Here is a 119,332-nt window from a genome sequence, read left to right on the forward strand (position 1 = left end):
TTTTGGTAAAGAGATTTTGGGCAAACTTTTTCAAGTTACTAGGTACTGAAAATTTCTGGAAGGGAAAGGAGGTTGGTCTTAATGAATTTTTCGCGGTACAAAGGTGCGAATAAGAAATTGGCACGGCCCTGGTAAAGGCGGGGCTCGTCGTATATACCGCGAAAGAGAACCAGCGGTTGAATCGGATTGGATTGGGGCGCAACTCCTTGCCTCACCGTGGCAGCCCAAGCGGGCAAACTGGTTTCGTTTCGCGGGGGCTTGCATCGTTGCACCGCTCTCTCGGCGACAGTCCAATTTATGCATCACACGGCTATGTAGGCACCACACGAGAGAGCAGGATTATTACCCAAAAAACACCACTGCTGTGCCCTGGACTTTGTGCCACACTTATATATCATATATATATACACTGCAATATATATCAACAATCAGTACGTTTTCAAAGTGCCTGGATATAAAATATAAATAATATAAAAAAATATTATTACTCATCATTTGGACGCCACACACGTACAAGAGGATTTTAAAATCAACTTATCTTCGAAAATTAATCATCGTTATTGTTCATCACAAACTCTCAAGTAAAAGACAAAAAATTTAACCGTTTGTTTTTTTTGTTTGGTAAAATTTAAACCATCGACGTGCCAGTGAATTATTATTCAACCACTGGATTTATCAACATACAAAGTGTTTTTTTTTTTTTTTTTTGTTAATTTTTATTATTTTTGGTGACTCGTGACGCAAAAAGTTATCGGGACAAAAGTTTTGAGGACAAGAGTTTTTTTAAAATTATCTCAAGTGTTACTTATTTATTTATTTTTTTTTTGTTCTCAATTATCAATTAAAGTACTGTGGCTCGTCGAACGTGTTAATATGTACCGCACACAGCGGATAATACTTGAAATTTCGTGACTATCATCAACGTGCATTGCAGTGTGTTGATTTGGGTGCTCTGCTCCGCCAAAAATCAAATAACAAAAATAATTTTAAAAAACTGGAAAGAAAATTTTTTTATCAATTTTGAAATATTAAATTTATAAAAAAATCATAATTAATCAGGTATATCAATTAATAAATACTTTCACTTGTGTGATACAAAGTGCATATACATATATATCTACATACTTATCCATACATACATACACACATATATACATATATATATTTTATTTGCGCGCGCAAATTCTTCGCCATTAATTTTAGAAGCGGCGAGGCCCGTCTGGTAAATTCGTTTATCCTTATCGTTGAGTAGCATCATCTCTCTCAATCTTACAGTCTTTCTCTCTCTTACTGTCGGTTCCTCCCGACGTCTGCAATTTTCGCAAGGTTATGTGCAAATACGTCCGGTCAGCGACACGACGGGGAACGAAAGAGCGAGTTGGTGGGCTGGTTAACGTAAGAGCGAGTGAGCAAGTGAGTAATCGTCCGTTTCTCGTTCGAGTTCGCGTTCTCTCGCTCGCCGTCTGGCCGCAAGTCCTTTTCTACTTACAGACTACTCTCTTGTTTATCGACGCACGCTCTAAACTTACATTCGTATTCGCGTACTATACATACATACATATACTTATATATTTTACAGACGGCGATGACTACGACCGACCGACTACGACAACAACTACTACTATTTCTACTTGCCCTATCACTACAGCTACTACTACTACTTAATCCCAGACTACGACACTACACTCTTGCTCGCCTTGCGATACTCAACAATCCATACCATAACTACTTTCACTTTCTAAGAATTAAATCTCATGCTATTTTTGCTTCATTTTCCTGCAAATATTCTCATAAAATCAAAAAGAAAATTAATAAATAAATAAATAATCAACTCTGGGTATAAATCTACGGACAATTTTTTTTTAAACTATTCCGGGAACGATCGAAAAATCGAACTCGCTTTACCTCTACTCGCAATTATATTTAATTTTCGCTCCAATAACATTTGATGGCGAGCTTGAAAAAAATTGAAGTATCATGAGAAGGATAATGATCCGAGATAAAAGTAAAAATAAAGTTTGTAGCATTTAAAATAAAAATTGGTTTGAATGTAAGTAAAAAAGATTGTTTGTAGAATAGCATGTATTCGTTCTCACGCGGTTATCAGTACAGCAGCGTGGCTTTAAATAATTCCACCGACACATACGTGGTCATACATACATGTGTACGTACATTACATAGAGTGAATACGCACGCACACATACGGGCGGGAGTTAACGAATTTTAAAACTCGGCTGTTAGTAGTAGTAGCAGTAGTAAGAAAGAAAGAAATAAATAAATAAGTGCATAAAACCTCGAATACGAAGCTTTGGTTGGGGCTAGAGGGTGACCAGAGGGAGAGACGCGCGGCAAAGGGAGAAGTTTTAAACCGCGGCATGCAATACACTAAGAAATTTGGCCTCGAGTGCATCGGACGACGGGGCCCCCAGTTCGTTGTTCGCAAAGAGCCCCAGACTGCATGTGTTGCGCGCCTGTTAATCTACTCCATACACTCGTCTCTTTCTCTTTCTCTTTTTTATTCTCGCTCCCTCCTGCTCAGTCATATTCGTTGGCTCGGCGCGCTTCGTATTCTTCTTGCGTTTTTTTATTTTTATTTTTTATTTCTTCCTTCCTCCTCTTTTTCTCTTTCATTTCATTTTATTTTTATTTTATTATTATTATTATTTTTTTCTTTTACTTTTGCACTCTTCTTGGGGTTTTCGCACGGGCCAATGAGAAGCCGTGCTTGACGAGTCAGCCAGACTAACATGAAAATGGCCAACCAGCAGTGGCGGCGGCTACGGCGACGACGACGACGACGACGACGGCTGCTGCTGTTGCTGCTGCTGCTGTAAAGTAGAATCGACTGTAGGGACCTCTGGGTTCGAGCGTATCTCTTTGCGCGTCGTTTTGTGGACCCCGTGCATAAGTTTCGCGATCACGTTTTGACGTCTCTCCCGTCCCCGTCTTCACTCTACCTATATATACCTACATAATATGTGTACATACATTCACACATATATGTCCACATACAAATAACACGGCTTCAACATACATATAATATACAACGTTTGCCATTCTTCTCTTCTCCTCTGTCGCCATTTCCCCGCACAGAAGACGGAAAGAGGAGTGTAGAAAAATTCATAAATAAATTCTTTTTTTTTCATTTTTTTTTATTTATTTTATTGTGCAATTATATTCTACGGAGGTAAATAGTAAATGTTATTTTTATTTACACACCCGGTATTGCCGGTTTTAAAACCAACGACCGCGACAGATAGAACCGAATAGAGAGATAAAGACCGAGATAGACGTAGTTGTAGTCATAGGCGAATGAGATGTAAAGGGAATTAATAAAAAGTAAGAAAAAAAAAAAAAAGAAAATAATAAATATCTAAGTCAGAGTATCAGACTAGAGAACGGACTTACGGAACTGCCGGACCGAAGAAATTCGCGGGGACGCGCTCGCGCGGCGAGGCAGGTGAAACGAACCAACGAGCCAACGGATCAGAGTGCACACGGTGCAATTGCATTCCTAAGCTGACGAGTACACATACGTTACTTGTGAATGTACGGCGAGAGACCACGCCGAGTTGTGGCTTCATTTCACCGGTTGCTGCTGCTTTATCTTAAACATTTCGCGATAAGTGAATCCTCCTTACAAGTAATTTACTTTTCATAGATTTTAATTTTTATATTTATTACTTCATTTACACATCGACGACGTGATTTGTGTTTCTTTGTTTTATTTCATTGTTATTTTTTATTCCAGATCTACTCCGTTTCGTTACCCGGCAGTTTTTAAAAAAACGTTGTGCTGAATCTAGTGTAATTTTTGATCTTGTTGACTTTTTTTAGCGACCATAATTATTGTAGTTAAAGTTAAATATACGTGGTGTTATCAACGTGTATAATATATATATGTATGTATATATATCTAGCGTGTGAATTCGCGGCCGGCAAACTCGTGTGTGTCCAAGTTTTCCCGTCTACGCGGCGTTTGAACTGAATTTTTTTTTTCCCCACTTTCGAGGCGCGAGCGCGGGAAAAGTGACGCTCGCATGACTTTTTTTTCTTTTTTGTTTTATTTCTTTTCGTACATTTCGCTTTGGGAAGGAGAAGCGAGGGAGAGATAAAAAAGAGAGAAAAAGAAAGGAAGTCTGCGATCTCTCAGACGGATCCTCTGTGCGTCGACGGGGTACTCGGATTTTTTTCCTATTAATATATTATTATCCATTATAGTTTTTAAAAAAGTTATTTTTGGAGTACCGTAATCAGGTTATAATTTTTAAATAATTATTATTTATAATTTAAATCCGTAGATTGTAAAAATGTCAAGCGTGTGTAGAAAATAATTTTTCTTTATTCATCTTCTTTTTTTTTTATGCGCGTTTGGTCTCGTCGTCGCGTGTGTGTATGCGTGTGAGTTGTATGAACAGTGCAAAAGATGCACTTGGTCTTGAAGTCCGTCGATTTACTATTGACGTTCAGATTACAAAAGAATAAAGCGTACATAACCTTAAAAAGCAGCTTTAAATTTTAACTTTTTTCGTTGAGAAATTTAGTAGTTTTAAATTTAAGTAGTCGCGGTCTTTGTGCGGGTGTAGTAAGACACGCTAGTAGATACGGATTGTCATCCGACAACTTTTTAAATCGTAACAGACTAGTATATATTTGGCATTATTTTTTTTTATCATATATATATACAGATATAAATATATATGTGTATATTTTTATTATGCATATCTATAAATTACACTTGATAATGATAATATAGCAATTAAGATAAAATATGTATATATATATTATTTATGTTTAGAGAGTAGAGATATGATTAATTATAAGAATGAATAATAATTTTTGTTGTTTAATGTTGTGTTATTGTTGTTGTTTTTGTAATAGCTATGGCCGAGGGAAATGGGGAACTCAAAATGGAAGAAAAGCAGTCCAAGGAGGAAATGGAGTACGTCGAAAGAACGGAGGATTATGCTAAACTGATACAGTATGGACTCGATGAAAAAGTGGCTGCTAAATTAGACGAAATTTACAAAACTGGTAAACTCGCCCATGTTGATCTCGACGAGAGAGCCCTGGATGCCCTGAGGGAATTTCCTGTTGACGGAGCGTTAAATGTTCTCACGCAATTTTTGGAATCTAATTTGGAACATGTGTCCAACAAATCGGCGTATCTTTGTGGAGTTATGAAGACCTACAGACAAAAAAGCAGGGCAGGCCAGGGAACGGGCACTAGTACAACGCCCAAAGCTCCGGATGAAGACAAAATTAAAGTGGGTTTTATTTACTTTCACTATTATTTTTATCATTTTCTCCAGCAATTATTTATGAGTCATAGCTTTTATTGTACATCATTTAGATATTTCACGAGGGTTTTATTTTACTTTATTTTTTTTTTCATTGTTACAGATGATACTCGAGAGAACCGGATATCCACTCGATGTGACCACTGGACAACGAAAATACGGCGGCCCGCCTCCAAATTGGGAGGGCCCGACTCCAGGAAACGGTTGTGAGGTAAATTATCATTATCGATTATACATTTTATTATCAATCATACCAGATTAGCGCGTAATTGATAATATTTATGATTATTATCCAGGTATTTTGTGGGAAGATACCTAAAGACATGTACGAAGACGAATTAATTCCTTTGTTCGAAAAATGCGGTAAAATATGGGATTTGAGGCTTATGATGGATCCCATGTCTGGTACCAACAGAGGATATGCTTTTATTACATTTACAAACCGAGAAGCCGCACAACAAGCTGTCAGAGAGGTATGTTCATTATTTCCTACGTCAGCAAGATCCTTCATTTTACTTATCTTTTTTTTTTTAATATTTTTTTTTTAAATTAATTTTTAATATAGATTTTAGTTTATAACGTTTCATCCATAACATTTTATCAAACTTTCGTTATCCTGTAGTTAACAAATTGCCATAACGGACCAATTGGATATCCTTCAATTAATTTCTTTTGTACAAAAGAATTTATAATAATTCAAAATTAATATTGATATTATTTGCATTCTTTTGAGATGAATTTATTTATCAATTCCTTGAATAAATTATATCATTTAAATGTTTTTTTAATTTCTTTTGTTAATAACATCAAAAGAATGCAGATATCACGTGGCTCCATGTTCGTTTGTGTATAATAAATAAATATTGACAGATAAAGATTTAATCTTTACTTAAATTCTCTTGGCAGAGTTCAAGTATCAACGTTCATGGACCCACAGATCAAAAAAAAATTAAGTCCGCACAATAACGCCACATACACATATATAATTTATTTTAATTATCAGTGTGTACAGTATGCATATGCATTAAATATATATATATTGATGCATATGGATATAATACAACATGTCCATTCATATTTTCCCTTTTAAACATTCATTCATGTTTGAATTACACTTAGTGACAACTTCCAATAACTCCCAAGATACGTGATAACAGTGACAGATGTTATTAATCAAATGTCCTGTGGATGAGTTTCTTTTTCCAGCTCTCCTCTTTGCTCAGTGGGCAAAATTGGGAGTGGAGAACCTTCCTGACCGATTAAGAGAAATAATCAAAATCCAAAAAAAATATTAAAGTTTAAGAAAGAGAAAAAATAATTAATAAAAGGGAAAGAGCTATAACGGCTGAATGAAAAAAAAATCATAAATTGGTTAAGGGTAAAAATCTAATTGGTTCGCAATTTGGACAGTGACGAAAATAAAAAAAACCGCGAAGGCACAAAAATTTGTTTACAGGGATGTTGCGCGTAAACGCCGGTTTGCTATAGAGTGAAGAATCGAGCAACCAAATCGCATGCCACGTGTCGTCACCCGGCTCATCAAAAATAATAATTCCATTAAAAAAGAAAAAAAAAGTTATTAATAAATATGAGCCTGGGTCATGCCAATTGACAATCGAAATTTTTTATTTCGACAAAAGAAAAATTTTATTTATTTCTATTTATTTTATAAATTATATATATAAATGTTTTTTTTTTCCTAAATTAATCGCGAATAAAATTCGCACCGTTTTGTTTTCTTTTTATTATTTTAACGCATTATTACGAATATCATTGGAACAAAATTAGGCATGTGTTTGTTTTTCTTCATCCCACAGCTCGATAATTACGAAATAAAACCCGGCAAGAGTCTGAAAGTAAACATTAGCGTTCCTAATCTACGACTTTTCGTCGGGAACATACCAAAGTCAAAAGGCAAAGAGGAGATCTTGGAGGAATTTGGTAATTTAACAGGTAAAGTGAATTCGAGGCGTGTGTACCTACCTACACCTCTTACCTATACCTACCTGTCTACCTGTTTTTTTTTTTTTTTTTTTTTTATTTATTATTTTTTGTTTATTATTTTTATTCATTTTTTTTATTTTTTTGTACTATAAGAGTGGTAGCTTTTAAGTAGTGGTTGTAGATGGTATGGAACAAAGACAAATCTTTCGAGAGCCTTTACACGATCACGTGATCGCATTTTATTATTATTATTATTATTATTATTATAATTATTATTATTATTATTATATTTATATTATTGAATTGTGACACCTTCGATTCTTAGTCAGCCTCCTTGCCTCTCGGTTTATTAGTGAACAGTAACACCTCTCTGGTCCAAGTCTTCTTTTCCTCTTATAAATATATAGGTTGAGTTATGAGTTATTTGCTTTATAAAGTATTACGTCTCTATTATGTCTACTCTTTGTATACATATTTATATTATTATCACATTATTTTTTTTTATTTCATAAAAATGCGGTCGGCCGGACTATATCGGCGTTATCACTGCTATTTTTCTACTACTTACTACTACTACTACTGCTTCTCTCACATATATATTATTTTTAATATTATATATATATATATATAAAATTGTCTTACCATAATTACTATTACTACTGTTTTTTTGTCGGTCACGACTGTCACTACTTGCGCTATTCACTGTATCATCTTTTCTTTTCTATCAAGTTCTACTCTTGTTATCTGTTACTACTTCTCACTACTGTACTGCTACTACTAGTTTATTTATGCTCTCACTGTCTTTCTCTTTTTATCTTACCTACGACTGTCATTGTTACTCAACTATTCTGCCAATTTCCTTCTTTTTCCCTGCCGTTCTTTGAGACAAACGCATCAAGAGCAATTATCAAAAAATAATAATCATAATTAGGTAATTAAATTCCAAGATATGGGCGCCGGTTATTTTTTTCTAAATTTATTTATTATTTTTTTTTTTACTTATTTATTTATATATTTTTTTAAAATTAAAATTTACTGTAAATCGATTGACAATTGTCCGTGAGCTACAGCCATTTCTTTTTAAAAATAATAATAATTGGCTTGAAAAAAATTTTGAAAATATTATTGATGACTTAAGCCCCGAGCATGGGGGTACGGGAGACCTGTGTGGACCGCTGGGGCGTGTGGCTCGCTAACAAACGGACAGGCACTCCCACCACCCACCACCTCCATACGTTCTCAATTATCATAAATAAATAAATTAATTAACTTTAATAAAAATTAAACTGCTCTCACATCCACAGTCAGTTTGAGGACACATTCAACTAATCTCTATAATCCCCATTATATATATTATATATACACATAAATAATTATATATATATTTGTATGTATGTATGTATTATTTTTTTTTTTGAATTTTTTTTACTCCTAAAATCCATCACTCTAATTCTTCGCGGACTTACCAATCTTTCCCAAAAAGCCTCTTAACAACTCACTCCATCTCTGACAAACTCATTAATTTATATATTTGTATATATAAATGAACAAAACGAAAATAATCCTCGAAGGTTCACTTGACGCGTTATTCTACCCTTCCACCCTGTTTATTTATTTCTAAAAAAATATATAAAATGTTTAAAAAAAAAAATATATGAGAAACAAAAACACGCTCGAGTCAGCCAATAACAAGGCGTGAATCAGTTTAAAAAGAGTAAGCTTAATTGGCACTCTCCTTCCACATTATTCTTACAGCTGAATGATTATGAGATTCGGAAAGGCAAAAAGATTGGTGTTACCGTATCTTATAACAATCACCGCTTGTTTGTGGGAAATATTCCAAAGAATCGAGACCGAGATGACTTGTTCGAAGAGTTTACAAAGCACGCACGTAAGTTGAAAATTGCCCTTAAATCTGCAGGCAGAGTTTTACCGGAGCGAAAAAGTTTATCTTTTTTTTTTAAGTAATGAAAGAGTGCGCGAAAGGACATAAGCGACTGGTGTGAGATTTGTGAGAGTGGATGTGAGTAGTAATGATGATTAATAAAAAAAAAATGAACGAAAATGAATAAATTTGAACTAGGGAGGATGATCGAGTATTTAAGAGTAAGTGACAAAAGTGAAAGAGAGAGACTCGCCTTGGACCTTGGTTTCGATTGGGCTTATTTATTTATTTACATATTTTTTTTTTAATATTATTTATTATTAACAAAATCCAGTTAGAAACAAGGGCTCCAGGCAACCAATTACGCAGCCCTTATAATTTATCCATAAATTAACTATTTATTTTATTAATTATTTTCATTTACTACTTATTTATATCTAATATACTACACAGCTATTTCTCGTCCACAACAAAGCTTTCTAACTTTTCCATTAAATATTCACTCAAAACTATAAATAAATTGTTAATAACCAATCAACAAATACACTTTAATAAAGTAATGAGTCAGCGCGAGTGAGAATAAGCATTTACCCTTTTACAACTTATTTAATCATTACTGTACCCAGATAACTAACTTTTTTTAAAACTAAAACTACGAATGGCAGAAATATTGACAACATTAACTATTACATTATTACTTTATTTTTCGACTTTAATTTTCTACACAGAAAAAAAGATCTCTTGGCGCAATAAATTTTTTGTGTTATAAATTGAAAACAAAAATTTTCTTAGGACAAGAAAAGTTTTCTTGGTTCAAAAAAGTTTTTCTTGCTCTAAAAAAATTTATCCTCGCTCCGAGAAATTTAAAATTTTCAATTTATAATTCGAAAAATTTCTTGAGGCAAGTAAAAATTTTTTTAGGACAAATAAAAATTTCTTGCACTAAGAAATCCTTTTTTTCTGTGTAAAAACATTTCTATTCTTTTCTCATCACACCTTTTTATCATTTATCACAGACTGTGTTACTTAAATTATATTTGCTTGGGAGTGTGTCTTTTATTTATTTATTTTTTTATTACTTATAATTAAACGGTTTGAATCGAAGAGTTAAAAAAAAAATTAATTAGGATGCATGAGAACTCTCCGAGTCTGGACACAGAGAGGCCGTCATTATGTAAACACTTTTATTTATTTTTATTTTTATTTACTTAATGAATATCTTATTTCTGGTCTCTCACAATGGAGTGTGCACTGTGTGTTTATTTAAAAAAAAAAAAAAAATAAATATTGATAATAAAATAAATGAAGCAAATATTTGCTGGTAGAATAAAATGAGGATTGGAAAAATGATTTGGGTGCATTTTGTATAGAAAAAGCTTTGGGTAATGCCGAGAATGTTATTTTTTATTGCTACGACAGACATTACGCCGTAAATTATACCGGGGATTATATTTTATTCTATACCCTCTTTTTATTTATTATTATTACTAGTTTTTTGTTCTCTTGGTGGAAGCTTATATTTGCATCATTTTTATTATTACTCTTCACTCGGATGTCAGTAGTCGTAGAACATAAAATCGTTGCACTTTATTGTATTAAATAAATTTCATTTTCATAAATAAATACTAGTTTTATAAATTTTATAAATAATAGTAACAAAAGTACTAAGTACAGATTCAAACTTTAGCTTTTAAACTGAGAGGAAGGAGAGGTGAATATAAAAAATATAAATAAAAATAAATGTCGCAGTATAGAGACGAGATAAAAGGAAGCACGAACGACTGAACAACAATGCATGTGATACTCTTTTACTTTTTTTTTTTTAACTAAAAAAAAATTTATATTTTTATTTTCTCGATTTGCAAACATGATTTTCACTGAGTCTGCAACTTTTATGAATAATTTATCCAGCTGACGAATAAAGTTTGAGTCGTTCTTGCTTCAAGCTCATGGCTATTCTGCGGCCTCGTGTGTGCCTACGAATTGTTGATAGTGATTGAAAAAATAAAAAAAGAAACGTAAACTTGTTTATTTATGTACGAACAATCTAAAGTAAATTTAAATTTAAATACAACTTGAATATAAATATATATTTTTTTAAATTTCATTTCAATTTATCCGAGTCAGTTTTATTGGAAAGTTTTTTTTAAAATTAATTTAATACGCGAACTCGCGAAAAATTTTTTAATTAATTTACTTTCAAACAATGAGATATTAATTTTCTAGTTTCGTAGAAAAAAAAAAACAATTTATAATTAAATCTACTCGCGTTTCATATTTGCCGGCGGGATCGTGACAAAATTAAAGAAAACGACCAAAGCATTTTTTTTCTTTATTTTTTTTTAAATTTTTAAACAAAATTGGATACGTCGTTTACATATTGTTTTATGATTTTCCAAACTGTAGCCGGCTTGACCGAGGTGATTATCTACAGCTCGCCGGATGACAAAAAGAAGAATAGGGGATTCTGTTTTTTGGAATATGAATCCCATAAAGCAGCTTCTCTGGCGAAAAGAAGACTCAGCACAGGTCGTATCAAGGTCTGGGGCTGTGATATTATAGTTGACTGGGCTGATCCTCAAGAGGAACCGGATGAACAAACTATGGCTAAAGTATGTGGCTGCTGATATTTAATATCTTGATTAAAATTATAATTTGTTCAATAAAAATAATATATTTTATTATATATCAATAGGTAAGAGTGCTGTACGTAAGGAACCTGACGCAAGATTGTTCTGAAGAAAAATTGAAAGAATGTTTCGAGCAGTACGGTAAAATCGACAGGGTAAAGAAGATCAAGGACTACGCATTTGTACATTTCGAAGATAGAGATAATGCAGTGAAGGTATGAATTTTTATTTTTAATATTTATTAAATATATACTATATATGTTTTATTTTTTTTTTAAATCTTAGGCTATGCGGGAACTTAATGGTAAGGAAATATGTGGCTCTCACATAGAAGTAGCATTGGCAAAACCGCCATTTGATAAAAAGAAAAAAGAAGATATGTTACGAGCTCGGGAAAGAAGAATGATGCAAATGTTGCAAGGCCGTGGAGGGTAAATAATATTTTATTTTTAGCTTTAGATTATTTATTTTGTGTATCTTTGGAAATCAATAATTAATAAATGGAAATTTATTGTTTATAAAACACAGAGGCTCCCCATCGCATCCCAGTATGATCAGCGGACCAATGCCAGTACGAGGAACTGGACAAAGTGGCGGTCCCCGAGGCTCTTCGGGCAGCATGAGACCACCAATGGGTCGCGGTGATTACAGTGAGTAACCGCATTTCTTTAATTCGCAGTTTTCGTTATTAATAAATTCAATCTCAATCAGTTTATTTTTTAAATTAAATTTTTATTTTAAAAACAACAAAAAAAATTGATAATTTTTAGTTACTTTTTTTTTACGGTTTATTTTTGCCAAACTCTCGTATCGGTTAATCATCATTGATTTATTATTATTACATATCTCCATTTTATATAAAAAAAAAATCGTTCAATTTTATACATATTTATTTTTTAATGATTTCAGAGTTTATTTTTATTTTGTTTATCGTTAAATTAATTGCTCGCAAATGGTTATGAAAGATAAATAATCTTATGATTTTTTAACAAATTTCTATTAATAAGAGCTCAGCAATTTTATAATTTTAACAAAATATTTTTACAAAGTTATAAATTTAACTTTTTTTAAGAAAAAAAAAAAGTCCCGCATGCTCTTGGGATCTTCACTTTTTTCACTACAAACCTTTGGCTTTCGCGCATGACAGGCAACATTATTATTTAAAAATTTTTTTTTTTCAATTATATATATTTTATTACATTTTTTTTTCAGTTTTATTTTTATCCTTTTAATTTTTTTAAGTGTGAATAAACTGGAGATAATTTTAAAGACTAGGATAAACATAATTTATGAATCCTGGCTATATTATATTTTTTTTAATCCATTACACTATTACATCTCTTTCTCATTACTGTGAAAGCACTTTAATACATTATCATACTCTGTAAATTTGTCATAAATTTCAGTAGAAAATTTATAGTTGACATTGAAGATTAAAATTTTTAAAACCATTAGACACTTGAAGGAACACCTTGTTACACATTACACTTGACTTTTAATATTTCAAATCATCAATCACATAAATTACAAAGCATAAAATTAAATGCATGTTAACAATTCAAATTTATTATTTTTGTTTTATGATTTTTACAAATACGTTTTATTTATTTATTATTTTTTTTTTTCAAATTTTATTGGTGACCTGGTAGTAATTAATCCTTGAGTTAATTTAGTGTGAATATTTTTTGTTATCGTTTTTATTATTGTTATTATTTTAATTATAATTATAATTATTGTAGATACTGTTATAATCTAATTGAATTTTTTTACATAAGCGTGTGTAATTTTTTTGTTATATATTCTTATAATGATAATTGAATATAATTCGACAACCAATTCAACAAAACTGTTTTACAGCTCTCAAGGAAATAGGTAAGCGGCAAAATTTTGAATGACGAATGCAACGCTGTAGATAGTTATTATTATTTTTCTTTTTAAAATCTTTGTAAAAATTTAATTATCATTTTTTTTCTCTCAATATTTTGTTCTTCTTCTATACCAAAGATTCAAAGACTGTAGTTATCAACTAGTTTTTATTATTTAATAATCATACCTCCTTTTTCGTTTAACTTGCATTTAAAATAACAATGGTGGCAGGATAATTGTCGCAAGGTTTTCCATTAAACATATAAATATTTTTTTTAAACTTAAGAATTTTCATTTAGATGAATTTTTTTGTTCGATGTTGCGTGAGTTCTAATTTATTTTCAAGTTGCGCAAACGTTTTTTTTTTTTTAAGGAGTTTATGTCTTTGAAAATTAAATTTTCTGTTCAATTACTTAGTACTCAACTTTTGGTACAAAGAAATTTGCAAGTACTCAGGTATCTAGAGACATTTTCAACTCGTCTTGAGTATCAAGACAACCCGATTCTATTAAAAGTCGTAACGTTTGCAGAACATTAACATAAATATAGAACTCTACTCATTGCAAACAAAAAAAATTATTATTCTTTTGTAAAAAAAAATCTCTCGTTTCTTTTTTTTTAACTTTAACTTGCAGTAAAAAAATAACTTTTTAATTCTTATTTTTCCTTCATTGACTTGACAAGCATATTAATAATATAATAATTTGAATAACATTTTTTCCCGGCATGCAAATTTTTTTTATGATTACATGAATAAGTCCAAAAAAAAAAAATATTAGAGTTATCGTTACAACAGTAACGATCAACTGTAATAAATTATTTGAGCATTTAATTATTAAAATCTCCTTTTTTTTTCTTTCTCTTGTTGAAATTGGAAATTTATAATTCTGTCGTGGCTAAATTTGGGTCTATTTGTAATGTGTGTTTTTATAGATTATGATTACGACTATTACGGTTATGGGGATTATCGAGGTGGCTACAGTGATCCATATTACGATGACTATTATCGATACGAAGATTACTATTTCGATTATGCGCCGCCTCCGCCGCCTGCCAGAGGGAGGGGCAGGCAGCCTCAACCGGTGGGTCGCCTTTTTTAACAAGTTTTATCAAAACAAAAAAAAAACAAACCAAAATTTTAATTATTATTTTTATTTATAAATTTATTGTTCTTCGAGATATTTATTAACTTTAAATTTACTTCAGCGGTAGTTTGATCGTGGCACAGTGTTCGCGGAATCCTAATTACTCTTCCATACTCTTTTATAATTGCGTCCACATTTACTTTTAACAACTATTTAAACTTCACTTTCTTATTTCTATTTCATTATAACTTTAACAAACTCACGCCTGTTTTTTTTTATCTCATTACTTTTCTTCATTATCGCGTTTAAAAAGAAGAAAAAAAAAACTTAACAATTGCTAATTAATACGATTTGTTGCTCGCTTCGTGCAATCCACTAACACAGAACGCAAGGGATTGTGATATGTTTCAATTATTTTTCTTATATTTATTAATTATTTCACGTGTAATTTATTTGTCAAATAATTACACACATGCACACAAAAATATAAATACTATTAATTTAAATTTTAATGAAATTTCTATGGCTACTTTTTAATTCACTCGCTACTTCACTTGCCTTGTGTTTATTTTTTTTATCATAAATTAATTCACGCACATGTAAATAAATTGCAATTTTTTTTAAATTAATTTTATGCAAAGAGTTGTGAGGCTGTGAACAATAAGGACTCAAGAATGACACAAGTTTAAATTAATGTCCTTTTTATTCTACTTGAACTTTTACTTGATCGACTAACTTTATATAAAATTCACAATTATATACATATATATTTATATTGATGTATATATTTGTAATTTTAATAATTTTTTCAAGGATTATTTATAAATAATAATATAAATAAACCCCCCGAATACACTGCCACTTTCAAATTGCTTGCGTGAATCATATCTGAGCCATGCTAGACCCATTTCAAAATTTCGCCCGGGAAAAGCTTTAAAACCTTTGAAACAACTACAAAAAAATAAACAACACAGAGAAGGAAAAAAATATATAAGTTAAATAAACAAGAAAGAAAAAACGAAAATTTAAAAAAGGAGACCAAAAAAAAAATTCAACGAGAGAAATAAAAATAAATTAAAAATCAAAGAAGCCGGATAAATTACTCAGCTTAGATTTTTTTAAACAAGAAAGAAAAAATAACGGAGCCTTTTCATGTGTGTTGGGATACTAGCAGAAATTTTCCACTTTCCTGTGTGCGTTTGTGGTCTCCAAAGTAACGCTTTGTATCTAACAAATTTAAATCCATAGTTATTAACAACAAATCCTTTATGACGCCATTTAATTCCCAAAGTACATCAACAAAAAAATGAGTTTCCAACGCAAGCATTAACTAAAAATAAAATCGCTTTTAATCTTTACTAAAATATAAATCCCGTTCAAGTCTGTCTCTTATGCTTTTGTAAAAAAAAAAAATTAAACAAAAAAATCATCAAGTATTCGCACGACAGCAAAGAGCGTCTCGTGGCTCGGATATGATGCACTTAATAACAAACTCTTTCTTCAGCCTCTGTCTCTCCTCCTTCTTCTCCGTCTCAAGTTTCAGGTAATCCCTGATGGACGTCAAGAAGGAAGCTGCCCTTTGGCAGTATCCCATCGTGTTATTTGTCTTTCTTATTCAACTCACAGAAAATGAAAAACTTTTCCTGAGAATATACACTATTTTTTTTTCTTTTCTTCATTAATAAGTCGCTATTTTAAAAGTAAAGCAAAGTAACTTTCAACGAGTATCTTCAAACAAACTTTATTATAATATTTTTTTTTATTTTTGTCTGCCTGTAAATTTACTCAGGAAAAGTCGTTCGTAATTTTTATCCAGTTTAGCCTGAAGACCTTGGCTTGATCCTTGGAGATTCATCTTAATTATCCTTCAACATTATTAACGAATATTTTCTTAAATTAACTTTTTATTATTTTATAAATTAATAATTTTTATTTTATTTTATTTTTTTTCTATGTATTAACAAAATTAGGTACAACCAGGTGTTATGGAGAAAGGGAATGAGAAAGGAGTGAAACTTGTGCATTATTGTAATATAGGAAATAAATATCAACGATGATAACAATAAATTGCAAAGCAAATTACACAGCCACGCTCTCTCGCTTGCTTCAGCAGTAATATATATAAATAACTAATGCTTATTGCGCACAGAGTGACAAATAAATTTTGCTTAACTGCCGCTTATTTTTTTTTTGTTTTATTATTTATAACTAGACTTTTGTTTTAGCTAGCAGTGCAGTAGTTGCTTAAAAACCCTTCGCCAATGTACGCTTTTGACACATGTTGTGTGTGTTGGATAACCCACTAATCCTGCTGTATGCAAAATAAAAAAAAACCAAATAATTAAAAAAAAAATTTACAATCGATTGAAATTGCAACATTCGGTTAGTAATATTTTTTTTTGTTTTAAATTGCTAATTACCGCTAATCGCTAATCGCTTTTATTAAAAAAATTAATTATTAATATTACGTATTTTTATTTTTATTATTTGACTTATGTACTGTCGCCAAATTCTCCGCACCGCTGCTATCTATTCTATTATTATTATTGTTATTATTTTTTGTTTTTTTTTCTCCATAAATAATGTAAATGTGCTTATGGGTCGCGCAATTATAACTAAAACTTCCTAAGTCCATTAATAAATAATCGTCAGGATGTAATTAACAATAATAAATAATTAATTTCGTGCCATTTTGTAAATTAATAATTATTATTTAAAAGTCGAAGAACAAAATGCGTTAGAAAGCTCAAGGTTCTTCATTTAAATAAATAAATAAAATCTATAACGATACTGAGAGAGCATTTAAAGACAGCGTAAGACTAAGTCGGAGAAATATTATTTTTAAAATTGAATATATGATAATTATAAAATTGAGAGTATTTAGTATTTAGTATATATTTAAAATAATTGTGGAGAGGTGTTGTAATATAAAATGAGCTGCAGATGGGGTAACATTGGGTGTGTTGTTTGGATAGGCTGGTCGTGGCCGTGGACAGGTGGCCCGTGGCCGAGTAGTCGGTGGCCCCCAAGCCCGTGGCCAAGTCAGGGGGGGACGCAACCCCGCAACATCAGGGGCCCGTGGGGCCCAGCGGCCAGCCGCTCGTGGGGGGGTCCGCGCCAAGGGAAGTTTACCAGGTGAGGATGGTCTGTATCTCAAGCAATTTAATCATTTTTATATTATTAGTTTTTACATACTTATAAGCTCAATTACACTCTTGGCTAAACAGTTACCTCATAATTTCATTATCATTAAAAATGCTATCCGCTTCCACGCCTTATTATACATTCATTCTCCTTCCCTTTCAAAATACAAACCTCCAGATCCAGAATTCCGACTGCGAGCCAAGAAAACGATCAAGTAATTAGTCTGTAATTTTAATTCAAAATAATTTCCAACTTGTTCTCATATTCTGTAACCCGTTACTTGTCTTATTTTAATGACAAAGTAACCAGTTTCATGTTAAATCTGTGAACACGAATTTAAGAGAATTCAAAGATTGGCGAATGTTAAAAAGAATTTTTTTTTTTTTGTAATTTAAAAAAAAATTTTCTTTATACTAGTCTTTAGTTGTCAGAACGCACGTTCTCACGAAACATGTTTTTTAATATATATATTCATATATTTGTTTTTTTTTTTTTTTTGTGAATACAGCAGGTAAACGAAAGTTTGACGGGGGTCACCAGAACCAGGGGGAATCTAAACGTCGCTTCCAGAGCAGCTGGGGAAACCAGCCCCTCGCCCAACAACCACTGGGCAATACGTACGGATTGGCGAGTGTAAACGGTGGCGGTGGCGGTGGTGGTGGTGGTGGTGGTAGTGGTGGCGTAGGTTTTACTGATAGACCCGGAGCAACAGGCGCCGCGACTGGTGACGATCACGAATGGTATCAGGACTCATACAATTCGTGGAGCTAACTTTCGCCGGTTATTTTACAATGTTAACTATTCACGCAATCGAATTGAAATATACTGATTTATATATATTACTAAAAAAATTAAATATATATATATACATAAATATACATATATATTTTAATCTAAATAATAATTTCATGGAACAAAAAAATATTACGGACGTTTTTACGCCACCGGGCGTTTCAAATGGGCCTCAATGACCACGTGCAAAAAAATTCATAAGGCAAAAAAAAGAGATACAAAGTAACATTATAATATTTAGAAAAATGAATAATAAAAATATGACGGACGTAACTACACGCTCTGTCATAAGCAACTTAATAATATTAATTATAAATTAAAATATCCGAAGCTCGATCGCGAGCTTTCCTCTCGCTCGTCGTCAGGGCCGCGAGACTTTTGAAGGAGAGAGAGAATGAAAAGAATGATCCGTTGTTAGTGGGCGAGAGAGAAAGATTTTTAGTTGAAATTTTTAAATTATGCGAATTAAATTAAAAAAAAAAATGTATAACACCAATCCGTCAAGATACTGCTTCTTATCTCGCGATTATATTTGTAATTGTAAAACTTTTTAGATTCTCATACGTCGTCAAGTGAATATATTTAATTAAAAATAATAAATTGTAATATTAGATTATTAAAAAAAAAAATTGTAAATGCGCGCGAGGTCGTATCTAATGAAAAAAAAAAGTCTATAAAATTTGCCGAATTGAATTAAAAAATGGAAAAATAAAATAAAGAATAGTAGATTCATTTAAAAGTAAAACACGTCATTAATATAAATAATATATTTATGCCACACACTCACATACCACCGTCGTCCGCCGCGCGCAAAGTTGTTGTGATTTTAATTGTACAGTGATGTGCCACTGGGACTATTATTACATCGGAGTGACCACCCACCCACCCCGTACTATTATTATTATATTGATAATATTTAATTGTAATATCTTAATCGTAAGGTAACCACTACTGCATTGTCACATTGTTTACTGCCAAGCGAGAGAGTGATTTTAGAATGTTTAAGAACGCGCAAATATGCTTAAAGTTTATTAAAAAAAAAATTATTATAGTTGAAAAAAATTAAAAAAATTCGGAACAAAATTTCTTCTTTATAAGAAAAAAAAAAAGTGATATAAAAGCGATGTTGATAATTTTTGGCTTGTGATGGTTCGTATTTAAGTTAGAAGCGGTTATTAAAAAAAAAAAATTTTAAATGCGTGATAGCCTGTGGTTGTAGCAGCAAATGTCTTTCGAAAAAAAAAAAAGAAAATAACGTTTTGTTTGTTTGTTTGTTTTTTATTGGATTATTAAGAGAAAAGACTACTCACTGCAAGGATAGGGGCGGGTTTTTAAATTGATAAAAGCGTTAGGAATGAGCGTGAAAGAGAGTACGTTAAAATTTATAAGAATGGATGTATGCGAGTGAGCTGACGTTATAATGACCACTGATAAAAATAAAATTGTTAAAAATGTATGTGGTTAGTCAAAAGCGCGTCTAGAAATAAGATATTATAAAAAGAAAAAATCTAAAGTGCATCCCCCTGAGTGTGCATGTATGCGTTATTGTAAAAGATTGAGAGAGAAAGCACCTTCAGGTGCCATTAGACCTCCTATTGTTGGTCTATAATGTGTACAGTCAGTGAAACTATTATTATTATATTAAGGTTCAGGAAAGTTTTTCGCGTTAAAAAAAAAACAATGACTAACTTGTGATGTATACAACGAGTTAGTCATTGTTTTTTTACGCTGATTAAATGTCCTTTTACGTTTTGTTTCATTTTTTTTCTTCTATTTTTTTTTTTTTTTTTTTTTTCTTATTTTATTAAATGATAATAATAATAATATTGTATCGCGATTCATACGCGAATGTGATCAATTCGAGTTTGAGTAAGAGATAAAAACTATTGCTCACAAGTTGAGACTAAAGTTAGAAGAAAAAAAAAAAAAAAGAAAAAAAAATTGTCTTATGACAAATTTATATAGAAAAAATGAAAATTGTACATTTTTAATAATCAATTTCAATGAAATAAGTATTTCCACTCAAAGAGTGAATACTATTATAAAAATTTTTTAGATCATTTCGCTATAAATTTATAATAATTACTATTATTAAAATAATTATTTAACGCATTTTTCTACGAGATGTGATTTAAAGTTAAAGAAAAAAATATTAAGTCAAACACCTCCCTCATGTAAATTGGATCAAATCCGAGGTCGAGGTGTTTTTAAAAACATAAAAAAAAATTAAAAATTATAAAAAAAAAAACTTATTATAATAATAATGACGTGACTATTGCGTCTCGAATTTGTTATAATTCGAAATCGACTGGAAACCGAATTGATAATGATAGTTACAGATTGATAAAAAAAAAAGAAAAAAAAATTAATAATTTAGGTATTGCTTAAAGCATATACGGGATTATGCATGAGAGTAAAGATAAATTCATATAAAAGAAAAAAAGAAAAAAAAATATTAAAAAAAAAACGAAAAAAAAAAAAAAACACATACAAGCGCACGACTTTTTTGAGTGTTGAGACTCGTTGTTATTGTTAGCCTGTTAGTTAATTAGTAAGAGTTGTAAGTGCGGGTTGTAAGTTGGTCCCTGTCCCTGGAGCCTAAAACATCCCCCTTGTTCTGGAGATTTACGAAAAGAAATAAAAATAAATAACAATTACAAACGAAATGATTTAAAAACAAAAAAAATAACTTAAAAATGTATGCAAATGCTAATGGAAAAAAAATATGATGATGACAACAATTATTAACTAACAATAATCTGAACTAATTGGACTTGAAAAAGACAGCAGATTATAAAGTAATTAAAAAAAATTGAATGGATTAATAACGCAGACACACGCACCCGCTGAGAAGTTAATTTCCGAGTCTTTAAAAATACAATAACAATAAAAAAAAGATAAACATAATAACAAATAATGCAAACGGAGTTGAAACAACAGACAATCTATAGTCCTGTTAATTTTTACTTTACGAAAAATTTATGATAACTATTATCAGAACAATAATAATAATAATATTAACTTACTATCAATTTACACATAAAAAAAAATGAAAAAGATCTTAGTAGTAAAACCGACGACCCCCAGCCCCTCTTTTCACTGGTCTTGTGTCCCCAAAATAACACCATCGGATTAAAACAATCAGATAAAGGATTTGTATATGCAGCACAAATATGAAAGTAAAACTGATTTACCCGAGTAAAGATTTTAAATCGAAATGAAAAAGTAAAAAATAGAAAAAATACAAAAAAAAAAAACATAATAAGAATAAATCATAATAATAATTAATTAAATAATCATTAAACAATATTGGCTACTAAACTAACTTTGATTACATATAATATTCATGGATAATATAACAAAGACGTAAATGTAAATGGGATTTGCATCGTGAGTTTAAATATTAATTGATGCATTTTATTATAATCCGATAAATGTCTGGATAAAAAAGATTTAAAATAATAATAATAATCAATCGCTCGCAAACCCTCTTATTTATGAGCATGTTTTGTTACTTTTTATTCATGTTTTACTTAATTATAATCTTGTTTACCCCTGACCGCGATTACCGTTTTCTTTTTTATTATTATTATTATTATTTTTATTATTATTATTATTATTATTATTATATTATTATTATATATTAGAAGTTAATAATCATCAGAATTAACGGAAGGGGGTTAGATCGCAACTAGTTTATAATATTAATGATTGATTGAATTAATAATCCCCCGCAAAAATATTAAAAAAAAGTAATAATTAAAATTCCTTATGTATCCCTGCCTTATTAATTATTATTTGCCTTCGTATTAAACAATAATCATTGTACAAGATCTGTATTGTCGTGAAAAAAAATTTTTTTTCTTTTTATTTTAATTACTTAATTAATTATAATTATTAAACCATATCCCCACCCCACCCTTAAAAAATAAATCATTATTATATAGCCTGCTCATTTATTCAAAAGACCGTGAAATAAATTTAAAAAATTTATAAAATAAAAAGTAATTCCATATTCTAAAACAAAAAAAAACTATATAAGAATAATGATTTTTTTTTCCTATTTTTACCTTCCTAACTATTTATAAAAAGCATAATATTGAGGATATAATAATATTAATATTAACAATAATAAATAAGAATGCTATTGCTAATAATACCGAGTGGGTTTTTGTGACATGGTAAATATTTCCGTATAAACAATATAGTAAAAAAAATTTAATTAAAAAAAAAGCGATGAAATAAAATTAGAAAAAAAAAATAAATACCTAATGCAGTAAATTAAGGAAAAAAACCAAAACATATAAGGGATAAATAAATTCAAAGTAAAAAAAATTAATTTGTCATTGTTCATTAAGGCAATTGTAATTGTAATTGATCTTGAAATTTACTTGAAGGAAAAAATAAAAAAAAAATAGTTGAATTGTAAAAGGCAGATTTGAAATAGATTTGAGAAGAAAATAACAAAATTATTATTGATATATATATATAAATAAATATATGTAGATTGTTCGACTTGCGGGGGCAAGGAAACCACTGACACACACAAGTGGCAGAGGCTGAGGCAGTTCACGGTGACGAGACTTTAGACTGATCTAGGTATATATTGACCCTAGCCCTCTGACACACGGTCGCTCTGACACTCGCACTCTCCTCAATCCTCTCCCTCTTCATCCTCATACTCCAGTTTCCTGCCCGTTATCACATATCCACCCTTTTCGCTAAAACTTTTTATCCCCAATGACCTACACTCTGACCCCATTCCCATTTGTACTCTCAATTTTTAATCTGATCCCCACAGCCCCGAGCGAACATCACCTACATTATACCCCACCCTTTCCCAGCCCCGACTCCCTTTACCTGTAATATTAAATATTGTATTTTCTTATATACTATATACTATATAATATAAACACCATAAATACCAGCGAATGTCGGAGCGACTGAATTAAATAAAAAAAAAAAAAAAAGGGGTTTGAAGGTCGCATTTAGGATAATGCACCACTGTGAGACTGACGAGGCCACGAACTGCGCGCCCTTTTATATACCTTTAATATATTTTTTCTACTTTTATTATTTTTCTCTATTTTTTTGGCCAATGTCCTATAATTTACTCGCGATTTAAAACCGCATCTGCTGGGATACTATTATAATAAATAAATAAATAAATAAAATAAAATAATTATTAGTAGAAAATAATATTGTAATAATAAAAATAAGATGGAATTTTTTTTCCCTATCTTTCTTTCCCTTTCAAGTCGCGCGGGCTTTTTTTTATAAAAGTGATAAAAAAAAAAAGTAAAATAATGGATAAACAATTTTTATTTATTTTTTACATGATAGTTAACATTTCTATTGAAATGTCAATAGCGTCGTTGAGCAGGAACGATTGTAACATGTATTTAAATAATAATAATGATATCTTTTGCCCGAGGATGTAAGAGAGTGGACGAAAGATTAAGGAAAAAAAAGGCAAAGGTGTTTTTTTTTAATTATGTATAAATATATTATATATTATATTATATTCTTTGAAAATATGCATTTTTTGTCAACAAATGTCATGTTATTTCTATTGCGGTAACTAAAGTTAGGAAAAAATAAAATAAAAAAAAAATTAAATAAATAAATTAGATGAAAATAATTAGAAACGCGTTAATCATTAACGAGTGTAGATGGTAAAACAAATTAAAGGAAATTTATGTTTGATTTAATTCTTGAATATGGAGCATATGAAATATTGTTAGTGTTTATGTTTTATTTTTTCTTAATCGTTTATTATAATTATCATTATTATATTATTATTAACATTAAACTTAAAAATTGTCACGGTTAAAATGTATTATTATTATTTCTATTTATGAGTTTCTGATTATTTTATATTTAAATCTGCAAACTTTTTATTTTTGTCAAATAAAAAATTATCCATGCAGACTAAAAATATTCAATAATTACTTTATTTTAAATTACATTGTGTTTTTTTTTATCATTAATCAGCTACACCAATCGCTTTGCTTTGATTTTATAAAATTACCGCAGTCTTATATTATTTTATCTAAAGTGACTAAAAATAAAAAATGTTGCCTTTTAATTTTAGTGTGAGTAGTTTAAAAAAAATAATCTAATGACGAAAAGTGAATGACTTACGTGATAGTAAAAACTATTAACATAAAAAAAAATTAACATAATTCTACCAATTGTTAACGATCGTTCCCTTTCATCATTTTATTTTTTTGTCCCGGGCTAGGAGCTTGATTTATAAAATAAAATAAAAAGAAAAACGTGTCAAAGATTTTGTGTATGAAACCAGATGTATTCTACATGTCTCAATAAACAGTTGTATGTGAATTACCTTTTTTAATTAAAAATATATATTGAATTTTATTAAAAACACCCCCGCCATACCCATTATTCATAAGTATTAATTTTACTATTAACAAATAAATTAAATATTGCCCTCAATATATTAAATAAAATATTTATCGAGGGTGTGTCACCAAAACTCGCCGTCTTTTGTATTTTTTAGTCTCACGTTTTCCCTTTATCTTCTTTCTATACAAAATAAAAATAAAGCTAGCGATATATATATCTATATATATTTTTTTAGCTGTGTACGTTTCGTTTATTTTCTTCTTCAAAGTGGCTAGTATAAAATCTCTGTAGCGCGTTCAGAGCGCATATGTATCGAGGGTGAGAAATTAAAGGGTGGTGGCGAGGCGCGTCGTCGTCTGCGCATCTTTGCCCTACTTACTATTAAACACTGATCATTTTTTTTCTTTCCCTAAAAAAAAAGTAAAAAGTAAACAAAAAAGAAAAAACAACAAGATTTTATTAAAATTTTACCCAATCATTTTAAAATCCGCGGTTATTTTTTTTACCCCAGCAGACAAAATAAAAAATTCATTTATTATTCCTGAGTAAAATAAAATTTATATTTATATATGTATATATAAATATAAATATAATAAAACAATAGATAAATAAAAGATCTTTGTGGACCACGAGATTCTACCCTAGTTCATGCACCCCATTCCCGATGGTTAAATCCCCACTCTTATTCAAAATCCACCCTCACGTTTTTAGCGACCTCTGGTTCGGATTATACTCGTATCGGGGGTGTAGGACATAGACGTGCTCTAGAGAAGTAGTGGAGGGTAGTCGAGCGCCCGCGCGTTCAAGAGACACCATCAACTTAAGCTGGGAAGAGATAGCACAGCATTCAAGGGAGAGAGACTCCAGTACGTGCGAAGTGGATATTACCAACAATATATATACTAAATTACTCTCCTTTATATTACACCCTGTACAAATTACACACCACCCATTTAAATAATAATTACCACCATTTATAATTACCTTTTAATATCAATTACCACAAAGTAACGATCAGTGACAGTGATCCAGTGTTTACAGTGAAGATCAGATGTCAGTTTCGGAGTTAATTTTTCTAAATAAATAAATAAATAAATAAACAAACAAACAATGACTGCTGGGTGTTTTGACAATGCCAAGGATTACAATATTATGATCATGTATCACACGAGGTCAGTTCATTACCGTCGTTGAAAACATCACCAGTAGCAGCGATACCTGGAGAAAGAGACCATAAAACGTGATATATATCTTAATAAAGTGAGAAGAAACGAGTTTGCGCAACCCAACGAACTATCATTTCATCAATTAATTATTTTTTTTAACTATTCCATTTACTTTTTTTAGTTTTCCTTCGCTGACCGCTACCTAGACTTTTATTTAACATCAATTGGTACTCGAGACAAAGCAAAGTATTGTTAGCTGTAAAAAAAAGTAAATAAATAATAGGATACAGTAGTCGAAATCATGTGGTGGTCGTAGTCGTGAGACACGAGACAACCACGCGATACATCCAGGTGGATAAAGATCAACCAACCACGAGGAGTTACTTTTCAAACAATTTATTTTAAACGCTGGCAATACTTGATAATAAAAATGCCTAAAGCACTATCACGGTAAGTTGTCTATTTATTTTTTACTTTTTTTTTGGAGTGATCAATTCTTAATTAGTGAGATTAATTATTGGAGCAGTGGTTATTTAAATATTTTTATTTACTTTTAGATAGAGAGTACGAGACATTTGTGTAGATAATAAAAAGTTTTTGAGAAATGTTTAACTATTGACCAATATCCAAAGGCATCCTTGCCAAGCGCATGGGCGCGGTTCGTATCCTATCACCCCGCCCTTTGCAGATCCTTGTGCACATACAACTAGAGAATTCAGATAGACATACTCACTGACTCAACACACAAATACATATACATATATAGTATTTGTTCTATCTCTTTCTACGGTTTATTGATACTCTGAACGTCAGCAGGACCCGAAAACTATAAAACCACCCTGACTTACATTAGCCGTCTTTAAATTTCTTGTTCTCTATTCCATTCCCGGAGTTGAGATTCTCTGACTGATCGTCCAATCTATCCCAGCGTATCCCATGGGAACGGCCATGTTTTCATCCGACGTCTGTCCAAGATTCTTAACTCGTATATTTTTCAAACAGATTTATTTTTTATCCTTTGTCTCCTTGTACTTTTTTTACTTTTTTCTCAAACTATCAAATGCTGACGCTAATAATAAAAGAAACCGTTCCCACGAGACCACTGAGTAGACGGATTGTAATGAAAAAGATTTAACGACGGCAATATATATATATATATTTGAAGAACAAGTAATGTTATATATGTTATTAGCCTCCGGTCTCCGGCAGCTTTAATGTTATCTCATATATATTTTGTTTCATCGAACGATATGATATTGGGAATCAGGGCGTGGCGAAATTATTATATCCAATCTATTTAACTTTACTTAAACTTTTTTATAATTTTCTCTATCGTATTTTATTCTCTGTGTTTTATTGGGTTGTAAAAATAACCAGTCTATTATATTTTTGCAGAGCCCTAAGTATATATTTTGTAAATGATAAACTCGGTACCTTTTTGTGAAAAAATTTTAGTTGCCAGATAATCTGGATAAAATTTATGAATAATTTATCATCAAGTTGCTAATATTTTCAAAGCAATTTCCTTTGTTTGTACTTGACTATAAGATAACAAGAAGTGGAAAACTCAGTATATATATCTAATGTCTATGTATATATAACTCGTTTTATATATATGAGGAAACTGTTCGAGGGCGTGGTGAATTTTGGTACTCTATAATTCACCCCGACCTAGGATCTACGAGCTCGAATGTTTAGTTTCTGAAAATAAATTTATTTCTTAGCTGACGCATAAATACAGAAAAAAAAGGATTTTTTGGCGGAAAAAATTTTATCCTAAGAAAATTTTAGTTCTCAATTGATAGCAAAAAAAAATTCTTGCGCACACAAATACTTTTTTTCTGCACTTTTAACTATTTTACATACCCTAATTTTCTTTACCCAACCCTTTGTCACGTTTTATTGCAGCTTAGAATCTTTTTTAATTAGACGAAAATGTAAATAAAAAAGTAAAATTATAAAAAAAGGCCAAGGGTACTCCGTAGCTCGGTGAATAATTTCCATATCGTCTAGGCGCAGTGAGTCTAGGCTAAGGAATAAATTAAAAGCACACAAATAATAAGATTCATGTATTCCAGATGATCTCTTGGATCAAGTTTCCTCGTGGTTCCTGGGCCTGGAATAGACACTGACGATATGGTAAGATAAACGGCAGTAAAAAAAATAAAGTTAAATAACAAAATACAAGTACAATGTCAAAGTACGTTAAGAAAAGCTTGTTAACGTTATAAGGTCATCGTTGCATAAAATATATCAGCTATAAAAGTGCATGCTAACCAAACTGCATTAAATATATTAAATTAAATAACTTAGTGATTAATTATAATTATTTTAGGACACAGTATGGCTTCGGTACTGTGGCATGCCTCTGGGAGTAGTTTCGTTTCGCCTGCCATCATCTTCCTCCTGTTACTTTGTCCACGTGCTATCACAGGTCAGTACTGACACTCGGGCAAAGAAGACCAAATCTTATTACTCGTTCTCTTTTATCATTGTCGTTATACTAGAATTAATAATTGAGATGTAATTGAAAAAATGATAAATTATAATGTATGGTGTGTGGTGTGTTCCCGGTGGCGGTGGAAAAATCTTCCTGTACTGGTGTCTTCTATCTACTTAAATACACACACGACTGTTATGTGAACTGATCCCGACTACTACTTACGACCTTGATGTTCTGCACGATTGTGAACACAGCCCGCGAGGTAATTGATGTGCCACTGCCACAGCAAGACTACGTACCATCCCTATCTCCACCACCACCGGGACCTTTCACCACTGCCAAGACATCAAGTATGTTGTCCTAAACTAATAATATATACATATATTTTAAATAGACTTTAGTAATATAAATTTAAATTAGCGCGGTAACGACTACTGATCAAGTGTTTTATTGTTTTACAACCAGGATGCGACCAGACATTCATCAGCGTACCAGGCAGCCCGGAAAACGGGACTTTTCACGCTCCGCATTTGATAAATCCAAAACGTGAATCCCAACAATGCGTCTACACATTTCTCGCGGGACCTCATCAACGTGTCGAGGTCATCTTCACAACATTTGGTCTCCGTGGCACACCACCAGAGTCAGTTGACACAGAAAATAATAATAATTAATAAAAACAAAAATAGCCATGTCGCATGTATTTGATGCAATTGAATTTGAAAAAAGTTTGTGTTTCAATTTACAAAAGAAAAAAAAAGTTATTTCATTTCCAATTTAATTTCAATTTTATTTATCTTCAAAAGCTTCAGTTATTTTATTTTACAGTTCAATTAAATTTAACTTTATTTTTATTTATTTAAATTTAAAATCCATGAAAATTTATTAAATTAAAATTTAAATTAATTGCCTGTTAAAATATAAATATAATAATGCAAATGTGTTGATAGATGTTAAATTTATGGTGTTTTTAATACTTGTAATGAATTACGTGATGTGTAATTTGTGTTTGCTGCTTGGGATTACTCTAGTGGATCTGCCGTTGGGGAATTGCCTGGGTGAGTATTTAAATTCTTCATTTCACCGCCATCACCACCACCATCATCCTCTGCATAACTCATCTCCTGACTCGATCTCTACTTCATACAAAACCTTATCTTATCATCTTATCTTAACTTTGTTACCCATATATATTTACACATACTCTTAACGAACTCTCTAATCCAACTACAAGACATCCCCAAGAGATACCAGAAACACTGCACAGAAAAAATGATAAATGTAAAGTTAAATATTAATGAGTTTTGAAACTAAATTGGAAGAGTAAAAGTCATATATAATAGCAAGCGTTGAATGCACAATTGGAAAACTGTTTATAGATTTGTTTTACATCGATGTCGTAGTGTCTGCATGTACATAAATTTTTATTTACAATATTATATAAACACACGTTAAATATTTATAAAAAATCTATACTGTACTTATCTAAACCATGAAAAAAAAAATCTGTTAAATATATACTTATAAATGGCTAACTGGAACACGATATTTTCAGGTGTGTACATGAGTACATGGATGTATACACGCAGATACGATCAGATAACACGACCAAGCTGATAGAGACACCCTTCGGTGGTCGATACTGCGGTCCTATACCACCGAGACGACGAGTATCTCTCTACCGAGGGATCGCACTTAGTTTCTACACTGACAAGAATATCACTCTACCAACTCTATTCAGCGGTCGTTATGCCTTCATCAATGCCTGTAAGTTACACCCGACTTATGTACATGACACTTGACTTAACTTATCACCCAGCCATTTTACAACAACTGAGTACATCGATACCGACATATCCTATCTCATAAATATATAATCTCCTACATAAACATGTGATTAATAATTTAATAGCGGAGTATGAGATCGGAACACCGGCGCCAAGTACACCCTGTTCTTTCGTTGTCAATTCAACGATAAAGCGCACTGGATCCATCCTGTCGCCTACTTATCCTGGCACTTATCCCAAGGATCTTAACTGCACCTATCAATTCATCGGCAACAGCGGCCAGAGGATTAGACTCGAGTTCCGTGATTTCGATCTCTTCTACGGAGGTCCCCAGTAAGATACTCGATAAATAAAATAAATCCGCGAGTTTTTAAATGATTTTTTTGAATGATTATTTTTTTTTTAACTTGAATTTAGCTGCCCATTTGATTATGTAAAAGTCTACGATGGATTGGACGAAGCAGCTCCCGTGATAGGAACTTATTGCGGGCAGCAACGTAACCTGGTGCTATATTCTTCCCAGTCAAATCTAACAGTTCTATTTTCAACACTACAGCGAACCGCGAACACACAAAACCGCGGGTTCAAGGGAATATTTGAATTTTCTGAAAGCTTTGTTAAATTAGGTACAGTATGGATTTTTTTTAAAGCCTTATATATTATTAATAAATAGTAATTATATACTCTGACCTCTTGACCTAATTTATAATTGTTTATTTTACAATATATATCATGAGTCATAAATAATTAATTGAATATTTTAAATTTTAAATGTCTAGGCAATTATTATTTTATTTATAGATTTCATAAACAAATCAGGGGGCATGCACATACGAGGATCCGAGTGCGATCAAAAAATATTGAGCACAAGAGAATCTTCGGGGCATGTCGTCAGTCCAAATTATCCGTTTCCTTATATTCCAAAAGTTGTCTGTCGGTATTTTATATATGGTATGCAAGATGCCCAACATTTAGAGCGCGTGAGACTTGAATTTTCTACATTCGACATCAGTAAGGGCGAAGGAAAAGGAGAGTAAGTCACTCATTACTGTCAAATAAATTTTTTTTACATTGAAACTGTCGATTTTAATTATTTACGATTATTATTTTAGCTCAGCATGCACAGACGGTTATCTCAAAATCTATCTAAAAGGCCAAGAAGCCACTGACTCGTATGACAAATTTGACTACGAGTTGTGTGGCAACGAAACAAATCCGAGCCACGTAGTTAGTGACGGGCCGCGACTCGTCATGGTATTCAGCAGCGGGGAACTTAAACAAGGAAGAGGTTTCAAAGCAAGGTGAGATGTAATTTCCATTATGTTCTCGGTGTATTGATCGCTATAATCAATGGAATACAAAATTCATTTATACATATATATATGTATGGATGTATTGGTTAGTTTTAATGTACTAGAAGCAATTGAATGGGTTCTTAATTGAATTGTCAATAGATACAGCTTTGAAACAGAATACAAAATACCGGGTACTGCTGCACCGGACGGCAGTTGCACATTCACTTATCGGAGTTCCTCACGGAAGAAAGGTGAATTCAATTCACCACGTTATCCAAGCAATTATCCGAGCGATACCAATTGCACTTATCTCTTCTTGGCAACTCCAAACGAACAAGTAACTCTTGTTTTTGATCACTTTAAAGTTAGGTCAAAAACATTAAACTTCACTACTGGATACTATGGGTTAATTACTACTTCATTATATTCTATATTTGTTTACTTGTTCATTCAGTTGTAAAGATGTTTTTTACTTTTAAAATCAACAGAGAAGAGATTTGTCAGGACGATTGGCTGGAAATCTATAACATGTACCGAGACAGTACAGAAAAACTGATTGGAAGATACTGCGGAAGTTCGGCACCTGGTCCAGTGGAGTCGAATCTCGGCGCGCTTGGTATCAAAGTAATTCTACATTCAGATGCGGAGTTGGTTTACAGTGGGTTCAAAGCTCGCTACATGTTCGAAGTCGCTAAATCTATATTCGGCGGTAAGTTTTCTTTGGATTCTCAATTTTATAACTCCAAGTTATTTATGTAAAAAATACATTTCTCAGATTGTGGCTCCAACATCAGCAGTCTCGAGTACGGCGTAATAATGACACCGAATCATCCTGATAATTACGACAGCCCTCTCCGAAATTTCGCCAGCAAAACCTGCAATTGGTTCATATCTGTACGTCCGAATCATCAGATATTAATCTACTTCGAAGATTTCTCCGTCGAAGGTGAACAGTCTGGTAAGTTTTCCACTTTTACCCTCAAGTATTTACAATAAAATATGTATACATATATTTATGATAAAATAAAATAACAGTCAGAGGATGTCCTGCGGCTGTTTTACGATTGTGGTTGTCCCCAATGGCAACTCCAATTGAATTATGCGGCGTCAAGACTACCGAAGGCCCGAATGATTATTTATCTCATGATCACAACATGCGACTCAGGTACATACTAAAATTTAAATACACATCTGATATTTATTATTTAATATATAAACAAAAAAAAAATATTATTTATTTCAGCTTCATATCATCAGATAAGTCGGTAGGGCAAAAAGGTTTTCGTGCCGTGTGGACTGAAGTATACAAAGCAAACGAATGTGAGCCAGACGAGTTCCATTGTCGTGGAAACAACTACTGCATTGCAGAAACATTACGTTGTAATAACGTAGACAACTGCGGTCCAGATGATACGAGCGACGAGGAGAACTGTGAGTCCCGATAACCGTGAGATCAGTTTTAAAATCCTGATCTATTACCAATAGATACATATATAAATATATAAAATATTAATAATATAACAGTAGCACTAACATATATATTTATATACGTATCTATATACATCTCAATGAACTTTTCTATCGCCCTATTAATTTTAATCGCTCACTCAACTATCCCACCATAACTATTATCACTATTATATATCTTTGCTCTATCTGTCATAAATCAATAATTTTTTTGAACCCTCTTTTGATTATGTCTTTAACTCTTTATCTACTCACGTCTTTTAATTGTCAGCTATACGTAAATGGATATAGAGTAATCACAGAAGCAGTCTCTCGGTCTACTATTTTTTTTACCTGCCTTATATACCTCTTTATATATATATATATGAATACATATATTCTTATCGTGTGTGATCACTACATTCTATTTAATCTTAACCGCATGCCATGTGCTTCTGGAATACATGATTCGTACAGTACACATATTAAATATATATATTTATATTAGTGGCAATATTTTTTTTCTTTTTTGACACGTCGTCGATTATCAAAAGTTCAAAAATTCTTCAGCGACCTCCAGAAAATTAATTATTGAGTAGAAAATCGAGAGGAATCTGAATACTTCAAGCTAAAATTTTTTTAAGTGACCGTCAAAAAAGAAAAAATGCCAAAAAAACTGTCATCCTAATACATCTATATATATACAATATACTGATCGTATTTGATATAAATATAATCTCTCTAAATGTGAATGAACCAACACTTCCTCTCAAGTACTGTCTCCATTTTACGCTTAAACTATTAATTATTAATTAAGATAATAATATTATTAAATATACGGTGATGAGTATGGTGATGAGATACTGCACGAAGCATGTATGACCAGGACCAAAAATAAAATTAATGATATCTAACGTACCCGAATATAAATGAACCGGCGGATAGACGAGTTGATTGAATTTGATGATCAGAACTCTCAGCGGTAATGAGAAGTAGGAATGAAATGAAAATATATAAAGAAAAGAATTATGTTTATCTCTTTGACTTTGTACAATCTGTACTTTGTATCTGCGGGGCGAACGATGATGGGTGAACGGTTGTATGGTGTCTCACAGGTACAGCATCAGCCCCACTGGCACTAGCATTGTCTGGAGTCTCTGACATGCTTCTTCTATCTCTGTGCTTTGTGTTCGTGACCAACTGAGGCCTTGCCGTGGCTTACAACGTTCCGGCATGCTATGAACTCCCTTATCACGTGAGTCTGCTCACACAATTCACCAGTAAATAAAATATAAATATATATAATAATAATAATAATAACAATAATTATGCATCATCTCGAGGACGTTCGCTAAATCTCGTCAGCTCTAATAATAATTTATTATTTTATTATCATTATATCACATATATAATACATATATATGTACATTTTAATTTACCCAGACGAGATAAATCTATAGGTAATAATATTTGAAATATAAATTGCAAGTAATAATCAATACTTAATTAACATAACACACCTCAAGTGCATGATAAATATTTAATGAATGTGCAATTGATTTTGCTTATTTTTGACTTTATCAACTACATATATATACATATATTTTATGCATGACAAAAATCTAAATGTTTCAATTTTTAAATTTCCACTATTGCTTCCACTGATTATTTAACTTGTGCACAATTTATTTATAATTTTTTTTATCTAATTAATAACAAAAATTTAGTCCCTACAATTAAGACCCGCGGATCATCTGAACGTCCGCGAATAATTTATGACTGATCATAAATCATAATGAATAACTTTTAAGTAATGATTATTATGAGTAACATGTAATTTAAAAATTTTTCAGGTGCAATAACAGTGCCTCCAGTAAGTTACGCGATACCAGCAGCCAGTGCAGCGGCTGCTGTACTGATAGCATTTGCACTTTGTCTGTTGTGTCATCGTAAAATGAAGCGACGAACTGAAGAAGTTAATATCGATGACTTCCAACAGCGTATCGAGGACATGCGTTACTGCTATCATCATCACACCGTCTTCCATCGTACACCAAGTACTCACAGTCATAGCCATCCAGATACTTACAATAATCAGTATCACATGGAACAGCCAAGTCCACCAAGTGAGAGTGAAATTGAACATGTATGTAACGATGACGCGAGTAGTCCAGAAACACCGTGACCATCGTGCATAATTACTGTTACAATTTGGTGTCACTGTCATTATTATTATTATTATCATTATTATCATAACAATAATAATAGTTACTACTGTAAGTGTTGGTATGAATCCCGACCATCACCAAAAGCACGTGGGTTAAATCCACGTGCTAATGAAACGCAGACTGTACTATCGCGCCTAAAGTGTAATAAAAAAATTGTTGTTGTTAATGTTGTTGTTATCATGGTTGCTCGAATCGATAATTTCGGCAGCTCATTATCCAGCGCCATCAACAGCCATTCATATAACAATAATATCGATATTAATTATTGTCATCATATCAAAGGAATACTGTCACATTGATTTCATTTATTTATTTTTGAATTGTATGTCCTCGTTTATCCGCCACACGGATAAATAGGCGATAGATAAATTTATCTAATGACTAATGACGTTTGTAATTCGCGTGGGCATTGGTAATTAAATATGAACACCAGGATTGGGAAAATTAATTAAATAAATAATTTTTTTGTTATAATGAATGCAATCCGGAGTAAATGCGGGTGGATGACGGAAATTTGTAAAATTTACTCTGAAGGGAGTTTATTTTAATATTGAAACTCCGAACGATGGAGTGAATTCGGTTTTAATTAAAATCCGTGATCACTCCGCATTCATTCCATTGCTTCATTGATTTAAATATTTATGTGGGAGGTGAAAGTATGAGCTGATTATATTGATTGCCGATAATTGGAAAACGTTTAATAATTTTGTCGCGCAATTAATAATTAAACAACAGACGTATGTAGGCTGGTACCTGCTGATTATTTAAAACGACGCGTTCTTTTAATCCTTTTATACATTTTACTGTTATAAATACGCTCTATATTTTACATTGAACGATAAAAAATAAATACTGTTGTTGCGCGCAAGTTATTCAAATATTAATTGACATGTATTCCTTTGTATATAAATATATTATATGTAAAATCTTATTATCGAATGGCCATCGATTGTTATTATAAATAAATTATAGAGGATGGCGTTGACCAAGAGCTATTGTAAGAAAAAAAATTAAAAATTAAAATAATAACCGATTGAACAGGCATTTTATTAAATTGGAGTATTTAGTTTTAAAATATATATATAATATAATAATAAATAAATAAATAAGACGTGTTGGTCTAACGTTAAGGGTCTAAAATAAATATTTGTCTTGTCATTAGTTGATAATTATTGTAATTGTATACTATTTGAAGAGAGTAAACGTATTGGTAAACGATAACGCTTTTATTGATAAAAAAAAATTTATAGAAGAACAAATATATGATAAACAATAAGGAAAAATAAGAGTAATTAAATTTTATTAGTCTGCCAAAATTTTTATAGACAATGAGGGTCCACTCATAGGGTTCGGCCAGTCATTAGTAATTGATATATTTATTATTATTATTATTATTACTGTTAATTAATTTTTCGTATTATTTAAGTGGCTCGATGATTTCTTAAAATAAATGCTACGGAATGTCTAATAGTATTAAGTTACTTAAAAAGTATATTTAAAAGCGATACGAGTAGTATAGCAGATGTAGTATCGTACGAAATACGCACATCTAAATTTTGTACAGATTTAAAAAAAATAAAAATAAAAAAAAAATAAAATGCTTTTAAATTACTGAGACAAAGCACCGGCATTTATCAAACGCTTTATTGTATCGAGTAATTTTGAGTAACAACAACTCACACACATTATTTTATATATAATAATTAAATTACTGTGCTCATATATTTTTTTTCTAAATTTTAATTATTAATTTTGTTTTTTTTTTTTTTTTTAAATATCGAAAGAAAAATGTAAAGAGAGTGTAAAGTTGTAGAAAATCAATGGGAAATCTTTTAAAAAAATTCTAAAGACATAGCAGAGAATGCAGTATATTTATTATTATGATATAATAATAAAACAGTACTAATTACTGTAATAATAATAATACCCACAAGTATATATGTATATTTCACATTAATCGCTGCCATTGGAGCTATACCAAAGTATATTCTAAACTATAAATAAATAAATAAATAAATCGTACCATACATTAATGCACTGAATAGGAGGGAAAAAAATTTCAAAAAAAGTTAACAGAGAAAAAAAACATTACTCGTATAAATAAATGTCCCGCAAAGTAGTTTGTGTGACGTTTGTTAAATAAATATAAAAAATAGACGTTGTAAGTGTAATAAATAAATAATATTAATAATAATAATAATGAAGATTAAATACATGGATTATTAAAATACTGGAAAACTTTTGATTGAAATATATATATTATACGTCGGATTATTTAAAAATGGACAGATATATAAAGAAAACGAATACTATAATATACAATGAATAAATAAATAAATAAAAATTGTAATAAAAATAATAACGATAATGATGTTATTGATAAATAACAAAAAGAAAAGCTGAAATCCGTTGCTCATTGCGCATTGAACATTTTTCTTAAGTGCAAATTTTCACATTTTATAGTGTAACTAAAAAAAAATAATATTATGCTAATTAATAAAGTAAATGAAATAAATATATATAACGAAATAATATATTATTTAACAAAACTACGTATTAATAAATAGCTGCAAGCAGTACGTCAAGTAAGACTTATTGATATCGAACGACTGTGTTCAATTACTTTTTTGCTGTAAGTATGAATGGATGACAAAAATATAATGTGATAATCATACCCGATTAAATAAATAACAACCACTTTCATTAAAATCATTGTACGCTGTTTTATTATCTATTCATAAGAGTTTACTTAATAACTATTATTTTAATTGCCAATGTCTAATTATTATTTATTTTTTAATTAATCAATGGATTTGTCTGGCAAATTCAAATTATAAATATTGATAATAGTTTTTTAAATTAAATAAAAAAAATTTATTTTATAATTTCTGTCAAAGGAAAAAATTAAAATGATAAAAAAAAAAATATTCGTGTGTATGAGATTAAATGAAAAAAAGTATTCACTCGAATTGTACTACAATTTGTAATAATAAAATTATTATTTTAAAAATTTATTTATTTATTTAAATATTTTTATTTTTTTCTCCAAAATAACGCGCTGGTGGTTGAGAAAAAAAATGTAAATTAAATTTAAGTTTGTAATCGAGTGAAAAAATTTTAAAATAAACGTAATTTGTAATTAATTGCTCATGAGCTAGGATTTTTTTCATTATTATTTTTATTGGAGATTTATGGAAAGCGCGTGTGTGGTAAATAAATTAATGCAATAATAAAATAATTTAAAAAAATTTTCTAGAGCTTGAGTAGATAGAAATTAAATTTTTATTTATTTATAATTAATAAATTTTAAATTGCTGTCTTATTTCAAAAACGAAATTTAATTTCAAAATCAATTATGTCTAATAAAAAGACAGGGTTAATAAAAACAAATAATAATTCATCGATATATCACATATGAATATGAATTATTTGCCATTATAAGAGTAAGAGTGAAAGTGTTTGTTGAGTGGGTGAATATAAAAAAATTTAATTACATATAAGTATAAATTATATTCCGTGAGTTATTAAATAAGACGTATGGAAGATGTAATTGAATGGTGGCGCGATAATTCAAATAGAATCGCGAATCGCTGCCGCGAAGCTCATTATTAATAACATTTTGTGCTTCCCAACTTTATGATTTTGACCGTGAAATATAAATATAAATATATATATATATTAAAATAGTAAATAAAATGAATCGTTGATTGGACGATAAAATAAATTAAATGAACATGCGAAATTACAATCTATCGCAATTTTGTAAAAATTAAATAAAAATAATTGGTGAAAATAATTATTGCTGATATATTTACGGCAGACGATTTATGACCTGTACTCTCCATGTTCACAACCGGTTTTCACCTACGACTCGTATGCTATCGTAATTTTTAGTAGAAATGTCATTGCAATGTACCAACGACAAAAGAAAAAAAATGCCTATAAACTCGAATTTTCTTTCTAAGTACCACGTAATAATTTTTTTTTACAATTTATAATTAATAATTATATAAAAGGTATATGACGTAAAAAAAAGACCCTGATTTTTTCGATCGGTCATTAGTACAATTTGCAATGACGCTCATTAATATTATTATTATTATTATTAATAACTAACAATATATACGTAATTTTTTTGGACATCATCTACATAAATAATGTAAGTAAATATTTATTACTTATGATAAATAAATTAATAACTACGAATTTAAAATGATTATTTTATTACAATAATATATAAATGACATGCACAATTATTTTTTACGTACAAAATGAATTTATATAAAAATTTTGTCTCTGTACACATACGCGAGTATCAATTATTTAATTACACAAAATAATTTTTTTATAAAAATTCTCTAATTTTTTTGTTGTAGAGATTGCACTGGTGACATCCATATGGCCTCATATTTATATATAATCATTATATAATATAATAAGCTCATATATTTAACTTCAGTGAGCAGTCAATTATGAAAATTTAAAAAAATAAATTTTTTTTTCGCATTATAAAAAAAGTAATCAACGATTTAAATATAAAATTATATATTTAAAATATTTAAATGGAATGAATTAAAATAAATAAATAATTATTAATTATCAAATGATACTACACCGAAAAGTTTTACATAAAATTTTAAATAAAAGAATATCAATATATATATTTACAAAATTTAGTAAATTGAAAAAATTTTTAATCGTCGGTCTGTTTATTTTAAAAATTTCTTTATAAACATTTTTAGACGAATCTTATAAATTTAAGTCTTATATATTTTTTCAATGATTGATTTAGTATCATTAATCTGTTCGTTGTGTTAATAACTTGATCGTACACTTGATGATTTATCACTTCAAGTCTTTATCAGTCTTATCTGAGTTAACATACGTCATAACTATTTAAAATTTTTTTTCCGATTAGTATTTCAATTATTTGCGGCGTTTTGTTATTTAAATCATAGCATAAAAATTAATCAGTTAATTAAACGCAATATTTGAAATAATAATAATTAGTCGACAAATATAAACATTAATGGCAAAGACGTAAAAAAAAAATAATTTTGTTATTCATAGTACGAATCACTGATAAATCTTTGATTTATCGACCCGCATTTTAACTCTAATATATATTTTAAATATATTATATTATAATATATAAATGTAAAAAATTATCAATTATAAAGTTAATTTCCTTGTACTATAAGACGTCCTTACTACAATAATAATAATAATCCTCCGATAAATAAATAATTTAAACTTGAACGTACTGTTCGTCATCGGTATCAGTATTTTTAAAATTATCTCTTTCTCTTTCTCTTTCCCTCGTGTTATTAATTTTCTCATAGTTCGGGTCGTCAATTTCCTTGGACTTGACTTTCTCATACCCGTCGACATTCAATCGGGTTTCGAGATATGAATTGACTTGTTCGTACGGTGGGTCGGAATTTTTTTTATTAGTAACACTCATATATCTAACACTCTCGTAATTAGGATCACTGTTGTGCACGGATTCGTAATTTGGATCAGTGTCGCTGTCACCTGGACGGCAAACAGACGCGTAATTAGGCTCGCTGTGATCATGAGGCATACTCTCGTAATTTGGCTCGGAGTCGGTGTCTCCGTCAATGTCGATACGCCGACGAAGTCTTACTTTCTCGTAGCCAGGGTCCTCACTGCTGGCATTGCTCACCTGGCGATGCTTAAAAGGTACAGAGTAAAAGGACAGCACGTCGATACCGTTTCTCATGCTGGTAGACGGCTGAGAGCTCAGTAATTTCGAGTCCTCTGTTCGTGAGTACGGAGGCCGTAGCATCTCGTAATTAGGATCGTTGGGTTCACTAACTGAATTTATTGTCCTCTGTGTATTCATAGGCTCGAATACATGATCAGGAGTCACGCGATCTAATTCGTATTTTCTCGCGACTGCACTGAACTCAATAGCCGACTCGAGATTAAGAATATCCGGAGGAACTGAGACCCGTATCTCTGGTTCTCGTTTGTTTATTTCAACGGAATCGTGACTTGACCACGAGGCTCGACTGATCTCTACGAGATTAAGTTTCTTTCCTGGAATCTGAGCGTCGTTTACTGGCGCATTGGATCCCAAATACTCTTCTTCAGAGTCACGTTTCTTCTTCAGCACTTTAGCGTACATGTCTTCAACAGATTTACCGGGAAGGAGACTCGAATGACTGGTCGGAGGTTGATGATCCTCTGGTTTCTTGTGTTGTTTATCAACACAAGCATACACGTCTGTATTCCCTTCAGTAGAACCTGAAGGTAAAGGCGGCGGAGGTGGTGGTAACGGCGAGTTAGCCTGTCGTTTTTCAGGTTTCGGGGATCCTGGATTAGCTATCGAACTCGTTGCACTGGAAGACGATGCCTGACGGGAATGTGCGTGTGCAACGTGCCGAAGACTATCAACACTGGGTGGCTGGGGTGCAGAAAATACGGCAGATTCCTCTGGTATTATTCTCGGAGCCGGTTGATGAAGCAATTGAGGTTCTCCATGTACTACAACTCGACTTTGTTCACAGATCATCGGTTGAATTTGTGCATAAGTTTCACTACCACTTGTGTAAATTTTTTCCTGTTCATCAATCGCCGCATACATTTCATCCGAATCATCAGACACCGTAGCATAGTGCGAGTCTTGAACAGGTCTATGGGAAGTCTGTCGATTTTGATGCGCAGCTTTTGTTTGAGCAATTATATTTGCCAGAGGTTCGCGTACGCTGATACTGGTGTATCCTTTATTAGAATCTTGTGAATCCCCACTAAAGTGCTGAGGTGGTCCATTGTGTTGAGGCTGCGGAGGCCGCGGTAAAGGCATCAATAATGGCGGAGTCATATAAGGCAAGTCTTGGTTTGCTTGCACGCCCCCAGTAATAGCATTAGCCGCTTGAATGTCACAGGTTGTTACCTCAGTGTTGAGCAATGAATTATGTGACGATGATCTCCGTGTTCTGGGAGGTGCCACTGGATTTGTCGGCTGGCTGGTCGATGTGCAAGCGACATTATCCGTCATCTGACTAGGATTTCTGAAACTATTCTGACGATTTACTTCGGACTTTTGGACACTCTGAACTTGTGCGTACGGATGTTCATCTGTCGTCGAATTTAGTGTGTTCAATCTCGCATAAGGTGACACGCTGTCATCTTCTTGCAGCGATGATGATTCTTGTGAGCTCGTACGCGTTCCGCGTTCATTATCGCGCTTAGGATTTTTATCGCGCACTGTTGCATACAACTCAGACGAGTCATTCATTATTTCCGTGGCTTCATAAATTACATCTTGAGGCGTCGAACCGATTCCATTCTCATCATTCCCGACGTTACGATCTTTGGGTATGTCCGGTAGACTTCTGTTGGCACCGCTCGTCCTACGCAAAAAAAAAATAGACAAATAAATAACAAATAAATTTACTAATAAAAAATGATTAATTAGAGTAATTAATAAAATGAATAGTATCAGCGACAGTTTGTGAGATTATTCTCCAAGATAAAGAAATTAGTCGACCAGTATTATTAATAAAATTAGTAGATGTAAAAACTGAACCCATGTCATGAAGCACAGAAGATTAAAGTTTAAAATGAGTAATTAGATGTATATTTATTAGCAGTAATTGAATTAAAGTATTAGGTTATTAAAGGGGTCATGTGAAAAGTTATTAATTGATGGTAATCGTCAGGCATACAAGGGATCATGCTGCCATGCCAGATCATGGGCTTGGCACCTTTTTCCACCGTCCACAATGTCTTGGGTGACAACTGGTGTGATATCCGAAAATGTTGGCTGCCCATCGTAATCATCATTATCAGCATGGGTGATTGTTACCATACCGGGAAGGCCCAGAAACTCGCTCCTGTTTTTACATATTTATGTTGAAATAATATATATTTTCGTTGATGGTTATCCGATTTTATAATAAAAGGGATTACACGTATTATAAATTTAACGACTAACGTAATAGACAAATGTTAAATTATAAATAAATTATAATATATTATTAATTCAAAAGATAATAAATAATTATTTAAAATTATTCATACTTGTTTTCACCGTGTCTGCAGCTGCATATACAAGCGACAATAAATCCAACAAAAGACAACAATGTGGCAACAGAAACGACCCAGTAACACCAGGCGCTCTGCTCATAGAACTCATCGTACATAGTCGTCATCATCAACTTGTTGATAAAAATATATTACCCCTAAAAGAGTTATGACAATAATCTAACAATCACATTTATTAAACAAGTGATTCATACATTCATAAATATGACTCATCTTTTTCTCTCAGCATACCTGAATAATAACAATAATGGAAACTATCTCCACCAGTTCCAGTCACGTATCATTTTTTTTAAAATCAAAACTTTTTTAAGCAACCAGCTATCAACACACAACAATAAATAATTAGCTCATCATCAAAAACGTCAAAAAATTATTTAAATTCAAACTTTTGGAGCTGTCTTACCATGACGGTCATCAGTATCTCTGTCAAATGGATTAATTTGTTATAAAAAAATAATATTCATCTTGCAATATTCACAAACATAAAATAAAAAATTTCAACTACATAACCTCCAGTTTTTCATGTTTCACTGACGAGTTTAAGATATTTAATATATATGCGAATATATATGACACTGTTATTACGCGAAAACATAACACACATCCTCCTCTTTGGGTCTCGGCAATTATTTTTCACTCTGCTGGCGACATCAACTGTCATCTTCAGGAACTGAAACAAAAACAATTTAAAAGTTGCTTGGCTCTGATTGGCCTGACCTGAAACTCACGGGATTGGTGGAGAATCAATTAATCTAACAATGGAAAATCAGCTTTAGATAAAATAATTTCAAAATATATACCATACATTCACATTTTGTAAATTAAAATTAATGAGAGAAATTATGTTAATTTATTTGAAGATCAATTGAATTTAAATTTGAAAATTAAACTGACTACGGTTTTTAAAAAATGATTATTTTAATTCCCAAGAGATGAATTTCAAACGGTTTGATGACAGGAATAAATCAGATATATTTATAATTTGTTTGAATTAATTGTATGTGTATGTCCTCATTTGATTGTGTGTAAGTATGAGTATATATTTAATTATAAAATAAAATTAAAAAAAATATAACGAGTGAATTAATGATCGGATTTATTTAACGCGTATTTGATTTATTATACTAGGTTAGGTTGGTCTGGTGGTTTTTGTTATCTCGTAACATTGAAATAAAAGTAAACTGATCACAGCTGCTGCAGTTAATTTGAATATTGTAAATATATGCATACATATATTAACAACTTTCACTCGACAATAAATTCTTAGGATCCTGACATAGATCTAGTGACCTTGAGAATGTGAGTTTTTAATGTTTACTTGAAATATTTTAGTCTTACCTCCAGTAATACCAAGTATTTATTATTGCAATAATATTTAATATAAATATTTTCAATTTTTTGTATTGTTCATTTATTTTTAACAAAGTATTGCGAAATTATTTGTTTAGTTAACATAAACTTTACGAAACTGAATAATTATTGTTGCAGATTATTTATTCGGAAATGAATTCAGTATTGATATGGAGATTGAGGTGAACAAGAGCCGTCACTTTGGAGTAAAAATAGTTATTTAAATTATTTACGCAGTTTTGAATTTTTTAAACTGTCAAGTGACAGCTCGACTGGAATAAGAAGTTAAATTTTTTCTATTAATTTTTATTCAAGTAGTAAAAAATGTTGAAGATCGGAGCGGGAATAAGGAATGCGGTAAGAACGCTGACATCGTCTGCGGGTCGAAATGCCAGCCCGAAATTGGCACCACTTCAAGAGGCTGCTTTGGAAGAGCGCTGTATTTTGGTTGACGAGTTTGATAAACCAATTGGTGACGCGTCCAAAAGAAATTGTCACAAAGTAAACGCTGAAGGAGACGTGTTACTTCACCGAGCGTTCAGTGTTTTTTTATTTAACAGCTCAGGTGATTTGTTACTACAAAAAAGATCAGCGAACAAGGTAAATTAATAAACAAATTTTAATTATTTACAGTAATAATTACGCTAATTATTTATTTCACCAGATAACATTTCCCGGTTACTACACAAACACCTGCTGCAGTCATCCATTGATTGAAATTCCTGGTGAATCTGAAGAAATAGACGCTATTGGTGTACGCAAAGCAGCTCGTCGTCGTCTATTTTATGAACTTGGAATACCAACAAGTGAAATAAATCTAAATGAATTTTATTATCTGACGAGAATTCATTACCATGCTCTGGGGGACGGCATATGGGGCGAGCACGAGATCGACTATGTCTTGTTTTTGCAAAAAAACAAAGTGACACTAGACCCAAATCCTGATGAAGTCAGCGAAATCCACTGGGTGTCAAAACAAAATATAAATAAATTTATTCGCGACTGTCATTCGCCTCTTACCCCCTGGTTTGAGTTGATCCTCACCCACAAGTTGCCTCTGTGGTGGGAGAATTTAAATAGCCTGCACAAGGTACAAGATCGTGATACAATTCAAAGATTTACCTAGATTTTGTTTTTAAATTTTGTATAACTTGTCTATTGTATGTAAAAACTAAAAGAATAAGTATTTTTTATATATATATATAAGTCCAAAAAGATGGGGCATTTTGTTGGATCGTGATGGTGATATTAATTAGTATTAAATATTAATTACCAACAGGTGTAGTTGATAAATCCGTTTAGTAACTCCAAAAACGTTGATTGGCAGGTGATGGATTTATTGTTTTTAATAACAATGATGCTGATAAATTTTTAAGCAAATATTTATTATTTATAAACCCATTAATAAAATGTTTACCAAGTCTTTAATATTTAAGTGTTTCATTGCTTCCTAATTACTGTAATTATAAAAAAAAAAATAACGTTAATTGACATTAAAATTCATTTTGATGTCAATAAAATATTGCCGCGTATTTATCTGCAGACGGACATGAAAAACAATATGAAAAAAAAAAATAACTAGAGGCTAGGGACTTTGGTTGAGTGAATTGACTGGTCTGCAGCCGGCTTTTGACGTGTCCTAGCCTAGCTGGTGGTGCGACAGACTGAGAATCGGTGGTGGGTGTTGTGTGAGGTTGTGATAAAGTTTGCTACGTGTCTCTCCTCTCGTGGTGTGATATGCAGTAAGCAGTGATGAATAGTTCTCATACGTACAGCAAATGATAAGTAATAAGGTTTATAATTAATTAACCTTATAATTAAAACCCGTTTTACCTAAAGTAAAACCATGCATTCCAACAAGGCAACTTCAGCGGGTGTTAAAAAAGTTATGTTTCCTGACAAAAAACCGTCATTACCACCGTCGTCGTCGTCGTCGACCTCGTCCTCATCAAAACAAATTAAATCCTCCACGATGACAAATGCTGCTGGTCTCAGTTCATTAATCACCTTCACAATATTATTGTTGGCATGGATATCAGGATTCGCCTCGAGACTCTTTGCGATTATACGATTCGAGTCTATCATTCATGAATTTGATCCATGGTAAAGATAACACGCACACTTTTTTATCCATTAATATGAGTAGACATACATATATATTATATAATAAATTATCAAAGCACATGTCTTTGTTTGAATTGTAATTTAAAATTACTCATCATTGCCTTTTTTTATGAACAGGTTCAATTACAGAGCAACTGCATACATGGTACAGCATGGGTTCTATAATTTTCTGAACTGGTTCGACGACCGCGCTTGGTATCCACTGGGTAGAATCGTCGGTGGAACCGTGTACCCAGGACTGATGATAACATCTGGCTCTATCCATTACATCCTTCATTCTCTAAACATTCCAGTGCACATAAGGGACATCTGCGTATTTTTGGCACCAGTTTTCAGTGGACTCACCGCGATATCCACCTATTTCTTGACTAAAGAACTGTGGAGTGCTGGTGCTGGTTTATTCGCAGCATGCTTCATTGCTATTGTACCCGGTTATATATCCAGATCTGTCGCTGGTAGTTACGATAATGAGGGAATAGCAATATTTGCATTACAATTTACTTACTACTTATGGGTTAAGTCGGTGAAAAAAGGATCTATATTCTGGGCTGCGATGACGGCATTGTCGTACTTCTACATGGTCTCCGCCTGGGGTGGCTATGTTTTTATTATTAACTTAATACCGTTGCACGTATTCGTGCTGCTGCTGATGAACCGATTTAGCAATCGTTTATTTGTAAGTTACACGACCTTTTATATATTGGGACTGTTGCTTAGTATGCAGATTCCCTTTGTAGGATTTCAACCCATTAGGACGTCTGAGCACATGGCAGCCGGTGGAGTCTTTGCATTACTCATTTTCGTAGGAGCTCTGAGGTAATTAAATTCTTGTACGCTAGACATTATTCATAAAATCGGTTTAATCTGCAAAATTATATTGATGAGTTTAATTTATTTGTATCAGATACCTGCGGACAATACTCACTAAATCTGAAATGAAATACTTTGGAGGAGTTGTTGCTGTACTTGCGGGAATTCTTCTTCTGGGACTGATTGTTTTGACATATCTCGGTGTGGTAGCACCCTGGAGTGGAAGATTTTACAGTCTCTGGGATACAGGATACGCTAAAATTCACATTCCCATCATAGCATCAGTCTCTGAACATCAACCTACAACGTGGTTCAGTTTCTTTTTCGATCTCCATATCCTCGTGTCAACTTTCCCCGTTGGTCTGTGGTACTGCATCAAGCGAATCAACGACGAGCGTGTCTTTGTCGTGCTCTACGCCCTGAGTGCCGTTTATTTCGCCGGCGTGATGGTTCGTCTGATGCTCACGTTGACTCCAGTAGTGTGTATGTTGTCTGGAGTCGCATTCAGTGGACTCTTGGAATTATACCTGAAAGACGAGGACCGTGAATCAGGGGAGAGAGATAACGTGGACAGTAGCGAGGCTGAAAGTGAAACTGACGGAGAACGGAGTCCCGGAAGAGGGCTCTATGACAAGGCGGGAAAACTCAGGAGAATGAAACATGAAAAACCCAAAGGCAATGGCGACGGACTTGGTTCAAATCTTCGCAATGGAGTCGTTATTGGTGTCCTGATGCTCTTGATGATGTTCACTGTTCACTGTACTTGGGTCACCAGCAATGCATACTCCAGTCCGTCAATCGTTCTCGCTTCTTACACCAACGACGGAGGCAGAAGCATACTCGATGATTTCCGTGAAGCTTATTACTGGCTTGCACAAAATACTCCAACCGACGCCAGAGTAATGAGCTGGTGGGATTATGGATATCAAATAGCGGGAATGGCTAATAGGTTTGTAATATTTTTTTTATTTATATAGATCAATAACAAAGACCGGATGTTTAAGTAATACTTTATTGCTTACAGGACAACACTCGTAGACAATAACACATGGAACAATTCTCACATTGCGCTGGTAGGAAAAGCGATGAGTTCAACAGAACCAAAGGCTTACGAAATAATGACATCACTAGATGTCGACTATGTTCTAGTTATATTTGGTGGAATGATTGGATACTCAGGAGACGACATAAATAAATTTTTGTGGATGGTGCGTATTGCCGAAGGTGAACACCCTCAAGATATTCGTGAGAGCGATTACTTTACTGAACGTGGAGAGTTTCGTGTTGACGCTGAAGGTTCACCGACTCTTCTTAATTGTCTTATGTACAAATTGAGTTACTACCGTTTTGGCGAAGTGACTCTGGACTACCGCATGCCCGCTGGTTTTGATCGCACGAGGCACGCTGAAATAGGAAATAAAAACTTTAAATTAACTTATCTCGATGAAGCCTACACGACTGAGCACTGGCTCGTCAGAATTTACAGGTAATAATAATCATCATTTTTATTTTATAAACAGAAACTTGTAGGGTGTGATATTGTTGTCACCATAAATGTCAATTTTATAAAAAGCGCTCATGTAAAATCGTATTATACAATAATAAATAATGTATTTCTTTCAGGGTGAAGAAGCCCAATGAGTTCAATCGACCCAGGATCCCATTATCGGAGCGTAAGATTGCCCGATCATCGAGCTCGTACCACAGTAAAAAGGTTTGTATCTGATTTACTTTATTTATTGCTTTGTTTTTTTTTAAAAAAAGAAACCAAAACAAAACTTAATTTATATATTTTTTTGAACGTTATTGTCGTATCGTTTCTTATCACATAAAAGTACACAATATAATCTTCAAGCGTAGTTAAAATTTTGGGGGGGCCGGCATTGATGTTTCAGACGACACGTCGCAAGAAGGGAATTATCAAGAATAAACCGACAGTGGTGAAAGGACAAAAACCTATAAGAAGAACGACCGTTTAAAATGTAAATAATTTTTTACAAGACTTGATCATTTTAATCCTCTTTGGCACCTCGTTCACTCACCTCTGGCGTTTTTTATCTATAAGTCAAGTCACCGTCCCTTAATTTTTTTTTTTTTTATTAAATATTAAATATTAATAATGATAATAATGAGTGAAGAAAAAAAAAATTAACAGTTTTAAACTAAAAATAATTTAGAGTGTGCCTCGATGTCAATGTACTATAGATTTATTGCGGGAAAATGAATGTTTATTACAGTTGATTTATAATTTTTTTATTTTATAAAATGAAACGGGATATTTCCGGCTAAAAAAATAACAAAAAAAGAGTTAATAAATAAATAAAAAAAAAAAAAAGTTACGAGTATGTTTAATAATATTTAGATTGTAAAATTAATCTATTATATTTCGTAAATACGTATCATCGATGCAATAAAATTGACACCGCGAGTTGATGGTAAATTTATAAAAATCAAATTTAATTAATCTTTGAATAAGGATACTCTTATTATTAAATTAAATTTTAGTTTGTTACGAGCAATAACATGTGGAAATATTGCTGTGAAAATATAAATTTATAAATCGTGGACACAAATAGTGATAGAAAAAAAAAATAAAACTTGGTAAATTAATAAAATTTTGTTTTACATTTAGTATAACAACAACAATATTAATATTAAAAATAATAATAATAATAAATGTGTATATTTGATGATTGTGTTTGTGAGTACGCAGCATTTATTGAAGTGATTATTGAAAATACTATTGACTGTCGGATAAAATAGATATTCGATGACGTATAAATTTAAAAATTACCCAATATCTATTTTCAATACGAGCTTCTCTGATAAAAATCATTTATTCTGTTTGTATTTCCATCATATGATTAACGACTGAAGTCCCACCAGATAAATAAATAATAGTAATAATAATAATAATAATAATAATAATAATAATATTGATAATAATAAAAGCATGTAATTGTCATTACATCAATTGTAAAAAAATTATATAATAGTATTTCGGTCATGTGTAATATCTGGTGTGTAAAAAAGTAATTGATTATATACAAAAATAATAAATAATTAAAATGGAAGTAAAAAAAAAAGTTGACAAGTGTCGGACGGTTGAAAAACTTGTAAAATGCTCATGAAATTGAGCCTGTAACAGTGTCTTGTTTACACAGTTTGTTGTTTAGAGTCTTGTTGAAGATAAATATTCACAGTAACATTCTTATGACTCTTATTTAATTATTATCTACCTTTCCTCAGTGTTACTCGTTAGTTGATAAAGAAAAAGTGTTGAATAATTATAACATTTATTTTATTAATAACTTTATTTTTTCTTTTTTTTTTTCTAATCTCTGTACATACAAGTTTATTTAAATAATCAATATCAGAAGCTATTGAAAAGATAATAAGAGGTCATTGATTTTTGCATTAATGTAATTTATAACTTTCAGGTTATGTTTGGTTACTTGTCAAAATCAGCTGATTGATTATTGCCTTCATTGATATGTTTATATAAATTTATTTATTTATAAATTATATAAATAATTACACTTATAATAATAACTTTTTAAAAATATATATTTTAATACAACCTTGACAATAATATTTGGGTAAAACATAAGTTTTATAATTATATACTCATTTATTTATAAATAAATAAATAAACCATAAAAATTAATAACTATTTAAATATCACGTAATTCAAATATATGACACATAAAATCATCAGTATCAATAATATCAAGTCTTATCATATATAAATAAATATTTCATTTAAATAAACAAATTATCAGTGTCAATAATTTAAAAAATGTTTAATTTAAAAGAGCGGGAAAGTTAAAAATTCAAATTTAATAAACGGGAGTTTTAAAAATTACTCATTGACAATAATTACAATTAAAAAATAAAAATAAAGAAAAGATATATTTTTAAATAAATATATGAATCATCTGAGTGATAAAAATTGCTGGTGATTTAAAGAATAAAATATTTCTTGACAAGTCATAAATGTTTGGTGTAATTCATAAAGATCTAAGTGGTTTAAATAACATCAAGACCTGGAAGTGTTAGTTAGATAATAGTCTATAGTTATTTTAAAGATATACTCATATATAATATATAAATTAAACGAACACACTTTAGCTTCAGGTATTTCGTGGGAGTTAATTCAAGCGTGGGAATACGTCGAAGGAAGTGTCTTTTGCAACACGTATTTTAACCTCCAGTCTAATTATTATTTTTCTTTATCATTTTTTTACTCCTCATCTTCATTAAATTTTATTATTCTACTCAAATAATGTACGAGCAATAATAAACATTCCAAGACTGTGAACAACAATAACAATAATAATAATAATAATTTTTATTAATAATAATAATAACTGTAAATTAATTCCGTAAGTTGCGTGATCATTCAATTTTTATCCTCTCAAAGTCTCAAATGGTTCATCGGTTCGTGGTACAAAAGTATTAATTTGGTTCATACATTTATAAATCATATATGTACAGACAGAAGACGTACATGTGTGTACATGTGTTGAAAGTACAAATATATATATGTATATGGTATACATGCAATTTAATGTGATTGTATATTTGCGTGTGTAGTATTGTTGTGTGTAGCAGCCGCCATCTTGCTGGTTTAAGCAACTGACATGTCTTTTTAATATTATTATCAATAATTTATTAACGAATTTTAAATGTGATCCGTTGTATCAGTAGGACAATAATATCAAAATTACAGTAATATATATTTATTATTTATTTGAATACTATTTAAATTTATTTGTGGTACGTCAAAATTAAATTTGAAAAAAAAGGAGTAGAAAAAAAATAACAATTAACCCAACCTCTGTGCTTGGTGCTTTTTAGGGTTCAGCAGAATAGCTGACTTACAATAAAGTGATTTAAATAATAAAACACATTGATACGCTTAATATATCAGCCAAATATAGTAAATATAAGTTTATTTATCCAAGTGACATTATTTTGTAAATTATATGGATATGATACATGCTTGAATTGATTGGATTTTCGAGGTTGGATGTCGAGCAAACATAACCAAAACCTATGGTTTATATACACCTTGCTGGTGTTTGTCAACTTTTACTGATAAATAAATATCTGATGATTACTACGTCACGTGAATCTCAATTCTGATATATTTTTATAATAATATTATTATGAAAATTTGATTTCGTGTTTATTTGGTTGTTAATTATGAATGGATACACAAGGCAAGGATTTATATTTTCCTTGATTTAATTATTCAGTCATGCTGATTGCCTTGATCACCCGGATAAACTGTCATTTATTGTTTTTATTGTAAACATTAATTATTTTATATATCACATTGATAATTCATTTTTTTTGTACAGTCAATTAAATTAAATACTTGTGTGTACGAGTGTTGCTAAAATATTTTTCATGTTGTACCTAATTAAGATTTATTCAAAATTATTTTTTTCTTTGTTTTTTACATTAAGTATTAAAAATATAAAGTAAATAATGGGGATCTTGGTAATAAGCATGACTGGAGTAAAATGGTGTTTTGTTAAAAGTTGATTTGTAAGACTTTGAGAATGCAGGTGGAACAGTTGGGAGTCAAACTTGTCATCGATGAAGATCCCGGCCGAGGAGGCTTTTGAGATGGACAATAAATTAAAGTTTTCGGATCGTCTTAAAGCTCTCCTAAAAACAGAAGCACGTCAAGACATTGATCCTTATATATTCAGTGAACCTGAGCCATTTCACGGTGCGGGTAAACATAACAATGCTGAGTCAACGAAAAATTCGCGGATGAGTGGAAGTAAAAACAACGGATCTAAGGGAAAATGTCCGAGAAAAAGGATAAAAGTCGAACACAATGCTGGATCCAGCGAAAATGTTGCATCTGTTATGGACAATACGAGGTTAGTTGGAGATAACAGCAGTCTGAGGAACGTAGAATTGAGAATTGGTCATGGATCACGTGTCAAGGAAGATTCGATCAGAGAGCCTGCGAGAAGATTGAGCAGAGACCATACTCTGCTTTACTACCCACGTGCTGGAGATGAAATATCTGACAGTGACAGCAGCAGCGATGAACTGGCTGTTTATCAGCGGCACTGGTTTTCTGGTGATACGAGTAATGTTCCAAGAGCCACCAGGTTGACTTTGCTGAGGTCACAGCTACGTCGACGTTTAATTCAATTACACAAAGACGGAAAAGAGTCAGAGACGCTTCTTCACAAAAGAACACGACGGCTGTTGGAAGCTGCGTGCAGAAGTCAAAGATTGTTAAATGGACGTTTAACATCAGCGAGTATTAATAAAAAAGAAACAACGGAGCATCTTCTAGTAGGCGGTCCCTGTCTAGCTGAAGGCTGTCAATTGACATCTTTACCCTGCACGCGTCATTGTTCTCGTCACATAATGCTTAATGCTGATCAGCTATTATTTGAACACTGCACTGCCAAATTTAGCGACAATACCCAGTGCTGCGTGCCTGTATTCGACGTTGCTCACGAGTTACCTTTGTGTCCAGAGCACGCACGTAAGCGTGATAATTATCATCGCAAAGCTCAGGAATCTAAACCAAAAAAATCACGTAAAAAACCAGCGTCACCCACTAGCATTCCAAGACCCAAGAGTACCAGTAGCAGTAGTAAGTCACGTCCGAAAAAACGAAAACGACCACCTTCTATTAAACCCATTGACATAAAGCCTAATGTAAATATACGACATTGTCAACAAAAACAACAACCACACCAGCATCAACAACAGCAGCAGCAGCAAGAGACTATTCATATAGATAATCATCATCCCAGTCCGATAATTGCACCGACAATCACTCCGCATAATAATATATGTAATAATACAAAGACATTGAATATTGTTGCGCAAAATATACCAACGAATCCAATGACTAACAATCTTAATCTTGGATTGGGACTTGGCTCACTGGGTCTTGGTCCAGGTCTAAATACAGGTCTGAGAGTTGAATTAGATCAAGAAGTATTTGCAGCTCTTGATCCAAATGAACATGACTTTGGTAATGTTCTCAATACTCTACCTGTTGATCTTAATGAACTTTTCTTAGGTCAGTATAATATAAATTATATATTTATTTTGTTATTTTATTTTATTTATTTAATTTGTTTATTTACAGAAAGCCGTAATGGTGAATATGAACAACCATCAAAAGAAGAAGCTGAAGAACTAGAACGTGCATTGGAAGAAGTTGACAAAGATGTACGAAGTCTTGAACAAATGGAACAGACTCGTAGTTTATTAGAACGTAATTTAGAACGAATGGAACAGACACACGGTCTTTTAGGACGTAATCTAGAACATTTAGAATCAAGTCACGGTCTTTTGGAACGAAATTTAGAGCAATCACACGGTCTTTTAGAGCCAGCTCTTCTTGCCCAGTTGATGTCTGATATCGCATCGTAGCCTCCGTCCGAACAGAACTGAGTTTTTAATCTGTCGACAATTGTATGACGACTTATTATTAATATTAATTGGGATGTAGCTAGATCGACGAATTGCTTGGATCTATACCTCACTTTGTTTTATTTTTTTTATCTAAAAGTCTGTCTTTGTCTCTCGAAACAGGTAATAATAATATTTATGTATTAATCTAGCGTCTACTAGGTCAAATGAAACATAAAAAACAAAACAAATTAATACTAAGCATCAGATTACTGATGTTTTAATACAAAAAATTCATCAAGTTAATTGGCGAGTGTACAAAAATGAAGTTAATTATTTTTAAAAACATGATCTATTATTTTTGCCGTAGAACGTACGAATTTCTTCGTACATTCAAAGTAGATGTATAAAAAAAAAAAAAAAAACAAACAGCACCAATTACTATTATTATTAATATTATATTTTGCGATATTATTGTACATTGTTATTTTAGTTTAAACAAGAAAGCAAAACAAAAAATGCACTGTGATTACTTTTATAATTACGGCAAAAGTCTTTTAAGGAGTAAAAGAAAAAAGTCATTGGTTCTCTATACTTTTTTTTTCCAATAGTGTATCATAAATAATTAAAAACAGTAATAGTCATTAAACCATTTAGTTGATTAGATTAAATAATTAATAATTAAGATCGTTGAGATTTTTTTTTAATTAATGAGGACAAAGGAACGTCGTCAATTAATTTATAATTAAATGATAAGTATAAAAAAAAATAAAAAAAATAACGATTGATTTGTAAATGTAAAACTAGATAAATTTTTGAATTTCGATGGAGATTTTGTCATCTATATGTTTGAATGTCGCTTTGTAAATATTGCTGGTCGATAAAAAAAAATACAAAAAATTTTACCAATTTATTGTATGTAAATTATAGTTACGTAATAATAACATAATGAATGGGTAATAATAACTTTTTACTATCGTTCATAGTAGAATTTTTCGCGTTCGACTGTTTACAAAAAAAAAAAAAAACTATATTTGAATAATAATTTATCAACAAAAAAAATCAATAAATGAATAAGAACAAATTGTTACTGATAGTAGAAAAAAAGGAGCATTGAAAATAATAATTAATTGTGAATACATCACCTGCGTAGTTAACACCTGAGTAGACATCAGGTATATTTTACACGAACAATGATAATTTTATAGCCAAAAGTTGACTGATCGTATTCGTTAAACATAATAACAAAGCAAACAAACATATTTCATTCATAATAAGTGAAATTGTTTAAGTGAATTTTTATTAAAAAAAAATAGTTAAGCAAAATAAACAAATTACTTGCTAGTACAACCCATATTGGGCATCAATATCTTTTAAAATGTGCTAGTTAATTATTTAAATTGTAGATTTAAAAAGAAAAAATAATTGTAACAGTACATTTGGTGATTTAAAATTAAGTTGTATAAAAAACAAGGTAACAAAACAAAAAACAAATGATAAGTTTAATAAATAATAACAAACTCGTGTAGGAGTTTTGCGGAGTTATAAATAGTTAGTAATTGGGACGTTTTACAAATTGCTATTTTGTTGACGTCCTATTTGTGTATGCTCTTGTAAAATATTGTCATTATTATTATTAATTATTAATTATTATTAATAACTATTATTATTATTATCAACTAGGCAGTAATAATTATAATAAGCATATTTTTTACATCGCCTTCTAGTGCTCTCTTTGTATTTATCTCACCTAGTAGCCAGTTCATATATAAGATCTCCCGACTATAAATTGTACAATCTTTTTTTTTTAGCTATTTCATGATGATGTCAATATATCCCATACATTTTGTAAGAAAAATAATAATTATAATTAACGTTTAATTCGTAGTAGTGATAATAGAAATAGCGTCCGACTGTGATGAGTAAGACTGACGATTCAATTCCCGTTTTATCCATTTCTTCCTCGATTCCTCGCGGTACTTGTCATACTTCCCTTCAATTTGCTGTACTTTTGTTAGATCGTAAACATCAGGAAGCTCGGGATCATCTCCGTAGTCTGGTAGTTCTCTGGGTTTTCGCTCCATGTTCTTAAAATCAGAGAAAAATTAGCCGGTCCAGCAATGGGGTCCATAAAAAAATAAAATTATTCATAATTACTAGACTTTTTCTTCGTTTATCGGACAGTGAACTTCTCCGTCGTTCCCACAACTCTTCTTTGTCCAAAGCATCTTCATTGTCAATGTGAACTAGTGTAATGTCATAATTAGCACGTGGCTGTCCTAAAATACCGACTTTTATCCTCAAATCATGTAAGTTTTCTTCATCAGCAAGTAACGCATCCTTTAAATAAATGACTCTAGGATCTTTTGACTCAAAATTTATCAGCCCTGTGAATAATAATCATCACATTTATTACAATCTACGTTTAATTAATTTTTTAATGTTTATATTCAGGCATCACCTAAAGAAACAAGTCGATAGTCACATAATTCATTGAGTAATTGATAAGCTAATGGTGAATTTATAAGTAATTTTCTACGTGGCAACATTTTAGGACCATGAAGAATAAGTTTTTCTTCTTCATCCAGCTCTTTGTCGGTTCCACGTCCAGTTTTACGGTCAGCAGAACTGTAAGCGTCAGTTCTCAGTAGTCTGTTGAGTTCTTCTGCTATAAATTACACATGATTGATCTTAAAATCAGTGTCCCATGTGGTAATTTTAAAAAAAAATATAGTACCAATTAAATTGTAGAACTTTCTCTCCAGAGCAATCCAAACAACACGATGGGCAACTTGGATCAGCGCTTCAAATATCCTCAGATCTTTCTCTCCTTGAGATTCAATGGACAAACCAGCAAGCATATGATGATATTTAGCACTTTCTTCACATCCGACCAACAACTCGCAGTACTCTCGAGCAACGATACTCCTCAGCGCACTTATTTCCTCAGCTTTTTTCTGTCTGACACCTCCTGCCAAAGGATATCGTGCTTTCTTAGTAATCGCAGTGCGCTTTTTAATTATTTCCTCTTCCCAAGTTTGGGTGTAGAATTGAAAGTAGACGATGAGTGCTCGCAGTAGACGATCGACGACTCGCAGATGGAAAAAATTTATGAACTGAAGACTCACTGGAGTCGTCAGCAAATATAAAACGATATTTTTTATATCTTGGAGTATTATGACGTCTGGTTCATTCGGAGCAACTTTACGAAGGTAATTCTTACGGTATTTTATCTTAAATTTAAATTTAAATATTTAATACAAAATATAAATGAATTTTAAAAAAATAAAATTGATTAATTAAATACTTTTTGACTGGGATTTAAAATGTCTAGGAAATTCAAAATTAAATATGCGTGGGGACAATAAATTTTTGATTTATCTACTAGTTTTTTTTTTCTTCGACGGCTTTTTATTTTTTCATCTTCTTGCTCATTAGCCCTAAAATATCATCATTAATTTAATTATAAATAAATCGTATATATATTTATAATAAAAATATTATTTACCCAAGTACCGCAAGCCCTTCGTGAAAATCGTCCCATACAAAATATTTATCTTGAAAATTTTCCGGCATTTGTTCATGTTCTTATTAACAATTTAATAATTAATTTAAATACTAAAATGAACAAAAAATTATTAACATAACTGTGGGTTGTTACAAATGAAGTTGTAGCTGTTTATTGATTGTACCAATTCGTGCCAAGATATATTTAGCGATACATTCATGCCTTACTTAGAAAATAAAATAAAAAGTAATTTTAAAAATTATTTTATTTTAACAAAAGAACATATACATTTACTGAATTGTATGAGTTATGGAGTCGGGGTGTTTTTTATGATCAGGTTCAGGCATTGCCTCTAAAACAGATTTAAATTCTGGGTATATCGGTTCTGTTTTTTTAAGATGAGCTTCAGGATCTGGTAGAATTTTATTTGGATTATTGCTGCGGAATCTAATTCTACATCTCACATTAACTTTTTCTCTTTGATTAATTGTTACGGTAACATAAAATTCTTTGTTCTCCATCTCAAGATCCGGTCCATTTATTGGTCGCTCAGGCAGTGTGACGCAGTCTTTACCCATATGAATTTTTTTTTCACGAAACGCCGATCTCACGTGCTCGGGAGTAAGGGTCCAGGGGTTATCAGCTGACATGAAAACTTCCAGCAGTGTCTTATCGAGAACCCTCATTGTGTTTGGCACCCATGGTGATGAGAATGTCTGCGTAGGTGCTCCGACTTCTTCCTCATACTTTTTAATGTTTTCCGGAGAAGCGTAAACTGCCAACCCCGGCAAAAGTAATTTGTTGTACGCGATTTTAGGGTGCAATGACAACCTGTCTCCACGAACACCTATACCTTCCACGAAAGAAGTAAGGATGACATCAAGGTTTTCTTTTTTTCTAACATCCGTGTTTTCTACCAGTTCATAAATAAAGTATCGGCCTTTCCATAATTTTATTCTTCCACCTTTCTCGAGTATAGGAAGCTTATAACGTCTTTTCAATATAAATGTGTTCTGTAATAATTTTAAATTTATGAATTTATATCAGTAAGAAAATGTGTACTGGCAAATATAATAATTGTCATTACCCTAGTTTGTTGAATTCCGACTCCTGGGGGTAAAGTTAGCAAAGGACTGATTGTTCTTCTTAAAGAATTTAAAACACTTGTACAGTTCATTGTTTCTTTTTATTATTTTATATTTTAAATTAATCAAAGTCGAGGTTAGATCATAATAAAAAACTTTTATTTATTAATTTGTAACCTCTTTGAGTCAGTCAGGCAACGCGCAGGCGCCGCCAGTCTGCCAAATAAATTTTAAATTTTCCCGCGCGCTCAATTCGGGGAATTTAAATTTCGTAGTGAGAAATTAAAAGTCACTAGGTGATAACTGATCTGATTGGATGAAAATTTGTGATTAGTATAGAAAAGTGGGTACAGTTTGTACCTCTGGGTAGACGGATCGATTATTCTCACTTCTCGAGGAAGGAGAAAGTCGATAACCAACTTGCCGTAACACAGACGAGACACGAGCACATACTTTTGTCAATGTGATCACAAACGAGAAATTCAAGTTCGATATATCTCTGAATTATAAACTTCGATCCCGGTCGATTATCCGATATCGGCTACAAATAGCGGCAAATTTGTTTGTTTGTTTTTTTTTTAATTTCAATTATTAAGTATTATTGTTTTTAAATATTTGTGAGAGCAAGTAAATCAGCAAGTGATTCAACACCAAGTGGATTTTATTTAATCAGCGTCACCTCCATTTTGTTGAGATAAAACTCTGGCACCTGTGTCTTACAACTAGTACAATTATAAATAAAAATATAAATATATATTTTAAAAAACACCAGGTAAATAAATTAACACAACGTTATTTTAATAATTATTTAAGTTGATTAGCAAATAATGTTAATTAGTTATGGAGGGTGTTAAACCAATAATATCTTATGAAATGATGGGAACTGATAGCGAACGAGAGGAAAATAATGAAGTTCACTTGGCATACAACATGATGGAAGAAAAACACACGTATACTTACAAAAAACTTGTTGTACCGATGTCTATGAGAAGCGTCTACTGGAAGTACTTTGGATTTCCGGCAACTGACGAAGGCGAAATATTAACTAAAATAAAAATAGTATGCATCCTCTGTCGTACACAGATTGCATACAATCGGAACACGAGTAATCTCCGTATGCATTTACAAAATAAACATGCACATGAGCTGATGGAATTGGAAGCTACGAAACCGCCTAAAAAACAGTACGTGCCCCAGGATCCCAAGGAGAGACGAGCTCAGAAAAAATTGCTAAAGTCGACGACGTTTATCCACACGACGAACATTGACGGTACTGTTCATATTGATGGTGACCTGCAGTATGTAACTGACCCGAATGTCAGTTTTGCCAGCATAGAAGATGACGTTAGTCTCGAGTCACCGCTGAGGATTGCTATGAAGAACGCGTCGACGAGTAGAGACAGTCAGCAGTTGTCTTACGTGATTTCAGATGATGGAGATATTCAGCACGCAGAGAGCAGAGATGTCACAAATTTACTAACGGAGCTGGTTGTCATGGACATGCAGCTACCGAATTTCGTTGAAGGATCTGGGTTCTTGAGGTTCATGTCATTGCTAGGTTCGTCGTATGAAATTCCTTGTAGAAGTAAACTCGAGACGGAGTTAATTCCTAAGATGTATGACAGATACAAATCTCATATGCTTTCTGTTTTACATAAAATTCCAACGAACATCGGGTTGACCCTTGAAGAGTGGAAATCCAACACGGATGAATACTTTATAACTATTTCGATGTTTTACCAAAATACTGATGAGCCGATAATGGAAACTAGAGTCTTGACGACTGTTAATGCGCCAAGAGATTGGGACATTAATCAGTGGGGTACTTTTATTGAAATGTTTTTGTACGAGTGGAATCTTAGGTCGGAAAAAGTGACGGCTGTAATCACAGCAACTTCGCGTGAAGAGTTACTCAGTGCTTTAACTAACAGAGGCTTCACTTTGATACCCTGTTTGCTCTTTACACTCCAAGAATGTGTACAAGAGTGTTTTGATAACCCTGGAATAAAAGATATATTAGCGACTTGTCGGGTAATTGTCGGTGTAATTACTGCGAAAATGGGTATCTCGGAAAAATTGGAAGAGCAAGACACATATTTTGAGGTATTTATAAATTCTATTTTAATAATTTATGATAATATTTCAATGATAATGGTAATTTTTTTTTTTTATTACAGATTGATGAAAATCCTTTGACAATGGACTACCCAGGAGTCTGGACGTCGACGCACAATATGATGCAGCAAATGATCGCTAAGAAAAATTACATCGAATCGTTATTGGTCTCTAAAAGCGAATCGGAAGGGAGTGAAATTGGGTGGACGGGTATTAAATTCGAGGCTGAGCATTGGAGTGTCATCGAAGATCTTGTAATGGTACTCGAGCCATTGAAAGTTATTATACTAACACTAGTCGAAGAAAAAATTCCTATAATATCCCTTTTGAAACCTCTTTTGTGGCAACTTGAGTCTGTTCATCTGGGTATCAAGCAGTCTGACAGTAATCTGATAAAAACTTTCAAGACACAAATCAGTGAAAAGCTTCTTGAAAGATACGAATGCGTGGAAATTAGTAAAATGTTACAAATTGCCACGACTTTGGATCCCAGGTAAATATTTAAATTTCTTCAATGACTTTTTACTTACGATAATTAATAATCATATTTCTAATTGTAGATTTAAACAATTGCCATATGCGACTGATGAAGATAAAATTATTGCGATGAAAGAAATAAAAGAATCGATAAAAACACTCATTCATGACGAGGAGCGGAAATTAGCGAACAGAAGTCAAGAACCCACGAATAAAAAAAGCAGACTGTCTGGTAATTAATTTAATTATTTAATAATTTTTCTATACTATTTATATTCATTAATAAATCAACTAAATGTAAATTTAATTATTTTAGGAATGGAAAATCTTTTCAAAGATTTCAACTCCAAAAAAACCCGAACGACAATTTCAGACAAAGCTGAATTGGAGATGGTACAGTATCAAGGCGAATCTGGGGAACCACTGGGCTCGTGTCCTATTGAATGGTGGACAAAACTGTCAGCCAAGTGTCCATTTTTATATAAACTGGCGACTCATTACAATTGCGTACCAGTCTGCTGTGCTCCATCAACGCGCATTCATCCAGAAGCGCAGATCGTCTATAATATTAAACGGGCCTCTATACCAACTCATCTTGTCGACAAGCTGATTTTCCTCAATTGTAATCACGGTATCAGTTTCACTGTTTAGTTATTATTTTACTACTGAGAATCGAGTTCTCAGCACGTGATTTTTACTAGAGAACAAAAATTCATCATCGTAAGATTTTGTAATTGAAATTTTTTTTCAACTATGAACCGCAGGTCGTGCTCGCAAAATTAAAAAAAAATCACTTTTAATGATACATACATTTATTATTATTAGTTTTATTTTTTATTTAAATATCTATTGGCATTGCATCACTCAGTGCAAATGATTTTATTTGTACATAGTGTAAAATAATAATACTTTCCATCTCATGACTCGCGATAAATATTATTTTGCATAACACACTGACCCGATTTGCATCAAAACCCAACGTTGCCGTTTTATAATCTTATAAAAAGATTAAATTATAATTAATGTGAGATTGTACAAATTAATTATGGCTAATCATTAAAATATTTGCTATTATTAATTTAAATATTTTAAGGGATATCTGTTCAACACAATTACTTGTATAATAATAATATATAAGATTATATTATTTTTAAATATTTAAAATAAGTAAAATTTAGTGCCTAAGAAAATATAAAATAATTTTTGAATAAAATAAATATACTAAGTGTTAAAAATAATCTTCTGCTTTTTAATTATTTTCTTATACGCGTATAGTTGGTTGTAAAATGAAAGTATAAAATACATACTTTAGTAATGTCATATTTTAATTTATAAAAAAGTACATCAAGTCTTTGGTTTAAGTGTAGTCTTCTTTTTGTATTTCACGTAAGATTAAGTTGTTTTTCCATCCAAGATGAGCCTTCATAAAATCTTGGGTCGCTTATTCTGAGAGACGCTCTCTTGTAAAAGTAATAATAAATTACTGCAACTATTGCAATAAAATATTTTTTTAATTAAAATGTTTTGATTAATTTAAAATAAAAAAGGTGAATAAATTATTTGAATCACCTGTTCTGTGAATTGAATAGAGACAATGGAAACCTTTGGTCCAGTAATGAGTTAGAGGTTGATTCCAATGAATTGTCATGTGCCAGATGTGAAGAACGATGCTCAATATTATGTAGAGAACACATAGTACTAGAGTTGTACGAAACCTTACGTACAATAATTGAATAAGACCCGTCTGAAAATGAATGACAGGTTTTATTTTTATACTTAATTGAAAAATTGTGACAATTATAATTTATTTTACCTGGAAAATATAAGTGGCAAAGAAATTGACCAATAGCAATGTCAGTGCGACAATCAAACCGAAATCCTGGATTCTGAAAGCAGATTCAAAATTTTGGTACCAATTTTTTGTGTGAATTATTGGAATGACTGTTGTGTTTTTATGTAAATTTAAATACTTACATGTAAAGAGATAAAAGCTCGACAGGATTAGATCGAGTAAAGCTGGAGAACGAGTTGACGCAAACATCAAATAGTAAAAGTAAATTTTGAATTATAACTATGGCGGAATACTGTTTCGAAGTTGAAATATTCATTTACTATTATAGTTTATTTTTAAATTATGACAGTGACATCGATTTTTTAGTTTGTTGTGAGTTTTAGGTTCCATTTGCTGACATGCAATAAGTGACACTGACACTTCGCTTTGTTATGATTTTATTTTTCAGAGCGAACTTCACTGCTCGGAATTACGGAGCTCCGGAAGATGCCACTGCTAGTCTTTTTTTTTTTTTATACATTTTATGATTCTAATTATGTACAATAATTACGGAGTCATATTTAAATTAATAAATGATAAATTTCTAAGCCAAATTCTCCCACCAGCAGACAATTATCAAATTACTGACAGAAATTTGAAATTTTAAAAATAATTTATCTGTTGATAAGTTACCGTTTGATTATATTTTGACATTTACATATATATAAAAAAATTCCATTCCACGTAATGAAAGTTAAAAACCAGTCAACTCAACAAGTTGTCCTAATAATGTACCGTTAGACGAAAATAAAAAAAGTCTACGGCAAAATGAATTTTTAATTATTTTATTATCATTATAATTTATATATATTTATTTATTTATAACTTAAAATAATATATTCCATAAGTATGACAAGTGCTAGTAGTAATATAGGCTCGAAAAAAGTGGCAACTCCAGATCGCAAGTCAAAGTCATGTCAAAACATTTCAAAAAAATCAACTGATACGTATGTACATTTAAATTAACTGAAGATATATATAAAAATATGAAACTAAATTAAATGATTTTTATTTCTAGAGGATGGTGGTTAGTTTTTGGAGTTATTATTATTCTCACAATCATAACGAGGTTTTATAATGTCACCGAACCGCAGCATGTTTGGTAAATAAACAAATAATAAATCCCGCTAATTTTTTTTAAAATTATGTCTATTAAATTTTTTACTTTAGTTGGGACGAGACACATTTCGGAAAAATGGGAAGCTGGTACATCAACAGAACGTTTTTCTTTGACGTTCATCCCCCTCTTGGAAAGGTAAATTGCATACTTTGTAATTATTATTAATAAATTATTTATTTTTTTATTAAAAACCTAGATGTTGATTGCGTTGTCTGGATACCTGACCGGATATGATGGAACTTTTCCATTTGAAAAACCAGGAGACAAGTTTGGAGATACCAAATACGCGGGAATGCGAATGGTAAATTATTTCAACACTTGTTACAAGTCAGAAAATTTAATTTAAATATTTTTTTGTTATAGTTCTGTACATTGTTAGGTGCGACAATTGTACCTCTAGCATTCCTGACGATATGGGACTTGACTAGATCTACGCGTGCTGCTGCATTGTCCGCAATGTTTATTTTATTTGGTAATTTTCTTTGATCTAATTATTTATAGTCGATTAATTTCTTCATAATAATAATTATCATTATTTTAGATGTCGGATTATTAACACTAAATAGATATATATTATTGGATCCATTGCTATTGTGCTTTATGATGTCAGCAACCTGGGGAATGGCCCGAGTCGGTTCTCTAAAAGATAGAGCATTCACGAAGACCTGGTGGGGCTGGTTAGCATTCACTGGAATTTCACTGGCTTGTACTATTGGAGTTAAATTTGTTGGATTATTTGTCGTTCTACTAGTTGGATTATTTACGATAAGCGAGCTCTGGAGAGAACTTGGTGACTTATCACAACCTGTTACAAATGTTGGCAAGCATCTGCTGGCGAGAGTTGTTTGCTTGATAATACTGCCAATTTTATTGTACATGGTATTCTTTTTCATTCATTTGATTGTTTTGAATAAGAGTGGAAGTGGAGACGGATTCTACAGTTCCGAGTTTCAATCTCTTCTGCAAGGAAATTCACTCCACAATGCTTCAATGCCCAGAGAACTTGCTTACGGTGCTACGATAACTCTAAAAAATCATCGTACAGGCGGTGGCTATTTGCATTCCCACTGGCATCTGTATCCGGAGGGTGTTGGAGCGCGACAGCAACAAATCACAACCTACTCCCATAAAGACGACAATAATTTCTGGCTCGTTAAAAAATTTGATACTGATAAATTGCCTTCTGAACCTGTGCTGGTGAAACACGGCGACCTCGTACGTCTCGAGCACGTTATCACAGGTCGTAACTTACACTCGCACAAAGAAATAGCTCCGGTTTCTAAAAAACACTACCAAGTTACGGGTTACGGTGAAAATGGCACAGGCGACGCTAATGATGTTTGGAAAATTTTAATATCCAACGGCAAAGACGGTGATGTCATTCAAACAGTCACCAGTAAACTAAAATTCGTCCACTATCTCCATCACTGCGTACTCACTTGCAGTGGCAAAACTTTACCTAAATGGGCATACAGTCAACAAGAAGTATCTTGCAATCCGAATATGAGGGATAAAAATGCCCTGTGGAATATTGAAGACAATAGATATCCTAAATTACCTAATGTCAGTTTTCAAGTATACGCACCAGGATTCATCGCTAGATTTATAGAATCGCACGCGGTTATGCTTCAAGGCAATTCGGAGCTAAAAGTTAGAGAAGGTGAAGTTACTTCTCGACCTTGGCAGTGGCCTATTAATTACAGAGTAAGAAAATAAAATCAATATATTACATGATAATTTTTTTTTTATTTGTCCTTCATAAATTTTTTATCTTTTTCAGGGGCAATTTTTCTCAGCAAATAATCATCGAGTCTATTTACTCGGAAATCCAATAATATGGTGGGGAAATATTGTTTTTCTATTTGTGTTTGCTTTTATATATTTATACACTGCAGTAAGAGAGCAAAGAGGGTGCGAGGATGACCCTAAAATTGTGGCTGAAAAAGACAAACTAAAAAGTGCTGGTAGCTGGTTGTTCATCGGATGGCTTTTACATTACGTTCCTTTTTGGGCAATGGGACGCGTTCTGTACTTCCATCACTATTTTCCTGCATTATTGTATAACTCAATGCTCACTGGTATAACGATTAATTATATCATCGACTCATTATTCTTCTTACTGCCGCAGAGAATCGCCAACACTCTTTATCACGTGATTCTTGGAACAGTCATTTCCGTGACTATTTACAGGTTTATTATTTTTCCTTCAAATATCATTATTATTTTTATAAAATTATCATCAATATTGATCATTATATTTTTTTATTCAGTTTCTATTTGTTTTCCCCGTTGGCATACGGCATGGAGGGGCCAACTTCTGAAGTTCCCGACAGTTCTATGCACTCGCTGCGCTGGCTCGATTCCTGGGAGTTTTAAATTCTTTAAATAATTAAATTATTTATGTCCGTTAAAAAGTAAGATAAAATATTTAACTCAACAAAACAAAGATCTATAAATATTTATATTTTATACTTTTATAAATAAATAAAAATTGTTAGTGATAACAAAAAGAAAAAAAGTTTTTTTTTATACAATTCAATTTATGTCTATTCACAGTAGAAGTAAAGTTTGAATAGACATAAATTGCTTTATATTTGTGAATAAATATAATTATAGAGGAAAATCGATCACCGAGACATTGCGACAAATAATAGACATCAAGTGTAACCAGGAGACGCGCAGGTGCAAAGTTAAAACAGCTGTAGATTGTTGCTAGTTGGAAGCTTCATCAGCAGCAGTGTCAACATTCAAACGTCATAGTATCAAGTCAAGCTCTAGCATTGACAGTAATTTAAAAAAGGGTCATCGTGCGTTTAACAAGCATTAAATTGACATTAAACGCTTTGGGCTGATTTAAAAAAAAAAACGAACAAGATAATAAAAGTGACGAATATGTATCAGTATGACAGTGACAAGTTGAGAATCAACCAGTTATCACCACAACAAACCAATGTGCTGCTTAGTTAACTTTTTTTTAGATAAATATTCAGTGACAATCGCGTGAGGCTCTACGCGAATCGATACGCTAATTTATTCACATATTTATTTTATCACTTTTAATTTTTTCATTTTAAAATAATATTTTTATTCGCTAGCTAGCTGGAGTTAAATAAACCGACTTACGTCATGTTTTAAATATTTTATTGATTTAAATTAATTGTTAAATAATTTTTAATTTTATTGATAGTAATAGGAAAGTTATTTCACTTCACAGCTTGAGGAAGTAATAGAATCTATATTTGTACTTGGTACATATTTAATAAAACAATTTTGTGCAATAGAATAAGTGATATATGTAATATAACTGTGCCGTATATTGAGCTGATGCGGGCAAAGTGACGCAACGGATGATCTCATGAAGCTTTTTTAAAATTAATTTATTAAATAAATAGCACGGACTATAAACTTGCGTCTAGTTGTGATTCATAGTCACCAGGAAAATTTAAATTCAAATTTTTAAAATTACCGGTGGCGATTATTGATTAATTGTCAATTATTACAATTACATTAACTGTCTAAAATTAATGCACTTCTGTTTTAAAGTCCATTTAATTATCTTTTTCAGTATATTGTAGATATATCTATACCTATACAATTAATATAAAATTTATGTGGCAGTGATAAGATATCTTACACCTCCAGGGCTCCAATGACATCGGTTTCTTACTTTAGACTTTATTTTTCTCACTGAAATGAACTTGAAAATGTACCGCGACGCTTTACATTCACTAAATAAATCGAATAAAATAGTATTCTTCCACATAATCGCCTTGCTGAGTATATAAAATCGGTATTATATTTTCTAAACACTCAATTACTCAATCGTATGTTTGTATTTGTTTAATATTTATCATATTTACAGATAAATTAACTTGTTGTGTTTATAAATATTGTTAGTATCGTGGAATGATACTGAACTCAACAGCCTTAATATGCTGAAGCGTAAATTAAATCTCATGTTAATTATTTTATCATTAATAATTAATATTTGTCGCGGCGAATTTATTAAAATATCACAGCAACCGGCCAACATTCTTGAAGATTTCTTTGGGTATCGTCATGTGTCCATTATACATTTCAATGTTCCGGAAAATGTTATCACCGCTGCCTTTAAGTAACGTCATCTTCAATTAAAAAAATTTTTTTTTTTATTAATTATTGTATTTATTATGAACTAATTAATTAATTAATTAAAGGTTTACTGCTAAGGAGACAAAGACTGGGGGGTTGGGTAATTGTTCACCACGAGACGTTTCAGTTTACTTAAAGTCCGGAAGTATTCCATTGGTCCATCCTGATGGTTCTAAAATTAGTGCTGAGTTATTGAAGAATCGTAGAAAATTTTATCACTCAAATTTCACGAGTTCCGGTGATCATTATTCAATTTTAATACCTTCACCAAGTGCTGGCGACTGGTATGCTATCGCATTTAGATCATGGACTGATCCTGATTCTGAAAAAATTACTCAGCAAGGTGTGAAGAAAAATTTATTCATTGAAATAATTAACTGGCAATAAATTAAAATAAACTGATTAATTAATAATTATTTTTAGGTATAGGGACAGCGTGTAATACTGTTCTTGATGCGGAATTGTCTGTCGAGCGAGTAGGACAATCAGTATTTATGAAAAGTAATGATGAAAATACTATAACATTAAGTAGTAATTTATTGGATACTGCAATGGTCCAATTCTTTGTACCTGGAGATCAACAAACAATAAATATTTCGTTGATTTCATCATGTGAAGAGTGTCGAGTGGCTGCTAATGTAATTACAAAGGAAACTTTGAAAGGCGCATTGATTAATCAAAATGAGACAACTCTAGAATTTAAGCCTTACGTTAATTCTTTCCACTATTTGACTCTCCGTCTTCTCTCGGGTAATGCGACAAATATTTCAATTGCATTACCCGTAGATAATTTATCACTAAGTGACGATATTTTTGACATTGATAACTATGATACTGTGGCTGTGAATAAGGTACCGCTGACAAGGAGATCTCTTCCAGATTTTTTTTTATTTGACTACGAACATTTACTAGGAAATTCTAGTAAACCGTCACCTGTTAATATCACCGTTGACAGTCTGACAGTACTGAGTTACCAAGTAGCACCAGTTTACGATGTCGGCGGTACTGTATCTATTGGTATCAAGTTAGTCAAGAAGTCTGATGACATTGTAGTAGTTGGATGCGTCTCTCTAGGTATTTATTTTTATTTTTCCAATTTAATTAATTCATAGTAATTCATATAGCCGACAATTTTGTTTAACTTTTTACCAGGTTACTATGCTGGTATCACAGCAGGCGGGGGTTGTATGAAACAAAACTCGTTGACAGCCGCTGATCTTTGGTCAAACAGCACAAAACCGACAATTATTCATATTCCATATCCAGAACCAGGGACTTGGCATCTGAGTATGAAAGCTTTTTATATCGAACCCAAGTGCAATTGTTCAGTGGAGTGCCGTACAAGTGGCTGTAAATTGTGCGATTGCATGAACGAAACTTCAACAAGAGTTGAAACAAATATCGCATCATCACCATGTATCGAAGGCCATTGTAATTCAAATGGTCGCTGTCTTCATTACATGACTGGTGGGTCTGTATTCTCGGCATGCTACTGCAACGGTGGATACCGCGGTTTTGATTGCGCTGATGACACCTACGTTTTGACTGGAGGAAGTATTCTCATACGCTTACTACTCCTTACTCTGAGTAATCTAGCATTTTTGGCTTCAAGTTACGTCGCATTTCGCCGAGAATATTACACAGAAGCTCTTGTCTACGTTTCGGTGATGTTCTTCTCAACATTTTACCATGCATGCGAAGCCGGTGAAAATATTATGAGCTTCTGTATTACAAAACTCAGTGTACTGCAATTCTGTGACTTTTACAACGCGCTTTTGTCAATCTGGGTAACTTTGGTGGCAATGGCGTCATTTGGACCTCGACTAACGGCTTTTTGTCAAATAAGCGGAGCTATTGTTCTTGCACTGGGTGCTGAACTCGACCGAACAGCTCTCTGGGTATTTCTGCTACCCGCTGTCACTGGATCCATTCTAATCGGAGTATCTTGGGGCCTACGCTGTCGCAGACAACGTAATTTTTGCTACCCTGCGTCAAGATACCGCAATGTCTATCTACCAACTGGACTGGGTCTCGTTTCTGTCGGGTTAATTTGCTACGCATTCTTACAGACACGTCGTAACTATCATATTATCCACAGTTTTTGGCATGTCTGCATTGCATTGAGTGTTGTCCTACTTTTACCAAAACGTAAACATATGAAATAGTATCGGAGATCGCTTGACAACGATTATGAGTCTTGTGACGAAGCTATTCGTGCATTCTCATCACCCGTTGTCAGCGATTTTGATCAAGAATGTGATTTGAGTGACTCATTTTTGCAAGCACTCGACGATTAATTGTGTGACCAACACTTTGTTATGCAATTACTAATTAAATATGTGATTTGAAATTATAAAGAGAAAAAATAAACGCAGTCTTTATTGTGATCTATATTTTACACTTTTGTGTGATGTTAAATATATCTATATATTTGTATAGAATGCACTTGATGCACAAAGTATAAGTAAAAAAAAAAAAATTATTATTATTATTGATAAATATTGTAACTACAATCTTCCATATGAAGCATAAAATTTATTTATTAAATATTTTTCTCGAATTTTAAATTGTTTTTATTATTTATCTACCAGATCTATTAATCATCAATTAAAATTGATAATTAGCACAATCATATGGTCATTAATATACATTATTATTATATTTATTTGGTATACAAAGAAGAAAACATGATTATTAATTGAAATCTATTGATATTTGATGGCTTTCAATGGCATAGGGCACATTTACGATTATTTTATTATATTAATTCAATTATTTATAACAATTAATAAGTCATTATTAAAATACAATATTAATTAATTAATTAGCAGATGGTGCTGTAGGGTTTGAATCGGGACGATTAACAGAAGACATTACACTTGAAATAAGACGGACTATAGATTCCATTGAGAATCCGCATTGCCGGTAAGCCCTAGAGCAATTTTGGCCTTTGCGACCCGCTTCAATGGCTTCTTGAATCGCCGTGCCGCGCATTGCTGTCCGGAAGACCTGATTGGTCGTGACAGTGTCTATTAATCGGTCGAATGATGATACTTTTTCTTCATCATCAATGTCATTGGCTGTGCGAATTGTTTCGGCGGCTCTTTTTGCGTATGTGCAGACTGCGCGTTGCATGCATGTTGTCGTATCGATTCCATGATGAGTCAGGATGTCATCAATCTTGGTCATTGAATTTACAAAACCTCCTTCGTCACCTAAAAAATTTTTAAATTAATTATTTTATGGCAAACAGAAAATTAAGTAAATCAACAAATGAATTACTTCTTGCATATTGTCCGTAGCTTCCACTAAGAAGATATAATATTTTTGGAATTATCAAAATAGATCCAATTCCAAGTACTGCTCCAAGGATTAATCCACCCAAGTCAACCTTTCCTCCACTGTAAGACGATACTCCGTATCCCTGATATTAATTTATAATTTATTTAAATATTTAATAAATTCTTTTAATTGTTTTTTAAGAAATTATTTACATACAGAGCTTGTCCCAACACCAGTGAATCCAAATCTTGGTTCTTGATTACGGTCTGCAGGAATACTTGAGGCATCAGAATCAGAACTTCTGGATACTACAGAGGCATTTTCACTACGATATTGTGACTGTGATTTAGATTGTGTTGGTATTGCCATTTGGTCATGATTTTTTCCCATTTTGTCGAGGTAATCCATTGAACTTGGTACGAATCTTAAGTACAATAAATTATTATCAGTTACATTTACATTTCATTACATTAAATATTTTAAAAATGAATTAATCATTACCCTCCCATGTCATATTTTGGTGAACAACAGACACTATTGACTAACAGAGCAGCCATTAAGGCGTAAATTTTGAAGCTCACTGTCATCTAAAAAAATTTCATTTAAATACAAAACTTTTTTCTTCTGAAGAAATACAAACAAAAAATATGCAACTGAAACTACGTACCTTGCCGACTTTTTTTGTGATCTCTAAAAAAACACTGTAGTGTCAAAGTAAAAAAAATGATTTAAACTGAACTAACAAGTACGTGTCGGGTAAATATATAGGTACCGAGGGTAATGACGAGGACGGTCAAACATAATTGCTCTCTTGGTTTCGCTTTCGTCGCCGTAGATTTCCATAGAACAAAGTCGCAGCCCGTGACATCCCCTCCGAAGACTTTTACTCTCATCTTCTGAAGAGTCATTTTTAACAAATGAAAATATCCTCCAATGACGAAACCCTTTTTTATTTTTTAAGAAAATTAGTTGAACTAAACAATTAAATTAAAATATTACGACAGAAAAATGTTATTTTAAATAATCATTTTTTCTAATAGCTTAATAATTACAACCTATTTATTTTTTGTTCTCCTTCCAAGCTCTTGGAATCCTTGGCATTAATTTTGATCTAGACTTTTGTCATTTAACACTCCAGAGTAGACTGAATTATCTTTCATACTTAGAATTTAAAAAATACAAACATAATTACAAAATGTTCCACTTTATCCTCATTAATAAAACTTAATTTAAAAACACAATTATTCTTTCGAGAAACTTAAATAATTTATATAAATTACTTATGAAAATGGCTGAAAAAAAACGAAAGTGACATTTGTATTGTACATCATTTAAAATAATTTAATAATTACAACATTTAAACACTTTCGTTAATAGTAACGACGACATTTAAATTTATTTACTATTCTCTGTGATAATAAAATAAACTTAAAGTACTTTCTTCTTTAAAATTTAACCAGCTCATTAGAATCAAAAGTAAACATGCAATTTGAAGAAATAAAAGTAAAATTTGATAATGAGCATGAAAAACAATCTCGTGGTTAATGTTGATGTGTTCAAAGGAATTCGTTCTGGCGGCTGATCAAGAAAAATGTCACGAAAGTAATAAACACCAAAGACTTTTATTTTTGCACAACGGAAATAAACCATACGCCAGTTATTTAATTAGCTGGGGTAGTTACTTTTTGCTATCATTAGCGCATAATTTTTTATTTTTAAACGAGCTCAACATTTAGCTGATAATGATTAACACCTTTCTCTACGGAAAAAAATGTCCTTATTTCCTTGGACATGTAGGAGGGTCTTATATACATAGTCCTGGAGGTTTTTTTCAGAGCCAATACGACTTTGAGCTTCTACTTGTTCGGTATTCTTTCAATTTTTTAATCATGAGTCCGTCAACATCAACGTCATTATTGTTGTTGTTTTTAAATACATTTTTTATTGTTTCTTTGGCAAATCGTGCTCCGGATTTGACTCACAGACAGCCGCGATTTATTTCGTTTAATTCTAAAGAAGGAAATATTGATGTGAGTAAGAATTTAATAATTTGTTTAAATGCCTAGAATAATATTCAAAATATTTCAAGGTCGACTTGGATCTGTCTATTCCATTTTTATCGATTCCTCTGAATCATGATGAGGGGGCAGACGGCCCAAAACCTCTGGTGAATGTTAACTTGAAATCTGTTGCTGTTGCTGGAGTCCTGGCTGGAGTGACGGCATTCGTGCTGCCATTTTTTTTCGCAAAACCTTCAGTTGAGCATCGGTACCGTAAGTTTTATATAATTTATATTCTTCTAAGCTTATTAATCATTACATTTTATTATTTTGTTATTCAAACTAGTACAGGTCGTGACGATGAATTTGGATTAAGGGAAGCTGGTCAAGCTCTCAATGAATTGATGTTGGGAAATAATTATGTGACACCGTGTCTTCAGTACACTGTATGCAGCGCAATTGCTAAAGTCAGTCATGCTAGAGTGCTATCGAGCAGTGATAAAATAATTGATGGGATAGCAAAGTAATTAAACGTCACTTTAAAATTATATTACAATTTAAATGCCAAGTGGTAATTAACTTATTAAATTTTTTTTGTAATAGTCTTGGATGGTTTAAAAACGTGACGGACGGAACGGCATTACAAGAAGCAATAAATGTAGGCCGGAAACAAAATCCTGGATGTTCTTTTATGTTTGACGGATGTAAAATGCCAGCAAATGTTCTTGAATCTATGATGAATCAACTGGGTATCAAATAATTTTATAAATTCATGAATTTACTTGCTCATTAATATTTAAAAATATTGAATATAGATATTAGAATAATTATTATCATAAATTGTGTTTTTGTTAAAAATAAAATAAATTATTTTTATGTATTCATTACATCAGTTTTTCAGTAGTATTAACAAATTAACATTTATTCTTGCAATAATGACAAACGGCATGACAATTTACTTTCATTGTCCAAATGCGCGCAGCGTAAAAAAAAAATGTCTCATCATCGTGCTGTAGAGATACACAAGACACGCATCGAGAAATTGTTAAGATATTTTTTAAACTTTCTCTCGTCGTTAAATTTATGTTAAAATAACCATAAAATAATCAAACATAATATATATATTTTATTACTACGTCACAATACTGTTTGTATCATTTATAAAATTTGAATTTGATAAAATTTTAAGTACAGTCTTGGCATTAACAAGTCGCGCTAAAACAAACGGCGTATGTCCTAATAAGTCTGGGCACTCTGGATCGCTTCCGTGTTCAATAAGAAAGCGTGCGATCTCAGATTTGTTGTGAATCGCTGCATTATGAAGGGCTGTTCGACCAGAAACATCTGGTTGCGATAAATCTGCACCAGCTATGCCGTATGACTGGAGACGTTTAAGATTCCCAAAGGCAGCTGTGTTACACAATTTTTGGCCTATTAATAGTGAGCTCTCGTGAAGATGAGCCCCGCACTGACGAAGTAATTTAATTATCTATAAAAAAAAAAGTTTCTATTTATAAATTTATTAATTCATAAAATAAAAATAAAATTTTTACCTCATGATGATCATTTTCCACGGCTTCAGTAAGCGGAGTACGATCAAATCTGTCTTTGATGTGAACATTAGCACCCATTTCTAGTAGTGCCCTGACTAATTTAATATCACCTTCACAGCAAGCGATATGCAAAACTGTACGCGAGTCTCCATTAAGTTGAGATACATCGACACCCTGTAAACAAATGATAAAATTAATAATCATAAAAATGACGTGCTGGTTTAAATAATTATTTACATTGTCTTTCAGTGATGCAATTTTTTCAATGTCGCGATTGATCACTGCGTCAATCATCAATGCGGGGAAAATAATTGGCCCAAGTTTATCAATTTCAGCTTCTGAATTAAGACCAAGCATACGCATGATAACTTTGCGGTCTTGTATTTTAACGCAGTGGTGAGTTGTTACTTCACCCCGTAAATTTGTCTCCATCATACGTCGTTTTGTGACAATATCCCATTCTGTTTTTGATAAAACGTAAGCTAGTTTTGTTAAGGCTGCTTCTGGTGTCATGTCATAGCCCAACGTAACGCCTGTATTTTATTTTAATAAATTAAAAGCTACAAAATAAAAATAAATTTTTTAAATTTAATCATTTACCAGCATCAAATAATACTTTTCCGGCTTCATATAAATCTGTGACCCCGTCTTTCGGACACTGCGTGGTGTTAACAATAATAACACCGCGTTTAGTGGCATCGCGGAATATTTTGAGTATATCGTCGCGGTTTCCTGGAATATTTCCAGCTCCATATGTCTGGAGGACAACTCCTTCGATAGGCGGTTGAACAAATGCTCTGACTAAATCAGTCGTAATACTCGGGAAAATTCTCAGCAGACCAACGTTACGATTCAACGTCTTGTGTACATAAAATTTTTCCAGAGCACAAGGTCGGAAGATCGACTGATAATTAACTAGAAGTTGATAGTTTTATCGTTGACTTATCAGTGCTACGATAATTATTGCATCATAGAAAGATTATTTTATCGAATACGTCTGATTTCTACCTTCAATTTTAATACCGGCGATGGCGAGTGGTGTGCAATTGGGAGACGTAAAGGCATCAAATGATGCAGCAGCTGCTTTACTGGTGCGATTACCTCGCAGAAGATGTGATCCGAAAAATACGCAGACCTCTGGTATGTTGTAATTACCAGCAATTACTAGAGACGTTAAAAAATTGTGAAGGCCGTCACTGCGCGTGTCAAAAATCGGTAATTGGGACCCAGTTATCACGACTATTTTGCCGAGTGCCTCGAGCATGAATGAAAGTGCTGACGCTGTGTAACTCAGGGTATCTGTCCCGTGGAGCACGACAAATCCGTCGTAATTTTCATACGATTCCTAGGATGAAAATGAACTAAAAGATAAAACACATTATTATTACAAAAATAATTTATATTTACGCGTATGTCAGTTGCTATCTTTATCCAATCATCCATTGTCATATTGCTAGAGTCTAGGAGCGGAGAATATTCCACAATATCATAAATTACTCGTCGACTATCTGTTCCCTTCAATCTGGATTAATAGAAGTAAATTAATTACTTTTATTTAAACAAATATAAATTCACCGAGTTAGAACACGTACGGCAATACTAGAGATTCCGAACATCCTAACGTTTCTTCAGCATAATTACGATCGTGCATATGAGGATAACTCTTGACCGCTTCAACAAATGCGTTAGGCAGCGGTGCTAGAACTTGGAAAAAAAATTTTTTCAGCATGTCAGTAACATATTTATTTAAATGAAGTAAAAATTTCTTACCTCCTTGCTCATTCCTGATCATACCAATAGTACCTCCGGTATAAATAACTAACACCCGTCCTTCCGGTTTGCGATCTCCATTTGTATGATTTAAAGATCCATTACTCGATTGTCGGATCAATTTTTCACCTTGATCTACAGGTGCTGCTCCATTTTTTCGTGTCCCATTCATTTTACTTTTACTTTTTTTTTTCTTTCTACTTACTCGTGTTATTTGAAAATTTTATCAGTTTTCCTCAATCCCACTGACTATAAATATATGATGTTGCGCACGATACAAACTACTGCAATAAAATGAATTGTAAATACAAACGGATTTCGTATTGTCTACATGCGCCGCAATTTATACTACAATAAGGATATATCCTACGATTCAATCATATTGATTTTTTACGTAAACTATTCGTAATAGATAATAAATTGTCTGGAATTGACAGAAGTTTTATCCAGTACAATAATTTAGAGTAAAAAAAATGTACTCGATTGAACTAATAAAATTTTAATTAATTTAAAATATTAATAATACTGTAATTAAAATTTCCGCATTCCGTCTTCAATAATTAACTTATAAAACTTTCCCTTTCTAATTGTCACACTCACGTGTCTATTCCATCACTTTTTTTATCCAATTAAAATTACATTTTCTGCAATACTTCAATTCAAAATTTATTTTTATAATAAAAAAAACAAAAAATAGTTTATTACCGAAACAAATTTATAAAGTAATTAATTAAATTCTCAAATTAATACAAAAATAACTCAACTTACAAATGATTAAACTTTATTTTAAACGCAGCCTGCTTTATTTTAGCTGATGAAATTTCCTACACGTATGCGTAGTGTTTGATTTTGAGTTTATTTTCAGATTTGCAGCCAGTAGCTGTGACAGCACTAGGCGAGACATCATACAGTTTATTGACCATAAATAATAATTAATTTTCCTCGTCGAATCACTGCAAAGTCATTAAGAAATTTAAATAAATAAATTATCAACTTATCAACAAAAATAACAATATTTATGTACGTATGTTATTGTTTACAAATACGTGAGTGCTATAAGTCGAAGGTGTCATGTGGGTTGATGAAGATTGACACTTAACCTCTTGCGAATTATCGGGATCAACACCAAGTTGAATTTCACAAGTGTCATTTAATTTTTTATTTATTGTTTTTGATAACTAATTTCAATTTTATTTTTCTACACATTATAAACATGATGATGATGATGATGATGATGATGATGATGATGATGATGATGATGATGGATGACAAAAATTTCCATTAGGTAAACTATTGATCAATAAATTTTCTTCAATATTTTAATTACTTTTTTTTTTTTAGTTGATTAAACGTCATATTAATTTATTAATTCATTTTATTATTGACATCATCAAGACTTTTAATTGTTTTTTTTTTTTTTTTTTTTTTTAATATTCTGATGATAAATATAAACTTTAAATAAAAAGTGACATCAAGTGCCACCGGCTGATAATGAATGAGGTCCAGAGTGGATTTAGTAGCAAAACTGAATTATAGATGGCAACAAGTGCTGGTGAGAATGTTATCAAATAAAGAATAAAAAAAAACCAGCTGTTAAAATGCTGCAAGTGACAATCATAAATATATTATGAGGATTTAAAATAAATAATACAGTAACGATACCAATTAAATAAACATTAAAATAACTAATTTTAAATAATCGATGGAGGCAAAGCTTGCGGCTTACAGATTACAGAAACGTCGTCAAGCAATGGTCGAAAATGCTAAGAAAACTTTTCATCAGACTCTTACATCTTGGGAAGACAAATCTCGTGCTTATTTGACACGTCGTGAGGTAATATAATAATAATTATAATAATTAAATAACAATAATTAATGAATTTTATAAAATATTAACAGACGTAGTTAAATTGTACCTTTAAAATATACTTTAACATTAAGAATTAAAAGATTTCAGGACAAGGATGAGATTGAAAGTGTTACCTCTGAAGAGAGTATTGATGTTTCACCGAGACAGAATCCAGTTATGACGCGATTGATTTATCTATTGTGGTTTTTATTATGGGCAACATTGTATATGGTGGCGATACAATTTGAATTTGGCGCAGTTTATTTTATACTGTCGGCGTTATTTTTTATCTGGAAAAATACGCGGTCAGGACCTAAGAAAAAAGGTGAAATAAGCGCGTACTCAGTATTTAATCCGAATTGCGAAGCAATACAAGGCACTGTCAATATGGATCAGCTGGAACGAGAAATGGGCTTTGGAGTTCCAATTCATTCAAGATGAAAATAAATTATATATACTTTATTTTTAAATTAAATTTATTTATTATTATTTTAATAAATAATTAATTAAGTGATAAGTAAAGTAAGGTGCCTTGTTCATATGTACCAATTAATTTAATTAATTACTCTCATCAAGTCATATCTTGTAATATTTTATCGGCATCTTCATAGCAGGTCAATATCGCGAGGAAATATTCCTCAATGTTATTTGTTACTTTCAATCGCTGCTCTAATAATGCAACGTCTGTTTTTGATTGATTATTTTTGTCGGGACACAGTAGAGCATATTCCAAATCCTTGAGAAAATCATTCATCATTCTGATATCTAATGATCTACAATAGACAATTTTTAACTTTTAATAAATTGTTAAAATAATTTTTTTACTACTTTTAATATCGATCTAATAATTTTTATAAAAAGATTTTTAATACTAACTGTAATCTATCAAGATTTTCAATTTTTTTATTAAGAATAATCCCGCTGTTAATTATTCTTTTAATTGTAGTTTTGATCCTTTCTATTTAAATGAACAATAAATAAATTATTTACTTTGATAAATAAAATAACATTTCATAATTAATATAAAATGTACCTTGTGTTCCTTCTGAGTCTGGTAAATTAAATTTATCTAGTAATTCAATACTCGTATGCAGAATCTCCGGATCCCATTGAAAGATCGTCATTTCCGATAATCTCCAGACACTTGTACTCAAAACCTGAGCCAAAGTTCTGCGGTGTAAATTACTAATATTCTGTTTGTCTGCTGCAGCGGATACATTTTTCACAGGATAAAAAGACAGTAGAGTATGCGGGAAAACAATTTTCAAACGTTGAAGATCAGTCACATCATGATCATTAGAATTATTGAAATTATAATAATCTCGCGATGCTTCTAAAACAGTTGTCTGAACCATATCAGATCCAGCGGTCTGGAAAAAACCATCTCCTGCAGTATTCAATATATTTGTAATTAAATATAAATATCCAGTAGTTATAAACGAAATAAAATAAAATAAACAAACCGTCAATCGGATTTTTATCTATCGCTAAATAGGCAACGATCTTTGATTGATCATAATTTGAAAGAGAATAAAGACAAGAGTCCATGTAATCTGCAGATATGAGAAAAATTAAAGTTCTCCTGGGTATCCATTCATGCTCATTGTAGATTCGCTGAAATGCTTTGGCTATTGAAATCCCGATACCGATATTTTCACTGTCAGCACTCAAGACAACATACCTATCTGTTAATAAAATATTAATCACTGTAATTAATGCATTCTACAAGTATTAATATTCATATAAAGTTTTTTTTTGTTGATATAATACCTGGTTCTAAAGAGCCGCGTACTGTCGCCACAACACAACTATCATTTCCGGTGACTTTATTAAAAATATTTAACCCTGAGAGCGATTTTTCAACACTCTCCAAGGCTTTATTGCTCCTCAGATGTCTATAAATATAAAATAAACAATAAATATGAGTTGTTTTATTTTAAAATTCCAATTAGAAAAAAAAAACAGTAATAAAAAAGTAATAAAGATTAAACATACGTGACATTAAATGAGGCAGTAAAGTTTGAATTTTTAAAATTCTGTACCAATTCAGTTCTCAAGTAATCCCTGCTGTCAAGGCCATTGCCAAATAATTCAATTTTCTTTTTTTCGGCCCGTATTTCAAGTACTTGGCCCGCGGCAAAACGTCCAATGAGAAAACCACAAAGTAAACACAAAAATCCAATGGAAAATAATAAAGAGCAACACATGCGTTTTGTTATAAATTCTGTTGGTTCTCCAAAACTACGTCCCATTTGAAAACTCAGTACCCGCTGCATCTTTACTAATTGACTCACTCGTCAATCTTCTTAATTAGTCATCAAACTAGTTTGTTAATCACTTGAATAACTCATGATAAATGTAAATTATTTACTAATTACTGGAGATAACACACAACTCACGGGTTTCTATTCCAAAGTCGTGCGGATATTAGATGAAACAAGTCAGCCAAGTGTCATGACTACTACTTTTTTTTACAGAATCCCCACTCATTCATGTCAGAATAGAATTGTTTATTAAAACATAAAATACGACACAAATGTTTGATTTTATTTACGTAGAATGCGATCAAAAAGTTTAAAAAAAAAATTATAATTACAAGTTTATCTTTGATCTCTATACTAGTTTTATTTACATAAGAAAAGTACAAGAAGGATAAAATAAAAATGAATATCAACAATAATAATAATAATATCACTGAGAAAAGTAACGAGATTACGGAGTGAAGACAGATGATATCTGATGCGTACACATTGAGAAGAAACGCTTGAAATAAAACTAAAATATTTGTTTTTAAAAGACTCACTCTTCTGAGCTCTTTGGTCCACTCAACGTCTACGTCTTTCTGGATATATCATAAAAGTATAAATTTATCTTAAAAACCCCCAACACGTTGTATCAGACTCAAAATTTATTGGAATGTGTAACTTTATTGAGTTGCGTCAACAATCCCAATGGATTTACGTCTTCCTGCGTTAGATATCCGAGCCTAAAAAAATATATTTATTTATAGTAACAATGATACATATAATTAGTTAGTTTTAATGATTTATTATTAAATTTCGGTTCATATTTCAAGTGTTTTATTTCGAGTAATAATCCCAATGAGAGACTCTGACAATTTATAAATAGTTTACGTGTATATTACGTGTACATGCAAGGTTGTTTAACTATAGATCGCCAGAATTCTTAAATATTAATAATTTTTTTTGGAATAATGTGGACGTAAATCAAATAAAATTATAAAATAATATCCATACTACCCTTTCTTTCATTCTGGTTCTAGGTCATGTTCCAATTGATGATAAAAAAATAAAATATATTAATAATTAAGATTTTAAAAATTAAAAATTGAAAATTTTGTTATGAGTGTGAATGTAACTGACAAGTGGGAATTTTTTAAACTTTTGAATAAATAAATAAAATTTAGGTAGAATAAAAATTTAAAAACGCGTATTTAAATCAATGAAGAATTCGTGCGCGTATTTTTTTTAAATTTCATTATTTTAATTCATTTATCAAATGTCTCATGTCTGCTACATTGACACTCATAATTTAGTTACATTTTTACGATCCTGAAGTTACCAGACAATTAAAAATTTTTTGATTTTATTTTGAACAATTAAATTAGAAAAAAAAAAAAAACTAAAAATATGCACATCTAGAAAATTTAAAAGACTACAAGTGCATTTTTTTTTATAATTTCTCGCTTAAAAAAAAATCCAAAAATTATTAGACGTCGGCTAACTTCAGTATCATACATTTTTATAAAATGATCCTGAAACTAGCAGACATTTAAAAATTTTTGAATTTTTGTTTTTCAACAAATCAATTGCAACAAAATAAAATAAAAATATGCACACGTAGAAAATTTTAAAAACTACAGGTGCAATTTTTTAAAATATTTTTTTTTTATGTTTTATCGTCTAAAAAAAATCCAAAAGTTATTAGACGTCTGCTAACTTCAGTATCATTTTTATAAACTATTTTATTTAATATTATTAATAATATATGAAGTAAATTTATATTGATATTATCTCTCGTCGAGAGATATACAAAATAAATAAATTAATACTGACTTTTAATACATTCAATTATAAGTTTAAAAAAAATATATAGCTGATTATTAAGTTCTTAAATTATCAAGCATGCATGGTGTCAAATAACAATGCGTTTACAGCTCTCTGAGTAGATGCTTTCATACTTAAGTATATTTGTAAATATATATACATATAGATGTGAAAGATACACAATGGCGCTTTAGAATTTCACTAGGTAAACAAACCACTTTACTTGCACTGATACTAATACCTAAGGACCTTGAGAGCCAGGCAGCCCCTAAATTCTGAGAAAAGATAAAATTAAATAAATCTTATTAAGTAAAACCCAACTTTCTTTGTTTGCGTAATTATATTTAAGTATACAGACAATACTAGACCCAGGATTGCCGGTCGACCATTTCATTGTGATGTTCCAAAAACATGATACTGAAATTAGCAGACGTCTAATAATTTTTGGATCTTTTTTTAGACGATAAACCATAAAAAAAAATATTTGAAAAATTGCGCCTGTAGTTTTTTAAATTTTCTACATGAGCATATTTTTATTTTATTTTTTTACAATTGATTTGTTGAAAAACAAAAATTCAAAATTTTTAAATGTCTGCTAACTTCAGGATCATTCCAAAAATATGATACTGAAGTTAGCAGACGATTCAAAATTTTCGGATTTTTTTTAAACAAAACAATCACAAAAAAAATAAAAAATAAAAATATGCACATGTAGAAAATTTAAAAAACTACAGATGCAATTTTTTCAAATATTTTTTTTTTTATAATTTACCGTCTAAAAAAAAATCCAAAAATTATTAGACGTCGGCTAACTTCAGTATCATTCCAAAAATTGCTGATTGTCTGTTAACTTCAGGATCATGATAATAAAAGTGTCAAAATAATATTACGGGTCGAAGTATCTGACCATCAGCTCTCTATCTAAGGTATTATTTTGATACAGATAATTTTTATTTAATAATTATTGTAAAAATTTACTGATTAAAATTCTTTAATTTTATATTTTATTGACAATGGTCAGTACGGAAAATTAATTATTTTATTAGTAAAATTTTTTTTATTGTCGCATAAAAAAAAAATTTTTAAAGGGAAAAGACTTTCTTTTGTTCTCTTTTATTCACTTACAATTATGATTATTATCATTTTTTTTTTTTTTTTTTTAGTAGTGTGATGATACATTTTGTAATATAGGTGGCGGAAGTTTGAAGAGTTTCTTTGTTTGTCATTGGTCCAGAGAATTCAAACTCTACGCCGGTTCGCAGTCACGTGAGCAGAAACGCTTGCCGGTCTGTGTCCGTTGTTGTGGGGGATAGACTCGCTTATGTGCTCTTGCAACCCGGCTGCGCAGTTGCGGTATTCATTTGATATTGAACTACAGTCGCATCGTGCTCGCACTTCACCAGATTAAAAACTAATACAGTTTATTAAACTATTAATAATTAATTAATTAATTATCAAGATTGTTTATCTACGAGTGATTTTAATTGATAACAGTGATTAAAAAAAAAGTGAAAAAAGATGGCTGCAGGTTTTGAAGATCCGTATTTAACATGTCCACTGGACGAGGTTCACAGGATTCGAAAAAGTCGTATGCAGTGTCATTTAACTAGATGCTTAAAGAATCATAAATTGACGGACAAGATAAAATGCCCGTTTAATCCATTGCATATTATCTATCCAAATGAAATGGCGGTAAGATGATATTTTATTTATTTCCTTTGTTCTTCTTTTTTTTTTTTTTGCATCTATTTTTTTTATCGGTTGCGTCTATTAAAATTCATGAGTGTGAATGTAGCAGACATCAGACAAATTTAAAATGATTAATAAATCGAGTAAATCATTAATAAAATAAAATTAAAAAAAAAATACATATTTAAAAAATTTTGAAATTAATAAGTGCATTTTTTATAAATATTATTTTTTTAATTATTTACCCTATTTATTTATAATTTTGAATTTGTCTGATGTCTGCTACATTCACACTCGTTAAAATTCATAAAATTTTATTCTGTAATCAGCCGAGACTTGAGCAGATTTTTATTTTTAAATAAATAAATTATTTAAATATTAATTTGCAAATTTTTTAATAATTTTTTTTTCAAATGCCGCGTTTTAATTTCTATGTATTTATTTATTCTTTTCTGTTTATCAGCATCACATGACTGTTTGTGAAAGCAACGCAAGTGTTGATTTGCAAATGTATGATCGAAATGATCAAAAGTGTTTCTCGGGAATAATATCCGAACAAGACGCAATGGCTCAACTCGAAGCAGCTCTCGGTGCGTCAAGTAATGAAGTTGAATACAACGTAAGTATAATTGTTATTAGAAAATTATTTTAATCAGTCTAATATAAATTTAATGTGTTGATTGTTTTTTTCCCCAGCATACTATCGACAAAGCAGGTTATGATCCGGTAAAGGCGAACCTGGATAATCCCGTGTTCCGGACTCTGAACTGTGAGTCCAAAGCTAAGAGGAGGGAGTTTCGTTTACAAGAACGCAAGAGGATTGCAGCAATTGAAGCTGAACAAGGAAAACGTCTAGTGAAGGTAATTTATTTACAAAATAATATATTGAAATTATATGGTCTATTAAGAGAACTTGATTTATTCCTTTTATATTTTATTGTACAGCCAGCAACACCAGATCATCCACAGAAGTTACAAGAACTTAATCCGATTCGCAGCCTAAGTGTCGTTGCTAATTTTGATGCTTTTAGAGATGAACCTCAAGAGCAGGAATTTCCGATTGATAATTATCCGCCTGTTAAAGGAATAATGTGTGAAGAACATGATCTCGGGAAAAGATTTACCAATGGACATGCCCCGCTGGCCAATGAGAAGGATAAAACTAGCTACCAAAATTCTCAGGCTGTAATTGATGACTTGAAGAGTCTATCAGTTCAAGATAATACCGATATTTCTACGAAAATTGAGCTTTTGCGTCAACAAGAAAACGAAATTCGGCAAAAGATACTGGAGCTGGAGAAACAAGCTACTAGATCTGATGAATCAAAGAATAAAAATCCTTTCCGTAATCTCAATAATGACATGAGTGTCTATAGACGAACTAATCCATTTACAGTACCAATCAACGACAGCCATGATTTCGAAGGAGGTGCTGTTAATAATTCAACTGATGTTAAACAAAACTACTCTGATGTTTTAGCTAGCAAGCCACAAACATTCGAATTATCAGCACGCCCACAATCAAGTCCGTGGAATGGTGTTTCATCTGCTTCCAAAGATGTCGAATTAAAGCCATCAGAAGCTTTTGTGGTTAAAAATAACTCATCTACTGAAGAGACTATTGCTACTACTCAGTCATCAGAATGGACCATAGTGTCTCGATCAAAAAAAGCAGCGTCAGTCTCTGACTCAACATCACGAAACGTAAAAACAAAATCACGAGATCCATCGCCTGTTACTGAATCAAATTCATTAAAGAAAGTTGTTGCATTAAAGGAAACTTTGGCACCGTTGAAATCGACACCGTGGAATGTTGGAACCAATTCACGAGACCCATCACCAACTCCTGATGCGGAACCATGGAATAAAGTTGCTACACTTAAAGAGACTTCATCAAAATCAGATTCAATGCCATGGAGTGTAATGACACGATCTAAGAAGATTTCTTCTTCCGAACAATGTACTCAATGGAGGCTGGCACCTTCAAATGATACTTTAAAAGTTTCATCATCATCATTATCATCATCGTCAAATGCGACTGCTGTACCAAAAATGGCCGGAGTCTCCCAATTGCCTCCATCCGATGGCAATGTCAAGCCTAACGAGACATTACCGGCACCAGCAGCAGCAGCTTCGACTCCTACAACTGCTGAAGTGGTTTCTAGATTCACACCACTACAAAATTCAAATAAAAAATTGAATTTAGTTTCAACGTCAGTCTCGTCAATGTTTTCTTCATCAACATACAGCAAAGTCGCTAAAGGGCCTGAGAAGCCTGTAGAAAGTTCACTTTCATCTTCAAAAACCAACGCTAAAGTTCGTGAATTTTTGCCGATACCTCGTCGTCCTGCGGCTGGCCGCGGAATCATTCATGCTCTTGATGAAATCAGACAGCAGAAATTGAATGAGTTGTTTTCTTCACGGATTTCAAGACCAGGATCAAGAAACAGTTTTTGTTCTAGTTACGAACAAAACATTGATGGTGTTTACGGTTTTGAAGAAACTGTTTAGTGATTTACTCATTATTATTTTCTTTTTTTACTTTTAATACTTATTATTATACTTTCATTTTTTATTATTACATTCCAAGTCGTTAAAAGACTTTTCTATTTTTCAATCATTAAATATTTTTCAATCATTAAATAACTTTTAATCATTGATTATAATTATTCAACTTTAAATCATTTATCAAACATTGAATAAAAAAAAATAAAAAAAAAAGACTTTCTATTAATATTTATTAAAAAATTCAGAATAATTGATACTTATTCTATTTGCAATCTCAGTTAAGATTTATAATAAAAGTACATATAGATACAGTATTTAACAAATGTTGTTTTATATTTAAGAAAAAAACTGAAATATTTACATAGAATATGAAGCTGCATCTAATTATTTGAATATTTTATCTATTTTTTTTACAATAAACAAAAAGTCATTTACTTTGATCTTGAACGTCATCCAAAAATATCCAGAGGCTAAACATTTTTTTTTTAAATAATATCAGTGATAACTTAATGATGTCTATTGATGTTTAACACGCTCATGATTAACTAAATACCGTTTTTGTCCAAAACTACTCCCACAATGACCACAAACAAAAGGTTTTTCAGTCGTATGAATTCGTTTGTGTCTCGTCAAATCGTATTTAACCCCGAATGATTTTCCACAAAATTCACAGGTGTGATTTTTCTCCCCAGTGTGAATCGTCAAGTGACCGAGTAGCTGCTGACGCCACCGAAAAGACTTTTTACAATAATTACACTTGTAAGGGTAATTATTGGTATGAATTTTTCTGTGTATATACAACGAGGCCTTTGCTTTAAAAGTCTTGCTACATAAATCACAAACGTACGGCCGCTCGCCTGTGTGAATTCTGCGGTGATCATCCAGAGTATTTTTCATAGCGAATGACTTGCTACATAAATCACACGAGTGATTTTTGACACCTCCATGCACGTGTTTTACATGATAATAAAAACTACCCGCTATTTTAAAATGTTTGCCGCAAACGTGACAAGTCAAAACTCTTTCTTTGTCCTTACAATTTTTTTTATTTGGAAAATTAATTGAAATATTTTTTTTTATAGATTTGCAAACTCGAGTTTTTGAATGATTTAAATTAATGTGTTTCTTGATTTCTGACTTTTTATCTTCAGTAAGAGTCAATAGACGTGTTTTGTGAGCTTTTTCATATTCGTATCTGTAAGAGAAGTAATTATATTACAAAAGGATTAAGGATTAATTAATGTAAGCTCCCATAAAGAGATTGAACCTCAGAAGTCGCCCCCACTACCGATTAGTTCTAAACTGCGCATGCGCAAGAAGAATATGAGTGCGAATGGAGCAGACATCAGAGAAATTTAAAATTATTAATAAATACAGTAAATAATTGATAAGTTAAAATTTAAAAAAAATTCACGTTTGAAAAATTTGAAAATTGATAAGTGTATTTTTAAAATTATTTACTCTAGTTATTTATAATTTCAAATTTCTCTGATGTCTGCTACATTCGCACTCATAGAAGAGTGGGAGTTAAAATCGAAAACACCCGAAGTACATTCTCTTGTGGGGACAATTTCAAGTATTTAATTGTAAAAAAACAAAAAACATGTTTACTTGTTGTATATACAAAGTTTACAAGATATTGTTTGTGTTATAAAAATTATTATGTTTTTTCTCATAACGTACAAGTCAACAGTTCACTCAAAATATTTTTTATGGCAAAACTTTACGTTACTAAAGAGCTTGCCATTAATTAGCAGCTTTGATTTGAAAAATTTAATTGTGAATGCAAGCGAATACTTCAATACCCGTATAAGATGTTTGGTAATTATAAAAACGATTTTTATAAATTAATTGCATGACATATTTTATAACTATCACGTGATCGTTTTTTTTAAAAAGATTTATTACAAATATAACATTTGTATAATTTATGATCCTGAAGTTAGCAGACAATTCAAAATTTTCGGTTTTTTTTTTCAACAAATCAATTACAAAAAAAATGAAAACTGAAAAAATGCACATATAGAAAATTTTAAAAACTATAGGTGCAATTTTTAAAAAATTTTTTTTTTTTTTAAATTAACCGTCTAAAAGAAAATCCAAAAATTATTAGACGTCGGCTAACTTCAATATCATTATAATTTAATTTCATCGTTGATATGAGCGCGAGCGGGTAAAATAAATGTTCGTTTTTTATACAATATATTCTTACAGTTACTACATTTATAAACATCCGGTTATTTATTATTGTCTTTGCGTTATTTATCAAAATTTCATCACTTGCACATATATATAAATAACGTTTGGTTTTTTCTTCTGTTGTATTACAAGAATTTTTTTAATTTTCGTTCCGACTGAATATTAATCTCGCCGACTGGTTTTCATAATTAGCAACATCATCAGCTACAATGTTATCATCAGTATGATAAATTTTTTTACTAAAATTATGATGATCCTGAAGTTAGCAGACAATTCAAAATTTTTTGATTTTTTTTTTGAACAATTAAATTAGAAGAAAAAAAAAACTAAAAATATGCACATGTAGAAAATTTAAAAAACTACAGGTCCAATTTTTTCAAATATTTTTTTTCTTCTGGTTTATCGTTTAAAAAAAAAATCCAAAAATTATTAGACGTCTGCTAACTTCAGTATCATAAATTATGACAGTCTTCCAAACTTGTCACATAAAATTTAAATATTCTGTGCATTTTTGTCGTTTCCAGTCTGTAATTAAAAAATCAGATGTTTCTGCGTAACACCTGGAAAATAAATATTTCCACATCATATTGCTGTGATTGCTGGTGTTTTATGTTTATGCCGATGGTGATTCTTTAGATATCGCTCTTGACTAAATCGTGAACCGCAAATTTCACATTCGTTATTTTTTTCCGTACCATGTGTACGTTTGTGACGACTAACGCACCCACTTGTACGGAATTTTTTTCCACAAATACTACAAGAGTAAGGTCTTTCTTTAGTATGAACTAAAATATGTTTATCTAGCTCTTGACGACGTGGGAAAACGCGCTCGCAATCGGGACACTTGTGTATCGGTACTGTCAGTGTTTGATGGAATTTTCTGTGACTGTACAAAGATGATTTTTGCTTGAACGCTTTCCCGCAAAGTTGACAGGCAAACGGACGCTCGTCTAAATGAGTACGTCGATGTTCATCGCGAGTGACTTTTGAAGAAAATTTACGATCACACTGACCGCACGGATATTTTTTATTAGCACCATGAATTAATTTTTTGTGTCTATTCAATCCAGACAAAGCGTTGAAACCTTTGCCACATGATTTGCATACATACGGAGTATCTTCCGAATGAATATTTCGATGTGTCAAAAAGTTATAGACAGTTGATAATATTTTATTGCAATCTAAACACTTGTAGTGGTTTACTCCATCAATTATTATTATTGACTTTGATATCAGAGTGTTTTGTTGAGTAGATCGTTGTCCACTTGCAACTCGTTTCTTCTTGATTCGCGATCGTTGGCTACCACTGGGAGACCTGAAATAATATTTATCTGTAATTATTTTTCCATCACAGCTGATTCATTTCCATGATTTGTACGTTTATGATTAACTAAATAACGCTTTTGACGAAATGATAATCCACATTCAGAACACTGCCAGGGTTTATCATCCGAATGTACAAGTTTATGTCGTTTTAATTCATATTTTATTCTAAAAGGTCTATTACAAATATCACAAATGTGAGGTTTCTCGCCAGTATGCTTGGTGATATGGACCATGAGTGTTGGACGTGTGCGAAATGATTGATCGCAGTGTATACACTTGAATGGAAATACATCACTGTGAGTACGATTGTGAACAAACAGTGATGCTTTTTGTTTAAAAGTTTTCCCACATCTATTGCAAACATACGGGCGTTCGCCGGTATGTATACGCCGATGATCATCGAGTGTCCGCTTGGTGGCGAACGTTCTACTGCAAATATCACACGAAAAATTTTTAATTCCCTCGTGTGTTTCATGTAAATGTCGTGCGAGTCCTTGATTGACCCGAAATTGTTTACCGCAGAGGTGGCAAGTGAACGGGCGTTCCCCAGTGTGGATTCGTTTGTGCCAGAAAAATGTGTAGGGCGAAAAAAGATTTTTACCGCAATCTTTACAGTGATAATAAACACGCCCGTCTGCTTCCATGCGAGCGTCTTCAATCATCTCTTTGTCAACACACGATGGCTTCTTTATTAGATCATCCATTGGTACGTCTGGATGAATATCAACCATGTGTGCTTGTAATAATTTTTTTTTATTCCCTATAAAATCACAGTACATACAGGGGTAACAACGAGGACGTGTCCGCTTTGTATGTGATCTACGTCTTGACTTGAAAATTTTATTTTTTGTATTTCCTTTTTCTTCAGGATTTTGTTCCATTTCGTCAGTAGATTCATTGGAAACTTTATCATCCTCTTCATTATCTAGCTTTGTTTCATCGATACTAGCATACGCGTCTTCATTATCTTCTGAAAAATCATCAGATTCATGATGATAAATTTGCTCAGTCATACGCCTTGATAATTCTTCAGACTTATTGCTCGTAGGACTGCTTGTCATTGAAGTTATTTCCATACATCTTGAGGTAATACTTCTGGTTTGTATAACTGGGGACCTGTAAGAAACAAATTCAGGATTTTTCATTATCTTAATAATCATCAATCACATTTTATTTAATACGACGATTTTTATGATAATTATCAATAAAATCCCGTTGATAATTTCATTATATTGATCATTTTTAATGTCTTGCAAGTGAAGGTTCTGATGCAAATAATTTTCTACACTGGACGTTTGTAAGCCTCATGAAGTTTTGGTGTCGCTATTAATTATACATGAAGATGAAGTAAATGCAGGTCAATAACTCTTCCGACACACGGTACTTTCATTATTATTATTGAGGAATAAAATTTACTCAGTATTTATAAGTCTAGTCATCTTGATATAGTAATTAAATTTAATTGTCGCCTACGACATTGATACATTTGTCGGACTGGCCATTAAAAATGAACTGGATCCACTTCCATTTAACATCTCAGTAACAATTTCCAAATAATAAACTGGCCAGTCAGCAGATCTTTATTCCAGACTTGTGATCGTTGATTCAGACTTCAATACTCTTATTTTTTTTTCTAATAGCTGAGGTTCTTGATCATGACATACATTTTATACCGATGCAAAATTAAATAATTTAACTACACTAATATCTAATCCTAAAAGAAGAAAATATCATTATTTAATACCAACCTTTCTTCATTGGGTGGTTGAGGTTCCTCGCGGTCTCCTTCTTTTCCTTGTTCTAAATTTTCAATTATCTTAAATAAATAAATAAAAAATGGATTACTTCAAATTATGAATTGAGTATCAAATAATTACTCATGATAAAAATAAATACGAACTTTGTTTTCAACACATGCTGGGGATTCAACTAATGCTTCCTGTGACGTTTCATTGACATCAGACTTTTCCGCCTAAAAATTGATGATCAATAGAATATAATCAATTGATTGGAGATGATCAAAAAATCCAGTGATATTTTACCTGTTCGTTGATTCGTATTTGCTTTTCAATTCCTAAAAGTTTCTGTTCGGCATCCAGACATCCCTCTAGCAAAGAATGCCAAGCAATCAAAGTTGCCGCGCAATTGTAACACAATTGCAGAGGCAAAGTGTCATTTTCGGTGACATTTATTGGCAAATACTTGATTATTTTATTTATTAAATCGTGCTGTACTCCTTCGCCTTGGAATATTGGAACCATGTGACTGTTGGTGTTGGCACATACACGACATAAATCTTGCAGAGAAATCAATGAGTTTGATTGCTCTGCCGAATTACTATTCGATGGATCTATGATTACTGATGTTCCTGATTCATAGCCGCTATTTTGCTCGCTTTCATTCGTCAGTATTAAATATCTATCATTTGTATCGAGTGTTTCAATGACATTTGTGTAGACGATTTTTTTAACTGAATTTACAAGATTTGTATCACCATACTCTTGAAAAGTTGTTCCGTTTCTTGATTCCATTCTCATAAATATTTGAATACTGTTATAAATAATACTATTTTGATTTAATTATGAAAATAACTTAGCAAAAAGCGTCATGTTTATAGTGGAGACATAACCAACATCATTTTTTTATTTGTACACAATTCAGATGCAGCTTCAAAACTGCAGAGTGCGCGCGTATTGAAAAGCGGGAACTAAATTTCTTTCAAAAACGTAAACGGATGGGAGAGTTGTGTCTCACAGCAGCTTACAACACAAAAGTGGCCCTCTGAGGGTTCGACCCACCACCAAATTTTTTTTTCGGGGATCAATTGACTTGAAATCAATTCTAGATCATCTGTGGGCACAAAAATAAGTAAAATATATGCAATTCATGGTCAAAAAAAATTTTTACTCAACCCCAGATCCACTACAGCAGCTCACAACACAAAAGTGGCCCTCTGAGGGCTCGACCCACCACCAACTTTTTTTTTCGGGGATCAATTGACCTGAAACCAATTCTAGATCATCCGTGGGCACGAAAATAAGTAAAATATATGCAATTCATGGTCAAAAAAAATTTTTACTCAACCCCAGATCCACTACAGCATCTCACAGCAGCTCACAACACAAAAGTGGCCCTCTGAGGTGTCGACCCACTACTAACTTTTTTTTTCGGGGATCAATTGACTTGGAATCAATTCTAGATCATCCGCGGGCATAGAAATAAGTAAAATGAGTTCAATTCGTGATCAAAAAAAATTTTACGTGGCCCCAGATGAGTCATATCGTCTCACAGCATAGAACTGGACATGTGAGAGCCGTTTGAAGTCAATTCGAAAATGACATCTTACAGAAATGCTTAGATGATAATTTCTATGATTTATTTTTTCGATATCCGTTTTCTCATAACTATGAAAGTAAATTTAATTTATATTATCATAACTTTTGTTCATTCAATGTCTAAGGTTTGCCTTCGCAGAGTAAAAATACTACAGATATGTTTAAATTATTACAATAAATAATGCTCATGTATATTTGATCACGAATTTTATTTGAATGATAATTTATAATATTCATTAAATATACGCATGATTTTCTATGGAAAAATATTTAATATCGCATTTATTGAAATTTTAATAAGTCAATTATTATTTATAAAGAGAAAAGTTGACTAGGAATCGTTTTATTACATATTTATGAAAGTATATCAACTTTTATTTTCAAAGTTCTTCCTAAAAATTCATTTATTCTCAACCAAATTTCAATTTCAAGTTTTCGTAATTCTCATGGGCAATAATTGATTGCGTCAATAAATATATATATTTTAATTGCAATATTTAAGACACCAATATAAATAATAAACTTATTATTACTCAAATATTATAATTATTATTTCGATTGACAATTATTTTTTATTGACACATAAATATTACTATCAGTTTTCTACCAACATTAATTAAATTATTCACCATAAATAATTTTACAAACTGAACATTAATTCAACTTTTCGTGGCATCACTTAAAGGCAGTAAGATTTTTTTTTATTCTTCTTCTAATTACATTTGAGCCGTATTTAATTTTTTTCGTTGATGATCAATAACTCTTCTCTTTTTAAAATTATCAATCAATTAAGTTATTATTCAATTATAATTATTAATTAAAATACAAAGCGTGGACATGTTATCAAAACACCATCACATCCCATACATTTTTTTTATCATTTTATTTACTAATATAATAATCACTCAAAGCATTTGTTCCATAAATTTTATCAGATTGTGCAGACTTTCAATCGAACATACATTGAAAAAAAAATAATATCAACACAATAATTACTTAATAAATATAAATTATAAAAACATAATTAAACTAATAAATAAAATATAATTTTTAAAATTAAATAATAAAATATTTTTACGTGTTAATATAACAAATATTCATACTATAAATTAAATAAAACACTTTCTGTGTCAGTGCAATCAAAATTTAAATAAAAGAAATGAAAAATAATTCGCAATTTTTTTTATCACAGCTCATGCACTTAAATAACAATGAACTTTAATGATAAAATAATTTTTTAATTAACATGCAGGCGACTTCAATTCTTGAATACAAAGTAAAAAATGTAATCATAATAAACAAGTAAATTTATAATCGCAATTGTTCCCTCAAGTATTACATAGACTTTATTGTTCTCGACTTGTCCCAGAAAGAGAATGAACTTCAGGTCACCCCTACTCCCGATTATTCGAAATCTGCGCATGCGTAGAGAACTGAAAACAGATATTTAATATCTAGATGATCCAGAGTGGGGGTAAAAACTTAAAATACACTAAATACACTCTCTTGCAGGGACAATTTTTATAAAAATAATCCGCGGAACAAATAAAATACTAGTTTATTCATCTCCACACACATTTTCTCATCAAATAGCTCAATTTTTCATACAATTTTGTGCATTTATAAATATTGTATTCGAAAAATATCAACTGGCATTCATTTATTATCATATTATTATATAATCTATAAGAGAAATGCATTATATTTATTAATAAAATAACTGAGCCTGCTCGAAAAATATTTTCAAAATACCCAACAACTTTTAATTGTCCAAACGTACGTAATAATTATTTAAGATTATTTATCTTTGACTAGATGTAAAAAAGAGACATACTCGATTAAATATTCATAGACATTATTGTAAGTAATATATGAAAATAATATATCAACTATCATCATTATCATCACTATAAATATTTAAACAATCAAAGATGCCAAAAAATAAGCAGCCGCACGTTCAATAAATTAAAATAATAATAAATTTTATGACAAGCGATATTTTTTGTGCATGTGCTTTTAAATTTAATGCACGTTAAATTCGAACGCTTAGAAATAAAAATAACAACGAGTTCATTTTTAGACTAACCGGACTAGCACCATCAGAAAAATCAACCAATGAAAAAAAAAAAAAAACAATATCATAAAAAAATGACTTAAAAAATCTCAGATCTAATAATTGCATCACGTAAGTAATATAATTAAGTAATGTAATGAAATGATTATGGTAATTAGCACGATTGTCGATGTTTCTCCATTATTGAGGAACGACTTAGGCCGCTCGTAAGTGTATCGATTTACCTCGACGTCATTGATGACGAGGATTAATAAGTTAAATTATCTATCGCCTAAAGGACGGCTGACAATCGGATTGCCAAATGATTTTTTTCCCGCAACTCACGTCGCGAAAATATCTATGCTATAAAATAAATTTGACAATAGTGGATGGTTAATATATATATATATATAATATTTTATAAATAATCGTTCACGTTCTTGGAGCTTTACTTGGTCTATTAGGTTGAGTGCACTTGCATTGCTCAAATGACGCGGCATTAGAGTGCACTCTGGATGTAATCTGTGGTAGCGATCCTAAGAGGTTGTTTCCTCGTAAATTACCCGCAAACCCACTCCGACCGAGAAAACTGTGGGCACAATTGTAGAGGCGTGTTTGAAGTATCAGCACGTCATCAAGATCTTCTTCGCTGTAAATAATAACAATCATTTACTTTTATTACTTACTTACTTCCGCCATCAAATCTTATTATAAATATAAATTATTCGGAAATCTATCTTGGTAACAAAAACAATAACAAGTTATTGAAATAATGACATTAAAAATATATACCTGGCAGAGGCGAGAAATTTTTGAAACAATCGGTTCGGGACAGTACGCGGTCGATCAACGGTGTCAGCGTATAAATCTGTTTCCCGATTGTAGAGGTGCAAAAAATCTGATAACTGCTTTGCTGTTATTGCTGCTCGATCTTTGTCACTCAATTTGTTGCTCGGTAACTTGAATAAATTTATTGTAAACGTATTATATAGATGTGATTATTGAAATATAATAACAATAATAATAAATATCTGTATTACTTACTGTAAATACAAAAGGCGTGCGTAAATTACTCGAAGATTGCTGCAGAAACTTCATCACGAGGTCACAGGATACAGAATCTGCAGTCGCTTGCGAAATTTTACGAAGAATATATCCCAAATACAAGCCGAAGGCCTTTCGAGCCTCACCGGGACTAAAAAAAACGAGCAAGGTGATTCAAGATTTTATATGAAGGTCACGATTATAAAAAAAAGTAAAAAATATCTTTAGTATTCAGTTTTTTTTGTTTTGTGTATAAACAACTCTACCACTACTTTTACTATTCTCACTACAAGAAATCTATAAACAAATGATTGATTTAGCGGTAAACAATATAGCAAAATACAAACCTAAGCTTATTACCCTCTTGCATCATTTGAGTTACTTGATCCTTGTACTTATGCGTGTCAACATCAATATTCTCCTTGCTATCGCCACGATCTAAACTCTGCTTATGTCCTTTGACTAATGCTCGCTCATATCTTTCATACCTGTGTTGTGTAAAATTATAAATAATGAGATTTAAAAAAAATAAATGAAGATCTGATAATAAATAATTGTATTTTTTTTCTATTTATATTTAGATTTCATAAAATATTTACCTAGACAGTCGATCCAGTGTTACTTCTGGGACAGAGAAACCGGATGTACGACTAGCAGCTGGAAATAATTGTTCATGTAGCATGAGATTGTGATTTGTATTGACCTGCTGTGGGACTCTGCTGGGTCCTAGAGGATCTGAGACCACGGGAATCCCAGTCGTTGGATCTAGAAAAAATTTATTGCCGTCAATCTTTAATTATTAATAATTAATTATTAATTTATTCATACCTAGATATTGCGAATACATTTCCCATGACTTTGGACTAGGAAAAATACGTACGAATCCCCCTCTACGTTCAAACTGCGCTTTAGCAGAGGCGACAATTCTCAACTGCTCTGACGTGAGATTTGAACGGTTTGACGGCTTGGTAGTTTTTTTTTTCTGCGCCAATGTCTCTGCAGAATGTACTCGCCTGTACTGAATAATTCATTAATAATATTTAATTTGTTGATTGAAATAAAAATAAATAAATATATAAATGCAGGAAAAAAAATAATAAAAATGTCTCATGAATAAACATTATAAAACTTACACTGGCTAATCGCTTGGTAGCGTTGCCAAGTGATCGATTCTGTTGCGTATTTTGCGGACGTAAAATAGGATCGACTGCTGGAATACCAACGAGTGTTAACAGATCAGCCATTAGTGCTGATTTAAGCCTAACATCTAGTGGGGAATCACAGCCTAATGATGGCGTTAAATTAACTTCAAGTAACCAGGGTTTCAACGTGTCATCAATTAGTATATCAAAGCCAAACAATTCAAAGCACGTGTCTGGATGTTTAACGAATTGTTTAATACCACTGACAATACCCGACGCAGTGGCTAGTATCGATTTAATAATAATATCTTCAATACGTTGCATAAGTAACTCAGTATCTTGTCCCATTGATCTCAAGTGTCTCAATAGAGCTGACAGTGTCCACTTGTGCCCGACGTCTTCAGCATCAGGATCTTCACTTTTTATATAATCAACGTGAAATTTATTTATACTGTAATTACATAAATGCATACATGGATTCCAAACGTACTGATTTCCTCCCTCGTACTTAACTGTTGCAAATCTCACTAGTCCTTCCTCATACAAATAAATCAACAGAGGATCGTAATTTGTTACAGCAATGTACAAACGTAAATCACACTTGTGGCCGTCGACTAGAAGTGGATTATTTATATACTGCGCCACAATAACTGATTCTTCCGTAAATATTTTTTCCGGCTGCAATTAAAATAAATAAATGAATTAAATAAAAATAATAATTATGTTATGGTCAATAAATTATTGAAGGTGATTTATTGCAGCTTGTGGGTAATAAAAATACTTACACTGTTAACTATGTAGATACCACGACCCCGAGAACTGGCTTTGGGTTTAACAATCCATGGACCGCGGTATCTGAAGTGCGCTGTTAATAATTCTCTGTACTCACTGGGCAGGAGAAATGTCTGAGGTATGAAATCGAGATTCCTCAACCCTTTGCTTCTTTGCATCGCTTCAATATTTTTGTACAATCGATCCTTTCGTGTTATTTCATAAGACCTGAAATGAAAAATAAATTTATCAGGTTTATTTTCGAGTATAATTTCTTATTAAACTTTCGCGCAATTACCTCGGGAAGTGATTAACCTTCTGGAATGGCGCCAAGTTTCTCAATACGTCCGGCTTCGGATGACTGCCCATCCACAAGAGGTTGAAGTCTGTATCATTGACGGATACCTAAGCATAATTACAAGTACAAGTTTATGAAAAACCTGTTTTTTTTACCTCTTAAAACTATTATAATTTACTGTGTTTGTGTATCGCACGCTACAGTCACGCGTTTCCCGCACATTCGTATCAACAAACAAAATATTTATCATGATAAATACGGAGCTGGATGACGTTGTTACAACGTGATTATTACCACTACTCGCAAAACAAGAGTAAGTACCAAGTGCTGTTGAGATTACTGTTCAAAAAAATCTATATAGTTTCACATTCGGTTCACTATTCCGTGTACGTGGCTCAAGCCCAGGTATCACCGATGGCCTTGTCGTAATTTCTTAATAGACTAGATCTATTTTTTTTTTTTTTAATAATAATACACCCAGACGATCAAATTACCGGAGGCATTAAGTGGCTCAAAAAAAAAAAATTCCACCTAAATATCGTCATGTTTTTTTTTATATATTTTTTTAAGTATGCTCTCGTTAAAAACATTACTTTTAATTTATAATTCTAAGAGCAGATTAAATTGACATCGATGACGCGTCAATCGTTGATTCTTATTAAGGATACATTAATAAAAGATTTTATCATTTAATTTTTTTTTCTTTTTAATGTACCGGTTATTAAAAAATTTCAAACTGATTAATTTATTAAAAAGATCCATCTAGAATTATCTATATCTTATCCATAGTATAGAAGACCAGTTATAATTTATTGAGTGAACGAAACAAAGACAGGTCTCGATAAGTTAACTATTTTTTAAACCTGAGTTTAACCGCGGAAACGGTGACAGACTATGCGGAAATGATCATGATGACCATGATAGTGCTATGGATAGCCTCCTGATGACTTTAAACTCAAAGTCTTTCACTCGATGTTCGAGTCACGAACCCTTGAGGCTGTCTGTGTCCCTCAAATCATCACGTCGACTTGATAAAAAAAAAAATAATAATAATGTAGGATGAAAATACATACGAGGAAAATAAATAAATGAAAAAATTTATGCAGCATCAATATTCGAATGAATGCTGTCATTTTATACGCTGAATATCACGGAGTTTTATCAAAGGGTACAAAAATAGTATTCGTGATTGCGAAACTTATTAAGAATCATACACGAGAATTCATCAATTTCAAATTCATTTGCAATAGTACTCCGAGTGTTTGAGAAAATATATACATACATATATACATATTAATAGCTGAAGAATAGGAAATTTATCGAGACCAGTCACGAGATGTATAAATAAATGTCTACCAAAATAATAATAATAATTTTAAGTATAAAATAATAATTTATTTATAATTCATTAGCTAAATTAGTATACCCGAGAGTAATTTATCTGAGCACATAACACGGATACGTTAATTCCATTAATCCATACTAATTAAGTCAATTGATATGTAGACCGAGATACAATAATGTATATATATATGTAAAATTACTTGATGTTATCTTGTGTGGTAATAGATTATAACATTATTATAAGTCTCGAGACACAATTGTCAAGTTTTCTTCTTAGTTTTTTTCAGACTATCCCTGAGTATAAAGATAATTACTCACTTGGGATTCTTGTATGTGCGTAATAAAGATCCGGCAATCGTCATTTATGAGCTTCGTACATCACACAATTGACAGAGAGCTCGATGATAAAAATATATAATTTAATAGATACCGGTAATATGCCCGAGGGACTCTTGATTGTACTACATATTATATATATATAGAAGAGCTACAATTTCCTACAGAGAAAAAAAGGATTTCTTGGCGCAAAAAATTTTTACTCGCCCCAGGAAAATTTTACTCACCCTAAGAAATTTTTTGCATTACGATTTGGGGCGAAAAAAAATTTTTTCTTTGTACGAGCGTTAATTAACTTAAAGTTATTATACTTAAACATGCTATGGAAAAACAATTATTATAAGATTTATCATTATTGTTGTTGTTATTTATAAATAATTGTGTGCGAGACACAATGAAAAATTTTCTTAATAAAAATCTTTTGTTAGATTTAAATTTAAATTCGTGACAAAAATAAAGTTTAATGTCACGACTTGTTCGATTATTAACATATTTAAGTTGTCAACTTCTACACATTTTAAGAAATAAATAAATATTTTAAATTGTTCTTGAATAAAAATCCACTTCAATTGTCCTCCAATAAAATTTTTATAATTATCCAGCGAATAATGTGAATCATACGCGACTATAAATCATCAGTTTATTATTATATTTTATTTTATTTTATTATATTCTTCATGGCACAATAATCGCATAGAGATCATTGGCTCTGTTCAGGGTCAGTTCTGAGCCATGGTGATGTCGAAGAGATACCGATTAAGACGAAGATCAAAAATAAGTCAATGAGTTGAGTTATTAATTTCAAATCTCCAGTCCAAGGGATGCTGAAGATCATCAGGATCAGGATGATGGCTCCATACTAATTACGATAATAATGATGATGATGACGATGATGATGATGATGATGATGATGATGATGATGATGATGATAATATTAATGGAAATGATAATAATCGATCTTTGATCCACATCATCTCCTAAGGTATTTGATAAAAAAGAAATATAATAATCAGAGTATTTTAAGATCGCGAATGTCGTTGTCGCGGGTCTCACTGCGATGCTCGTTGCGGCGCCGCGTTTGCCAGAGTGGAGGCACGAGGTCGCGAGACCGGCCGCGCACACAGAGAAGGAAGAGAAGGAATAAGCAAAAGCAAGTGAGACGACTAGACAGTTCGCGATTTTCGCCAGCGTCGTCAGTCTAGCACGAGCCACCGCTCAGGAGACACCCGTTGGGGAACTTGCTTCTTATAAGGTACGCACGCGTTCTTCTCCATATCCATACATTCATTATTTTTTTATTTTTCTCATCCAACTCGCACCTGGAATATTATTCAACTGTCATTAACAAGATACTAATAATTAAAACTTAAATTAAAATACTTAGAAACATGACAACTTGATGATAAAATTAATCTGCGTGCATGTCCGTCATCTCCGAGCGTGTTGTTACAATTATGAGTGATCTGTTTGCTACAACTACAGATTGATTCGTTAAATGTGTTGAGTGTTTGATTTAACACCAGCAATTCTATTCCACACAATTAAAAACTTTGTTAACTATCACACTCCTCGTTAATTTAATTATACTCCACATATGATAAATTCGTAAAGCTTTCGTGTGTTATGCTCCGATCTCTCACGTTATTCCTGTCATACGACCTCAATTTAATTATCACACGTTTAATTACTTTTAGTTAAGTGTACGTCCGTCTTTTAAGCCCGTCTATGTATGCTCGAATTAAAGACTTTTTAAACCTCGCGTGTTCACGTACTAAATCTGTCAGTAGCAATGGACTTGCATTTACTTTTCTTTATTATTTTTATTAAAGACCGAGATATTTATTTATTTATTTATAGGCTTATAAATATCACATATATAAATTTACCCATTTTTTTTGTTATAAATTTCGGAGGCGCTGATGCACTTTTTAACTGCATCCAGAAATAATTTTCGCGGGGTAAATTTATGTGGATGTTGAAAGTCGGCAAGTAAATTATTTCCTAATTTTAAAAAACATCTTATTTATATTATATATATGTATATTTTATTAATAACCACCGGGTAAAGAACGTTCACCGTGAGTAAATTAAAAGTCGTTGGACGCGACGCGCCGTGTGTTGTAAATGTCAAGGTACACACTCTCGATATAATTTCGTTAAATTATATAAAACTATCATCGAAATTCGCGTAACATAAACAAACTAACGGCTTTTTATTTTTGTTTTCACTCATATTTTTTTCTCTTCTCTCTTTTTTTTTTTTTTACATTATTTATGTCGATAATAAAATGAGAAATATTCATAGTTGCATCACAAGAAAATATTCCACATAATAATTATTAAATAACTTACGACGATATCAAAGTAACTAGAATAACATTTAATATAAATTTATATTAATTATCAGCTTAAATTTTTAAAACAAATAAATATTTAAAAAAAAAGCCTCGAGGTTTGACAGAGCGTGAGGAAGATAACGCGGCATATCTAATCGTGGACACAATTCGATTGGTGTAGTCGTTACTTATGTAAAGTATTGACAGTGACAGCCGTATTATTTTAAAAATATAATATCTAAAATATTATTTGTTGGTGACTGAAAAGCAATAAAATGTCCATGTCATGATGGATGCATAATAGCGCGAGTAAATAAAATTTTTTTATCGTTCCTTTTTCTTCTCTTAGGAAGTTAAATTAGCAAGGTCTTGTTAATAATTCAATAAGGCTTCTACATTCGCCCCTGAATATACTTGTAGTCGAGTTGACAATTGACACGCGATTGGAATAATACCCATTGATATGATGATGTATTTACAATATATGTATGAACCTTGAAAATTTTGACGGCGGAAGAAATGTCCGCTAATTTTTTCACCTTACAATTCCTTATAACTACTAAATAAACACTGTCATTATTATTATTACTACTATTTATGTATAATTTAAAATTAAAATTTATTTAAATTGAATATTAATGGTTGCAGTTGAATGAACGATGCCCGGCCACCGTCAGCCTTTATCCCTGGAGGGACTAAGTTTGGGACGAGTGTGCCAGCAACTGGACGGTACGTGCCGGCGACTGCAGGTGCTGTCGCAGGAGACGTCCGCCAGCTCTGTTTTAGCTGTTGTTAAACAATCTATAAGGCCGTATTACGTAAATGCACTGCCAGCACGATTACGTTCACGAGTGATCGAAGAAACATCGAGGATGCTTTATGGTCCAGCGTCTGACGGTTCGACGTTGATATCCGGACCAGCACCACTGTATCTTCTGGCATTACTTCTGGGTCACGACATACGACAGCTGAAGGTTAATTTGTGCTGCTATTACGGCTGTAGCCATCAAACATCTCTACTGAAGCTTCTGGCAACAGAAGGTGTTGGTTTAGAATCCCTTGAACTGGCAAGATCCGCATTACTTCGTCTTGACTGTAAATTGTTACGCTCTGCTCTGATGAACATGAATAATTTATTGAGTTTGACGTTAAAAAATATCGCGAATGACTCAGTGCTTCAGGTTATTGGTAAAGCATGTCCTAAACTTGTCGTCTTAGACGTATCTTGTTCAATGCAAGTTACGGACGTAGGACTGAAGCAACTGCTACTCCAGGTGGAGCTCAGGGACAAGTTTATAAACATTGATCCTGTTGTTGTACAAGAAACAACAACCAGCTGGTCTCGTTTGAAGGCACTCCTTGTAAAACTACGAGTTAAAAAAAATAAAAGAGACAAGAGGGAGAATGAAGGAGTACTTCTTGAGTACTGCGAGAGTAAGAACTTTCTTTGTGACACTTTGAGAGTACTTAATATTGCAAACACTGGAGTAACGAGCGCAGGCGTTCTACTGGCACTCGCCAATGTGCCACATCTTGAGTCGTTGGCGGACTACAATCATATGGGCAGGGTCGTCGAGATAATGAACCGTGGAGTGATTGAATTGAAGACGCCTTTCAGTCTGACACAGGCACGAAGCAGTAGAACAACACAAGCGAGACTTGAGTTGCTTGCTCAAACGTGTCCACGGTTGGAGAAACTTCACATCTCGGAGCCGCATCATCCGCCTGAGGCACTGCGTCTCTTTCCGTGCATCACAAGTCTCAGTGTGCACAGTATCCCGGCAACAAAAGAGTGGCTCGCAGGATTCAACGAGTATCTACGTACAAATGGCCATCGTCTACGTGAGCTTAATCTCCGGGTGACACAAAGTGAAACACCGCTGCAGATTGACCTGAGAGAAATATTCCTCCACTGTCCCAATCTCGTTACGCTCACCAAGGACGGCGCAAACGTTGTCTGGCTCGATGGTCCTGATCCACTTCCGCTGTTGCAATTGAAAAAAATTCAACTTGGACGTACAGTCTCTGCCACAACCATCACCAAGATACTTATTCTTGCACCAGCATTAAACTCACTCCATGTTCACAGCTGCTTCGATCTCACTAATGAACATTTAGAGAGTCTTCTTGACATATCATCAGACGCAACATCACCGTCAAATCCTGATAAACCGGATAACAGTCTCATTAAAAATTTAACGTGTTTTTATGTGTACGAGGCAAGCAAAGTATCAGCTGCCACGGTGCTCAGTATGTTCAAAAACTGTACAAAGTTACGTAAAATTGGCAACCTCGCCAACTGGGGACTGGACTGTGAGGGTGTTAAAACATTAAGAGCAACGCTTGCCCGCGCTAATCTCGACGTTGATCTCTCACCTGGATCTCATTGGTTTTGGAGCAATTGCATTCATTAATTTTAAAAAAAATTTTAAATAATAATTAAAAAAATGTTTTTTTTTAATTCGTGACTTTCGTCGAAAATATCAGTATTAATAAATTATTCTGGAGTAACTTATCCTTGGAGACTGTCTGAAGGTCAACAGGCTCACATTGTAGCGTATAGAGAAAAAAAATATATATATATAATAAGACTATTAAAGATTGAAGTTTAAAATGAAACTTTACTCTTCATTAGAGATGGCTAACTATAGATTGCGCGTTTAAATATTCATCTCATTATATACGTACTCTCTGTGTTACCATGAAGAATACTATTGTAACATTTATACTTGTCAATAATCAAGGCTTTCATGTTTTAAATAAATGTCATTTTTTTTTCTTCATCACTGAGAAACGAAAAATAAATTTACTAATTATTACTTACTTCCGTTAGACCGTGTGATTGGAGTAGAAGACTTATTAGTTTTGTATCTGCTTGAATAATCTTATAAGTCATGTGTAATTGCTTAGCAGGTGGATCCTCTGGCGGAGTTGACAGCGCAGAACACCTTTAAAAAAAAATTACATTATCATTATTAAGTTTGCTGAGAAATAAAAAAATTTAACGATAGCACTTGATAAATAATTTAAAAAAATACTCACTTGAGTCGGAGTATAGGCCATTTACTGCCAGTTGGTCCATTAACTAGCCATTCATTACCTCTAGCACTATTATCTTTAGGCGCACTGTAAATTATAAATAGTAAATAAATAAAAAATAAATAAAAATATATATAAACATTATAAATTATAGTGATGTATTGAAGATCGAATGTTGGTAAAAGAGGAAGCACTTAGCGATAAAAATAAAAAGTCGTCATTAATAAAAGACAGAGAGCTCTGTTAGTTTTTTAAGCCCCGCACATTAGTCATCACCCACGTGGCTGACTTTTATTTAAAATAAAATTTTTTATTGGCCTCTCAAACTAAAAATGAGTTTAGTCACCGCGTACAGCACGCGATCGTTGACTTATCTTACAAGATTAACATTAAACTCAAATTTAACAGACGTAATTATATTTTTCTTGTCAATCAGATAAATAACAATTAATTATTTAATCTTATTGAGTAAAGATAACACTTGAGTATTTTATTTTTTTTTATCTTGCAGACACGCAATCATGTGGCTGTTACACTAGGAAGAAAAGTAATGAAACATTTCTTACTGTATGTATCGTAATAAAAAGACCCGCGGGTTTTATAATCACCTCGGACAAGTAATTTTCTATTCACATTATTAGCATACATTAAAAATATATATGTATTTTATCCACGTAGAGAGTAATAATATATATTGTGTAAAGTGAGAGAAGAATATTATAATGGACAAAAGCACCTTTCACTGGTGTCCGACTTGTTGTTGTGGGACGTCTCGTGGATAAAGGGCTCCAACGTTTCCTCGCTGCTGTTTGACATTTGAGACATCCCGGAAAGACTTGAAGATGACATCAGCTCCTTCGTTCGCTTTCCCTCTAATCTCAGTGCCGGTTCAATCTTCATTTGCGCTAACATATTTTAAATCTGTAAAGTAAATAATTGCTATAAATATTTGAAATTTAAATTTACGCGGCAAAACTTAATTTTTAATTTTTAACCAAAAATAAAATTCAGAGCCGACCGATTTATTTTGGAGTAAAAAATGAACGCATTACCAAATAAACTAAACTAAATTCCTAATGTACTTATTGTGTATTCAGAACATAAATGTCTTTATCGGAGTTGATTTCCCGGTACGTAACGAACGTTTACACTGAGGGATTGCCAATGATGATCAGACGTAACTTTGTCTCTCGTTTCACTAGTCAACAAACCGGACGAGAATACCAGCACGCCCTGCATAATTATTTATAAATTACTCGACATACTAAAATTCAATCACTGGTTACCATATTTAATTACAATTACAATAATAACAATTTCTTTTTTTTAGGTAAATTATAAATTATTATTTTAAATAACAAAAAAATAAACAAATGAAATGTGATGTCGGCGGTATTCATAAATGTCACGATCTGGTAAAAATTACAAGTGTATGGCGCGAAATAATAAATTAAAAACTAATGAAGAAATTTCGGATGCTAAATTATCAGTAGACAGTCGAACTAAAAAATGTATAGACTGGTTAATTCGTAATGGAAACCCAAAAATTAATACCGACTCACAACAAACGCGTGAAAACATCAAACCAAAATCATGTGGAAAAAAAATCGCAAAACAATAATAATAAAAATAACAGCGACAGTAGCAGCAGTACTATAGGAATTCAATCACTACCGATTGAGATTCTTGTTGAAATACTTTCTTATTTAAATTCACGTGATCTCCATACTCTCGAAGAGGTTTCGAAATTTTTTGAAACGCTAGTTCGTCAACCTTCAGTATGGAAAGCTTACGAGGTAATTATAATACTAATAACCGATTACTGATCGATAAACTTGTTTTAAATTAACGAATATTTGTTCGAAGATTAAGGAACATGATCCTGAGACGTACATAATAATAGCACAATTGAAAAGAATGCCACTTTTGGAGCGATTAACTATCGAAACACGTCCCGATTGCGACGATATCCTAGAACAATTGTCCCGCAGCAATCGAAAACTCGAGAGACTGCGAATCGTCGACTGTACCGGTTCGACCGGAAAACTGTATCTGCGTTCAAGTTATTTGACTAGAATATTAGAACGGTGTAATCGTTTACACACGATTCACATTCTCGGCAGCCGTTTGCAAGGCAGGAAATTCTATCGACTATTGGGCGATATGAATACACGTCTCCGCACACTATCGACACAAGCAACATCATCACAATTTCGTACCTTTGCCAAGCACGCCAGTCACTTTAACGATCGGGATCGAAAAGTAATATGTAATATGTGTATAGGTGGTAGAACGTGGGCGCCGTTACGTTATTTTATGTTAGAACGTCCAGATTATCAACGTCCATTGGCACCAATACGACGAACAGTTTTAGTCAGTTACCTACACAAAGACTTTCTTTCAATCGACGTTACTGATACTGACAAACCCACCAGCACGACATCAAACCCTGACGACAGTAGCCTTCGTAATTCGTGTCCATGACCCCAAGGTTTTACAAGTCCGCGTGACCAATAGACCAACAATCATTTTTTTCTAGTCCACTTGCATTATTACTTTTATCATTTTTTTTTCATCTTTAGTTTCACACATTTACAAAACATAAACCGCAATAATTATAATCGTAACGAAGATTGTAATAATTATTGACCCGTAGATGCATAACAAACTAATTACATTTGGTTGCTCGATCTTGCGATAATATTTATCGAGGTTTCTTCTCAACCGCATCATAATCATCATCATCAACATCAACATCTCCATCTACTTCTATTTCAAATGCTCATCGAGTCGTTACAATAGATGTTGGATAGTACAATTAAATAAAAGACCATTGGTCATTATTAATTATTCAATTCAATGAACACAAGATAAATATCATTTAATAAAAATGAGTATTTAAAAAAAAATTATCTATAATTACCGTTAATTATTAATTTAATTTTAGATTTTGATGAAGAGTAATGGATTAATTTTTTTACTACCGTAATTAATAGGGTATAGTTTGAATTTTAGCAAGTGGGTCGAGTCTCAATGTACCTGGAACACCACGGCCACACCACTAGGTATTCATTTGTATATATATATTGATAGCATATAAGGTTTACCCAAAAGAAAATTAATTCGTGCGTCACGCAACCAACCGAGGAACACGATACTTACTAAGTACTTGCTACTACTACGCTACTTCTGGTTCTATTAACACTTCATACATACGTATATTCAAATATATATATATTCCCACGTATTTATAATGTCACGCGAACTAAAACCACTGGCAAATTAACATCCGCACCTAATTCCTCTTGTCTCAAGATCTATATAGATCTATAGACATATAGATATAGGTCTATAAGTATATATGTATATATATTATTCAGCAAGTTATGTAGAACAAGGCGATGACAACTATAACAATAACCAAGACAACGACACCAATTAGGTACAAGTTTCATCTGAACTGAATTTCCGCACGCGATAACTATTTCCCACACCGCAAAATTACACTTGGTCATACTCTGTTGTCATTGTTGAGGGCTAAGTATTATTGATTTATCGATAAATAACAAGATTGTATGTATATATAGATATAGATACTTAGTCGAGACAATACAATAGACGAACAATGCGATCGGAATGTGTACGGTAGAGATTAAACCAACACACAGATAATTTACAAGGGAAAATTGGAAGATTACCAATTGCTAAACATCACAACATTCTAAAGTGCAGACTGACGATAAATGTGTGAGCTTTAAGTAAGTGTATTACGTGTCATAGCACGTGAAACTTGAGAAGCTCACTTAAATTACAGGATTAAATTAGCTGCGCTAGTAAAATGTGTACACGAGTTCTCAAAATAATCCATCTGCTGAATGTAAATGCATGTACTTGTATCTGTATTATATCTGTAGCCAAAGCATTAATGCATCGCAAGGTTAGTTAAGCTGTCCCTGAACTTGGAGCGCATTATTTATACCTTCGTGTAAAAGCTTTTGCACCGTATGATCAAGTATCAGATGTCGTTCAAACTTAATAAATTGCTTGAGAAAAAGGCATTAATGACGTGGATCGATATGTCGGTGAAGGAAACGAGCTGATGGCTGGCTTTGTTTCATTTTTAAAGCAAATATTTGCTTTATTATTTTTTCGGAGAGTGAAGAAATGATGGATGAGCATAAAACAATTGTTAAATGGATAACTTTAGCGGTATTTATGCAAATAAAGTTTGAGAATGATCGCACACCCTGCACGACATGCCTCAAAGAATATATATATATACATATATCTATCTATATTTACAACCATTTATCTTCATTCATGAGGCCAACAGGTATTTCCGATATGCTTCTGGCGTTTATTCGATCTAAGTGCCGGTGAATTTACTAATGGTCAAGCTTAATTACGATCCTCTTTCTTGAGCAAACAAATTATTCTACAAAACAAACATCACGTTATTAAAATAAATATTAATTTTAAAAATTAACAAACAAATAATTCAAAAATTATTTCAGTACAAAGTTTTATAAATAATTATTTGCAAAGAAAATGATTCAATTCTTGATTGCACAGGAGAGTAAACATGAAATAATGTATTGATGTAAGGTATTATTATATCGTATTGATTCATATACTCGGAATACTAATTCATATATGCCGAAAATAAATATGATTGCGGTAAATAAATAATAATGATAGTAATAATGGTAATGTATGAAAATATTCAAATGGAAACATATGTTGAATTTTTAATAAGTTAATGGAGAGAGGCAATTTATGTCCATTGGGGTGAATATAATTTGGTGATGATATATCTACACGATAGTGATAAGATCAACTGATAAGAAGAACATGCATGGAGTTATGATAGCGAAAGAAATCTTAAGATAAGCCATCGCCCGATTAATATGTAAGATAATGATAAAAAAATAATAAAATATAATTTATAACATAAATGATAAAAGTAAACAAAGGCGTTTTGATCGCGTGAATAAACATTTGGCGTCAGTAGCAAGGCCCGAAGTGACACGATGCCCAGGAATCCGAGACGATAAAAACGACACGCGAACTTGCTAAGTTTATTGACTAGACTACTATACAGGAATAAGGAAGACTGAGACACGATCCAATGGAAATATATACAAATATATAGATATATATTACCTATACTTTATACATTGTAGCTATATATATTTACGCTTAATGTCAAATGAAAAGGTCGAAGACCTAATATTTAATCCGTAAATTTTATTCATGCAATTTCCGCCTCGTGATATTTACTCGAGGCATTTTCTATTTACATCCATCCAATTTTTTTAAAATTACATTATTAACTTTGTTGTAATCACGTTATTATACGTAATCAACTAGCATAATGATAATAATTGACAAAAAACATGTCGTTCAATTTAAATTCTGGAAAGAATATCATCAACTTGAAATAATTACTTCCAAGTTTAAATTTTATTAAGCCTCAAGAAAATATTTTCACGCTCCAAGAAAATTTTTCTTTTCAGTTCATAACGTAAAAAATTTCCTGGGGAAAGTAAAAATTTTTTTTCTGTATTAATAACTACAACTTATTACTAGTTAACTTAAATAGTGTTGAATGATCATACATTTTTATAACGATAATCGATCATAAATTTAATTATAACTAAGGACAGAAACTTCCGCATGGAAGTACCGGTTTATTTTTATTCCCTCTAAATTGTCTGTCCTCATGTGGCTGTTACACCTATATATATGTCTATACATATATTTCATTTCCTGGCCGACTTTAGGAAATAATATAAGGCCGCTATTAGTTGTGTTGATATGAATTCAAGTATTAAAGCCACGCTAATACTCATATTTTTTTTTTTTTACTACGATTCCCCTATCATAAATCAACTGTTTCGGTTTATTATTTTTTTATGTGATTCACATTTTCACTTCGTTCCACGTCATGAATTATATTTTCATATTTTCTCTCAGCTTGCTATTTCAAACGTTTATTTAATTGCTGTAACAAAATTTTAAAAGTTATTTAAACAAAAGCAAATATTAATTGCCATGAAAGTCGATAAGATTTGTAAGAAAAAAAAAAAGATTCTTAATGAAAGTTTATTTATAAATTGTAGTGGTAATAAAAAAAATAAAAATAAAAGTTTTAAAAAAATCTAGTAGGGAGATGGATCTATAAGTAGTGCAATGCGGATTGACTGCAGAGATTGTCAGGGGAACAAATTTACCATTGGTCCAGTGAACTCATCCATCGAGATAAACGTCTCAGGATGCTGAGATCTTGTCTTAAAATAAATCACAAATGTTTCAACTATACAGCTCTCTAACAACTTTACCATTTAAATTATCACTCATTAAATACAATTTTTATTTACCTAATATTTTTTTTTTGTTTTTCTGTCACATAAAACTACTCAAGTTATTTAAACATGACCAGACAAAATAAAATAACTATACATCGACGTAAATTAAGTGTCATAATTTAAAATTGTTTTGTAAATGACAAATTAATAATTACAATAAACAAAACAAACATTGTCACAAGTGTGAAATTATTTAAAAACTTACTCTTTACTTGTTTTATTTACATAGAAAAAAAAATATCACCATTCTTAACCTTGGCCGACACTTGAATTTATTCTGATTCGTACGTGTGTCAAAATTTAAACTAAAAAAATAAATAAAAAATGTTTCTCATTACATTAGAAAGTGAAGTAACAGCAGACGTATTATACCGCGTGTGATTTTGACACAACTATTGAGTACCGTCAACAGATAAAAATTTTAAAAATTTTTTATTTTATTACTAAAATTACAGTCAATTTAATTATTGATTATTTTATATTTTTTTTTTTTAATCAAGTATTTAATGTGAAAATAATTTTTTTTTATAGTGTAGTGTTGCTTACCTTACAATAATTAAGAGGTAAAATTCAGACGGTTTACGGCCATACCGTCTCGAAGCGCGACGGCGACTGCCTCTACCAGTCGTATGACAAACTACTTTGCTGTACAGTCATCACCAAAAGTTATTCACAAATAAACGGGATTGGTGGATTACAGCCATCGATCGATTAACTTTTAATTTCAGCCTTTACCCCTTTAACTTTGAATATTTAATTCAACGTTTTGTTCCCGGCATTTATTCAAATTTTTTAAATTTTATTTCCCAACCGAAAAGAAATTTAAAATTTTTATCGCACAACTTGAGGATTGAAGAATTAGTAATTTGATAGTTAAGTATTATTGCAATATAAAATTTTTATGGATGACTATATTATAATGTTAGGTCAATAACTATTAAGCTATTGAAGATATCAATGAGCTTTCAATGACATTTTCAAGATTTAAATTTCATAATAAAATCTCTTATCGTATTACAGTTTTAACATTTCAATCTTCGTAAAAAAAAATAGTAATAACCAATTACTCGTGATCGATTGACAAATTGTACGTTATTTTGTTACGAACGACTGACTACTGGATCTTACTTTTTTTTTTTGGCATATCTATTTTCGAGTTCCAATAATTTTGTGTCCAACTCTGCGGTTGAAAATGTCTGGAATAGATAAAACAAATAGTTAATAATTATTTAAAAAAAAAAAAAATGATTGTAATGATAATGAATGTGAGCTAAACAATTTTTAATTTTTTTTTCTATTGGAATACGACGAGGCACGAGGTGGAACCGCCTCTGTACATCTGTTATAGATTAGAAAAAAAATTATCATGAGCAACTACATGAGAACACGATAGAAAAAAGAATAAAATATGTGTAGTAAGATGCGCTACGATTTTATTTATATTTGTGCGATGGTTGTTCGCATGTTGCTGAAGCATAATTTTTTTTTTTTAAATATAAAGTGACTGAAGTCTCACGATTTGTAAATAAATAATTTGTTATCACTATTTACTGGGTGCTCATTACTTATTTGTGTTCAATAAATATAAAACACAGTAAGATAAGAGACCCAGTACCCGATCAGGGAACTAGTATTCAATCACTCGTCTTTGTTTATCTATATTACTAAATATTGATATATAAATACGTGGAGTGATCGGGCACTGGGTCTCTTTCCTTGGGAGTATTAATAAATTTATATTCAAGTATTACCCTTTTGTTTGAAGGATTATTTTTATCATCGTCCGCATCTTGTGGTATCTGAAATAAAACGGAAATAAATACAAGTCATGTAAAATTTTGTTGAGTAATAACTAATTACTGAAATACTGACACAAATATTTTTATATTCTGGTGAAATACTTTCTAGATAAAGTAATTTGTCTTCTATTTTTTTGACACGTTCATAAATATCACGAGGAACGGGTTTGGCAATCCCGAGAAATCTTTCAGACTCAGACAATCTTTCATCTAACGCTGAATTCAAACTAGTGTTTTGTTGATTTGATTCATTTGAAGATGAAAAGTTTGTTTGCGGTCCATGTGGATTGTACACACGATGAACTTTGACGTGACTTTTAGAGTCTTTGCGACGAATTAAAATAGCATCGACTCTGGCACACGAATTTTCAACTTGACTATTCAAATGTCTGCAATTATTAATTTATTTATTTATAGAACAAGTTTTAATAATGAGCTGATTAAAATAATGATAATTGTTATTACAAACCTATGACGACAAAATTCTTGAATATTTACACTATTAACATGCTGGCGTTTCCTCAAAATAAATGACTCAATTCTTCTATTAAGCTCATCAGCGCTAGCCTTAACTTGGACTTGATCAAGATTTACTTCATATTTATCAAAATCTTGCTTGAAAGACTGTACAATGTTATCTTCTGCTGAAGACTCTTGGATACTATCAAGCGGTTCTACTTTGGGGATTAAAAGCTTATCATCTAAAAAAAATAACAATCAAAATTAACACATGCAATTTATATAATTGGCGTTTAATTGTTCAACAGTAAATATAAATTTTTTTGTACAGAAAACAGATAAAGCTTAATTATAACAACATGCCAAAGAAGTCAAATAGTTAAAGATTTATTTGATAAAGCCCACGCACATTCTTTATTTTCCTTCCAAGTTGATTGCTGATCCTCGTAAATTTCTTTCTTCCAAATCGGTACTGATGACTTAAGAGTGTCAATAGCAAACTCAACAGCTTGCAGTGATTCTCGGCGATGGGGAGAAGAAATAGCTATCGCTACACTGCTTTCACAGACTGGTACTTCACCCAAACGATGGAAAATTGCAATATGCTTGACATCCCATTTTGCGCGAATTTTTTCACAAATATTTTTCATTTCTTTTAATGCCATTGGCTCATAAGCTTCATAAGCCAGTTTAATAACCTGTTGAACAAATAATTTTTTATCAACACCACAATCATTAAATAAATTAAATTTATTATTATTATAAAATTACCTTTTTGGATTCAAAATTATCACGAGTTGTTCCGATAAATGTTGATATTGCACCACAAGATGGTGAAATAACACAACTGACAATTTCATCAACCTGTAACTTATCTTTTTGGAGTTTGACGATATTTTTTTGTTCCTCTGTATTAGCCTGAAAAAAATAAATAAATAAATAAATACAATTTATTAAATTAAAATGATGCTGAAGTTAGCAGACGTCAAATAATTTTTTTATTTTTCTAGAAAAGATAAATTACAAAAAAATAAATATTTTAAAAATTGCACTTGTAGTTTTTTTAGTTTTCTGCTGTGCATTTTTTTTTGTAAATAATTTGTTGAAAAAAAAAATCCGAAAATTTTATATTGGCTGCTAACTTCAGAATCATAAATTAAACAAATATAATTATGTAAAAAAAACAAACCTCCACTGAGAGGTGGGATGACTGCGATTTCATCTCTGTCGCAGAGTTCGAGCTCGACATCATTAGAAATAAATTCCTCGTTAACGGCAATAATAACGTTATTACGTATACTCTCTAATCCAAATATTGAAACAATTTTATCCAGTAATTCAGATGATGAAATATGTTTGCAGATAATTATTTTAGATTCTTTAACACCAGCAATTTCACGTGCACTCGCAAAAAATAATATTTTAACATCTGTCTCCTGGGTGCTGTCATCCATCATGAATTACTCGGTCATAATGGTAAGTGGTTGGTGCCTTGGTAATCTGATACATTATAATCTTCTTGTTTCGAACAACGGGGTTTTTAAATTAATATGTACGCTATTATATAAGTTATTACTTTTAATCCACAAATAAATATTTAATAGAGGTTATATTGACACTGGAATTATTATCATAAACACGTGTCACGTGATCAACAGGTTAGGTTACCCAAAGATCAATAAAACAATTTTTTTTTAATTTCTTCAATAAAATTTTATTAAATAGTCAATAAAAAATAAAATACTAATTAAAAATAATTAAATTGAGTGATTACAAGTTTAAAAAATGAATTTAAAAAGTTATTTTGACTCGAGCGGTTGGCGCGAAAATTCAAATGATTCAAACGCGAGGTCACTTGTCGTGCATTTACGAGTTGCGGTTACGCCAATTACATTATCTGCTATTAAGTTTCTTTATTTAACGCGTAATAGAAAATAATTACTTTTGAATTTTTCATTAGATTTGTGTTGACACGTACATAAATTATATTTATTTTTATATGATGCCGTACAATGTGAGCAATAGATAAATTTATATTTCTTATAAATATATTACAGATCGCTGACAATAACAACTTAAACTTTAGACGGCAATCATTTAATTAAATAAACAATAAAAAATTATAAATATAATCAAAGCGTACATAGTCTTGTAACAGTGTCCTTGATGCAGCATTTAAACGTCTAATAGCGTGCACATTTAATACTGCAACTTATGTTCTGTTACTTATAGACAAACCAAGTAGACGACAGTCTATCGTAATACGTAAGACTAAAAAATATCAAGTCCAAGTCAAGCGGCTATAGGACAAGGATAATACATTTAAAAGGCATTATTCCCTTTATGACAACTTCAATTAAAATTTCACGCAAATACTTGTACTTCATTGTTTGTCCATATACGTTAATAAAATATATATATTTAAAACAATGAAGGATTTACTATTTTAATAATTTATCGCATCAAATGTTTTGTTGTTGTTTTATTTTTTTTTATAGATATACCACTTGATAACATGTACTTACTCTATGTACATTCATTATTAATAAGGAAATTTTTTAATGTCAGATTTCTCTATTATTATTGTTGAGAAATGTCCGTGTGTACAAAAAAAATTATTTATGATGAGTACACCGGGAAAAGAACATTTATATTAATTCAGTTATGATGATAATGGTAATTATTAAAAAGTACTTTTGAAAAATGGGCATTGAGTTAAGGGCATGGCGATTTGTTTAATGGATATTACTACAAGTTTAAGAATCTCCTTAATTGTATAAAAGTAAAAGTTGATGAGAGAGCTGACAGTTGTATAGACGTATAAGTTTGTGTCATGGTAAACAGACGAGAAAAGTTAAGTTGTGTAGATTATCTAGGCTATAGAATACTGAGTTGAGGTGTAGGTTCTTTTATTTTTAAAATAAACTCTATTCATTTGACGGTAAATTTAATTTTTTATGTTTTTCAGTGCGGAGAATGACGTTTGATTTTTTTTTAAACATAAGTTGTATTGTATAAAATATCTTCTACGATGTGGAAAGATTAGATAACGTAAGTTTTTTTTAGATTTAATTGCATAAGGGATAATTATTGGTTTATAATGGTAAGGACGAAAGTTGTAAAGTAATTTAGAAACTTCTAAAAGGTTGAAAAGAACAAGACTTCGTAAGCATGATAGGCATTGAAAGAGTTTCAGCGCGAGTTTTAAAAAGTTCGTAAAATAATTAAAGGGCAGATTTTTTTTTTTTTTTTTTTCAAATTATATATATATCGAAGTATACATACGTAACAGTACTTATCGATGTAAAATAATTAAAAAGATAACTAATTGCTTAAAAAATTTTTAGAATTTTTAAT

At 31.6% G+C, this 119,332-nt stretch overlaps 23 protein-coding genes across 54 annotated transcripts; 13 read left to right on the plus strand and 10 right to left on the minus strand.

Moving 5' to 3' along the window:
* The first annotated feature begins 254 nt into the window (after window positions 1-254).
* LOC130676184 (heterogeneous nuclear ribonucleoprotein R) lies at window positions 255-21,130 on the plus strand. 15 transcript variants are annotated; one of them, XM_057482234.1, is made up of 13 exons: window positions 255-1,059; window positions 4,882-5,267; window positions 5,404-5,511; window positions 5,597-5,773; window positions 7,118-7,253; window positions 11,536-11,741; window positions 11,825-11,974; window positions 12,045-12,190; window positions 12,288-12,409; window positions 13,617-13,631; window positions 14,559-14,707; window positions 17,686-17,854; window positions 18,366-21,130. In XM_057482234.1, the coding sequence occupies exons 2-13, from the start codon at window positions 4,884-4,886 to the stop codon at window positions 18,623-18,625; spliced, it is 2,022 nt and encodes a 673-aa protein (XP_057338217.1). In that variant the 5' UTR covers window positions 255-1,059; window positions 4,882-4,883; the 3' UTR covers window positions 18,626-21,130. The 15 variants fall into 15 exon arrangements, 14 of the variants coding, with proteins under 14 accessions (XP_057338217.1, XP_057338218.1, XP_057338210.1 ...); XM_057482235.1 differs by having other exon boundaries at window positions 17,686-17,845; window positions 18,363-21,130; XM_057482227.1 differs by lacking the exon at window positions 7,118-7,253 and adding an exon at window positions 9,000-9,135 and having other exon boundaries at window positions 256-1,059; window positions 18,363-21,130.
* Window positions 21,131-25,781: 4,651 nt separating this feature from the next.
* Window positions 25,782-37,155, plus strand: LOC130676713 (cubilin). 4 transcript variants are annotated; one of them, XR_008991472.1, is made up of 19 exons: window positions 25,783-26,275; window positions 26,363-26,631; window positions 28,260-28,320; window positions 28,517-28,615; window positions 28,879-28,974; window positions 29,090-29,267; window positions 29,656-29,682; window positions 30,180-30,391; window positions 30,537-30,744; window positions 30,829-31,037; window positions 31,213-31,444; window positions 31,524-31,712; window positions 31,866-32,111; window positions 32,195-32,415; window positions 32,482-32,664; window positions 32,742-32,871; window positions 32,950-33,137; window positions 34,268-34,407; window positions 35,006-35,147. XR_008991472.1 is itself a non-coding variant. In XM_057483158.1 (18 exons), exons 4-18 carry the CDS (start codon window positions 28,525-28,527, stop codon window positions 35,335-35,337), a joined length of 2,742 nt encoding a protein of 913 aa, XP_057339141.1. In that variant the 5' UTR covers window positions 25,782-26,275; window positions 26,363-26,631; window positions 28,260-28,320; window positions 28,517-28,524; the 3' UTR covers window positions 35,338-37,155. The 4 variants fall into 4 exon arrangements, 2 of the variants coding, with proteins under 2 accessions (XP_057339141.1, XP_057339142.1); XR_008991471.1 differs by having other exon boundaries at window positions 34,268-34,432; window positions 35,006-35,146; XM_057483158.1 differs by lacking the exon at window positions 34,268-34,407 and having other exon boundaries at window positions 25,782-26,275; window positions 35,006-37,155.
* Window positions 37,156-39,596: 2,441 nt separating this feature from the next.
* LOC130676714 (uncharacterized) lies at window positions 39,597-44,381 on the minus strand. Of its 3 annotated transcripts, none has more exons than XM_057483160.1 (6): window positions 44,259-44,381; window positions 43,857-44,123; window positions 43,685-43,771; window positions 43,430-43,590; window positions 43,075-43,242; window positions 39,597-42,759 (listed from the first exon to the last, which is right to left on the minus strand). In XM_057483160.1, the coding sequence occupies exons 4-6, from the start codon at window positions 43,561-43,563 to the stop codon at window positions 40,629-40,631; spliced, it is 2,433 nt and encodes an 810-aa protein (XP_057339143.1). In that variant the 5' UTR covers window positions 43,564-43,590; window positions 43,685-43,771; window positions 43,857-44,123; window positions 44,259-44,381; the 3' UTR covers window positions 39,597-40,628. The 3 variants fall into 3 exon arrangements, with proteins under 3 accessions (XP_057339143.1, XP_057339144.1, XP_057339145.1); XM_057483161.1 differs by having other exon boundaries at window positions 39,598-42,759; window positions 43,114-43,242; XM_057483162.1 differs by lacking the exon at window positions 43,075-43,242 and having other exon boundaries at window positions 39,598-42,759.
* On the plus strand, window positions 44,339-46,233 carry LOC130676716 (isopentenyl-diphosphate Delta-isomerase 1). Its single transcript, XM_057483163.1, has 5 exons — window positions 44,339-44,478; window positions 44,582-44,752; window positions 44,942-45,009; window positions 45,119-45,403; window positions 45,468-46,233. Exons 4-5 carry the CDS (start codon window positions 45,128-45,130, stop codon window positions 45,927-45,929), a joined length of 738 nt encoding a protein of 245 aa, XP_057339146.1. The 5' UTR covers window positions 44,339-44,478; window positions 44,582-44,752; window positions 44,942-45,009; window positions 45,119-45,127; the 3' UTR covers window positions 45,930-46,233.
* A 211-nt stretch (window positions 46,234-46,444) lies between these two features.
* LOC130676717 (dolichyl-diphosphooligosaccharide--protein glycosyltransferase subunit STT3B) lies at window positions 46,445-50,947 on the plus strand. 2 transcript variants are annotated; one of them, XM_057483166.1, is made up of 6 exons: window positions 46,445-46,906; window positions 47,045-47,743; window positions 47,832-48,686; window positions 48,762-49,223; window positions 49,361-49,451; window positions 49,598-50,947. In XM_057483166.1, the coding sequence occupies exons 1-6, from the start codon at window positions 46,650-46,652 to the stop codon at window positions 49,622-49,624; spliced, it is 2,391 nt and encodes a 796-aa protein (XP_057339149.1). In that variant the 5' UTR covers window positions 46,445-46,649; the 3' UTR covers window positions 49,625-50,947. The 2 variants fall into 2 exon arrangements, with proteins under 2 accessions (XP_057339149.1, XP_057339148.1); XM_057483165.1 differs by having other exon boundaries at window positions 49,633-50,947.
* Window positions 50,948-51,497: 550 nt separating this feature from the next.
* LOC130676721 (INO80 complex subunit D-like) lies at window positions 51,498-56,820 on the plus strand. 2 transcript variants are annotated; one of them, XM_057483174.1, is made up of 3 exons: window positions 51,498-52,962; window positions 53,323-54,806; window positions 54,876-56,820. In XM_057483174.1, exons 1-3 carry the CDS (start codon window positions 52,946-52,948, stop codon window positions 55,160-55,162), a joined length of 1,788 nt encoding a protein of 595 aa, XP_057339157.1. In that variant the 5' UTR covers window positions 51,498-52,945; the 3' UTR covers window positions 55,163-56,820. The 2 variants fall into 2 exon arrangements, with proteins under 2 accessions (XP_057339157.1, XP_057339156.1); XM_057483173.1 differs by having other exon boundaries at window positions 51,499-52,962; window positions 53,314-54,806.
* Window positions 56,587-58,866, minus strand: LOC130676723 (uncharacterized). 2 transcript variants are annotated; one of them, XM_057483176.1, is made up of 6 exons: window positions 58,650-58,866; window positions 58,449-58,581; window positions 57,879-58,374; window positions 57,603-57,806; window positions 57,299-57,528; window positions 56,587-57,228 (listed from the first exon to the last, which is right to left on the minus strand). In XM_057483176.1, exons 1-6 carry the CDS (start codon window positions 58,715-58,717, stop codon window positions 57,019-57,021), a joined length of 1,341 nt encoding a protein of 446 aa, XP_057339159.1. In that variant the 5' UTR covers window positions 58,718-58,866; the 3' UTR covers window positions 56,587-57,018. The 2 variants fall into 2 exon arrangements, with proteins under 2 accessions (XP_057339159.1, XP_057339158.1); XM_057483175.1 differs by having other exon boundaries at window positions 57,603-57,809.
* A 30-nt stretch (window positions 58,867-58,896) lies between these two features.
* Window positions 58,897-59,920, minus strand: LOC130676724 (39S ribosomal protein L9, mitochondrial). Its single transcript, XM_057483178.1, has 2 exons — window positions 59,737-59,920; window positions 58,897-59,662 (listed from the first exon to the last, which is right to left on the minus strand). Exons 1-2 carry the CDS (start codon window positions 59,824-59,826, stop codon window positions 58,940-58,942), a joined length of 813 nt encoding a protein of 270 aa, XP_057339161.1. The 5' UTR covers window positions 59,827-59,920; the 3' UTR covers window positions 58,897-58,939.
* Window positions 59,921-60,115: 195 nt separating this feature from the next.
* LOC130676718 (E3 SUMO-protein ligase ZBED1) lies at window positions 60,116-63,821 on the plus strand. Of its 3 annotated transcripts, none has more exons than XM_057483168.1 (5): window positions 60,116-60,506; window positions 60,573-61,837; window positions 61,912-62,342; window positions 62,410-62,558; window positions 62,643-63,821. In XM_057483168.1, the coding sequence occupies exons 2-5, from the start codon at window positions 60,575-60,577 to the stop codon at window positions 62,975-62,977; spliced, it is 2,178 nt and encodes a 725-aa protein (XP_057339151.1). In that variant the 5' UTR covers window positions 60,116-60,506; window positions 60,573-60,574; the 3' UTR covers window positions 62,978-63,821. The 3 variants fall into 3 exon arrangements, with proteins under 3 accessions (XP_057339151.1, XP_057339152.1, XP_057339150.1); XM_057483169.1 differs by having other exon boundaries at window positions 60,625-61,837; XM_057483167.1 differs by having other exon boundaries at window positions 60,116-61,837.
* On the minus strand, window positions 63,631-64,644 carry LOC130676725 (transmembrane protein 138). Its single transcript, XM_057483179.1, has 4 exons — window positions 64,301-64,644; window positions 64,140-64,212; window positions 63,896-64,070; window positions 63,631-63,815 (listed from the first exon to the last, which is right to left on the minus strand). The coding sequence occupies exons 1-4, from the start codon at window positions 64,432-64,434 to the stop codon at window positions 63,709-63,711; spliced, it is 489 nt and encodes a 162-aa protein (XP_057339162.1). The 5' UTR covers window positions 64,435-64,644; the 3' UTR covers window positions 63,631-63,708.
* A 150-nt stretch (window positions 64,645-64,794) lies between these two features.
* On the plus strand, window positions 64,795-69,035 carry LOC130676719 (protein O-mannosyl-transferase 2). Of its 2 annotated transcripts, none has more exons than XM_057483171.1 (9): window positions 64,795-65,104; window positions 65,176-65,259; window positions 65,328-65,412; window positions 65,474-65,578; window positions 65,641-65,749; window positions 65,819-66,981; window positions 67,058-67,467; window positions 67,548-67,691; window positions 68,896-69,035. In XM_057483171.1, the coding sequence occupies exons 1-8, from the start codon at window positions 65,007-65,009 to the stop codon at window positions 67,651-67,653; spliced, it is 2,160 nt and encodes a 719-aa protein (XP_057339154.1). In that variant the 5' UTR covers window positions 64,795-65,006; the 3' UTR covers window positions 67,654-67,691; window positions 68,896-69,035. The 2 variants fall into 2 exon arrangements, with proteins under 2 accessions (XP_057339154.1, XP_057339153.1); XM_057483170.1 differs by lacking the exon at window positions 68,896-69,035 and adding an exon at window positions 67,894-68,376.
* Window positions 68,928-71,962, plus strand: LOC130676720 (transmembrane protein 8B). The gene is made up of 5 exons (XM_057483172.1): window positions 68,928-69,067; window positions 69,140-69,391; window positions 69,474-69,751; window positions 69,832-70,482; window positions 70,561-71,962. The coding sequence occupies exons 2-5, from the start codon at window positions 69,210-69,212 to the stop codon at window positions 71,571-71,573; spliced, it is 2,124 nt and encodes a 707-aa protein (XP_057339155.1). The 5' UTR covers window positions 68,928-69,067; window positions 69,140-69,209; the 3' UTR covers window positions 71,574-71,962.
* Window positions 71,963-72,072: 110 nt separating this feature from the next.
* On the minus strand, window positions 72,073-73,805 carry LOC130676726 (uncharacterized). Its single transcript, XM_057483180.1, has 5 exons — window positions 73,358-73,805; window positions 73,192-73,277; window positions 72,907-73,114; window positions 72,691-72,832; window positions 72,073-72,623 (listed from the first exon to the last, which is right to left on the minus strand). Exons 2-5 carry the CDS (start codon window positions 73,275-73,277, stop codon window positions 72,229-72,231), a joined length of 831 nt encoding a protein of 276 aa, XP_057339163.1. The 5' UTR covers window positions 73,358-73,805; the 3' UTR covers window positions 72,073-72,228.
* A 774-nt stretch (window positions 73,806-74,579) lies between these two features.
* Window positions 74,580-75,470, plus strand: LOC130675712 (uncharacterized). Its single transcript, XM_057481545.1, has 3 exons — window positions 74,580-74,720; window positions 74,762-75,213; window positions 75,294-75,470. Exons 1-3 carry the CDS (start codon window positions 74,580-74,582, stop codon window positions 75,448-75,450), a joined length of 750 nt encoding a protein of 249 aa, XP_057337528.1. The 3' UTR covers window positions 75,451-75,470.
* A 207-nt stretch (window positions 75,471-75,677) lies between these two features.
* LOC130676727 (L-asparaginase) lies at window positions 75,678-79,375 on the minus strand. Of its 4 annotated transcripts, XM_057483182.1 has the most exons (10): window positions 79,038-79,375; window positions 78,782-78,966; window positions 78,014-78,297; window positions 77,836-77,947; window positions 77,651-77,765; window positions 77,252-77,588; window positions 76,844-77,158; window positions 76,481-76,776; window positions 76,244-76,417; window positions 75,678-76,179 (listed from the first exon to the last, which is right to left on the minus strand). In XM_057483182.1, the coding sequence occupies exons 3-10, from the start codon at window positions 78,183-78,185 to the stop codon at window positions 75,823-75,825; spliced, it is 1,878 nt and encodes a 625-aa protein (XP_057339165.1). In that variant the 5' UTR covers window positions 78,186-78,297; window positions 78,782-78,966; window positions 79,038-79,375; the 3' UTR covers window positions 75,678-75,822. The 4 variants fall into 4 exon arrangements, with proteins under 4 accessions (XP_057339165.1, XP_057339166.1, XP_057339164.1 ...); XM_057483183.1 differs by having other exon boundaries at window positions 78,014-78,294; window positions 78,782-79,375; XM_057483181.1 differs by having other exon boundaries at window positions 78,782-79,375.
* A 36-nt stretch (window positions 79,376-79,411) lies between these two features.
* On the plus strand, window positions 79,412-80,303 carry LOC130676729 (SAYSvFN domain-containing protein 1). The gene is made up of 2 exons (XM_057483186.1): window positions 79,412-79,847; window positions 79,971-80,303. Exons 1-2 carry the CDS (start codon window positions 79,716-79,718, stop codon window positions 80,301-80,303), a joined length of 465 nt encoding a protein of 154 aa, XP_057339169.1. The 5' UTR covers window positions 79,412-79,715.
* A 17-nt stretch (window positions 80,304-80,320) lies between these two features.
* On the minus strand, window positions 80,321-82,856 carry LOC130676728 (uncharacterized). Its single transcript, XM_057483185.1, has 6 exons — window positions 81,858-82,856; window positions 81,633-81,757; window positions 81,326-81,547; window positions 80,896-81,249; window positions 80,739-80,820; window positions 80,321-80,635 (listed from the first exon to the last, which is right to left on the minus strand). The coding sequence occupies exons 1-6, from the start codon at window positions 82,136-82,138 to the stop codon at window positions 80,434-80,436; spliced, it is 1,266 nt and encodes a 421-aa protein (XP_057339168.1). The 5' UTR covers window positions 82,139-82,856; the 3' UTR covers window positions 80,321-80,433.
* A 2,322-nt stretch (window positions 82,857-85,178) lies between these two features.
* LOC130676266 (uncharacterized) lies at window positions 85,179-88,324 on the plus strand. Its single transcript, XM_057482397.1, has 4 exons — window positions 85,179-85,621; window positions 86,082-86,237; window positions 86,315-86,479; window positions 86,564-88,324. Exons 1-4 carry the CDS (start codon window positions 85,448-85,450, stop codon window positions 88,127-88,129), a joined length of 2,061 nt encoding a protein of 686 aa, XP_057338380.1. The 5' UTR covers window positions 85,179-85,447; the 3' UTR covers window positions 88,130-88,324.
* Window positions 88,325-90,198: 1,874 nt separating this feature from the next.
* Window positions 90,199-94,319, minus strand: LOC130676270 (zinc finger protein 93-like). 2 transcript variants are annotated; one of them, XM_057482402.1, is made up of 4 exons: window positions 93,694-94,287; window positions 93,552-93,623; window positions 93,400-93,467; window positions 90,199-91,640 (listed from the first exon to the last, which is right to left on the minus strand). In XM_057482402.1, the coding sequence occupies exons 1-4, from the start codon at window positions 94,186-94,188 to the stop codon at window positions 90,908-90,910; spliced, it is 1,368 nt and encodes a 455-aa protein (XP_057338385.1). In that variant the 5' UTR covers window positions 94,189-94,287; the 3' UTR covers window positions 90,199-90,907. The 2 variants fall into 2 exon arrangements, with proteins under 2 accessions (XP_057338385.1, XP_057338383.1); XM_057482400.1 differs by having other exon boundaries at window positions 91,520-92,767; window positions 93,694-94,319.
* An 888-nt stretch (window positions 94,320-95,207) lies between these two features.
* Window positions 95,208-108,261, minus strand: LOC130676265 (tubulin polyglutamylase TTLL5). The gene is made up of 12 exons (XM_057482396.1): window positions 108,086-108,261; window positions 107,353-107,436; window positions 107,135-107,258; window positions 100,295-100,401; window positions 100,011-100,224; window positions 99,217-99,903; window positions 98,912-99,101; window positions 98,683-98,848; window positions 98,431-98,571; window positions 98,084-98,234; window positions 97,832-97,998; window positions 95,208-97,688 (listed from the first exon to the last, which is right to left on the minus strand). Exons 1-12 carry the CDS (start codon window positions 108,259-108,261, stop codon window positions 97,472-97,474), a joined length of 2,424 nt encoding a protein of 807 aa, XP_057338379.1. The 3' UTR covers window positions 95,208-97,471.
* Window positions 102,938-108,271, plus strand: LOC130676269 (uncharacterized). Of its 3 annotated transcripts, none has more exons than XR_008991403.1 (3): window positions 102,938-103,226; window positions 104,959-107,916; window positions 108,028-108,271. XR_008991403.1 is itself a non-coding variant. In XM_057482399.1 (2 exons), exon 2 carries the CDS (start codon window positions 104,970-104,972, stop codon window positions 106,722-106,724), a length of 1,755 nt encoding a protein of 584 aa, XP_057338382.1. In that variant the 5' UTR covers window positions 102,938-103,226; window positions 104,959-104,969; the 3' UTR covers window positions 106,725-108,271. The 3 variants fall into 3 exon arrangements, 1 of the variants encoding a protein (XP_057338382.1); XR_008991402.1 differs by having other exon boundaries at window positions 104,959-107,759; window positions 107,861-108,271; XM_057482399.1 differs by having other exon boundaries at window positions 104,959-108,271.
* Window positions 108,272-108,392: 121 nt separating this feature from the next.
* LOC130676277 (uncharacterized) lies at window positions 108,393-110,279 on the plus strand. Its single transcript, XM_057482415.1, has 2 exons — window positions 108,393-109,145; window positions 109,216-110,279. Exons 1-2 carry the CDS (start codon window positions 108,882-108,884, stop codon window positions 109,831-109,833), a joined length of 882 nt encoding a protein of 293 aa, XP_057338398.1. The 5' UTR covers window positions 108,393-108,881; the 3' UTR covers window positions 109,834-110,279.
* A 3,640-nt stretch (window positions 110,280-113,919) lies between these two features.
* Window positions 113,920-117,375, minus strand: LOC130676274 (molybdopterin synthase catalytic subunit). Its single transcript, XM_057482411.1, has 8 exons — window positions 117,165-117,375; window positions 116,747-116,893; window positions 116,385-116,673; window positions 115,986-116,217; window positions 115,590-115,905; window positions 115,469-115,516; window positions 114,264-114,913; window positions 113,920-114,022 (listed from the first exon to the last, which is right to left on the minus strand). The coding sequence occupies exons 1-7, from the start codon at window positions 117,225-117,227 to the stop codon at window positions 114,842-114,844; spliced, it is 1,167 nt and encodes a 388-aa protein (XP_057338394.1). The 5' UTR covers window positions 117,228-117,375; the 3' UTR covers window positions 113,920-114,022; window positions 114,264-114,841.
* Window positions 117,376-119,332: the final 1,957 nt, after the last annotated feature.

The sequence above is a fragment of the Microplitis mediator genome, chromosome 10 (genome assembly GCF_029852145.1).
Source record: "Microplitis mediator isolate UGA2020A chromosome 10, iyMicMedi2.1, whole genome shotgun sequence".
Taxonomy (NCBI): domain Eukaryota; kingdom Metazoa; phylum Arthropoda; class Insecta; order Hymenoptera; family Braconidae; genus Microplitis; species Microplitis mediator.

Excerpts from the sequence above, each read along its gene's own strand:
- LOC130676265 (XM_057482396.1), bottom strand. The coding sequence starts at position 108,261 with ATGTTAGCGCAAATGAAGATTGAACCGGCACTGAGATTAGAGGGAAAG. Across the intron at positions 107,437-108,085 it reads AAGTCGGACACCAGTGAAAG|TGCGCCTAAAGATAATAGTG; the intron begins GTGCTTTTGTCC and ends TATAATTTACAG. Across the intron at positions 98,235-98,430 it reads CAAGAGGGTAATAAGCTTAG|TCCCGGTGAGGCTCGAAAGG; the intron begins GTTTGTATTTTG and ends CGTTTTTTTTAG.
- LOC130676729 (XM_057483186.1), top strand. The coding sequence starts at position 79,716 with ATGGAGGCAAAGCTTGCGGCTTACAGATTACAGAAACGTCGTCAAGCA. Across the intron at positions 79,848-79,970 it reads CTTATTTGACACGTCGTGAG|GACAAGGATGAGATTGAAAG; the intron begins GTAATATAATAA and ends AAAAGATTTCAG.
- LOC130676277 (XM_057482415.1), top strand. The coding sequence starts at position 108,882 with ATGGAAACCCAAAAATTAATACCGACTCACAACAAACGCGTGAAAACA. Across the intron at positions 109,146-109,215 it reads CAGTATGGAAAGCTTACGAG|ATTAAGGAACATGATCCTGA; the intron begins GTAATTATAATA and ends ATTTGTTCGAAG.
- LOC130676727 (XM_057483182.1), bottom strand. The coding sequence starts at position 78,185 with ATGAATGGGACACGAAAAAATGGAGCAGCACCTGTAGATCAAGGTGAA. Across the intron at positions 77,589-77,650 it reads AGATAGCAACTGACATACGC|GAATCGTATGAAAATTACGA; the intron begins GTAAATATAAAT and ends TTTTCATCCTAG. Across the intron at positions 76,180-76,243 it reads TGGAAAATGATCATCATGAG|ATAATTAAATTACTTCGTCA; the intron begins GTAAAAATTTTA and ends TTTTTTTTATAG.
- LOC130676184 (XM_057482227.1), top strand. The coding sequence starts at position 4,884 with ATGGCCGAGGGAAATGGGGAACTCAAAATGGAAGAAAAGCAGTCCAAG. Across the intron at positions 12,191-12,287 it reads ATGTTGCAAGGCCGTGGAGG|AGGCTCCCCATCGCATCCCA; the intron begins GTAAATAATATT and ends TATAAAACACAG. Across the intron at positions 17,855-18,362 it reads AAGTTTACCAGGTGAGGATG|CAGGTAAACGAAAGTTTGAC; the intron begins GTCTGTATCTCA and ends TTGTGAATACAG.
- LOC130676728 (XM_057483185.1), bottom strand. The coding sequence starts at position 82,138 with ATGCAGCGGGTACTGAGTTTTCAAATGGGACGTAGTTTTGGAGAACCA. Across the intron at positions 81,758-81,857 it reads ACTGCCTCATTTAATGTCAC|ACATCTGAGGAGCAATAAAG; the intron begins GTATGTTTAATC and ends TTATATTTATAG. Across the intron at positions 80,821-80,895 it reads AGACTCAGAAGGAACACAAG|AAAGGATCAAAACTACAATT; the intron begins GTACATTTTATA and ends TCATTTAAATAG.
- LOC130676724 (XM_057483178.1), bottom strand. The coding sequence starts at position 59,826 with ATGAACTGTACAAGTGTTTTAAATTCTTTAAGAAGAACAATCAGTCCT. Across the intron at positions 59,663-59,736 it reads TCGGAATTCAACAAACTAGG|AACACATTTATATTGAAAAG; the intron begins GTAATGACAATT and ends AAATTATTACAG.
- LOC130676270 (XM_057482400.1), bottom strand. The coding sequence starts at position 94,188 with ATGAGAATGGAATCAAGAAACGGAACAACTTTTCAAGAGTATGGTGAT. Across the intron at positions 93,468-93,551 it reads CAGCATGTGTTGAAAACAAA|ATAATTGAAAATTTAGAACA; the intron begins GTTCGTATTTAT and ends TATTTATTTAAG. Across the intron at positions 92,768-93,399 it reads CAACCACCCAATGAAGAAAG|GTCCCCAGTTATACAAACCA; the intron begins GTTGGTATTAAA and ends TGTTTCTTACAG.
- LOC130675712 (XM_057481545.1), top strand. The coding sequence starts at position 74,580 with ATGAGTCCGTCAACATCAACGTCATTATTGTTGTTGTTTTTAAATACA. Across the intron at positions 74,721-74,761 it reads CTAAAGAAGGAAATATTGAT|TATTCAAAATATTTCAAGGT; the intron begins GTGAGTAAGAAT and ends TGCCTAGAATAA. Across the intron at positions 75,214-75,293 it reads ATAATTGATGGGATAGCAAA|TCTTGGATGGTTTAAAAACG; the intron begins GTAATTAAACGT and ends TTTTTGTAATAG.
- LOC130676720 (XM_057483172.1), top strand. The coding sequence starts at position 69,210 with ATGCTGAAGCGTAAATTAAATCTCATGTTAATTATTTTATCATTAATA. Across the intron at positions 69,392-69,473 it reads GTTATCACCGCTGCCTTTAA|GTTTACTGCTAAGGAGACAA; the intron begins GTAACGTCATCT and ends AATTAATTAAAG. Across the intron at positions 70,483-70,560 it reads AGTTGGATGCGTCTCTCTAG|GTTACTATGCTGGTATCACA; the intron begins GTATTTATTTTT and ends ACTTTTTACCAG.
- LOC130676717 (XM_057483165.1), top strand. The coding sequence starts at position 46,650 with ATGCATTCCAACAAGGCAACTTCAGCGGGTGTTAAAAAAGTTATGTTT. Across the intron at positions 47,744-47,831 it reads ATTTTCGTAGGAGCTCTGAG|ATACCTGCGGACAATACTCA; the intron begins GTAATTAAATTC and ends TATTTGTATCAG. Across the intron at positions 49,452-49,632 it reads GCTCGTACCACAGTAAAAAG|ACGACACGTCGCAAGAAGGG; the intron begins GTTTGTATCTGA and ends TTGATGTTTCAG.
- LOC130676721 (XM_057483173.1), top strand. Across the intron at positions 54,807-54,875 it reads TCTTAATGAACTTTTCTTAG|AAAGCCGTAATGGTGAATAT; the intron begins GTCAGTATAATA and ends GTTTATTTACAG.
- LOC130676723 (XM_057483175.1), bottom strand. The coding sequence starts at position 58,717 with ATGCCGGAAAATTTTCAAGATAAATATTTTGTATGGGACGATTTTCAC. Across the intron at positions 57,810-57,878 it reads AAAGTTCTACAATTTAATTG|CAGAAGAACTCAACAGACTA; the intron begins GTACTATATTTT and ends TGTAATTTATAG. Across the intron at positions 57,529-57,602 it reads CTATCGACTTGTTTCTTTAG|GGCTGATAAATTTTGAGTCA; the intron begins GTGATGCCTGAA and ends TATTATTCACAG.
- LOC130676716 (XM_057483163.1), top strand. The coding sequence starts at position 45,128 with ATGTTGAAGATCGGAGCGGGAATAAGGAATGCGGTAAGAACGCTGACA. Across the intron at positions 45,404-45,467 it reads AAAAAAGATCAGCGAACAAG|ATAACATTTCCCGGTTACTA; the intron begins GTAAATTAATAA and ends TTATTTCACCAG.
- LOC130676718 (XM_057483167.1), top strand. The coding sequence starts at position 60,575 with ATGGAGGGTGTTAAACCAATAATATCTTATGAAATGATGGGAACTGAT. Across the intron at positions 61,838-61,911 it reads AGCAAGACACATATTTTGAG|ATTGATGAAAATCCTTTGAC; the intron begins GTATTTATAAAT and ends TTTTTATTACAG. Across the intron at positions 62,343-62,409 it reads GCCACGACTTTGGATCCCAG|ATTTAAACAATTGCCATATG; the intron begins GTAAATATTTAA and ends TTCTAATTGTAG.
- LOC130676714 (XM_057483160.1), bottom strand. The coding sequence starts at position 43,563 with ATGATGACGACTATGTACGATGAGTTCTATGAGCAGAGCGCCTGGTGT. Across the intron at positions 43,243-43,429 it reads TGCAGACACGGTGAAAACAA|GAGCGAGTTTCTGGGCCTTC; the intron begins GTATGAATAATT and ends ATGTAAAAACAG. Across the intron at positions 42,760-43,074 it reads GCATGGCAGCATGATCCCTT|GACGAGCGGTGCCAACAGAA; the intron begins GTATGCCTGACG and ends TTTTTTGCGTAG.
- LOC130676274 (XM_057482411.1), bottom strand. The coding sequence starts at position 117,227 with ATGATGTCGAGCTCGAACTCTGCGACAGAGATGAAATCGCAGTCATCC. Across the intron at positions 115,517-115,589 it reads CAGAATATAAAAATATTTGT|ATACCACAAGATGCGGACGA; the intron begins GTCAGTATTTCA and ends GTTTTATTTCAG. Across the intron at positions 114,914-115,468 it reads ATAATCCTTCAAACAAAAGG|ACATTTTCAACCGCAGAGTT; the intron begins GTAATACTTGAA and ends TATCTATTCCAG.
- LOC130676269 (XM_057482399.1), top strand. The coding sequence starts at position 104,970 with ATGCCCGGCCACCGTCAGCCTTTATCCCTGGAGGGACTAAGTTTGGGA.
- LOC130676725 (XM_057483179.1), bottom strand. The coding sequence starts at position 64,434 with ATGAATATTTCAACTTCGAAACAGTATTCCGCCATAGTTATAATTCAA. Across the intron at positions 64,213-64,300 it reads GAGCTTTTATCTCTTTACAT|AATCCAGGATTTCGGTTTGA; the intron begins GTAAGTATTTAA and ends ATCTGCTTTCAG. Across the intron at positions 64,071-64,139 it reads TTGCCACTTATATTTTCCAG|ACGGGTCTTATTCAATTATT; the intron begins GTAAAATAAATT and ends ATTCATTTTCAG.
- LOC130676266 (XM_057482397.1), top strand. The coding sequence starts at position 85,448 with ATGGCTGCAGGTTTTGAAGATCCGTATTTAACATGTCCACTGGACGAG. Across the intron at positions 85,622-86,081 it reads TCTATCCAAATGAAATGGCG|CATCACATGACTGTTTGTGA; the intron begins GTAAGATGATAT and ends TCTGTTTATCAG. Across the intron at positions 86,238-86,314 it reads GTAATGAAGTTGAATACAAC|CATACTATCGACAAAGCAGG; the intron begins GTAAGTATAATT and ends TTTTTTCCCCAG.
- LOC130676726 (XM_057483180.1), bottom strand. The coding sequence starts at position 73,277 with ATGACAGTGAGCTTCAAAATTTACGCCTTAATGGCTGCTCTGTTAGTC. Across the intron at positions 72,833-72,906 it reads CTGGTGTTGGGACAAGCTCT|GGATACGGAGTATCGTCTTA; the intron begins GTATGTAAATAA and ends AATTAATATCAG. Across the intron at positions 72,624-72,690 it reads CTACGGACAATATGCAAGAA|GTGACGAAGGAGGTTTTGTA; the intron begins GTAATTCATTTG and ends AAAATTTTTTAG.
- LOC130676713 (XM_057483158.1), top strand. The coding sequence starts at position 28,525 with ATGGCTTCGGTACTGTGGCATGCCTCTGGGAGTAGTTTCGTTTCGCCT. Across the intron at positions 28,975-29,089 it reads CACCACTGCCAAGACATCAA|GATGCGACCAGACATTCATC; the intron begins GTATGTTGTCCT and ends TTTTACAACCAG. Across the intron at positions 32,112-32,194 it reads TTCACTACTGGATACTATGG|AGAAGAGATTTGTCAGGACG; the intron begins GTTAATTACTAC and ends TAAAATCAACAG.
- LOC130676719 (XM_057483171.1), top strand. The coding sequence starts at position 65,007 with ATGACAAGTGCTAGTAGTAATATAGGCTCGAAAAAAGTGGCAACTCCA. Across the intron at positions 65,260-65,327 it reads ACCGAACCGCAGCATGTTTG|TTGGGACGAGACACATTTCG; the intron begins GTAAATAAACAA and ends TTTTTACTTTAG. Across the intron at positions 65,750-65,818 it reads CGCAATGTTTATTTTATTTG|ATGTCGGATTATTAACACTA; the intron begins GTAATTTTCTTT and ends TCATTATTTTAG.